We start from the raw sequence: 121,896 nt of genomic DNA, 5'->3' as shown, positions 1-121,896 counted from the left end.
TGAAAGTCAACATTTTGTCAATACACCCGATTTGCATTGGGGGTTGAATAATTTTGATTACAGCTGTACATTGTATCAGCTTTTGTTGCCATTTTTGTATGTCCATATCCATGATTTCTTGCCCAGTTCACACTGTTCCCATTCAAAAAGTGCATCTTTGAATGTGTGGGAAAAGTCATATTTCACCACTACATAAAAAGTAAAAAGAAAGATTGCAATTTTCATTATTTTGTTAGATTCTCATCAATGTAGATTCTCATTAAAGTAATTAAGGAGTCTTAACAGTCATGAAAAATGTTAGTTTTCTGTAGGCAATTTGTTGTTGTTGAGTAAAATATGACCCAGACATGTTCTTGATGCACTGCATGAGCTTCAGCCTTCTGTAGACCATTTCACAAGATGTAAACAACACTGGTCCAGAAGCACTTCCTGTTTCAGTTTGTAACTGTTTTCTTTATTTCACATGTAAAGAAAACATCTTAAAGATGTTTGTTTAACTTTCTGATTCAGTTTTAAATGTTCTGTTGGTTGTATTTTATCCCAGCTTTTATGTAGTGTCAAAAAACTGAAACAGGAAGTGCTTCTGGACCAGTGTTGTTTACATCTTGTGAAATGGTCTATAGCTGCATTCTAGAAACAAGACGCATGATATCAAACCATATTACAGACACACTTTAATTTGAAACTCAATCTTGTAAACAATTAGGAGAATTTAACACAATATCTGATGTGCCTCTAGAGAAGTTAGACAGCCATGGTTTTATAGTTATATGTGGCAGTGTTTGAATGCTGGCAAACCTTTTTTATTTTCTAATGAATGTGATCCATAACAGTAAGGTGAGTTGTTACAAGAGGATGCATCTTGTACACACTATGTATTGCTCCTGTTGTTAAGACATGGAGCGCTAGCCAGTAATTAAATAAACCAGCATCTGGACTTGTTCAAAGCTCAAAATGATTAGACACCACAGGTCAAATTACGAAAGCATGTCCGCTAACAAGCTTTGTTTTGATTGTGTCTCATGTGTGCTTGGCATGAAGCATTTCAGTCAGCAGGGAGTTGCAGGGCAGATCTCCCAGAAGGTGGCGCTGATACAGATATTCCTCGACCTGCAGGCTGATGCTGCGCACCTCTGGCAGACGGAGCAGCAGCTGTCCAAACTTGTCCGAGTGACCTGGGTGGGTTTGCATAGTGTGGTCCATCAACGCCCTGTTTACACGCTCTTGAGTTTGTTCTACCTGCCTTCGGTCCAGTACTGATTTAACATCTGCAAAACAAATGACCCTTACAACTCTGGGCCAACAGGAATTGTTTAGATTCAAAATTTGGGAATGAACAGAAAACCCACCTGGATTGAAGAGAACCAGATATTTGAGACACACAAACTCCTCTCTGTCCAGCTGCAGTGACCTAAGCTTGGAGACAAGGTCCTGGGCTCTGGATACTAAACTACTGAGGGTTACTCCAGCCTGACTGAGGATGGTCGATACCTCTATCTGGTACAAAAAGAAGTTGAAAGACTCCTAAACAGTCAATAAACTGGGTAACTATGGTGTAGTCGTGTTTCCCAACCCTGTTTGTGGAGGCAATTCATAGTAGAGGTATTCTCGGGTCCCAAAAACCGTACCCGACCCGAATCATTAGGCTACTTACCCGAACCCGATGTGCATAAATTATTTTTATTTTTTTTTAAATAAAAACCCGACCTGAGACAGACCCGATAAAATTAGACCCGAGTCCGACCCGACCTGACGCCATTTCCTTTAGAACCCGACTGGACCCGAAAGTAAACGGCATTTACATTGTGCACAGCCTGCAGCCCTGCGTTTCTCAAAAATGCACTTACTTAGACACGTAAGTGTAAGCGCGCTGAGTGCTAAAATGTCAATCACACATCACTGTAACCCATTACATCCTATAAAATGTGGCATAATGTTATTTACCGGACCATACGATGATTAGAACCACCACAGGGTAAAATTTACATATGGCTGTTTTTAAAATGTATAACAGATTTTCAATCAAATTCTCCCAGTCATTGACTTTTACTAAAATTGTGTTATTTAGCCTACAATTAGTCTCGCGTAGCCAGACCTTCAGACTGACGGCTGAAGGTCTGGAATTCATAGCAGCTTTCTTTGGTCAAGGCCCGCCCATAAGGCCGTTAGACCGACATGTCAAACAACCAATTACAGTTCGTTTCGTTCAGCGTCATGTTTCGGGGCGTGGAAATGTCCCCACAACAACAGACCGGTGTGCAACAAGTCAGTCAGCAGTCACCGGAGGCGCTAACAACGCTCCGTGTTATTAAATTCACCCACGAACTCGCTCATGTCCATCTTATGTCCGCTTTGTCACACGAATGTAAGTTACGTCCCCGCCCCAGTGCGCTCACGCCTACTAAATAAACGCCTCACCTCCGGCGCCGCGCACTCGCTACATTCCCTTTAGCCTTTAGCACATCTAGTGGATGCATAACGCAAACCCAGTCAAACGTTTGACTCTGCAGTATCTTATGTGCCTTATAATCCAGTGTGCGCGACCTATATATGAATACTGAATCGGCCAGCTGCGATGTCAGCGTCTGTTTCATGTTTGTCCACAAACGCAGCTGATATACCCTTCGCAATTAAGTACTTCACTTGATCTTCCATAATAGATTGGAGGGGACATACAACTACGTTTAGCTGATCTTGAGAAATGCTCATTGTCACTCACATAGGCCACTCATATAAACACAACAGTTTTTCTTCCGCAATCACACATCTGCGCTTTGTTTCCCGGCGGACCGAAAATAAACGCGACACTGACGCCCCCCGGAAATCCGATAAAATTCAACCAATCAGATGACGACTTCGACATTCCTGAAGTGTTTCCAGTTAAGTGTACCATATGCATCAGACGTTTAGCCAACGTTCCGTGGGCGTGACGTCTGAGGCTGAGACTAGCCTACAATTGACTTTATGCACACCTGCACTACTTCCTGAACTTCAGCCAGCTCCTTGTTTCCTGTATGCCATTATTGGCCAAACTTGATTAATTCAGGTGTGTCTGATTATTGTTGCCGTGACTACTGAGGTCAGGCACACCTGAATTAATCAAGTTTGGCCAATAATGGCAGACAGGAAACAAGAAGCTGGCTTAAGTTCAGGAAGTAGTGAAGCTGTGCATAAAGTCAATTCCGTTGTTACAAAGTAGTTTAGATAAAATTGTATTAAAAACAGGGCATTAGAACCGCAGTAGCAGGTAAAATTGGACGTTCTGAATCAAATCTTGTAACGTTATTGCAATCAACCCATTTAACTGCACCAGTCTTTTTTCCTTCCTTATCAACAATGATCACAAAAGTTGCCCACACCGATGACGACCCTGGATGTTTCTGTTCTACGTATTGGTTTTCCCTCACCTTTTTCGCAATATCTGTTATCGCCTCCATGCTTGTCTGACAGTGTCGCGTATTTTTAAAATTGATTGACAGGCCTGGCTTAAGACAATTCAAATACTTGCATGTAGTCAAACATCCATCCACATGATGGCGCACTAGTTCTTCTTGGCAAACGGAGGGGTTTGTTTATGTGGAGCGAGCAACTGAGTAAATAAATGCGGAGGCAACCGCGCTTATGCTTATAGCCCATTGCACGTAAAAGCGCGGATTTGCTCTCTCACTTAAAAAAAAAAAAAGAGAACGGTGTCATAGAGTTGTTTTAAATACTATGATTTTGTTAAATGCTCAACATAGTTTAAAATGATTCGGGTGTTCTCGGGTCCATTTGGAAAAGGCATTTTTATTTTAAGTTACCCGAGGCCACTAATACCGAACCCGACCCGTGTCCGAGACACTCGTTGGACCCGAACCCGCTCTGGTCTCAAGTCGGACCTCAGGTTTTCAGATCCAAGTGTACCCGTGAAGACCTCTAATTCATAGTACCTGATTCAACTGATCGGTATGTTAGAAGAGACTCCAAGGCCTGAAATAGACATGTCAGATTAAGAGAGACACCCAAAATGTGACTTGCTGGTGTGCCTCCAGTAACAGGATTGAGAAACACTAGTGCTGTAAAAGGTGTCCGTACCTGCTGTCCAGTAATCAGGCAGATGCTGCCATCTCTTCCATAGGACACCTGCCTACATAAGTGATCCAGGATAAGCAGCTCACTCCAGCAGCTTTGTAGTAGTCCCATTTGGTCCTCCACCTGCAAGAGATCAGGTAGTTATGCAGCAGTAGCCAACTGGCGGGCATTGCCTTGTGAAAGAGTTACAAAGGTTAACTCCATCCATGCTGAAAATACAAGCATGTACGTTGTTCTGGATCCCAGTCCCATGCATGGGATGCTACAGTAGTAGACAAGTTTTGCTGGTGGACAGCAGGGCCACGCTGCTCCGCTAGTTAGACCAGCATCTGACCTGCACTAAACCAGGTTGGAGCAGTGACTAAGATTTTTACCAAGTAGGACAAGTTTCTGAATCAAAACTTTAGGGATGTGGAAAAAGATCGAGTTAAAGTTAGACTAGAGTTGGGGTTAAAGATGCACACCATTCTTATCATCTAACAATTTTTTTAAGGTTATGGTATGTTTAGATTTAGGGAAGGGCTTGTTTCTTTGGCCCTGTTTACATCTGGTATTAAGGTCGATCGGATCACGAGTAGGCGAGGCAGACACATTCCTGTTTACACCTGGTCTCTTTAGTCCAGTTTCAACCACTGCCGTTCTGATTTCTTCGAGGGGAGTGTCTATGGCTTGTATAATGGACGAAATAAGCTCACGAAATTTACATCTGAGTGTGACCGGAGACATCTGAAAAACTTGGAGAACTTCCGCTTTTGTTTCTTCTCTGACGGCCACAAGATGCCACCAAACACTGTGAATGTGTTAGTGTAACCCCTAACCTCGAACCCGGGTCTCCGGCATGAGAGTCAGGCGCTCTAACAAGGAGGCTAAAGACTGCAGCCTCTAGCGTCTGTCGCTAGAGCACCTATTGAGATCAGGGGAGTGAGGTTTACTCGCACAGCAACTACTAGCTGGCCTCCGTTACACTCACCCCCCTAAACCTCACTCTCATCCGGGTCACGGCACCAATGTAACCCCTACACCCGGGTCCCACTCGACCCGCTCCGAGCAGGCCTCGAACCCGGGTCTCCGGCATGAGAGTCAGGCGCTCTAACAAGGAGGCCAAAGACTGCAGCCTCTGTTGCTAGAGCGCCTATTGAGATCGGGGAGTGAGGTTTACTCACACAGCAACTACTAGCTGGCCTCCGTTACACTCACCCCCTTAAACCTCACTCTCATCCGGGTCACGGCACCAATGTAACCCCTACACCCGGGTCCCACTCGACCCGCTCCGAGCGGGCCTCGATCCCGGGTCTCCGGCGCTCTAACAAGGAGGCTAAAGACTGCAGCCTCTAGCGTCTGTCGCTAGAGCACCTATTGAAATCAGGGGGTGAGGTTTACTCGCACAGCAACTACTAGCGGGCCTCCGTTACATTAGAAATCAGGAATAGTGAGAGAACATTGTGCTTGGTATGTTTTTCATCTTTAAACCAAACTCGGGTCTTCAGCCGGACAAAGTTTAAATCCCGTCTGGCTAGCATCCCATAAAGTTTGTGCATTAGGTTAACAGACATAGACATGCGTGGGATTTAAACTTTGTTGGCTGAAGACCCGAGTTTGGTTTAAAGACAAAAAAAACATACCAAGCACAATGTTCTCCTGATTTCTAACACACTGATTTCTAACTTGACTACCTCTGGGGTCTTTTGTGGCTGTTCATGAACATTCATGAACACTACGAAAGTTTTCTGGTCAAATGCGTTTTCAACAACCTCTGGAAGTGTTCGAAAGTGGACAAGGTCAAAATGTTTTAGAGCAAGTTTACACCTGTATTTATTGTCAGTGACAGGATCCGATCAAAAACGCGTCTTAATACCAGGTGTAAAGAGTGCCTGTAAAAAAAAATGATGTTCAAGGAAAAGTGTGTGATTACGTGCAAACTCTTCTACCTTAAGCTCCTTAAACAGAGTGCAGTTTCTTGCCCACTCCACCAATCCAAACAAAGTCTGGTCAGCCATTTTGCACATGATGCTGAAGGTGTTGAGACGGTCATGTTTTCCTCGGCAGGCTTGTTCTCTTTGGAGGCTTGCTAACACCCGCATGCAGAGCTGCTTCTCATCTGGCTCGGCTTGCAGGAGCTGATTTAGGAAGCAAGAACTAGGGGTTGGGGTTGAGGTGGGCGTCAAGCTTTGTGCTGGAGTTGGGGTAGAACTTGGAGTTGAGGTTGGTGTGGGTGCAGGTGCGAGTGTTGAGAGAACTGTTGGAGAGGTTGGATCAGGGGGCGTCACAGAAGCAGGACTGTAGATGAACGGGAGCTCTCTTTTCTCAGGAGGGTATGTGTGGAAGCCTGGGTAGCACAGTGTGTGAAGGGGTATGGATGCATCAGACAGAGTCCGGTCTCTGGGAATGGTGCAGTCCAACAGCATGGGGAACTCGGACTGGCTCATACTGGGATGAAAGGACTGAGGTGGGTGGTAATGATCAGAGCCGAGAGAAGCAGGGGAGGGGTTGAGGACATGAAAATCATGAGACACAGCTGGTACCAATGCTTGTGGTGGTCCCTCAATTTTGATCCTGTAGGGGGCAATGTGTGCCTGGTGGTGGCTCCCTCTTTGCTGTTTCAGTTGCCTCTCCCTTCGGTATAGAGGTCCAAACTTGTTTCGCCCACCTCTCATTCTGTCCGCACGTACAGCTGAGACAAGTGATTTCATACGTAAATATTTCGCACATCATGATTTTCACAGCTACTCAACCATAAATTCTCAGAGAAGTAGCGGTGTCTCATGACGAAGACTGTGCCCTCCAGAGGTCGCATTTGTCGCCCGTGTACGTCATCGAGGATGTCTAATTTTTATTGTCTTACTTTAGGATATTATGGTTACTTTTCTCAAATGACGTATGTAGGGACAAATGCGGCCTCTGAAGCGCACACCCTTTGAAATGAGACGCAGTAAATGTTTCCCATCCCTGTTTCTGAAGGCACACTGGGGTTACGCTTACACGACAACGATACAGTTGGATTTGCTTTAAGATGGCTTTTTTGATCACTTAGAATATAGAAAACGACACATGCATCAAGACAATATCAATTTAAGTTCCTCACCTAGTACTAACCTATCACTTGAAGCAAAAATCCACCCTTCTGTCCTTTTAAATGTCCGTGTTAAAAGAGCACATTCAGCCTTTTAGTGAAGCTCCTGCTGAAGCCAACATGTCCAACGACCAACGTAGGCAAGGCGTCTTCCTTCATTTTTAATTAGTAGCTACTGTTTGAATGTTAGTTTAGTAAATTTGTTTGCAATCAAATATTCAATATCTCCCTCTCCCCATGGAAAAATCAGCAGTAGCAGTTCAAACTAATATCACACTTGTCGATGATTGGTTTGTATAACAAGGGAGGCTGGCCTCCTCTGCCATGTTTATTTTGTCAACACCCGTTATTGCTGAAAGTGAAATACTTGATGGTGATTGGCTATTTTTTTTAACCAATGGAAGCACAAGTTTCTGACTATGGATTTGCCTTCCCTGGGCCCCTCCCTCTCTCTATCCCCTCCCCTAAGACACCAATAGCCGCGTTTCCACTGCCGGGCCACGGCCGAGCCGTACTAGTGCGTGCCAGGGCCAGTCGCGTTTCCACTCTCACTTCCGGGGCTTGATCGGGGTTTACTCGGGGCCAATGGCCAGGATTTCTGTCCCGTCGAATACCTTGGGCCAAAGCAGGCCAGCTCGGGATAGAGGCGTGCTCAAGGTAAAAGGCGGAGTTTATCGGTGTTATGGAACGTTATGATGCACGTTTCACTTTTTTATATCGCACAAAATAATCGAAATGGAGAATCGCCTGTACTGGTCTGTCGAAGGTACCAAAGCTCTTCTGAGCATTTGGGCAGAAGAAAGGGTACAATGTCAATGTGATTGCGTGTGAAGAAACATATCATAAAATACATCAATGCTGAAATTTCTATGCTAAGCATTCAGCGAGCAAGTATTGTTATTGTATTGGCGACTCGTGAGACAATCGGGGCACTAAACGCAAGCCCGGTGCTTGAGGCCCGAGGCCACTGGCTCAGCTCGGCTCGCTGTTAGCCCTGGCCCGGCCCTAGCCCGGCAGTGGAAACGCAGCTATTGACGTGTAAATGAACGGCCAAAACAAACGTTTTTAGTTAAAAATAGTGTTGCGTAAACACCCCCTAACAGTATAGAGCTGGTAAGTCCCACCCCTCCCGCTAACCCCGCTGGACCTCTAGGTTGAAAAATCGTCAATGCAAGTGATTGAGAGAAAATAATTATTTTCTAATCCCGTTTGAGTTTTGCAATGAATGCGCACATATGTCGTCTGTGAATTTTTTTATATGATTTTTCGTGTAAAGAATGCTACAATTTAGCAGGTAGAATTTTCATACGGTTAGACTTTGTGTGAGAGCACTTTGTGGACTACAACTCTTCCTGCTTTCGACGCGTTTGATATACGTCACCGCCACTAGCACACGGATCCCGCTAAACAAACCATTGTTTGAATGGTGACATTTGGGTACAAAACACACAGGCAGCTCGACCTAATTCCTTAGATTATCGCACCGTGATTTGTGGAGGGAAAATGTGTTATGAGGCGACATCACAAATGCAACGTGTAGTCTTTCTCGTTATGTCTATTCCACAACTGCTAGCCAAAGAATCAAACAATAAACTGTCAAACTCGTTACATGAGAAATTATATAACATAAGTTCACATTCATGGCACAATTCAAACGGGATCAGAAAATAATTATTTTCTCTCATTCACTTGCATTGACGCTTTTTCAATCTAGAGGTCCACTTGGAGTTTTACGGATGGGTGGGACTTACCAGCTCTATACATTTTCCAACTCGTCCTAATCAAACACACCTGATTCAACACCTCAGCTCATTAGTACTCCAAACCCAGAAATGGATGTCCGATAAGAGAGACATCCGAACTGTGTACTGTTGTTGTGCCTCCGGGAAGAGGGTAGGGGAAAACTTGCTCTAAATGAATGATGAAACTGACACTTTTTAAAAAAAACAAAACTTAAAGAAATATTGACATTACAGAAAGATACTGGCATAATTAAACTTTGTTTTTCCTTGTGCGCACATTACATTTTCACCTTTACTGGCCCATCCAAAATTGCAATTGCAGTGGTTTATGGTTTTATAGATAAGTGGAATCAGGATCAGAGCTATCTTGAATATCTTTGGAAACAACAACTGCATTTTCCTTGTGCATCTTAGGACTTGAACGAATACGTTGTATACAAAACTTAATGATCATGCACTATGTACTGTAGCCATACCTTCTTTCTTCATGCCAACAGCTAGACATTTCTGAAAGCGGCACGAAGGACACCGTTTCCGCTGTGCCGGGTCCATGGGGCAGCTCTGTGCCTCTGCACACATATACCGCTTATTGTTCTGTACAGAGCGCTTGAAAAATCCCTGGTGAGAATATTAGACTTTACTACTAAAGATTGATAAGGGTGTGGAGGTTATGAACTGAAAGCTGCATACTTGTCTCAGTCTCGCTGTAGCGCTTACCTTACAGCTCTCGCAAGTGAGTAGACCATAGTGATATCCTGACACCCTGTCACCACACACAGGACAGCCCTCTTCTTGAGTTGTCCTATTGTCTGGGTCTGGCTTTAACTCCTGAACTATAGGAGATCACATTAACTGTGAAAGGCCAATGCCAACTTAAAACAAATGCAAGTCTTCTGGAAACAGCAACTGGAAATCAAGTGGCCTACTGTAAGGTGATTGTCTACCAGTGGGGTTGAACAGTTTTATGGCCGGTCTGTCTGATAAATCTGTTAGGCAGCCTATTATATCTCAAACAGGCCTAGTCTGTTATCACGCGATTGATTAAACGTCGAGATATAGGGCTTACATAATAATCCTTCCTTACATTTTAATGTTTTCAGCAGTCTAAAGAAATAAACTGACTTCTGAAAAGTACTTTAGATTTGACAAAGAAATTCGATTCTATGTAAACAATTCTATACTTCAATATGCATACTAAACATGACTAAACCTGATCAAATCATATGTCAATGATTTTCTATCCCTAAACGATCGGATAGATTTAAAACGAGTTAGTCGGTGACTTTAAAAGTTTACTACACCCATTTTAGCAATCGCTAAAACCATTAAAGTGTCTCCGATCCGAAGCTCTACTTACATGTTGACGGTCCCTCTTGTGACGCAAGGTCCTGTGTGTAATCGGCAGAGTGGAGGGCTGTGGGGGGATCCAGGGGATAGTTTGAGATGTTCATGGTCCACCATAGGAGAGGGGCGGCATGGGTCACCGTAAGCAGTCATTCATAACTGTGCGGGCCTCCGGGACAGGGAGGAAAGCAGGCACACACTCGGGCTGTCTGAGAGATGGTGCTGTGTAAAGGCCCTCAATCGGACTTTGCTCCATGTTGAGGGTAATAAACCTGAGTCTGTCACACCTTCCCAACAAGCCAGACCTCATTCACGCTGGAGACACGCTCACCATAAGAAAATAAACGCACACAGAAGCTGAAGCTAAAATACTATGGACACAGATTCATACGATTTTTTTTTAGCATTTGTTTATCAGACCAGCCCAATTATGTGATTCCCAAGTGTTGCGTCAACTGCATTTAAAGTCATTGCAGTCCTAAATACATGTATAAATGTAGGTGTGTTTTCAGTTTTTCAACGAACAGTATTTATATAATTTTTACCTCTTGTAACCACAGCCACGGTCAGGTGATCTGCGGGCGCTTCGGTCTGTGAAAGCGCCGGGAAACAATCTCTCGCGCGTGTACGTCACTCATTGTTTACACAGATATTTTGGAAGAGTTACCTTTCACTGTGAAGATCTAAACATTTAAATAGAAAATGAAAATGGAAGATGATTTCAATATATAATTTTTTTTCACTTGCGCAGACCGAAGCGTTCGCAGATCACTTGGTTACAAGAGGTAAAAACGATATAAATACTGTTCGTTTTCTCACACAAACCGCTCGTTTCGTGTCTTAGGCCATCAATGTGTACTTACATTTACGAGTCATTAAATCATGTTTAATTTGGACTTCTCTGTGCATGCTCTTTGAGGTGGTGACCATAGACCTCCATTATATGACTGACAGACACGAACGGTTTGACCTAAAAATATCAAAATTGAAAATACTGCGGAAACAAAGACACCTACATCTTGGATGCCCTTGAGGTAAACTAAAGCATACCAAAAATTAATTTCAAAGTGAACTGTCCCTTTAAATTGTTAATCTCTTCTTATTTAAAGATAGTCCATCACCTTTGGAATCAAGGAGCCTAATGTGATGAAGAAAGCTGGTAAGTTCAGTGATGTGGGTCTGATGTAAAACAACTGAACCAAAAAAAAATCATCTTTTTAATGCTCATCTATCATAATATCTGCAGCATACAACACTGTAAAATTATATGACAAGTTTTGACAATGTGTTTTTTCATTGCTATACCTCATCAAAATAAATATTTTTATAAGTTATACGTAGATTGGATTACTCTAATGATTAAATGTAGGTGTGTTTTCAGTTTTTCAACGAACAGTATTTATATCATTTTTACCTCTTGTAACCACAGCCACGGTCAAGTGATCTGCGGGCGCTTCGGTCTGTGCAAGCGCCGGGAAACAATCTCTCGCGCGTGTACGTCACTCATTGTTTACACAGATATTTTGGAAGAGTTACCTTTCACTGTGAAGATCTAAACATTTAAATAGAAAATCAAAATGGAAGATGATTTCGATATATAAATTTTTTTCGCAACCAGCGCTTTCCGGCGCTTGCGCAGACCGAAGCGTCACCAGATCACTTGGTTACAAGAGGTAAAAACGATATAAATACTGTTCGTTTTCTCACACAAACCGCTCGTTTCGTGTCTTAGGCCATCAATGTGTACTTACATTTACGAGTCATTAAATCATGTTTAATTTGGACTTCTCTGTGCATGCTCTTTGAGGTGGTGACCATAGACCTCCATTATATGACTGACAGACAAGAACGGTTTGACCTAAAAATATCAAAATTGAAAATACTGCGGAAACAAAGACACCTACATCTTGGATGCCCTTGAGGTAAGATAAAACATATCAAAAATTAATTTCAAAGTGAACTATCCCTTTAAATTGTTAATCTCTTCTTATTTAAAGATAGTCCATCACCTTTGGAATCAAGTAGCCTAATGTGATGAAGAAAGCTGGTAAGTTCAGTGATGTGGGTCTGATGTAAAACAACTGAACCAAAAAAAAAAAATCTTTTTAATGCTTATCTATCATAATATCTGCAGCATACAACACTGTAAAATTATATGACAAGTTTTGACAATGTGTTTTTTCATTGCTACCTCATCAAAATAAATATTTTTATCAAATAATTTATTATTAAATTAAACAATAATTATAATTTAAACAAGTTATAAAAAAATTCAACTTAGTTGAACAGTCAGTTTAATGTAATGATTTACATTTAAACACAGTGCATTTAAAGCTTAAAACTATCATTACTAAGGATCAAAGCAAGCTGCTTCGTTATTATCATTTTGTTTTTTCTTTCTGTTTATGTAATTGTGAAGCGTATATTAATCAAAGATGCAAACATGTCACTAGGTGGCACTATAATACACAGTTTTACTCTGTTGGTAATAATTGAAAGCTTCTACATATGGATTGTTTGTATATGTACAGCCTAATGATTTACCTGATTCTTATGACACTTTCAGGTCAATTTAAAACGAATTGAGCACTTTATTGATGTCTGAGACAATTGTACTAGAAATGCCTGTATCAAATAATGATGTATGTCCAAAAACTGGCATACTGCAGTAATTTACTTACTTAAATATATTATGTAATGAAACTATAAAGCATAGTTCTATATACTTAAAGAAACGTAAGTAAATTGGGCCTGACCCCAGGGCAATGCAACCAGCATTTGAATTCATTTGAGTCTCTTTTTAAAGGGTAAAAAAAGCTCAAGCTCAAGTCTAGCTCTCAATCTTTTTGAAAAATGCAACTTAAATGGGTGTGGATAGCTGTGATAAGAAGGGAAGGAGTGGGTGTGGTATGGCCATCACTGTCATGTCCCATGCATATCGACTGTCACTAAAAAGCATTGGTAAAACGTGAGGAAATGCTAGATTATTTTATATAGCTGGCAAAGTTAAAGTCTTATGGACACTTTGTCCTTTCAAAAGTAACTGAATGTCCTGCTACATATATTTGCCTACAGTAATCGTAATTCTATTTATAACATATTAGTGTAGGCTACATGTATAATTATAATGTTGTTATATAATATACAGTGGTGTGAATAAGTGTTGGCACCCATGCTAAAGTTGCCTAAAATGAGGAATAAAAAAATCATCTTTTGGATTTTGATCTTAATGCCTTAATTAGAGAAATGAGGAAAACTCCAACCTTTAAGGACACAAATTTTCTTTGTGAATGAATAATGTATCATAAATAAATAAATGTTTTTCCTTAAAATACAGGGTGCATAAGTCATTGCCCCCCTAAATTCCCATAGAGTCAAGCAGATTTTTATTTTTAAAAGCCAGTTATTTCATGGATCCAGGATAATATGCATCCTGATAAAGTTCCCTTGGCCTTTGGAATGAAAATATCCCCACATCATCACACACCTTCCACCACACCTAGAGATTGGCATGGGGTACTTACTTTCCATAAGATCATCTTTCAATGCAAATCAAACCAGCTATTAGGCTAACTGAAGTAAAACCATTCATATCAGGATGCACATTATCCTGGATCCATGAAATAACTGGCTTTTAAAAAATAAAAATCTGCCTGACTCTATGGGAATTTAACATAGACTTATGCACCCTGTATTTTAAGGAAAAACATTTATTTATTTATGATACATTGTTCATTCACAAAGAAAATGTGTGTCCTTAAAGGTTGGGGTTTTCCTCATTTTTCTAATTAAGGCATTAAGATCAATATCCAAAAGATGATTTTTTTATTCCTCTTTTTAGGCAACTTTAGCATGGGTGCCAACACTTATTCACACCACTGTATAGTGGTTTATATAGACACTATATATGCATTCGAAAATGATACATTTTCCGCTTTAAAAAATCCTTCCTTGCATAGCCTATCTACGCACCCCCATAACAAAGATGGCTCTGCGGAGGTGAATGACTTCTCATTTTAGACACACACACACCTCTGAAGGGATGGAAAAGTCCTCGGGACCTAATATTATCGCATCACTCGCAAGACGCAACTTGGATTAGTTGTCAACCAGGCGAAGTCCACCATTCTCCACTTCTCGCAGCTCTCTCTCGTGAGAAAAATGTTTGTGGCACGGTGCACTATAGTTTAGATCATAGACTGTTTAGATGTGTCCGAGGTTGAGATGTGTCCAACCGTCCAGAGCCAGAGTCTACCCCTGGCAGCATCGCTGGGAAACATATTCAACCCACTTGGACTTTTGCGCCATGAAAACAAACACTTGCGTCCATGATTGCCTATCTCACGAAAAAAGTGGAAAAAACTCAAATTTAACCATTTTAACCCTACTATTAAATCTAACAGATGCTAACATTGTCTTCAATGGTGTGCAACACACATACCTCTGTTAAAATCTCAGAAAATTTGGTTTGGGGTTTCATGACCCTTTAAAACAATCAGTGCGGCAGTAAATGTCCACAGCCTACAGTTTAGTAAGGGTTCGCATATTTTCAGTGCAATTTTTTTTGTGTGTGACTGCATCCACAGCATCTAGTCTGACAAATTTAGCAATTGTGGCCATTTTTTAACCTGCACTGGCTAAACAATATATAATAATTGTAAAAAAAAATAAAAATAATAATACAATACACAAGATGTTTAAAATTATGTTTCTGTTTTATTTTTTTAAAACATATAAAATGCTTATAGAAAAAATACCATTCTTTCGTGTTTGACATTTTTCTAAGACAAATAGCATCATTTTTTTTTAAACGTTTGCCCTTTTCCTTTTTTTAACGTTCTCCATTTAAATTGTATTTATAGTAATCCTATACAGAACAAAAAATTAAGGTAATCTAGCTTGTTAGGACTGTAGCACTCAGGAGTTATACAGATCTGTTGCTCTGAAACAGATATTACAAATAAATATATGGTTAGACAAGACAGTCCTCCAAATGATTATTAATGGTAAGAGTTTTTATTTAGATGGGTTATTTACCTTGCTAGAAAGGAGCCTCAGAGAAATTATTCACTCTTAGGACACACAGGCTCACCCTTAGGAATAAACCAAACCTCATTGTGTCTGTTCAACAGCTTCATTGGGCTGCAAAACACATACAAGAATAAACATAAGAAATGAAGACATAACAGAATGTAGGTCTCAAAATGGAGGTATCATTAGGAAGCGCACCTGTTAAAGCCGACATTATAATAATAGTCTGTCTCATATGTAGCCTTTAAACTGTCCAGCGCTGTCTTAAGACTTTTAGCCTGTGATTTGGCCACGACTGACATCATCCAGCCCCCGTAGCTTCTGACGTACATCTTCATATCCGGAGTGTCTGTGAAGTATACCTGCAAATACATTGAAGATGGTTAATAAAGGGAGGGAGATGGGGAAGGATATCCAGTAGAATATCCCAGAGACTCACAGATGGATCCGTAGGTTTGGGTGGGTTGGCCTGGTACTCGGAGGGCAGGAGGAAGCTGAGGACGTAGACTGAGGACTGCCACATGGTTGCACTCGCATTGACTTTAATGATGACTGGTGCAGTCATGTCAATATTGGCGCCTAGAAAATGAGACATATCATTTGATTGTAAGGGCGAATCACATAAAACTTGTAAAAGAATTCACCCTAGCCATAAAACCCCCAAAATCTATGGCCTCCAAATTGCATTACCATGCATATAAACAAACAAATAGAATCAATAAGTTATGACATGTTTTTATTCATCAAAATAAATTTAAGCAATTTTTATCTTTATAAGTAATACAAGATTAAACTAATTTGTAATTTAAGTTGAAATAACTTAAATTTTTAAGTATAACCAACATGGATGTTTAAGGCAGCATGTTTTTTTGCAGGGTAAATAAAAATAAAAATGATTTCCATTTGTATAATATGATATATTGTATGGTAGCCATTTGTAGGCTACATTACTGTATTTGTTGTAGTTTAATACATTGATGCGCGAGTAATGAGAAATATAATTTAGCATGATGGGAATTAAAATGTCTAAGCGTTATAGTCATGTTTTTATACAAAATATCGGTATGTTGAAATCCCTGACCCGCTGTCAATCTCGCGTGCATTATATAGGTACGCTAATGCTATAGTAGCGTTGATCGTTTTTTCCTACAATGGAAATCAATGGATCTATCAACTGTCTGGTTACCAACGTTCTTCTTTTGTGTTCAGCAGAAAAAAATAAACTCTAAATAAAGTTTGAACAACTTGAGGGTCAATAAGTAATGACAAAATTGTCAGTTTTTGGTGAACTGTCCCTTTAATTAAAGCCATACTCCCTCCCCAAAAGAATTATACTCCACCCTGAAAATTCAGTGCTTATTTACTCAACTGTAAGACTGGAAAAAACTACCACTCCTCGAGTGGACAAAGGACCTTGCTAGAAATTAACTAGGATTACCCAAACTCACACAAGAATCTAGATGGTTTAATAAGTAAAACAAAAGTTAATACGGTTTTTAAGAGTTTAGAGATAACATACACACAAAGGAGGGTGGATGGGTAAACTCAATGCTAATTGCCAATGTTAGCAAATGGTACCATGTAAATCAACTTCTACCCCCTGTTTCACAAATGAAATAAGGTCTGACTAAATAATGAAATGCAACTAGAGAGTAGAGATCAGGGGCCTCATTTATAAAACTTTGCAAACGATTTGCATCAGAAGTGGCGTACGGATGAAACATAGGACGTGTGTACGCACAGAGATATTCGGATTTATAAAACCGTGCGCACGCACATCCTACGCATTTTTCCCTTAAAGGGTTAGTTCACCCAAAAATGAAAATTCTGTCAGTATTTACTCACCCTCATGTTGTTCCAACCCCGTAAGACCTTCGTTCATCTTCGGAACACAAATTAAGATATTTAAGATATTAAGATCGCTCCTGCATACAGTTCATAGGCTTCTTGAGGTACTGGCTCTTGCTGTCCTCGAAAAGTCATTAAAGACATCGTTAAAATAGTCCCAGTGACTACAGGGGCTCAATCTTAAGTTTATCAAACGACGAGTTATTCGTTTATTTCTCCCTCTGCGCGAGTCAGGTTACTAGTTTAATAGCGTAAGCTTCTGTTATTGTACGTCACACGCATCACACACACATGACCAGCGTCGGCCAATAGTGAGCCTACGTGTGACGTAGCTCTACGCAATCACACTACGTTAACTGACTTACAGGCTCATGGAGAAGGAAGTGAATAGTTGAAATAAAGTCGTTATTTTTGTTGTTTTTTTGCATACAAAAGTGTTCTCGTCGTTTGATAAACTTAAGATTGAGCCCCTGTAGTCACTTGGACTATTTTAACGATGTCTTTAATGACTTTTCGGGGACAGCAAGAGCCAGTGCCTCAAGAAGCCCATGGACTGTATGCAGGAGCGATCTTAATATCTTAAATATCTTAATTTGTGTTCCGAAGATGAACGAAGGTCTTACGGGGTTGAAACAACATGAGGGTGAGTAAATATTTTTTGGGTGAACTAACCCTTTAATAAATCACGATCAATTCTAAATGTAGTTAACATTCATCGATTGCGAAATCATGGCAAACACAGAGAGGAAAAAAAAAACATAACTTCACCCCAGTTCATATCCCAATGCAAGCAAAGCAGCAAGAGGTGAACGCCAGAGATTCTATTGTGGAGGAGTTGAGTGAATGTATGCGACAACATCATAACAAGCAGGACAATGTGCTTTCTACACCACCAAAGGTTCAGGGACAAAATAGTTTGCCCCCAGCTCAGTATGTTCAGCCTACTTCCTCAACAGCAACCACTAGAGGGCCAGCAGTGAGACAACACCAGCTGCTTTCTGATCCATATGTACCTATTAGGCCTTCGGTTCCTTTCCCAGAAACCCTCAGGTCACAACCTTTAATGGATCCCATTGTAAGTGCTGACAACTTAAACCAGCCACAACGTAATGGTCCTCCATGGCTATCTTCAGTCAAACATCAAATGAATCCCAGTTTTTATCCAAGTGATCAACAAGTAGGAAGGGATCAAAGACTGATGCCATCTGATCAAATGCAGGCGAATGTATTTTCTATGCCCAGTCTTCCATGGATGCCTCCAAGTTGGCCGACATTCTTTCCAAGTGGAGGCTTGTTAAGGCCTCCATACCTTCCGGATTACCCTTATCCAGTGTTGTATCCATCTCATAGCCAAAATGCTCCTCCTAATTGGGTTCCTTCCAGAGTTGCCACGTTGCCTCCTGGAGATTTATCAGCTGGATTTCCTTATGCTTCTCTTGGTCATCCACATCAAACTTCCTTAGAACAGCAGAGCACTAGAACAGCTGAGCAGCAGCAAGAAAATCCTTCCCTTATGTTCCAACAGAATCCTTTGACACCCAGAGTTATTACTGCAGCATCAGCGCCTCAGGGACAGCAAAGAAATCTGAATCCTATAACTGCATTTTCCCCAAATGGAATGCAATTGATGGTACCTGATCAGCATATCCCTATTCATTCAGCAGTGAATGTGCCCCACACAGTTCAGCCAGCTCTACATCCTCCCAGGTCAGCCCATATTGAAAGACTATCATTCCCTAATTTGAAGAGTGATGACCCCCAAGAGTTTGCCATGCTGAATATGGCTTTGAAGAATTTGTTACCCTCAGAGGAGACTGAGCAATACAAGTACCATATTCTTCTGGATCATTTGAAGTTGGATGCAGCTCGACTTCTTGCCTTGGCTTATGCCCATCATTCCCAGACTTATACTATGGCCTTAAATGCTCTACAGAAGAGACATGGTCAACAACCCCAGTTGGTGCTCCGAGAGATTGCTAAAATTAAGAACTTACCCTCTGTACGTTCAGGAGATTCTGCTGGATTTGGTGAATTTGCTGTATGAGTTCAAGCTCTTGTGGGAATGCTTCAATCCTGGGATAATGAAGAAGGAGCAAAAGAGTTATCTTGTGCATCCCATGTCCATCAGTTACTCAGTAAACTTCCAGCCCATCAGGTTGCCAGTTTTGCAAGATATGCCAAAACTACCCGACCAGACCAATCCTACAACTTAGTGAATTTCTCTGTTTGGTTAGAAGAAGAATCAGATTGTCAGAATCTGGCTACCCACGTGTTTGAACAATCTAAAGGTTTGAAGAAGTTCCAGGTAAAAGATGGAAGGCCTCCCAAAAGCCAATACCACAAAGCTACTTTCCTTCATGGTGTGAGTCAAGAAGTTTATCCCACTCAAAGGAACACTGAAGCTGGAAACCAAGAAATTATCCAACGGCAGGGCAGGAAGGAGGGCTTTAAACCATCATGTGCATACTGTGGCAGTAATAATCATCATCTCAGTCATTGTCCTGAATTTCAGAGCTGTGATATGGTAGGCAAACAGAAATGGATTGTTGACAATATTCGTTGTTGGAGATGTGGTTGGGCCCATAGATCATCGAAGTGTGACTTAAGAGGAAAATGTCCATTGTGTCAAGATCGTCACTTAGAAGTACTGCACGAAGTAAATGCTCAAACCAGATTCTAGGATATTTAATGTGAGCCGAGCAAGTGGCCTTAAGGTAGTGAAGGTAGTTCTGAGCCACAAAGGAAATACTCTGGAGACATACGCCATCCTAGATGATGGTTCAGAAAGATCCATGCTCATGTCTTCTGCAGCAGAGAGTTTAGGTCTTCATGGAGCGGCAGAATCATTGGTTCTTCGAACCATTCGGCAAGATACAGAGAAAATTGAAGGTGCAACTGTTTCCTTCTCCATACAAAGTTTTCCAACAACTAAAGAGGCCAAGGAGATTCTGATGAAATTACGTTCTTCTTTGGCTGAAGGAGATTTTGAGATTCAACAGTGGGCCAGTAACCACATCTCTGTGATTGACCACTTACCAACAGAAGCTCGTTCAGTAAACACTGACTTGTGGTAAGTCATAATGGCACAGATCCGTGCGAGGGTACTCTTGGACTCATTTGGCATTGCTTGCAGGATACTTTGAGCTACAAGCACCGTCTAGTGGAGTATCCTGTCTTAACACAGCGGGTTGTGTATCGGGTACTTGCTCGTCAGTACGACCCTCTGGGTTTCATTATTCCATTCACGACACGTGCTAAAGTTCTTCTACAACAATTATGGATGAAACCTAATAGAGGATGGTATAATCCAGATATCCCAGAAGGGATTTAGACCGCCTGGATGGCATGGGAAGGAGAATTGCCAGATTTGGTCAAGGTCCAAGTACCTCGATGGTATGGTAAAAAAAAAAAAGACTGGGAAGATCCATGCAGCAGAGAACTTCACATATTCTGCAATGCATCTGAAAAGGCATATGGTTCAGTTGCCTACATGCATCTGAGAAATGGAGTTGGTGAGATCTCTATATCTTTCGTCATGGCTCGTTCAAGGGTAGCACCGAAGAAGACCATTTCTATTCCTCTTTTGGAACTGTGTGCTGCTCTGACTGGGGCTCAGCTAGCGAACCTGTTGCTAAAGGAACTTACCTTGGATGTTCATAAAGTTACACTTTGGTCTGATTCTACAACAGTGTTGACCTGGATCCAATCCGAATCCTGCCGGTACAAGATCTTCATGGCAAATCGCATTACAGAAATTCTTGAGTATACGAGACCGAATCAGTGGAGATATGTTGACACTGCAAGTAATCCAGCAGATGACATCACTCGAGGCAAGAGACTTGCTGAATTGTCTGCAACTAGTTCCTGGTTTCAAGGACCAACCTTTCTATATTTGCCCCATGAGCACTGGCCAAAATCTCCAGCCTTAAGGACAGAGGAGGTTGGGACAGAGCTAAGAAAACCTTTGTTTTGTGGGCTTAATCAAGCACCAGTTAACTCTCCAAAGTCTAGTCAGTCTCAGTTTAATACCTGGTCAGAGTTGATTGCAGCAACTGTTGAAAACCTTTCTTTGGTCTTAGGAGCTAAGATCAAACCTTCTCAAACAGAAGCAGAAGTATACATCCTGCAACAAGCCCAGATGGAAGACTTCCCTGAGGAATATAAACTACTTAAAGATGGTCATGGAGTTCCTTCACACAGCTGTTTAGTTGGTTTGGCACCAGAGTATGATCCCTTTACAAAACTGATAAGAGTGGGTGGACGACTTCGTCAAAGCGAGGATTTGGATCTTGAAGCTATGTATCCAATTGTCTTAGATCCTAAGAATCATGTTACCAAACTTTTGGTTGCTGACTATGATACAACTCTGTATCACCCTGGACCACAAAGAGTGTTCGCCCAGCTTTGCCGGAAATACTGGGTTCTGAGAGGGCGACGGTTAATCAAGAAGGTCCAGAGATCATGTCTTGAGTGTAGGAAGTGGAAAGGTGTGCCTTCAGTTCCCAGAATGGCTGATCTACCAGTTTCCAGACTTCGCTTGTATAAGCCTCCCTTTTGGTCGACGGGTATGGATTGTTTTGGGCCTTTAACGATCAAAGTAGGTCGCCGACACGAGAAGAGGTGGGGCATTATATTTAAATGCCAGATGACCAGATGTCTTCATTTGGAACTACTTTCTGGTATGGATACTGACAGTTTCCTCATGGCCCTTCGAAGATTTGTTGCCTGTAGAGGTAGGCCCTATGAAATGTTATCTGATCAAGGGACTAATTTCAAGGGAGGAGAAAGAGAGCTCCGGGAGGCATTTTCGCAGCTTAGTCCCTCTTTTCAGGAGATGCTTGCCCAACAGCAAATTAAATTCTCATTTTATTTGCCATATTCTCCCCATTTCAGAGGTATTTGGGAGAGAGAGAGATACGGTCTGTTAAGATGGCATTACAAGCAGCTTTGGGAATGCAAGTAGTCTCCGAGGAAGTTCTGTATACAGTGCTCGTTGAAATTGCGGAATTGTTAAACTCAAAACCTCTCGGCTATGTGTCTTCAAATCTTTCAGACCCTGTTCCATTCACCCCAAATATCCTACTGATGTGGTGGCGAGATGCATCTCTTCCTCAAGTGATGTATGCAGATTCAGAACTACTTACCCATTGAAAGTGTAGACACAGTCAAGTTCTTGCGGACTAATACTGGGTCAGTTTTGTTAGAGATTATCTTCCAAGTCTTCAAACTCGTCAAAAGTGGGTACTTGATGGTAATCCTATTGCTCCTTCTGCCATTGTCATGATTGTGGAACCTCAGCTTCCTTGTAGACACTGGCCTATCAGGACTGTCCGTAAGATTTTTCAAGCCCTGATGGAAGAGTGAGAGTTGCTGAGATTTTCAGCAAAGGGAAATATTTAACTCGTCCTGTCAGCCGTCTTATTGTTCTTTCTGAATTGAATGATACTGATGGCGGCAATACTCCTAAGCGGTGAGCAGCCGGTAACAAAAAGTAGTCGAAGGAGAACGTCCTCGTCTCAGTTCTCGCACATGCGCCCATAAGGAAGTAATAGAATAGTTGAATAAAGTCGTTATTTATGTTTTTTTCGCACAAAAAGTAGTCTCGTCGCTTGATAAACTTATAATTGAGCCGCTGTAGGCACATGGAATATTTAAACCTTTTCTTTAATGACTTTATGAGCCGTCAAGAGGCAGTCCCTTAGGCAGTCTATGTAGGACTGATCCAGCTCTCAGATTCAATCAAAAATATCTTTATTTGTGTTCCGAAGATGAACGAAGGTCTTACGGGTAGGGTTGGGTATCGAGAATCGAGTATTGATTGGAACCGAGACTAACTTTTCGTTTTTCCCGGAATCGTTCAAAAGTTAAAATTTCGATTCCTAGTTTCGATATTCACAGTCCGCCGAGCGGAAGAAGAAACCACTGAACAACACCAACGAAGAAGCGTCTACCGGAAGTGTTGGCATAACCGCGCGAGTCGAACATGAGTAGTTTACGTCGGCGGTCCAAAGTGCGGCTTCACTTTTCTAAAAATAACGAAATCTCGGCAAAATGCAAATGCATTTGTGACGAAAGGAGTATTTGTGACAGAAGGAGTATTTCCTTGAGAAAGGATTATTTCCTTCCGAAAGACCGTTGGTTAGCAAGGTTAGCTAAACTTTTTTGAACCTGCCTCTTAAAAGAATCGGAATCGAGAATCGTTAGGAACCGGAATCGAAACAAGGAATCGGAAACGGAATCAGAATCGTTCAAATTCAAACGATACCCAACCCTACTTACGGGGTTGGAACAACATGGGGGTGAGTAATTAATGAATTAATTTTCATTTTTGGGTGAACTAACCCTTTAAAAATACATCTTCCAGTTGTAAATATCACACCAAATAGACTTGTGCTACCTGGGGACTTGTACTATCTGGGATATTAAACTGACATCTTAAAGACGTCTATAAGATGTTAGTAAACAGCAGATGTTTTCCAGATGAATTGATCTTTAACAGACATGGGATCTTGCAGATGTGCGTGTGCTATCTGGGGAAGTAATCGTTTATATATATATATATATATATATATATATATATATATATATATATTTTAAAGTCTTTTCCTACACGCATGTCGTTTCTTTAGATTCATTAATCCGGATCATATTGATTCCTGTCTGTTCACTTTGTGTCATTTTAATTTAAAGTGACAGCTTTGCGGTCTCATACTTGCATTATATGGACTCACATGTATTAATTACTTGTATAAAACCCTTTGTTTGTGTTCATCTGAAGAAAGAAAGTCATATACATCTTGTCCCTACAAAAATAGTGAAGTCAGGTTTTAAAGACATTTGCACCCGCACGATTGGCAAAATCTGACCCGCACAAACTCACCAGCCTCATTTTCTCCGGTGATGTATTTGAAAAGTTTCCTGAATGCTTTTGGAATCGCAACATCCATGAAAATGGATTCAGCTTCTGTGGTCACCCACTTAACAGCACCATAGTGGCGTACCTGTGGGAGAACAATACTTCATACTTCACACTGGTTGATGTGTTTGAGCTGGTCATTTCATTTCTAGCCATTTATGCTCTAATCTTGTATCTCACCTCATAGTCCTTCCCGGCACAAACCAAGTCATACAGCAAGCACTCTTTAGTCTCAGTGCAGAAACTATCACTGGTGGATTCACTGCGATGTGGAAACAAAATGCATGAAATATGACACTAGTGCACGTACAGTATAGTGTTTTTGGTGTAGACTGTGAAACATGAATCTCACCCGACTCTTGCATCTACAGTCAATGCAAAGAGCAGCACGGTCACCCCTGTCAGGAAAATCCTTTAAAACATGCAAAAACAGAAAGAATTAGCTTTCATTTAGGGTGCTCTAGAAGTCAGAGAGAGAGTAAAAGTGTCAGTACTTACATGTTGTCGAATTTTGTAACTTCAGGGTGAGAAGAGGAAGCGTGTGTGTGTAAACGTGTGCCTACAGGCTCTTATTTATACTTGTAATGTTATGAAATCTGTTCCCTCCTACAGGACACACTCCAACCCTGCAGTCATATAAGCATGTTAAGTAAGAGAGGCTCATCCCATCCACTAGGGACTGTATTTCATCTTTTTTTTTTCTATCCTTGGGGTTGAAAGGCCCTTTGAATCGATTATAATATTGTCAAATGTAGCCGTGTGCAATATTTAGTTTATCCATACAGTACTGTATATTGATTGTACTTTCATGTACATCTAATGATGTCGGTCGCATTTATATTTAATAGATAATTTGTGATTATGTCCTCAAAAAACCTTTTTTGTTGTTGTTTGTTTGGGAGATAGATGAAATAAGCAAACATTACCTTTGACCGCAGACTGAGCACAGCTCTGTTCATGGTGTGTGAAGTCATCCAGATGTTTTTTAAGTGGGCTAAATGTCAATATTGCTTAACTTCTTGAAGTAGAAGAGGAATATGTTTTTCAGGGGACAAACTGCAACTTTATTCCTTTGAGAAATGCTTGTTAGCCCATATAGACGGTTCTGTAAATGTAAATATTTTTGCTTTAACGTCTCTTTAAGGACATCACGTTTCATAGCCAAGTAACTATATCCTACAGAAAACTTTAGACCTTGTTTGATGGTCACATTGAGATCTCATGGGAAAGTGGTCCAGGCTGCAATCAAAGGGTTAGCTGTAAGGAAACTATTGTGTCTCCTATTGTTTAGTCTTGATGCGGACAATGTGACAACGTGTTTATGACAACGTGTTTTTACATTGCTATACCTCATCAAAATAAATCTTTTTTTTAAGCTATACTTATTTTTAAAAATCAGTTTAATGTGATTTACATTTAAACACAGTACATTTAAAACTTAAAATGTGGAAAAACTATCATTACTAAGGATCAAAGCAAGCTGCTTTGTTATTATCATATACAAGTGTATATTAATCAAAGATGCAAACATGTCACTAGGTGGCACTATAATAGACAATTTTACTCTGTTGATTATAATTAAAAGCTTCTGCATATGGATTATTCATGTACAGCCTAATCATTTACTTGTTTTTTTCTTATGAATCTTTCAGATCAATTTAAAATAAATTGAGCCCTTTTTTGATGTCTGAAATAATAGTACTAGAAATGCCTGTGGTTATGTCCAAAAAGTGGCACAATGCATTAATTTACTTAAATATATTATGTAATAAATCTATAAAACATACAAGCATTGCAAAAGTTTCACGGTCACTTATTAAAATAATCGGTGCGGCAGTAAATGTTTCTGGCTCCACAGCCTACAGTTTAGTAAGGTTTTGCATATTTTCAGTGTAATTTTTTTGTGTTTGACTGCATCCACAGCATCTAGTCTGTCAAATTTAGCAATTGTGGCCATTTTTTAACCTGCACTGGCTATGCAATATATAATAATTGTAAAAAAAAAACCCCAATAATACAATACACAAGATGTTTACAATGATGTTTCTATTTTATTTGTTAAAACATATAAAATGCGTATAGAAAAAAATACCACTCTTTCGAGTTTGACCTTTTCCTTCGATAAATAGCATCATTTTTTTAAGCATTTGACCTTTTCCTTAGACAAATGGCATCATTTTTTTAAACGTTCTCCATTCAAATTGTATTTATAGTACAAAATCCTATACAGGACAAAGTACTTGTATCTAGCTTGTTAGGACTGTAGCACTCAGGAGTTATACAGATCTGTTCTCTGTTGCTCTGAAACAGATATTACAAATAAATATATGGTTAGACAAGACAGTCCTCCAAATGATTATTAATGGTAAGACTTTTTATTTAGATGGGTTATTTACCTTGCTAGAGAGGAGCCTCAGAGAAATTATTCACTCTTAGGACACACAGGCTCACCCTTAGGAATAAACCAAACCTCATTGTGTCTGTTCAAAAGCTTCATTGGGCTGCAAAACACACACAAGAATAAACATAAGAAATGAAGACATAACAGAATGTAGGTCTCAGAATGGAGGTATCATTAGGAAGCGCACCTGTCAAAGCCAACATTATAATAATAGTCTGTCTCATATGTAGCCTTTAAACTGTCCAGCGCTGTCTTAAGACTTTTAGCCTGTGATTTGGCCACGACTGACATCATCCAGCCCCCGTAGCTTCTGACGTACATCTTCATATCCGGAGTGTCTGTGAAGTATACCTGCAAATACATTGAATTGGAGATGGTTAACAAAGGGAGGGGGGAGGGGGGAGGTATCCAGTAGAATATCCCAGAGACTCACAGATGGATCCGTAGGTTTGGGTGGGTTGGCCTGGTACTCGGAGGGCAGGAGGAAGCTGAGGACGTAGACTGAGGACTGCCACATGGTCGCACTCGCATTGACTTTAATGATGACTGGTGCAGTCATGTCAATCTTGGCCCCTAGAAAATGAGGCATATCATTTGATTGTAAGGGCGAATCACATAAAACTTTTAAAGAATTCACCCTATAAACCCCCCAAAATCTATGGCCTCCAAATTGGAAACACTCTAAAAAATACTTGATAGCACACATACATCACAGAGACGTCTATTTGATGTGTGTGTTTACATCTGGAAGACGTATTTCTAAGAGTGTTTGCTCATCTGCAATACGTCTATAGGACGTTTTCTGTCAGATGTCTAATAGACGTTTAGAAGATGTCTTTAAGATGTAATGATTTAGAATGCATGTTAAACTGACAACTTATAAACGTCTATTTGACATCTGACAGGAAACGTCCTATAGACGTATTGCAGATGAGCAAACACTCTTAAAAATACGTCTTCCAGATGTAAATAGGACATCAAATAGACTTGTGCTATCTGTGCTCATCTCCAATACGTCTATAGGACGTTTCCTGTCAGATGTCAAATAGATGTTTAGAAGATGTCTTTAAGATGTAATGATTTAGAATGTATGTTAAACTGACATCTTAAAGATGTTAGTAAACAGCAGATGCTTTCCAGATGAAGTGACCTTTAACAGACATCTTGCAGATGTACGTGTGCTATCTGGGGAAGTAATCTTATGAAAAAGAAGTTTGTTTTTTTAAGTTTGAAATATTAACATGATACATATTTCTTACCCGCAAGTCGTTTCACTTAAGATTCATCAATCCGGATCATATTGATTCCTGTCTGTTCACTTTGTGTCATTTTGGTGACAACTTTGTGGTCTCATACTTGCATTATATGGACTCACATATATTTATTACTTTCATAAAACCCTTTACCAGATAGTACAAATAGACGTTTAGAAGATGTCTTTAAGATGTAATGATTTAGAATGCATGTTAAACTGAAATCTTCTAAACCTCTATTAGACATCTGACAGGAAACGTCCTATAGACGTCTTGCAGATGAGCAAACACTCTTAAAATACGTCTTCCAGATGTAAACATCACATCAAATAGACTTGTGCAATCTGGGTTGTTTGTGTTCATCAGAAGTAAGAAAGTCATATCCCAGATAGCACAAGTCTATTTGATGTCCTATTTACATCTGGAAGACGTATTTTTAAGAGTGTTTGCTCATCTGCAATACGTCTATAGGACGTTTCCTGTCAGATGTCAAATAGACGTTTATGTCTTTAAGATGTAATGATTTAGAATGCTTGTTAAACTGACATCTTCTAAACCTCTATTAGACATCTGACAGGAAACGTCCTATAGACGTCTTGCAGATGAGCAAACAACCTTAAAAATACGCCTTCCAGATGTAAAAATCACATCAAATAGGCTTGTGCTATATCTGGCATACGTCTTGGAGAGCATGACGATAAAATTTTTGGTCCCTACAAAAATAGTGAAGTCAGGTTTTAAAGACATTTGCACCCCCACGATTGGCAAAATCTGACCCGGAAAAACTCACCAGCCTCATTTTCTCCGGTGATGTATTTGAAAAGTTTCCTAAACGCTCTTGGAATCGCAACATCCATGAAAATGGATTCAGCTTCTGTGGTCACCCACTTAACAGCACCATAGTGGCGTACCTGTAGGAGAAGAATAATTCATACTTCACACCGGTTGATGTGTTTGAGCTGGTCATTTCATTTCTAGCCATTTATGCTCTAATCTTGCATCTCACCTCATATTCCTTCCCGGCACAAACCAAGTCATACAGCAAGCACTCTTTCGTCTCAGTGCAGAAACTATCACTGGTGGATTCACTGCGATGTGAAAACAAAATGCATGAAATATGACACTAGTGCACGTACAGTATAGTGTTTTTGGTGTAGACTGTGAAACATGAATCTCACCCGACTCTTGCATCTACAGTCAATGCAAAGAGCAGCACGGTCACCCCTGTCAGGAAAATCCTTTAAAACATGCAAAAACAGAAAGAATTAGCTTTCATTTAGGGTGCTCTAGAAGTCAGAGAGAGCGTAAAAGTGTCAGTACTTACATGTTGTCGAATTCTGTAACTTCAGGCTGAGAAGAGGAAGCGTGTGTGTGTGTGTGTAAACGTGTGCCTACGGGCTCTTATTTATACTTGTAATGTTATGAAATCTGTTCCCTCCTACAGGACACACCTCTTACTTAAGCATGTTAAGTAAGAAAGTCTCATCCACTAGGGACAGTATTTTGATTGAAAGGCCTTTTGAATTGATTATATGATTGTCAAATGTAACCGTGTGCAATTTTCAGAAATGTCACGTTTCATGTGACGTTGGTCACATTTACATTTAATGGATAATTTGTGATTATATCCGGTTTGTTTGGGGGATAGATGAAATAAGCAATAAGCTTTGACCGCAGACTGAGCACAGCTCTGTTCATGGTGTGTGAAGTCATCCAGATGTTTTTTAAGTGGGCTAAATGTCAATATTGCTTAACTTCTTGAAGTAGAAGAGGAATATGTTTTTTAGGTGACAAACTGCAACTTTATGCCTTTGAAAAGAAATGCTTGTTAGCCCATATAGACGGTTCTGTGAATGTCTCTTTAAGGACGTCACGTTTCATAGCCAAGTGTACACAACTTTAGACCTTGTTTGATGGTCATCTTGTGGGAAAATGGTTCAGGCTGTATTCAAAGGGTTAGCTGTTAACTATTGTGTCTCCTGTTGTTTAGTCTTGATGCTATCGGATTTCTTTTGCTTAGGGTTTAGAAATGGCTTTACAAGTGTGGGTGTAACTGGGCGTATGGTTTCATAAATTGTACAGGTCATCATACACCAAAGACCAAAGAAAGATGTAATCATGCAAAGACAACATTATCTAAAGTTATGATGTAATACTAAAGACAAAACTATTCTCATTCCAGAACATTTTTTTATTTTGACACATTAATAGTAGGTTTAACATTTTTTTATCTCCCCGAAATTGAGTTCGAAAATGTAATGCTTATATACATAATGGCTTGTTACATAAGGCTGACATAACAGCAAACCTGCTTTATTAATCACGAGCGGACTGCTTTTTTCTTTTGAATGCCTGTCTTTTGAGAGTGTAATCTCTAACAAAACAGGTTTTGAGAGAAATGGAGACTTGGGAAAAACAAAGACGTGGAAATTGACTATTGAAACTGAGTTGGAATACTCTGTTCTTTGGCGTCATATCATGTAATTTTAAGATTATTCTCAGGCGTGGCTTATGAATTCTTTGATATGAACCTAACAATAGCAAAACAACCTGATCACTAGTCATGTGAGAGGGAAATATAATGATATGGTGGAGAAGTTGTAATTAGTGAATGAGTGACGTTAAAACGCATACAAACACTGTTCAAACATTATATCAGTGCCGTTGAAAGCTTGATTCCCATTGGTCATTCTAACTGGGAAAATATTTCCAGGTTTGTTGACTTCATCTGTATGGCTGAGAGAACCAAATGCTCCCTCTCTCACACACACAGCTTCATGTTTTGGCAAAATTACTACCTCAAGCTGTGCATTAACTGATCCATAATTTAACGGTCCATCGTCAATCATTCCTTATCTTTGGTTGTTTTACCTGAATTGTTTGGTGTGTGTTCATACAGCCTGCAGTGCATGACATATGTCAATATTCAGGCCGCTTACACCTTTGAGTGAATCATTTGAAAGAGCATTTTCAAAGCGACGTCAGTCATTAACACCGATATCCGCTGGCGTCTCAGCTGCTGCTGTCAGAGTCTTCGTCAGACTCTTCCTCGATGTCATCTAGAATGAGCTGGTCGATGCTTTCTATCAGACTGCCCTGACTCAGACAGGTGTTGACGGTGGATCCGCTGCTGATGTGAGCGGGGCTGGGGAACACCACACGTGGCTTTCTGTTCTTCTGTCTGCTGTGCGGGTGAACGCATTCGGTACCAGGCACATGGGGCTCTATATGAGATAAACACGCAGCTGGTCATACACATGCAGTTCTGCTTAAACACACACATGTGTTCACACACACGTGTTCACACACACAAAATCAACATGAAATGGCATTCACAACCCATTTCACTTCCATAACGAGGTCTAAAAGTCTGATATCTTTAACGTAAACGTGTAAATTAAAAATTTTTTAGGATTCGGAACCATTTTAATCTAAGAAGTTTTATAATAAGATCTATTTCACGAATATTCGTTCCCATGTTTTTGTAACTCATGGCTGGGTTGTACTAATCGTTTTGAGGATGTGGTACTACAAGGACAAAACAAGTGAATAAAACGAGGGAGTGATTTCTTAATTAATGGCCACAAAATACACTCATCTAAAGGATTATTGGGAACACCATACTAATACTGTGTTTGACCCCCTTTCTCCTTCAGAACTGCCTTAATTCTACGTGGCATTGAGTCAACAAGGCGCTGAAAGCGTTCTTTAAAAATGTTGGCCCATATTGATAGGATAGCATCTTGCAGTTGATGGAGATTTGTGGGATGCACATCCAGGGCACGAGGCTCCCGTTCCACCACATCCCAAAGATGCTCTATTGGGTTGAGATCTGGTGACTGTGGGGGCCATTTTAGTACAGTGAACTCATTGTCATGTTCAAGAAACCAATTTGAAATGATTCGAGCTTTGTGACATGGTGCATTATCCTGCTGGAAGTAGCCATCAGAGGATGGGGACATGGTGGCCATAAAGGAATGGACATGGTCAGAAACAATGCTCAGGTAGGAAACGATGCCCAATTGGCACTAAGGGGCCTAAAGTGTGCCAAGAAAACATCCCCCACACCATTATACTTCCACCACCAGCTGCACAGTGGTAACAAGGCATGATGATACATGTTCTTATTCTGTTTACGCCAAACTCTGACTCTACCATCTGAATGTCTCAACAGAAATCGAGACTCATCAGACCAGGCAACCACAGGACTGCCACATACTGGATGTTTTTCCTATATCAAACCCTAGAAATGGTTGTGTGTGAAAATCCCAGTAACTGAGCAGATTGTGAAATACTCAGACACCAACAACCATGCCATGCTCAAAATGTCTTAAATCACCTTTCTTTCCCATTCTGACATTCAGTTTGGAGTTCAGGAGATTGTCTTGACCAGGACCACACCCCTAAATGCATTGAAGCAACTGCCATGTGATTGGTTGATTAGATAATTGCATTAATGAGAAATTGAACAGGTGTCCCTAATAATCCTTTAGGTGAGTGTATAGACTTTTCCCCCTGCATGTCATGTGCGCAAATTTTCGATGTTCATCATGTGAGTTCTTTGTGCAGAAGAACATATTCTTGCTTTCATTGAAGCTCAAGGGTTATTCTCAAACATCTTGACTCAAACTTGTGAAGTTCAACAAGTTCGACGGCCCTCATTGGCTGCCCACGAACTTTGACCCACCCTCAACACTGCAGTTGTAGCTGAGGTCTGGAAGAGTTTGGTTCACGTCGTCGACATGTCGAGAAGTCGCTGTTTTCTGTGCTGACAAAGCAAATACACTTCCCTGCACTTCCAAAGGATGAGGACTCGAATTGATAAAGTTAAACAGACTCCATCATTACTGTTCGTATCACTGTGTATCAAGTGCTGAGGAAGATACGAAGCTGAAATTCAGATATGCTAATCGACATTTTGTTTCAAACGCGCACTGTAAGCGGTCGACCAATCCCAACAGACTGAGCCGTCTGACCAATCAGTGTAGAGGAAGCACTCTAAAAAGAGGGTATTAGAGAGACTGAATTCGAGCAGTTTGAGACACTCTTAGTCTTATCTCTTTTCCACCAATGATAACCAGGTGCTGGTTCTGGGCTGGTGCTTATGCCAGTTTGGTGCTGGTTCTATTCGCCACTTATCTAAGAACCAGCTGGTTTTTCCACAGACTGTAGGGCTACCTCTGTTGTCCTAGCAACGCATCTTGACAAGCATAACAGCAATGTAGAACTACATAATCTTGCTCATAAAGGCAATTATAAGTTATTAAATTAATGTTGTGTAGGGTTACCAGACATGCCGGTTTGACCAGGACACACCCGATTTTGAGTTACGTGTCCAGAGTCCAGAGAAAAAAACTGTTGTGTCGGGATGCTAAAATGTCTCCCCTTACGAAAAAGAAGTTTATTCAAGTGTGCCATTAGTATACTTCTTTTAAACTAAAAACAAGAAAGTATACTTTCAGTTTATTTTTCCTGCACTTCTCAGAAGTATACTTCAAATTACACTTAAGTGTACTTGACTTATACTAAGAGAAAAGCAAGTATATTTGTCCTGTTCTTGTACTCAATCTTTGTATCCAGAAATACTTAAAAGTATAATTAAGTATTCAAAGTTTCCTTTTATAAGTATTACAGTAAAAAAGTAAACTACTAGTATACCCATAAATTCACTTGCAGTACACATGAGATACATAATTATGAACTAGTTGTGCACTTACTGTTACACTTATAGTACATTTAAACATATACTTTTATGTACTAAAAGTGGGCCAATTTAGTCCCAAGCGGTATTAAAATAGTACACTTACAAGCTTACTACTAGTACATAGTGACATTAGTATACTTACTACATAATGTACAGTATACTTAAAAATATACTTGAACATTACTTAAGTATACTACATAAAATGAACTTGAAATATACTTCTTTTTCGTAAGGGTCGGTTTACACCAACCACAATGAAATGGTCCCGGTTGTCAGCGTAATCGACATCATTAACTAAACCCAAGTAGAAAAACTAACTAAGCGTCCAGCGGATAATTTTAAGGCTTACTTGAACAGCTGACCGGTGTTTTAAAAATGGCATACCCAAGTTTTGTGTTGAACATTACGATAATCAGCACCTGCATCTGACGTAACAGGTTCTTATCACTAGACCAGCGCAAAGTTAGTGGGAGTTGGGACCTGTTTTCTTGGCCCAGAGCCAGGTTTATTTGTGTGGAAGAGCAAAGAACCAGCACTACCTTGGTGGAAAAGGAGTATCTGAGAAAAGAGGTGATGTGCCATGTACATAAAGAGAAAATTAAAGTTTTTTGATCTTGGATGCATGTAAACGTATTATAGGAGACCTTCGAAACAAAATTAGGAACCTTTAAAATAGCATAAAACCATTGTGTCAAACATTGTGGCATCTTATTACCCATTCGATGATAACAGTCTTCAGCAAGGCAGCTGTGCTGATTTCTTTGTCTAGGCCCAGGTGTCATGCCCCTCCTCCTTGGTGGAAGAATCCTAGAGGGGAAAATGGCTGAGCGACAGCCGTAACAAGGGGAACGTCCATCCATCCGGCCAAAACCCCTAACAAAAACATTACATATGAATCCAAAACTCCTCATCATGCAGAAAAAAAGCATCATCATGTTTAAAATCGATGTTTAAAAATAACGACAACACACACTTACTATATATTATACTATATACATAAAGTTAAAGTCTTACTTGAAGGCCCGAGCGCAGTTTGGACAGTTAAACTCTGCTATACCCCACATTTTATCGGCTGGGACAGGGTCATACTTCTTCTTGCATCGATGACAGCGCGACACCTATAACAAGCCAAGTGCACACCGATAAATGCTAAACATTTTCAATTTTTATTGCAATTTAGTTTCTATAATGACATTCCAGAGCTGTGACTGGGAACAACTGAGGCTGATTTAACTAAATGTGATTTGAGCTTTTAAGATGCGTTCGGGCGACATACCCTTTTCCTCTGAGGCACACGTCGCCACCAGTCCCTGTCACATGACTCGCAGGCAAATTGATGTAAGACAGAAGGGATCTGGTTTGCCTGCGCCAGGTCAAACATTCGTTTGTTCTCCTCTGTTAATGGCAGAACCCGTAGACGATCCCCAAGATCCTACAAGCAAGTCAGTTCACACTGCTTAAGGTACACCAACACTTTTTTTTTACTATTCGATTTGGTTTAATTTGTACAATTTATAATTTAAGTAAACACTGCACATAAACTAACCGCTATATCCTTGTCATCATCATCAGGTTTTTCCTTTTCCTTTCCCTGAGCCTAAAGCGGAACAGGAGTGATGCGGTAAGACTACAGTGTTCATGTGTCCTGTAAATACACATCCGAATAGGGAAACACCTTCTTACTTGTGCTGATGATCTTGCACCAGAGGGTCCAGATGACTTGGCAGGTTTTTCTTTCTATAAATTTTTGATGATCACATCGTGACTATCACCATTATATGATTAAAAACTATAACTGGTACTTTCATTTTTAGAAATCATGTAACATAAGATTGTTTACAGGGCGTTAAGAGATGGTTTGGATTGTTACCTGTTGTTTTTCGTCAGCTTTGAGTTTCACAATCACATTCTATATGAGAGCAGAAAATGTGTTAATGAGTAACAGGATTACAAATACAGAGACCCCAGTAAGTATATGAACACTTAAAGGTAGGGTAGGCAATTTTCAGAGAAGCTAGATCCAAAGCAAGATCCAAATCTCCCATTTTAGAGCATCTCCAAAGCCACGCCTCCTTCAAAACACATGAACAGCAGGGAACAAAACAAAAGCATCACGAGAAATGGCGTATAGTAGTACATTTAAAAAAAAACTTTTGCCGATAATTTACTCACCCCCATGTCATCCAAGATGTCCATGTCTTTCTTTCTTCAGTCGAAAAGAAATTAAGGTTTTTGATGAAAACATTCCAGGATTTTCTCCATATAATGGACTTCAATGGGAACCAAACATTTCAAGGTCCAAATGAGAGTTTCAGTGCTGCTTCAAAGGGCTTTAAACGACACCAGACGATGAATAAGGGTCTTATATAGCGAAACATTCAACGAACGAAATTAACCAAATGATGAACGAGTTCGAACAGGAAAGTCACGAACGCGCATCACAGAACAGAGCAAGGCGACCATTTGTGCTTATAAAACATAGTTTTATATTTATTTTTGAAATGACAGATCGTTTCGCTAGATAAGACCCTTATTCATCGTCTGGTAATGTTTAAAGCCCTTTAAAGCTACAATGAAACTGTCATTTGGACCTTGAATCGTTTGGTTCCCATTGAAGTCCATTATATGGAGAAAAGCCTGGAATGTTTTCATCAAAAACCTTCATTTCTTTTCGACTGAAGAAAGACAGGCATGGACATCTTGGATGACATGGGGGTGAGTAAATTATCAGCAAAAGCCTACCAGCCTACCGGTAACAGAGCGCAGTAGTTAAACAAGTCTAGGCTAGTCTAGTGAGTCTCCGTGATGAGTCTGCCCGAAGAAAATGTGTTTCGAGATCGCCCAAAATGTCCGGGATTCGGCTTTTGCATTCTACAGTCGCCATTCATTATGTTTACTGTGGCGAGCAGGACGAGTGGGGGCCGTGTGGAGAACGACGCGAGGCCAGTGGCGTGATTATCGATGAGCTAACACCGGAAATGGAAATCTAACAATGGTGTCCCTTTAAAAGTGGAAATTGATGAGGTGATAGAAATGAAAATACCTGCCAGCTTTGAAATTAAAAAGAAAGGACAATTATTAATTGCTTCGAATTATGTTGTTGGCTAGTAGGAAAGCAATAACTAGAAGATGGCGAAGTGATTTGGTGCCTAAAGTGTGGAAGATAGGGATGGGCAACGATTAATCGCATCCAAAATAAAAGTTTGTGTTTACATAATATATGTGTGTGTAGTGTGTATATTTAATTTGTATATATAAATACCCACACATGTATGTGTATATTTAAGAAAAATGTGCTATTAATATATCAAATATTTATATTTTATATAATATGAATTATGTATAAATATATATAAAGTATGCAAATATTTCTTAAATATATACATGCATGTGTGTATATTTATTTATACAAATTAATTATACACACTACACAAACATATATTATGTAAACATAAACTTTTATTTTGGATGCGATTAATCGCGATTAATTGTTGCCCATCCCTAGTGGAAGAATGGGTAGATGTAATGCTAAGCTATTATAATATGGAAAAGCTAACTGCGTCCATTAGATTGGAAGTCGATAAATTACTGTAACAATATCTGGAAAGGATGGCTTAAATATATTAGGCAACATAGAACGGATTTTGTTCAGAGACTTTTGGTAAGGTCTGAATGTTTATGAATACCTCTTAAATTTACTATGTAGATGGATGAAGAAAGCAAATTTACTATGCAAGGATTGTCACTGAGAATAATACATACCATACCTCGGTTCTAAGCTACAATTTTATTTTATTCTTTGTTGGTGTTTTGTGTTTTTCTTTGGTTTATGTTTCAAAAATGAATGTCTTATCATTAAGGGCCTTCAAGGAAAATCTTTGAAAAAAAAAAATAAAAAAAAAAATAAACCAGCATAACAACAAATGTTTCTGGAACAAAAAACCTTCCCTGCCCTTAAGTCACATATAAAATGAATGAATTTCTTTGCATAGCAAAAACAATCACATTCATGTATTTTAAGTGGTGTCCAAATGCGTTTTGCTTCAAAATACACCTACAAACCCTTTCCATATATTTACATAATGTACTTAATGTAATATGCAGCATACCTTAGCCACAGGGTCATTATTCAAAGCAGACTTGTCTTCCTCGTCCAGCTCTGCATATAAAAATGCAGGTAAAAAAAATTGGGTGTGTTGTCGACACAAACTAAAAACACAGAACTAGACATTCTTGCTTAGCAGAGTGAATAGGGACACATACATTAATACATTTATGAGACATGGTTCTTAAAAGCAAAGGTTTGCACTTTACCCCTGTCATTATCTGCCATTAGGGCGATACACATTGCAACCATACGATGGTTGTTCCCATAGCGTCGCATGAGTAATACAGCCTTGTCAATTTCAACAAGACCATGAAACTTCTCTCTCAGTCGCCTCGTACTTTTCTCCAACTGCACAAGGAGAGAAAACGTGTGCAATTAGGTTGTTTATCTTTATTTGAAAGAACAACCAGGGTGAAAGACTCGTGTCAGTTTCCATATACGAAGGCGATTTAATGCAGGAAAAACATGAACATGTTTTGACTATATGCAATATGCACAGTGATATTAAGGAAGTTGAACTATACTGCACCGTACTTCCTTTAATAGCAAGATGTCATATTGTCTCAAAAACAAATCATGCATTTTGTCTTTATTGTCGGAATAATGAATACTGTACCTCTATTTCTTCACGCATTTGACTCATCTCGTTCAGTGTTCGGTTTCCGTATCAATAACAGGGCTAGACCTCTTTTAGTGTTGCACCGTTTCCTTCAGTCTGTTAGTCTGATCACTTTCGGTTTGATCAGAAATAGCACAACATGACCCCTAGAGGCCGCCACAGTACAGCTGTAAACCGAGCACTCTTGAGCACTCTTTCACGCTTTTTATGCTGTGTAATACTGAAAACAGAACCTTATTATACTACTTTTACCTAGTCTTTCTATGGCCAAAATAGTAAGAGTAGTTTGCTATTAGTATGCAGTTCTGAGTTCAGCACAAGATTTTGATTCACCACAGTGATTCAAATCTTTTGAATCTAAGACTACATCCTCAGAGTCCTATATTATGTCTGTTTAGTATCCTAATCGTGGCAGATTAACTTAAAGGGATAGTTCACTTTGAAATAAATTTTTGATATGTTTTAGCTTACCTAAAGGGCATCCAAGATGTAGCCCAGACAGCAAACTGACATTGAATCAACGTGGAAACGACGTCTCTCATGACATTGAAACAACGTTGATTTTGCTCATCGAATTAACGTTGAACCAACGTCAGACGCGGCATTCTTCAAAGCTAAATGAAAATCGAAAATTGGTTTGCTTTCATAACGTTGAAACAACGCGTTGATTTCAAGTTGATTTTCCGTTAGTTTTGAAAGAATGACGCGTCTGACGTTGGTTCAACGTTAATTCGATGAGCAAAACAATGTCAGATCAACGTTGTTTCGATGTCATATTTCCACGTTGATTCAATGTCAGTTTGCTATCTGGGAGGTGTCTTTGTTTCCACAGTAATTTCAATTTTGATATTTTTAGGTCAAACCGTTCTTGTTTTGTCATATAATGGAGGTCTATGGTCACCACCTCAAAGAGCATGCACAGAGAAGTCCAAATTAAACATGATTTAATGACTCGTAAATGTAAGTACACATTGATGGCCTAAGACACGAAACAAGCGGTTTGTGTGAGAAAACGAACAGTATTGTTCGTTTTCTCACACAAAACGCTTGTTTCGTGTCTTAGGCCATCAATGTGTACAACGAGTCATTAAATCATGTTTAATTTGGACTTCTCTGTGCATGCTCTTTGAGGTGGTGACCATAGACCTCCATTATATGACTGACAGACAAGAACGGTTTGACCTAAAAATATCAAAATTGAAAATACTGCGGAAACAAAGACACCTACATCTTGGATGCCCTTGAGGTAAGCTAAAACATTCCAAAAAATCATTTCAAAGTGAACTATCCCTTTAAGACATAGATTATTTTTTAGATCTTAAGTCAAGAATTCAGATAGGACATTTCTGTACAGCCATGGGTTTGCTACAAAGAATCATTCTGATTTGCTTAAAGATTCACTAATTCAGTTAGCCTATCTGCGTCCCAGTTCAGAGGCTACATTATTCAAAGGCCACATTCGAAGATCGGCACAACAAAGACTATCCTAATTTGACAACTCCTTCAAATGCGCCTTTCCATTTCTGGTGAAATGAAGGATACAACAGATGACTCCTTCACTGCCTTGCCTACCCCAGAATTAATTGCACACCAGAGATCTTCAATGATCCAATTAAACTACTAATAATCAAAAATGACTTAGATAAACAATTTTTCATCATTTAAAACAAAAAATTTATATTTCTACAAGGCCTCTGTATATATTGCATCATTTAAACTTTTGCTATATTGCCTTTCTACTGTGTATCTATGTCTGTACTTTTCTTCTGCACTGGAAGCTCCTGTCACCACGACAAATTGCTTTTGTGCAAAAACATAATTGGCAATAAAACTCATTCTGACACAGAATGGGCTCTATGCACGGCGGTATTTCCGGTGAAGCATTAGGGATGCTCGATAACTTCCGCCGATCATAGAGTCCAATGTAATAGCGAGAATTTATATTGAATTTTATACTCCATGGTTATACTAATGAAACGTTAGTCACAAAAACAGATAAAACAGACACCCCTCGTTGTGTTTATGCTTCTTTTTAAAATTATATCAAATAAACATAACTGTATATAAAATTACATCTAAACGTATGTACGTTTCGTTTCAAAGACGGGAGGACAGTAAATATTGAAGACTCTGCCATAATCCCGTTTTCTCCGGTTTTCCTCCGCTTTAATCTACACAACCGGAAATAGACGAGCATCCTTGCGTCAAATGCGGAACTTATGCGTGCATATAGCCCATTGCAGCACAGAATGAAAGGTTTGTTTGAGCTGCGCCCTCTACTGTACAGGAGTGAATTTGCATATTCATTTCACTTTTGGTGTGAGTTGGCCATGACATTTAAATTAGCCAAAAATAGACCTATTGGTGTGTTTTTATTTTTAATTTAATTTTTTTAATTGAAAACAAAAACGCACACCCAGCCCAGGTAAGAAAATGTATGCAAAATATGCATTACTTTAACATAAAAAGTAACTAAGTAACTTTTTTCAAGCAATTTGTATCGTATTACTTTTAAAATGAACTTCCAGCAACATTGATTATTAGTGTTATTATTATTATGTTCTGTAAAGTCAATGACTTCAAATCCCAGGGTTCTCTCTGAACACAAACGCGACCTCTTCAACATGACTGATCACAGACTCGTCTCGCGCTCCGGGTGAAAGGAGAGTTTGTGGATGAGTTTAGCCGGACTGTCAGCAGGACACAGGTCTGTTACTGTACTGCAAACAACGTTCGGTTTAGTTGCATTCAGTAAGTAAGTTAGGCGACACGTCCCAGAACACTTCAAACAGGTTTAGTCTGAAGTTAAACCGCTTGTGTAGCTCATGTTTTGTTTTTCACGCACTGGAAATAACGGTCACGGTCATTTTGAATGTTTCATATTAAAACGAGACGAGTTCTATAACTTGTCGTGCGGTTTTAGATGTGAAATCGCATCTCAGCGCTAGAGCATTGTAAATGACCAGTTAAAACGAGTGCACGAGACGCGCGCTCCTAGTGCTCAAAGCCGATTAAGATTTAATCTGTAGAGCAGAAACCCTTCAGCGTGCTCTACTGACACTAGGCTATATTTTACAGTTACAGTGCTACTCACTTAAACTAAGCGTTGCTTCATTTTGTGGAGTTGCTTGTAAATGTAAGGGTAAGTTTTTATTCATTCATTTATTTAAGTTTTTGTCTATTTGATTTGTGGACACTTAAAGGGATAGTTCACTTTGAAATTAATTTTCGGTATGTTTTAGCTTACCTCAAGGGCAGCCAAGATGTAGGTGTCCTTGTTTCCACAGTATTTTCAATTTTTATATTTTTAGGTCAAACCGTTCGTGTCTGTCAGTCATATAATGGAGGTCTATGGTCACCACCTCAAAGAGCATGCACAGAGAAGTCCAAATTAAACATGATTTAATGACTCGTAAATGTAAGTACACATTGATGGCCTAAGACACGAAACGAGCAGTTTGTATAAGAAAACGAACAGTATTTATATAGTTTTTATCTCTTGTAACCACTGCCTACGTCCAAGTGATCTGAAGGCACGGGCGCTTCGGGAAAGCGCCGGAAGTGATCAACGTTGTCTGTTAATCTCGAAATCGGTTTCCATTGCAATTTCCTGTATATCTAAATATGTTTAGATCTTCACAGTGAAGGGTAACACTTCTGAAATCTCTGTGTAAATAATGAGTGACGTACACGCGCACAAGATCACTTCTGGGACTTTCCAGCGCTTGCGCAGACCGAAGCGCCCTCACCCTCAAAGTACTTGGACGTGGCTGTGATTAAAAGAGGTAAAAACGATATAAACACTGTTCGTTTTCTCACACAAACCGCTCGTTTCGTGTCTTAGGCCATCAATGTGTACTTACATTTACGAGTCATTAAATCATGTTTAATTTGGACTTGCTCTTGCATGCTCTTTGAGGTGGTGACCATAGACCTCCATTATATGACTGACAGACAAGAACGGTTTGACCTAAAAATATAAAAATTGAAAACACTGTGGAAACAAAGACACCTACATCTTGGATGCCCTTGAGGTAAGATAAAACATATCAAAAATTAATTTCAAAGTGAGCTATCCCTTTAAAGAAAACTTCCAATACTTGCAGCAGTATAAAACTACTTAACTAGTTTACTGAGAGAACACATCAAAGTGTACTTCAATAAACAAAAAAATCTAATACAAGTATTAAGATATAAATTCACTTGTAGTGCGGATGAAATACATATGAGAAACTTAGTTTACTACTGTTAAACTTATAGTAGCCGTATACTTTTATGTACTAAAAAGTGGGTCAATTTAGTCCAAAGCCATAGTGAAATAGTAAACTTAAAAGTTTACTACTAGTACATTGATACTAATATACATACTACATAAAGTATACTTAAATAAAGATTACACTACGCAAAATTAACTTCAATTATACTTATTTTTCGGAAGGGAAGTGTATTGCTTTTATTATGATTTATATAGATCAGCGTTGAGAGAAAGCAATGGGGACACGGAAAGTTTTGGTGACCGGATGTTCCTCTGGAATTGGTTTGGCGGTGGCTGTCCGTCTCGCAAAAGATAAGCGCTTCAAAGGTAAGAAGACTGCATATGAATGTTAAATATCGATTTATTATGATGCCAGTGCATCAGGGAGGAGAATTATAAATCGAAACATTTGAATTAAAGTTTCATAAAAGTACATATTTGTACGTGTGAACCCTCTGTCAGTTGCTAGTGCGTCTCTCGAGGCCTCTGTTACATGTGTACTGTGCATTAACTAATGTTATTTAAAGTGCTACTATTGATTCTGCTTGCATTAGTTGTGGCCACCATGAGGGATCTGGATAAGAGAGAGGCTCTGGAGAGGGCGGCCGGAGTGACACTGAACAGATCCCTGGAGATCCGACAGCTGGATGCCACCTGTGAGGACTCCATCAGAGGGTGTGTCAACAGCTTGTCAGATCGACGAGTGGATGTGTTAGGTGAAATCCACAGTTTCCTTCTCAACAAATATTCCTGAGAAATGCAGCGTTTTAAACGGTAGCTCAGTGTCTTTTGAGTATATGCTCTTTTCCGTTTAGATGACGTAAGATTTACAGCTCCACGTAGCTTATTTTAAAACTAAAGTTTTATGAATTATACCATAATATCAGGATTATTCCTCTTTGAGTTGAGACACATGTATCACTTGTAAGGGTCCTATGATCATTTTCACAGCTTATGTGATCATTTTTGAGGGGTGTACCAATACCCTCATGTCACGATACGATACTATCGCGATACTTTAAGCCAAAATAAAGAAGAAGGTTATATTATAGTTATTACTTCTAAGTCATATGGGAACAAGTTAACAAATAATATACTGAAATACAGAGAAAAATATAATATAGAATTACAGTATGTTAGACACAGTTACTTGCTCTCTGTCAACGACTACTTAAAGGAGTAGTTCACTTTTAAGAAAACTTTTGCTGATAATTTACTCACCCCCACACGTCATCCAAGATGTCCATGTCATTCTTTCTTCAGTCGGATAGAAATTTAGGTTTTTGATGAAAACATTCCAGGATTTTCTCCATATAATGGAATTCAATGGGAACCAAACGGTTCAAGGTCCAAATGATAGTTTCAGTGCAAACTGCAAAGGGCTTTAAACGATTCCAGACGATGAATAAGGGTCTTATCAAGGACCCTTCGAGTCATGACTCGAAAAAAGAGTTTGAACAGGAGAGTCACGAACGTTCATCACAGAACAGAGCAAGGCGACCATTTGTGCTTACAAAACTAAAACTTTTTTATTTAATTTTGAAATGAGCGATCGTTTCACTAGATAAGACCCTTATTCATCGTCTGGTGTCGTTTAAAGCCCTAAATTATCAGCAAAAGTTTTTTAAAAGTGAACTACTCCTTTAACTAACGTACACCTTTTTACATCACGATGCGTTTTAAATATTGCGATTTCTCGATATACTGTATGCATCGTTACACCCCTACAATTTTTACTAGATTTGTTGCTGACTAATCATAATCCCGGATTTTAAAATTTCTAAAACAATTTAATAAAATTACAATAAAACTTTTATCTGTCTGTTTTTCACATACACACACACACACACACAGTGGACCAACTGAACCTTTGTTTTAAAGGGAAATTCTGTCATTGTTTACTCATCTTCATGTCGTTCCAGACCTAAATGATTTATTTTTCTTCTGCAGATGATATTTTGAAGAATGTTGGGTAACCAAGTTTTGATTTCTACTGACTTCCTTCCAAAAATATCTTCTTTTATGTTCCACAGGTTTGAACTGACATGAGGGTGAGTAAATGATGACAGATTTCTTAAATTTTGGCTGAACTATCCCTTTAAACTACACACTGCAAAATGCTTTGAAGAATCTTCCACATCCTGCTTGATTGAGACTCAACCGCTCTGTTTTGTAGTAAGTAATGCCGGTGTGGGCATGATCGGGCCTTTGGAGTGCCAGAGTGTAAGTGCTATGCAGGAACTCTTCAACACGAACTTCTTTGGCCTGGTGAGACTGGTGAAGGAATTGCTGCCTGATATGAAGCGACATCAGAGTGGACACATCGTAGTGATGAGCAGCGTCCTGGGAATCCAAGGTAATACCACACATCTCAGTTATTATAAGCAGTACACATGTTAAATGCACATGTTTTACCTTTAGTGTACACTGTTATTTTTTTTTAGAGTGCTCATTTTTTTTTTCAGGACTACTTTTCAATGATATATATGCTGCCTCCAAATTTGCTGTTGAAGGTTTTTGTGAGAGTCTTGCTGTGCAAGCTATGAAGTTCAATGTCAAGTGAGTACACAGATATATATTGAGTTAACTTGACAAAATCAGTGTCAAATATTGTGGGTAATATTTGTCAAGAAAATATGAAAACAAAAAAAAGTTTATCACACTAGCGTGCTTTAATACTTAAAGGACAACTCCGACGCAAAATGAACCTTTGGTCTAATTACACATTGTTAGCTAGTCAACCGTTATCTGAGATTTGTTTTCATGATTGCCGAATGTAAATAGTTTTATTTATAAAAATAGTTTAGCCTATAACGCTAGTATAATGCTAGTATATAGGGCATAGAGTAATGACAAATAAAAATCTCTTGTTATTACCACTAACAAGGCTCAAAATAGCCCCACACTAACATGACAGCATAATAAGGGTCCTTACATTCAAAACGAAGCATTGAGAACTTTGTCAGTGTCCAAACAGTTTAATAAGAAGATATTTTATACACACAGTCAACTTCGCGAATACAGGAAGAAGCCATCTTTGAAAATTAGTCTCTACCAGTCGATCTACGAACGCCGATCCAAGTGCGCTGGTGAGATGTGAATAAGGTGATAAGGTGAGCGCGAACAGTAGGCAACATGTACATATTAAAGAGAAGAAAAAGGTTTGTGTTTGTGTTTCTTCCGTAAACAACGAACCATATGAGATTCTGCAAAGTTCAGCGCACTTGGATCGGCGTTCGTAGATCGACTGATAGAGACTATTTTTCAAAGATGGCTTCTTCCTGTATTCGCGAAGTTGACTGTGTGTATAAAATATCTGCTTATTAAACTGTATGGACACTGACAAAGTTCTCAATGCTTCTGTTTGAATGTAGGGACCCTTATTATGCTGTCGTGTTACTGTGGGGCTATTTTGAGCCTTGTTAGTGGTAATAACAAGCGATTTTTATTTGTCATTACTCTATGCCCTATCTACTAGCATTATACTAGCGTTATGGGCTAAACTATTTTTAGAGATAAAACTATTTACATTCGGCAATCATGAAAACAAATCTCAGATAACGGTTGACTAGGCAACAATGTGTAATTAGACCAAAGGTTCATTTTGCACCGGAGTTGTCCTTTAACCAGGAAGCTTGTTTTGAAATGCTTTTATATTGTAAAAAACGGAACAAAGTCACACTTTTGGTGTTCCCGGTCAAAAGTGAACGGACTACAAAAAGTAGCTTTTAAATCTCACACCATGCTATATTATCACCAAATATTGGATTCAGACTTGTTTTCTTTCAATTGAGACACTTTTTCCTAATATATGTAGCTAGTGCGAAAATATAATAAAAGACGAATAAAAATACATGCTAACTTACATGGTGTTGACATTGTCGAGACGGGAATATGACGGCAGACATCGCGAACAATGTTTCTATGTTCAGTTTGTCAACATATAACATTAGACGTCGTCTTTTTGTCTGGTACTAATAAACTTCACTATGTTAGCATTAGCTAGTTCATGCCTACAGCTGTTAGCTAATAATGACTGTACCTAACATTGGTGGTTCGCGGTCCAAACACTGTGGTGTAAACAGTTTGATGCCGGGATATTCACTACCTAGAGCCTGTTAAACTAAAGCCAACCAACCCCGTGACGTCACATGTTAGAATACTGCACAATCAATGGTGGCTAAAGATCTTTTTTCTTTTATATGTTTACATTTGTCATGTTTCTTATATAATTGTTGATTATAGTGGAAATCCATCTTGTGAATCATGTAAACTTGATTGACTGCGCCATCTAATGTCAGGGAATGAATTGGCATGTTCACTCGGCTCATCGTGTGAACACAAAAAACGCATCGAAAAACGGTGGCGAATAACATAACGCGTGCCGATATCCGTCTCGGTGTACGTCCCTTAAGTGTTAAAAGAATCACATCATGTCGGGAATGCGTTGTCGTCACATGGTTACTTAATTTTTATAGACGTAAAAACATTCATGCATTGTAAGTGTGACTTATGTACAACGCCCACAGGATGACTTTAGTGGAGCCAGGCCCAGTTGTAACGGAGTTTGAGAAGAAAGTGTATGAGGAGGCAGAGAAGATGGACCTGTCAGAGGCTGATGAAGAGACGGCTCAAATCTTCCGTCAGATCTACCTGCCATACTCGCGCGCAGTTTTTCATTCGATCGGGCAGACACCGAAAGAGGTGGCAGAGGTGAGAGTGTGGATGGGCTGTTCTTTTAGTAGTTGAGGCTCCCTGTTCTAAATGAGTGACATGAAAATGTCTCATTGCTTACAGCAAACTTACCAGCTGATTGTGTCCAAGAATCCTCCGTTTCGTCATCAGACCAACCGTCTGTACAAGCCACTGACTGCCATGAAGCACGCTGACCCCACAGGGCGACTACCCATCGACGTGTTTTATAAAATGATCTTCCAGCATGACCGCACGTTCAATGCTAGTCTGAGTATTATGCGCTTCCTACACAGGAGAATGGGTCAAGGTGTTTCCTAAAGATCCCTGAGGAGAGAGGATTCTGGTCCACTTTACAGCTGTAGCATTTTAGTGATATAAAAAAATGGCCAGTTCTGATAGGTCTCGGGAATTTGCTCAATGCAAAATCGTAAAATGCAACAAAATATAGTAAGCATAGCAATTGAGACTGTGATTGGTCACCACATGATGTCTATTGTAAAATCTGGATCTTGTGTTGTTCTAACTTTAACCTCAAGACAACAGTAATAATAATGATCAAACACATAATGTTTAGTTAGAAAATGCTGTGTTATAACAGTTTAAGAGTCACTCTCCTGGTTTCACAGAGAGGTTTAAGCTAATCCCAGACTAAAATGCACTTTTGAGCTGTTTTAACTGAAAGCAACTTGCACTGAGATATCTTAAAACATGTCAGTGCCATTGTTTTGTCTCGAGATTAACACCAGTAATGTTTTTTTTTCTCTAAAGCACATATATAAAAGCTACTTATTAGCTAATGAAATAAAATATGGAAAACATTAATCAATGAATGTTGTTAAAGAGATTGAAAGTATTGGAATTTTTTGGAAAAGGCTTCTCCTGTGCGGTGGGTTTCAATTCACATGGCATATATATAAATTAGTGCTGTAGTTGCCAAGCAATTCATATAAATTTGAATGTTCGACTAAATTGTAAAAAACAAACAACTGCAGCTTTAAAAAAAAAATGAATGCAATTATTGAGTAGATTGGGTCCATTTGATTATGTGGTTGACTAGCAATGGAGAACAACACTTGCAAACACACACAACTGAATATCGCGGTCGATGTCAGATTTTGTCTGCGTCTGAAATCGCATACTCTCTTGTCTAGGTGCTTGTTTTGAATAAATAGTTACCTCACGGCCGCTAAAAAAAAGTGTGGATGTAAACTGGACACACTACATTCGCCATGTTAGGTTATCCAGGTACTTTTTGCTACTTATTTATAAAAACTGAATTTGGACATCCAATGAACACCATACTAATACTGTGTTTGACCCCCTTTCTCCTTCAGAACTGCCTTAATTCTACGTGGCATTGATTCAACAAGGTGCTGAAAGCATTCTTTAGAAATGTTGGCCCATATTGATAGGATAGCATCTTGCAGTTGATGGAGATTTGTGGGATGAACATCCAGATCACGAAGCTCCCGTTCCACCACATCCCAAAGATGCTCTATTGGGTTTAGATCTGGTGACTGTGGGGGCCATTTTAGTACAGTTAACTAACTGTCATGTTCAAGAAACCAGCCCATCCGCCTCAAGGTTGTGCGTGTTGTGGCTTCACAAATGCTTTGCTGCATACCTCGGTTGTAACGAGTGGTTATTTCAGTCAAAGTTGCTCTTCTATCGGCTTGAATCAGTCGGCCCATTCTCCTCTGACCTCTAGCATCAACAAGGCATTTTCGCCCACAGGACTGCCACATACTGGATGTTTTTTCCCTTTTCACACCATTCTTTGTATACCCTAAATATGGTTGTGCGTGAAAATCCCAGTAACTGAGCAGATTGTGAAATACTCAGACACCAACAACCATGCCATGCTCAAAATTGCTTAAATCATCTTTCTTTCCCATTCTGACATTCAGTTTGGAGTTCAGGAGATTGTCTTGACCAGGACCACACCCCTAAATACCTTGAAGCAACTGCCATGTGATTGGTTGATTAGATAATTGCATTAATGAGAAATTGAACTGGTGTTCCTAATAATCCTTTAGGTGAGTGTACTTCTTTTGACACACTGTTTTTCACCTACTAAATAGTGGGAAGCATGTGATTTCGGATGCAGCCAGTGTGTCCATTTTCATTATAAGCATCGTGAAGTAGATGTTTTGGGTTGATATTTGACAAAAAAGTGTTTAATAAGTTCATAAGTAACTATGATTGGTGGCAAAATAAGTTTTCCCAAATTGAGAGGAAAATGTACAGTAAAATAGTTGGTTATCACAAAGTAAATGACTCCTATTGTTAATAGTCTTGTATCCCTTTTCCCTTCGAGTAGTTTGTTGCATTAATGATGGATTGACCTCTTTATCTTCTCTTATTCCAAACTGTACCTTAAAGGGTTAGTTCACCCAAAAATGAAAATTCTGTCAGTTTTTACTCACCCTCATACACAAAGGAAGATATTTGGAAGAATGTTTTAATCAAACAGATCTCATTCCCCATGGTAGTCAATGGGGAATGAGATCTGTTTGATTAAAACATTCTTCCAAATATCTTCCTTTGTGTTCAGCAGAACAAATAAACTCATAGAGGTTTGGAACAACATGAGGGTGAGTAAATACTGACAGAATTTTCATTTTTGGGTGAACTAACCCTTTAAATACACTTCTTTAGCTCTGGAGGAAATTGGTAGCTGGATTGAATCTGGATTTAGTGTGCATGGAAATGTGAATGAGGTGAGAAAGAATAAGACATCAATGAAATGTAGTTTCTACTGCTTTATTAGAAGTAACATATTTTACAACTTTGTAGAAAGAAACTGTGAAAAGCTGTTTATATACAATGATTTTAAACTACTTTTAAACAAGTATAGGAAATTAATAATGACGACAGAAAATATCTATGGCTGTTCTAGTTATACCAATATAGTCCTCACCTTAATAATGCTAATAAAAAAGTACATTTACTTTTTGTTCTTTTTTAGTACATAATCATTTTAGAAACATAAGACTTCTCATAAACAAGTAGACCTAAAAAAAAAGGTGAAACATATTTACAGGTACTGGAATTTCAAAAATATCACGAGAAGTGAAAGGTTATGAACAAAAGGAAGACTTATGCTTGATAAGCTAAGCTTAGTAGTACTTATGTAGAAGAACAAAGAGGTCCAGAATGTGCTCCAAAACCACCTCAAGTCTTGAAATGTGGTACATGAACAGTTTCATAGCTGTACACAGTATTTGTGCCAGATATTTGTCAAACTAGTGAGATGGGCACGTTTCTGTTGGTAATTGCAAGACAAATTGGAAAACACGCGCGAGTGTCGCCAAATCCTGCAGCAGGGAATGTTATTGGGGATGAACATACGAACATGTTGCAGAAAGCCAAGGGCATCACTACATAGTAGCGTTTCCCGTCTCACGCCTTCTGACCAGACACGACAGATGTCAGCGTCTAGGCTCATGGGGTGGGAACTGCTAAAGATGCAGACAACACTGCATGCTATATAACACCTCCCTGAGGAGTGACAGAGCACTAGCAGACCATTAGCAACCCCGTTAGCCCTGTACCCAACACACAACACATATGCTCACAACCCAAACCAAAAGGAGCGCGAATATGATTAGACCACCTGGAAATGCTGGACCTGACGGATCAAATTACATCAAAATAAATCAACCACGCTGCCTTGGCTTCGTAAGGCCCCAGAGGAAGACTTTCAAGTGGTCAAATGTCAGCCGCAGCTGTTCAGTACTGAAATGAAGTGCTCGTGAGGGACCAGGAACGCGATGAGATCAGTTCAGCGGCGATCAGGAATGTTCGCGGAAAGGAAGTCGCGTGTCACCGAAGAAGTGACGCAGAGCAGCAGCCTAATAACACAGCTTATACATCAATGTTCCACAATGAACTGTGGTTCCAAAAATGTGGTTATAACGCAAAATAAAAACAAATTTACACAAGGCAAGACTATAAGGCAGTGACTGGCAGGGATTCTGAGAGGGAGCTGGTAGAGCTCAGGCCTTTGTAAGTCGGTGAGGTCGCTGAAGAAACTGTTCAGTAAAATCATTTCCACTGATACAACACAACACTGAAAACATTCGAAACACTGGCCTGTTTTCGGGAGGCGCTTTTATGCACTGTCGCTTTAAATGCTGAACTAGGATGTCATCCTATCTCTCTCTCTCAAAATTTTCCCCTTGAAGTGCTTCACAGATGCCCCTCTACATTCATACAAATACTTTTACAACATGTATAAAATCATTTTAAATCAGAATATTTCACTTGTGTTGGTCTCTATATACCTCTGTTTTCATGTGCCAATCTGTTTCTGACTAAATAAATATCACTAAAATTGGTAAAACGTCTAATCTCATCGTATGTGTGTGTGTGTCGCTCAAAAGCCCGGTTTATAAATGCGGAATGTGTCAATTGCTGTTGATAAAACCAGGCGAGCGAAGCAATTGTAACAGTAGCAACGTGGAACCTGAGACCTCCTCACGAGTCCCATGTAAAACATTGGAAGTAGTAAGGCATTTGTTATGGGGGGGGGTCACTAAAAACAACAGAGACAGAACGAGGGCCAAAACACCCACAAGGCAGTTTGGAAAACATAAGACAATAAATAAAAAGAAAGGAATTTCCTTCAACATTTCACTTTTCTCTCAATCTATTTTTTTTTTATAAAGTTTGTTAGTTTCAGGAGCGTCCCCAAGTCTTTGAAATGAAAGACGTGGTATTCTTCATATACTTTTTTTTCTTATAATTAAAAACAAGTCCATCTGTGACAGAACGTCTTACTTCATTAAATTGTCTTCTTTTTAAGACAACACATTTCCCTTTAACTTTCTTTCTGCAGACACCAGCAGACGGTCTTCTTGACGCAAAGCAGTCAATCCTAATCCAATTAAAATCTTGGAAATGGGCTGACAGGTAAGTAAAAAAATCAACTCGTCAACTCTACTCTCTCAAAGTCGCAAACATTTAAGGTAGGTTGAGCTGTTCAAGCAAACACCTGCATCTTCCCATTGGACTCCTGGACATGGGAAATCTGGGTTTGAGCAGAAGCCGTGACGGCCGGGCTCGGGGTGGAGTCAGACCAATCAGACACACAGTGAGGCGAAGGGCTAGACCAGGCCTCTGGAGACTCTGGAGAAGGGGTCAGGTAAGGATGTTCACTGGGCACGTGCAAGTAATGCTTGGGCGTCGCATCCATGGCAGAGGTGTAGCTGTGCTGGGAGGGCGGAGTGGGGTAATCCTCCGGGCCGGCGGTGCTGCCGCTCCCCTGCGCTGGGGGTGCCTGAGTCGCTTGCGGGGCCTGAGGGGATGCCGTGGCCTGCGGAGGCTGCTGTGACTGGTAGAAAGCTGGAGGAGGCTGTGCCTGCTGTGGTGTCGGGGGAGTGGAGGAGCCCATGCGGGTGAGGTTGGGGTTGGCAAGGGCGTGGCTGTGGAGTTGCTGCGGTTGCTGCTCTGCAATGGGCGTCAGTTTGACCGGGCTAATCGAGGGCGTGTTGGCGACGGGTGTTGGCTGCAGGATGGGCTGCTGGGCGTTGCGGAAAACCTGCTGCTGGTGCAAGAGCATGCTGGTTTGCTGCAGGGTTGGGGTCTGAGGGTGCATGCTTGCTTGGCTACTTGCTGGATGCACCATGTTGACCATGGGCTGACTGCACTGAGAAGACGGGGGCATGCGGCTGTGCCAGTCGAACGGGACGCTCACTGGACTCACCATGCCCATGTTGAGGCTCATCTGGCCGGCGTTCAGCACGTAGTTGTGGGGGCCTTGGTTGATGCTGCCTCCTTGCATGGCCACACGGCCCTGCATCGAGAGCCCTCCGTCGCCCAGGTCGCTCAGCTGCGCCAGGGACACTGCAAAAGGGCTGGTGCCATCCAGGAGGCTGCTGTGCACCATGGGAGTAGAAGGAACAGACATGGAGGAGTGGAAAAGGCCGGGAGTGGGCATGGCGGCCGGTGAGGTCGGATTGGTGATGTAGCCGGCGTTGTTGGCGCCTCCGCGCGGCGAATCCAGCGAGTCAACCGGGGAGAGCGTGACCGAGCTCTCCAGCAAGGCACTCTGCATGTCTAGCGTCAGCCGCTTGTTGCGGCTTTTGGCTGAATCTTTCAGAGCGGCAGCATGCTGCCCAACCATCCCTTTAGCCCCTGGGCGACGGTTCTTCTTACCCTGAGGGGTGCTTTTCAGCCCTTGGAGGAAGTTGCTGGGAGGGCACATGAGTGGTGAGAGCGTATGGCTACCAGACATGTGGTGGCCTGCCCCTGCGTGGCCCTGCGGACTTCTCACAGTGTTATATTCGTCCAGCAGCTGTACGATGTCGTGGTGCATGCGCTCCTGGGCAATATCTCGAGGGAGCCTGTCCATGTGATCTGTTATCTCCCTGTTGGCAAAGTGAGCCAACAACATCTTCACTGCCTCGCAGCTTCCTTCCCTGGCAGCCAAGAATAGTGGGGTCTCCTCCTGAAGAAATTCATAAACAAATTCAAAAATTAAAAACATGGCTGAGATGAAGCCTTCAAAACCCTCAAAAAAGTATATACTCGCATACCTTGAGGTCCTGCATGTCTTTATTGGCACCGTTCTTCAACAAGGCAACTGTAGCTTCAACATTATTGACAGCAGCTGCCCAATGCAAAGCTGACTTTCCTGTGGAGAGAGAAACAAAACATATGCAACCATCAGAAAAAAATGAAACCACATCTGAAGCATGTATATATGTATCTTTTTCTTTTGTGCTTACCTATTTCATCAACAGCATTGACATCAGCATGGCAGGTGATCAACTCTTCCACCATGCCCTCTACTGCCAACCGGGCAGCAAGGATCAGAGCAGTGGACCCATCATACATGCGCGAGTCTAGGTCTGTGGCGCGGTTCCGGATCAGAATCTGAAGATGCAGGATTATGGGATACATTAGCACTGATTTTGTTTCAATAGTTTCAATGTATTTGTTCATAGGTGACTTTACCTGGAAAACCCCCTGAGCATCAGCTGCTACGGCTGCGTGCAGAGGCGAGCGGCCTGTGTTATCCTGTGCGTTTGCATCAGCCCCAGCATCCAAGAGTCTTTTAGCCGCGTCAGCTCTGGCGTAGCGTGCAGCCAAGTGCAGAGCAGTCTCTCCAGTGCGGTCGGTCTGAGCTGCGAGCGACGCTCCTTGGTAAATGAGATCGGATATGATGTTGGCTGAGGATTCTTCTGAGTCATCATCTTCAGTCACTTCGGGCTCCAGCCCACCTCCACAGAAGGATGCCAGCATCAGGGGTGTGAAGCCATCTATATGAATAATAGTATGTAAATGTTTTGAATCAATTTCAAGTTAATCTATGCAGGGCTGCTGATAAGGGGGTACGCTGGACGCAAACAAGGGCTGCGTCCGAAATAGCGTACTATGCGAGTAGGTACTATATTTAAATAAGAACGTACTTCACGACCGTTAAAAAAGTACGTTCTATATAGTCTGAATACGGAAGTATGAATGAGTCCGGACGCACTACATGCGCCAAGTTGTTGTCGCGTGACATTTGCTGTCACAAGAATGCGAAAATTTGAAGAGCCCATTCCAGTGACTGCACCAACTTCGCACTGTTTTTAGTTCTGCTTTCCGTTTTCATCTGCGTTTTTACGTCGTCCGAGCCGACAATCAAGAGGAGGCGTCGGTCAGCTGCTCGCAGATCGCACCTTTTGCGGAATTTCTCAAATAGCATTTATTTACCTAATAAATTTTACCTCATAAAACACACACACAGACACAACCCTTATAAACAATGACATGTTGATTTTTGGCAAGGAAAAAGCCATTTATTTGCTTGTGATATTACCATCGATAAATAAACATGAATAAATCAATAGAGATACGCTTGTGTGTCTGTGTTTATCTCCTAACGTTACAGCCGCGTCTCCGGTTTCCGCCATTTTCAAATATAACGACAACTCGTCTCCCGTGGCATCATGGGATAGTAAAGTGTCCATCGTATGCGCACTTCAGAATATCGGCCGAAGTAGTAGGTCATCCGGGTACATTTCGCCTACTGTTTTTCCAATTCTATGATTTCGGAAACATACTACTCGGCTAGCTTGCTGTTTTTCGCATTCTATATTAGGGCTGCGTATTGACACAAATTTCACAATTCGATTCGATTTCGATTCACAAGCTTGCAATTCGATTCGATTTCGATTCAATATCGATTATTTTGGATATCAGTTACAATAAATGGCCATTTTTCTCAAGGAAATCAAATCTCTTAACTAATGCTGTGAACTATGGGAGTCAGTTGTAGCCTACTAGGCTTCATTAGCCTAATATGAAGGTAATAATGAACTGTTTTGTAGCTATACAAACGAGACTTCCTTAGATTTCCACAACGCATGCGCGAGAACTGAACTGAAGTAGTGTAAGCAGATCGCAATTCTCGCGCATGCGTTGTGGAAATCTAAGGAAGTCTCGTTTCAGGCCAACAAGGAAGAAAAGGAATAGTCGAATAAACTCGTTATTTTTGTTTGTTTTTTCGCACAAAAAGTATTCTCGTTGCTTGATAAACTTATAGTTGAGCCACTGTAGTCACATAGGATATTTAAACATTTTCTTCATTGACTTTCTGGGCCGTCAAGAGCCAGTCCCTTAGGCAGCCTATGTAGCAGTGATCCACCTCTCAAATTTAATCAAAAATATCTTCATTTGTGTTCCGAAGATGAACAAAGGTCTTACAGGGTTGGTACAGCATGGGGGTGAGTAATTAATGACTTAATTTTCATTTTTGGGTGAACTAACCCTTTAATATCGAGAAATCGATATTTATTACCCAGCCCTATTCTATATAGTAGGGAAGTATTCGATTTCGGACGCAGCCAAGGACTAAGAAAGCAGACAGTCAAACATATCATACCAGGGCCTCGGACATTGACGTCCATGCAGTCGCTGTCAAACTCTCCCTGCGGAGGTGTGAGAGCCATGGATGGTGGCATACGGATATCTGCCGCTGCCAAGTGATGCTGTGTCCACTGTCTGCTGTCAACTGCATCCTCACCATCTGACAGAATGCTGGGCTCTTCCACCTGCTCATGAAAAAGCGGATATTATTAAGGCTGTTCATTCACAAATGTTTCACTGATGTAGATCAAAAGAGGAATGATAAATGATCAATCACCTTGAGTCTTTTAGCCTCAGGGCAGTCTGTGTCTATCCACTGGTCACTGTGATCAGCCAATAGAGACTCTTCCACTGTTTTTGGCATGTGTCTGCAAAGAGTCATAAATGCGAATTAGAGTCTATGAAAGGGATATTTTGATGAAGTAGCTTTGATACTGCATGAGCTACTCACTTCATGCCCAGGGAGTCTTGGCCCACAGGCTCTCTGCGGTTCTTGTTACTGCTCGTTTCCTTCTTGAGGAAGAAGCCCTCGGGGAACCAAAGTGTGCTGTGCTCACGTTTGCGGCGGGCAATCAACATGCCCGCCATCAAGATTACCAACAAGAACAGAGAAGCCACCCCTACTAGCAGTAGCTTACCCCAGTCAGGAATCTTATCATGATCTTCCCTTGGTACAACTGAAAGAGAATTGGTACATTAGCCAGTAGCCAGCTGGACCAATGAGGCCTATGTTAAGTTGGTGTAAGTGTAGATACTTACTGCGTACTTCTTTGAGGGGGTATGGGAAATGCAACATCTCACGAGCCTGCAGAGCACCCAGATATTCAGCGGCGCTGTTAGCATTGCGGAAGCAGTCATCCGAGCCCTGGGAGCATAGCCGGTTGTCTATCTCCAAGTGTACAACGGACCTTCAGAGGAGCACAAGAGTATTTGTAAAGGTACACTCAAAATTTTTCAGGCAAAGAAGGTCCATTTTCAATATTTTAACGATGCATGAAGGACCACTCAAGCCAAGTTCACACTACAGGATTTTACGTCCGATCTGCAAATCGTTGAGCTCGCCGACAGGTCAGGGTGTTATCGCGTGCAAATCGCGGGGGATGAACGCTTGCCAATCTGTTAGTATGAAAGAGCCAACAACGCAGACGCGTCGCCGAGCCCAGAAAATTATCTAGCCTGCTAGATATCCAGAGCCGTCGCGCGACTCAACCTCAGTGATGTCATGAGTACAGCCAATCATAGCAACGCATGGGTTGAGGACACCAGGTAAATCTGAGTTTTTTTTGCATTTTTTTCTCAGAGCAGATCGTCGTGCTAACAGTGTGCAGCACTAGTTTCTGTCTGACGTCCATATTCACGTGTTGTGTTCTCTTCTTCGCTGGGTATTGGCACAATATTTATTTATTTATTGCGTGTTTTTTCGTGACAAAACGTGGTTTGTAGACAAGATAGAATCGTTGGGTGACAACTCGTTATTTATTTGATTATTTTCAGGATTTAGAGCGTACCATAGTACTGAAACAGCTCTCATTAGAGTCAAAAATGATTTGCTCTTATCATCCGATCGTGGTTGTATCTCTATGTAGTAGGGCTGGGGTAAACGATTATTAACTAAACGATTAGTTGGGCGATTATTTTATCGATTAGTCGACTAGTCTAATGACTAATTGGACGACTAATACAAAGAATATTTTTTCTGCTGCTCAATTAATAAAAAAACCCCAATATCTCAAATAAATACTAGCATACTGAATCAAGATACAATAAGCTGGCTAACGTTAGTCTAATGTTATGTATTTGAACACCATCATTATAACTGTACAACCGCCAAAACCGTGTTATTAAAATATTTTTTACAAACATTTTTTATCATAGAGAATGTTTAAATATTAATATCAGCTGAAGAGGGAAACGGAGGCGGAGTTAGTGGTGCGATCGGAGGCTGCTACTACTGGAGATGAATCGGGAGAGGTTTGTGCTCCTACTGATCAGAGCGCGTGCTGACACGGAGTAAAGCCTTGTTTATACTCGACACGTCCGCACGGCAAAAATGACGCGTTGGGTGCGCAAGACCAGGAAGACTGTGGCTGGCTGTGTGTACGCCTTTTTTTTGTAACGGCGCCGCGTCCGGGAACGACTTCAAGCCGAATTTGCCCGAGCTTGTACGTCTCACCACATCGGCACCCAGTTTGCGCGTCTAAATTGCAATTTTTTTTCTTAAGGGTTTGTTTACTGTGTGTGATTAATTTAATGGATAGCACATTCACTTCTAGTTGTCTTCGTCCTCTATTCTGCAATGTTTCGGTCTCCCACGTGAGTGTGGCAAGCTGTACCGCCGGGAACATGCAAAAAAATAAATAAATAAAGAAGCGTCAACGCAAAAATATGACGTCGACGCAATTTTGACGTCGAATCATCGACGTCATCAACGCGCCGCTACAGCACTACTATGTAGTGCGTTGTCAACTCGTGTAGTGCGTTACCTCCTGTTGCGGATCAATCACGTTGTGTCGTGTGGTGTGAACGGCTAAACAACTGGAACACTCCCGATTTCACTGAGAGCAAGTCATGTAGCGTGAACCGCACAGTTCGTTTTAAAATCATGTAGTGTGAACAAGGCTTTACTTCCAAAATCAAAATTTGAATTCAAAATTCATGATATCATGGGGTCCTGCAAAATTTCGCTGTACAAGGGCAAATAAAATCGCTCCGTTTACTATAGCAAGCCCAACTTACCCAATGACCTCCTGCTGAGGATGAAGTTCTCGTTTAATGCGCGTCTCACGGCCCGTGTAGGGTCGGATCATGTACTCTCCGTTCTGATCGATGCGGAAACGCAATGTGGTGTGTAGGATTGCACTTAGTTTCTGCAGGAAAGCAGTTTGTGTCTTCAGCAGCTCATCTGGAGGCAGTAGGACTACAACAACCAGCACATCTTCCGCAAGATCTTCAGGAATCTTCCCTGCACAATCCAGTCCATCCCAGCCACACTCTTCAGTATTGCAGCCTTGATCACAGAGCCCATCCGCGTAATGGTCGGTACAGTACATCTCATAGATGGGGCTGAATGAAGAGAGACCGTATTAGAGAAAGACCATCATAAACGGCCCTACGATTCAGGACACAAATAGTACAGGACTTACTTGCAGACTTTCTCTTTGTTCTTGCAGTCAAAGTTATCGTACAGGCAATCTGCGTTGTTGCAGAACTCGTCACACTGGCTGTTGTTGAAGAGCCGCCAGCAGCGAGGGTCTGTGCAGCGTGCCCAAGGGTTCGCAGCAAGAGAGCAGTCACCTCCGTCCCAGCGGCAGGCGAACGAGTTGCATTCTTTGTCACACACACCGTCATTGGCCTTGCCGTGACAGTCGGCAATAGGGCACTGAGGAGTAAGAGGTGCCAGAAGCCTGGCTTCCTGTTCGCATCGTTTGCCTGACCAGCCATTGATGCACTGGCAGCGGAAAAATGGGAAGCCGATTTCCTCTATACACAAGCCTCCGTTTCGACAGGGCTTGGAGGAGCAGCCCTCACTGCTGCGGTGTTGACACTGTGGCCCGCCAAATCCCTGAATACAGGTGCAACGTGCACCTCGTGAGGTAAGGGTACAGCTGCCACCGTTGTAGCAAGGCAGCTCTTTGCAGTTCATGCTCCTCTCACAGTTAGCGCCTGCATACCCCTGAGAAAGAGACCATGAGGAGTTAAAGGAGTAGTTCACTTTTTTAAAAAAACTTTTGCTGAATTTTTTTTTTTTTACTCACCCCCATGTCATCCAAGATGTCCATGTCTTTCTTTCTTCAGTCGAAAAGAAATTAAGGTTTTTGATGAAAACATTCCAGGATTTTTCTCCTTATAATGAACTTCAATGGGAACCAAACGATCCAAATGAGAGTTTCAGTGCAGCTTCAAAGGGCTTTAAACGACACCAGGCGATGAATAAGGGTCTTATCAAGCGAAACGATCGCTCGTTTTATAAATAAATAACAAAGTTTAAGTTTTATAAGATCAAACGCTCGCCTTGCTCTGTTCTGTGATGCGCGTTCGTGACTCTCCTGTTCGAACTCGTTCAACAAAATGAACAAATCTTTTTCCGAATCAATTCGTTCGTTTCTTTTGCCGAATCATTTAAAGCCCTTTGAACAAGTTTGCAGTTTGTACTGAACCTTGAACCGTTTGGTTCCCACTGAAGTCCATTATATGGAGAAAAATCCTGGAATGTTTTCATCAAAAACCTTAATTTCTTTTCGACTGATGAAAGAAAGACGTGGACATCTTAAAATGACATTGTGGGTGAGTAAATTATTAGCAAAAGTTTTTTTCAAAAGTGAACTACTCCTTTAGGTAGTTGATGTTGAATTTTAATACCAGTACAGTACAGATCATAATGCTATAAGGCTTAGATACTCACAAGCTGACAGGTGCAAGTGTATCCCAACGGTGAGCTGCCGGTCAAAGAGCACACTCCTCCGTTCATACAGGGCTGAGACTCGCACACACTGAATCTATTCTGACACCCTCGTCCTGAAGACAAAATTAAGTTTGTATTTAGACACAATCTTACATGTGTACCTCACAGACTCATTTTTCTCAGTTTTCAGACATCCCTCACCTGTGAAACCTGGCTTGCACACACACTGGTAATCGTTGGGCAACTGTATGCAGTCCAAGCTGTTGGAGGGGTTGCAGGGATTGGAAAGGCACTCGTTGATGTCTCCCTCACAGCGTTCTCCAGTGAAGCCTGGAGGGCAGTTACATCTGTACCCTCCAACCCTGTCCACACATGTGCCGTTATTTTGACACTTGGGTATCCCTCGGGGCCATGAGGGAATTGCGCAGTCATCCTCATTTATCTCACAGAGGACACCTAAGAAAATGTCATTATGAAAATATTAGAGTGACAATATTCCAACCTATAGTATACTACCATTTAAAAGCTTGCAGACAGCAAGATTTTTTCTTAAAAATTAAAAAAAGGAAAGAATACTGTTTTTAAAACGCCTTGATAATTGATAATTACTAGATCAGAAAATCATCATATTTTAATGAATACTTAAAGGAGTAGTTCACTTTTTAAAAACACGTTTGCTGATAATTTACTCACCCCCACGTCATCCAAGATGTCCATGTCTTTCTTTCTTCGGTCGAAAAGAAATTAAGGTTTTTGATGAAAACATTTCAGGATTTTCTCCATATAATTGACTTTAATGGGAACCAAACGGTTCAAGGTCCAAATGAGAGTTTCAGTGCAAACTGTTCAAAGGGCTTTAAACGACACCAGACGACGAATAAGGGTCTTATCTAGGACCCTTCGAGTCATGACTTGAAAAAAGATTTGTTCATTTTGTACAGGAGAGTCACGAACGCTCATCACAGAACAGAGCAAGGTGAGCATTTGAGCTTATAAAACTTAACTTTGTTATTTATTTTTTAAATGAGCCATCGTTTCGCTTGATAAGACCCTTATTCATCGTCTGGAATCGTTTAAAGCCCTTTGAAGCTGCACTGAAACTCTCATTTGGACTTTGAACCGTTTGGTTCCCATTGAAGTCCATTATATGGAGAAAAATCCTGGAATGTTTTCATCAAAAACCTTCATTTCTTTTCGGCTGAAGAAAGAAAGACATGGACATCTTGGATGACATGGGGGTGAGTAAATTATCAGCAAAAGTTTTTTAAAAGGGTAACTACTCCTTTAAGGATCATGTGATACTGAAGACTGGAGTAATGATGCTAAAAATTCAGCTTAGATCACAGGAAAAAATTTGACTCTAAAATATTAAAACAGAAAAGTTTTTTACATTGTAATAACAATATTACTGATTTACTCTATTTTTTTTTTTAATCAAATACATACAGAGACTTCTTTCAAAAACATTAAAACATCTTACTGACCCCAAACTTTTGACGGTAGTTTATATTTCGATTTTCGCACTTGAGGACTAGTTTTCACCATAGTTTTAGAATTGTGAACTTACCCAGAGTTCCAGGAGGGCAGGAGCAGATGTAATGTCCCACCAGGTCAATGCAGGTTCCTCCATTTTGACATGGGTGAGACTGACACTCATTGACCTCTCTCTCGCAGTTGCTCCCCTCATAACCAGGCATACACTGGAGTAAAAACAGGTCAGTTCAACTTCTGTTCTGAAATATCTTCAGTTCTTCATATTCTGTAGTTAACTAGTCCTTGTACTAGTATGAATGACTATTTTGTTCTAGTTGCTAAGATGACTTACATCACAGGTGAATCCTCCCATGTAGCTCCTGCAGGTGGCGCCATTGAGGCAAGGTTTGTCCTCACAGTGGTCAAACTGGGACTCACAGTAACTGCCTGTGTAGTCTGCGGGACATTTGCAGTAGTGTGTGTTGCCAGTATTGACACAGTGTCCACCATAGTGGCAAAGCTCATCTGTCTGGAGATCTGTGCAAGAAAGAGTGTGTGGACCATTAACAAGGAGAAGGTCATGGTGAAATTGAATCCATAAAAAAAAAATATTCGCATCTATTTCTATATACCTCTCTGTCTGGCTGCAGCCTCACAGGACATTCCTGGGATGTCACAATAACGACCTGACCAGCCATTCACACAGTCACATGTGAACGAGGCATCTTTCTGTCTGCAGCGACCACCATTCTTGCATGGGTTAGAAGGTCTGCACCAATCAACTGGATACTAAAAGGGAGATAAAAAAAACAAAAATCATTTTAATCTGTAATTTATTTTCATTGGTTCCATTCAATTCTTGATTTTAATCTTTATTATTTGTTTTATTCTAATGTTTATTATTTTAAAGGAGTAGTTCACTTTTAAAAAAACTTTTGCTGATAATTTACTCACCCCCATGTCATCCAAGATGTCCATGTCTTTCTTTCTTCAGTCGAAATAAAAATTAAGGTTTTTGATGAAAACATTCCAGGATTTTTCTCCATATAATGGACTTCAATGGGAACCAAACGGTTCAAGGTCCAAATGACAGTTTCAGTACAAACTGTTCAAAGGGCTTTAAACGACTCCAGACGATGAATAAGGGTCTTATCAAGCGAAACGATCGCTCGTTTAATAACTAAATAAAGTTTTATAAGCTCAAATCCTCACCTTGCTCTGTTCTGGGATGCGCGTTCGTGACTCTCCTGCTCGAGCTCGTTTATCAAAATGAACGAATCTTTTTCCGAGTTAATTCGTTCATTTCGTTCGTTGAATAAGCCAAATGACAAAAGCCAACGATAAATGAGTTTGAACAGGGGAGTCACGAACGCGCATCACAAAACAGAGCAAGGCGACCATTTGAGCTTATAAAACTTAAACTTTGTTATTTATTTATTAAATGAGCGATCGTTTCACTTGATAAGACCCTTATTCATCGTCTGGAATCGTTTAAAGCCCTTTGAACAGTTTGACGTTTGCACTGAAACTCTAATTTGGACCTTGAACCGTTTGGTTCCCATTGAAGTCCATTACATGGAGAAAAATCCTGGAATGTTTTCATCAAAAACCTTAATTTCTTTTCGACTGAAGAAAGAAAGACGTGGACATCTTGGATGACATGGGGGTGAGTAAATTATCAGCAAAGTTTTTTTAAAAGTGAACTAATCCTTTAAGTAATATAAAAATGTTGTTTTTTCAAGCAAAATGTTGGACTAATACCTGGCAACGGGGGCCAGTGTAACCTTTCGGACATGAGCAGCGATACGACTCCAGGGCATCTTGACAAACTCCTCCATTAAGGCACGGTTGAGAGTTACACTCGTTCACCTCGTACTGGCAGTAATCTCCAGTGAATCCCGAGCGGCAAGTGCACTTGAAGCCGTTGATCCCGTCAGTGCAGGTTCCTCCATTAAAACAGGAGCTAAAACAAAAGAGGAGATGATTTGTTGATAAGCTACAACAGCGTTTCTTTTATAAGCTATGAGCATCTTCATGGTCTCACCTTTCAGTGCAGTCTGCTATGTTGATCTCGCAGAAAAGGCCCGTGAAACCTGGTTTGCAGGTACACGTGTAGCTGTTGACGTAGTCGGTGCAAGTGCCTCCGTTCTTGCAGGGACCGCTCTGACACTCGTTCACCTCGGCAGCACAGCGTGCCCCGGTGAAGCCTGGCAGACAGCTGCAACGGTACGAGTTCACTCCATCCGTACAGGATCCTCCATTCAGACAGGGGTCTGGCAAAATTTGAGAACACCATTAGACCACGCCAAAGAAAGATTTGACTGTTTTATTTGCAGGATCTGCAATAAAAACCTGGTTTATGTTCCATTTGACTCACTTGGTGAACAGTCATTGATATCAGTTTCACAGTTGGGGCCAGTGTAGCCAGCGCGGCAGGAGCACACGTAGCCACCCAAAGTATTTGTACAGGTCCCGCGGTTCTTACATGGGTTAGAGGTGCATTCATTTATGTCGTTGTTACACAACTGACCTGTGGTGTGAAGGACACTCAGAGTTAAGGCATGCTTCAGGAAACTCAATTCTTATAGGCTTGAATGTGTTTAGAAACTTACCCTGCCACCCAGGTTGGCAGTTACACTGGTAGCCCAGGTAGTCGGGTGTGTTCACGCAGGAAGCGTGGTTGGCACAAGGGTTGGGAGAGCAAGGTGTGAGCAGTTCTGCACAGGTGGGACCACTGTAAGGTGGCTCACAGAGACAGGTGAAGCTGGCCACTCCATCCACACAGGTGCCTTGATTTAGACACGGGCTGGAGGCGCACTCGTTGATGTTCACCTGACATAAGTTACCTGAGAATGGGAGTGAAAGACGGCCGTCAGTGGCTATCGGCAAAAGCAGTGCAATTCTCAAGAACTGGAATTCCCTTATTAGGGGAACATTACACCCTTTTCAGCAGTAGAGTAGGGAGGGCAGTTTGTTCTTCCCGGTACAACAATGTGTAATAAAATCTCTTTTTGTTGTTGTTATTGTAATACACATACTGAGCTAATGTAACATATCCCACCTCTAAAACCCTGCCGACACTTGCAGGTGAAACCATTGAGCTGGTCGAAACAGGTGCCTGCATTCTGGCAGGGGCTGGGTAAACAATCGTTTCGGTCTAGGTCACAGTTCTTACCCACCCATCCAGGCTCACAGTCGCACCGATAGCTGCAGGAGCAATACAAACAAGAGTCACAGTCAAAACATGTCCCCATTTATTTACTTCCTGCTGGGTTTGGAGTTTGTAATGGAGCCGTACCCATTGGGGTCATCCCTGCAGGTCCCGTGCAAACATGGGCTGCTGGCACACTCATCCACTTGTGAGTAGCAGAATGGGTCGTGGAAACCTTCGGGGCACTGGCAGTGGAAGCCGTTCTCATCATCTACGCAGGTCCCTCCGTTGCGACAAGGGTTCGACTGGCACTCATCAATCTCGTCTTTACATTGAGGTCCTGAAGGGGATGGAAGTTCTTCAGTGAGGTTTCAGTAGCACTTTATTTTACAGTGTCCTTGTTACCTATTCTCTGTGTACTTACTATAGTAAATTATACATAATTACAAGCAAATAACCTTAACCGTGTAGTGAGCATGTTGTTCATTAAAGGAGTAGTTCACTTTTAAAAAAACCTTTTGCTGATAATTTACTCACCCCCATGTCGTCCAAGATGTCCATGTCTTTCTTTCCTCAGTCGAAAAGAAATTAAAGTTTTTGATGAAAACATTCCTGGATTTTTCTCCATATAATGGACTTCAAGGTTCAAGGTCCAAATGACACTTTCAGTGCAAACTGTTCAAAGGGCTTTAAACGATTCCAGACGATGAATAAGGGTCTTATCAAGCGAAACGATCACTCATTTAATAAATAAATAAATAACACAGTTTAAGTTTTATAAGCTCAAATGCTCGCCTTGCTCTGTTTTGTGGCGCACGTTTGTGACTCACCTATTTGAAATCGTTCATCAAAATGAACAAATCTTTTTCCAAGTCATTTGGTTCATTCAACGAACGAATTGATTCGGAAAAAGATTTGTTCATTTTGATAAACAGGAGAGTCACGAACGCGCATCACAGAGCAGAGCAAGGCGAGCATTTGAGCTTATAAAACTTATACTTTGTTATTTATTTATTAAATGAGCGATCGTTTCGCTTGATAAGACCCTTATTCATCATCTGGAATCGTTTAAAGCCCTTTGAACAGTTTGCAGTTTGCACTGAAACTGTCTTTTGGACCTTGAACCATTTGGTTTCCAATGAAGTCCATTATATGGAGAAAAATGCTGGAATGTTTATCAAAAACGTTTATTTCTTTTCGGCTGAAGAAAGAAAGACATGGACATCTTGGATGACATGCGGGTGAGTAAATTATCAGCAAAAGTTTTTTCAAAAGTGAACTACTCATTTAACCGAGTTTTCTCTTCTGTTTCTCACTTGATTCGCAAATTCAAGGGGGCTGTTTAAGTTGTACAAGAAGTGGGGGAAGATCTCTCCCTGTCTCACCGGTAAAGCCAGGTTTGCAGACACATTCATAGCGGTTTATGCCATCTTTGCAAATCCCGTAGTCACATGGGTTGCTAGCACAGTCGTCGAAGTTGATTTCACAGTTGGTACCTGTGTGGGAAGCCAAAACCTTCTTTAACATGAAACAGAAAACTGACTATAGCTAATCCAGTTGATTTAGTAACACATCATCCCTCACCTGAGGTGCCATGTTGACACTGGCAGATATACTTGTTGACTCGGTCCACACATTTGCCGCCATTCTGGCAGGGGTTGCTGTGGCACTCGTTGAGCTGGTTCTCGCAGCGGTAGCCAGTGTAGCCAGGATCACAATTACAAGTGTAACTGGCAATGCCATCTATGCAAGTGCCATGGTGGCACGGGTCGGGCTTGCAGTTATCGATGTTGCTCTCGCACAGCCTTCCCTCAAATCCTGAGGACAAAGAGGAGGAGTGAATAAGTCTGTAAGCCCAACATCTCAAGGGCTGAGTGAGGTGGTGAGAACGGAGACGTATCGGATTTATATGGTCACAGGTGCTCTACAGGGGCCTGCGTTTGTGGTTCGAGTCTGTCAAGAACAATTTCCGCTCTGCAAGCTAGGTGAGACGAAATAGCATAGTATTTCCATATTCCCACTGTCCGTTGATGACCACTGTAGCTCACAATCTCTGCATGAATGATTTAATGCCCTTTATTTGTGTTTTTGTCTGGGGTGTAAATACTTCCTTGGTACTCTTTATCCTCCTTATCCAGCACTGCCCTCCTGTCTCGATACGTTTTTTCTCTCTTTTCTGTCTGCTACCTCCGTTTCCTTCTTTCTCTCTCTCTGGTGAAAGGTTCTACAGTTTGGAGTCTCTGTTCCCGTGGTTTCCATGCCGACAGGCTGTCAAGGCAGTAGCCTTGTGAGGAGCAGGGCAGGGCTGGGCTGCGGTAGTGAGAGAGCCCTTCACGGGCCTCACAGACCTGCTTTTGTCCCCTCGAGTAGCAGGACAATACCCTGCGTCCCAGCTAACGGGACAGCTCAGCAGAGGGGAACTGGAGCACGGCGAATACCAAACAGCAGGCTGTTTCAGACAATACACAAACTCCACGTCTGTGCTTTCTAAAAGCCAAAAGACACATGCGGTATGTACTGTATCAAAAGCATTCACATTCAAGCTCATGCTAGTTTTATGGACAAACTAAAAGCAGAAAACAGTCATTCCTACAGGCACAACTATGTGGAGGAACTTTACGTCACTGTGTTGGTATGCATTGTGGGTAACAGATGAACAGATGTTGGGGTGATGACCGAGCATAACTCTCAACGTCAGCAGCTGCTGGCCTCGGTGACCCTGTGACATTGGGGTCTGCAGGGCAGGGGAGGGGGATTTGAGGCTTTTCGTCAGCACGCCCAGCAGTACGATCACAGAGACATGAAGTGAAGCATTTGACCCTGAGATCACTACAAGCAGGTGTATGAATGTAGTCAGCGTTGATGATTTTGACTTTGAACCCTGAAGGGATCCCCAAAACTCTCAATCATACACACATCTTCATTCATCAGCTTACCTTCAGCACAGCGGCACTCATACCCATTGGGTCGGTCAATGCACTTGGCTCCATTTTGGCAGGGAGTGCTGGCGCACTCATCAATGTCGATCTGACACATGGTGCCAGTAAACCCTGGGACAGGCAAACATAGAGGTTAGAGGTCAGTCTGAGGCAGCAGAGGTGAGTTCCACACACAGACCGGGTCATTCGGTTCAGCTTTGGGGGCAGTAGAGCTCGGTCTAGCTATAGATCTCTGCACCTTGGCTTATTCAAGCTTATTGAGTTTTCATTGGAGGTTCACTTCAAGTTTTGGACGAATCTCCGTTTGAATTTATGATGTTAGTGGTGTGTGTTATTAATAACATATGCACTGTGGCTTGACACTCTTCAAGATGATTTATAACCAGAATTAATGGAGCCTTAAAATATGTCCAGATCCTGCATTCTATGAATCCATCCAACTGTCACAATCTGGAATGGACTGCGTTAAAATATGTTTTTCTTATCATATTCTTGAGTTGACCTGCGCATTATAGTCTTAGTATGTGAAAAAAAGAGAACTTTGTTGGAATATTAAATCAGTAAATCCCATTTTTTGCCATGATTAGGAAAATATTAGGGCTGGGTAATAAATATCGATTTCTCGATATTAATCGATTCTCATTTTTACGAACCGATATCGATTCTTAAATCTCAAGAATCGATTAGTCATCCTGTTTCATTTGAATGAATGGAACATTATATTGCGGCTGCGCGCATCCAAAAAAATCGCATTAATCTTTGTCCTTTGTTACTATTGATATGAAACAAAGTCTCAAATTTCAAATTACGTCCATTTTCTTTAGAAATTCAAAAACATAAATAACGTTTTGGCGCTTTGGCGTGAGATCGCTCTGGAGCAGCTCAAGAGAAGCAGCAGCGCTGATCTCTCTTCCGGCTTAATAATACCAGTCACAGTGCGAAATAAACATGAATGAGCATCTGAAAGTGTGTTTAAAGATAGAGTACAACTTATCGAAATCCGTATCGGATTTATATTTCAACCGTGGAAAGACGTCAGTTAAACAGCTTGTAATCAATGTCATGTATCGTCATATTTACCTCAGAAAACCCACATAAACTCGTTAGTCAGCTAGAAAAAATAACTCTAGAGAGGAGCATTTAGCTAAATATATACACCATATTACATATGCATTATAATCTTAATGTTCTTCAATATTTAATGCATATTTGAAGTTTTGATGACAGGCACCATTTAAATGTTTATATTTCATATATTTTTCTTATTATAAAAATAAATAAAAGTGTAATTTAAGTGTTTGTAGCTACAAAACAGTTCATTATTACCTTCATATTAGGCTAATGAAGCCTCGTAGGCTACAACTAGACTCATACATAGTTCACAGCATTAGTTAAGAGATTTGATTTCCTTAAGAAAATTTGCCATTTATTGTAACTGATATCCAAAATAATCGATATTGAATTGAATCGGAATCAAAATCGAATCGAAAATTGCAAGCTTGTGAATCGAAATCGAATTGTGAAATTTGTGTCAATACCCAGCCCTAGAAAATATGCATTTGTGAGAGGGCAGTGGGATTTAAACACTGACTGATATCCCTTGTCTGGGAAAACGTTCCAATAAATACGAAAGAAATGGCTGGGGGCCCCATGAGAAATGTTCATTTCTGCATCTTTAGAGGGTGTTGTGTTGATTAACAGTGTTATGATGGGATCTATGTTGATGCCTAGGGCAGAAGGTTAGAAGGGGGAGATGCTAGAATTGTTTTCTTCAAGGCCAGTGGCCCTCCCCCTTTCCTTGCACAAACGCTACCGGCTCAATAGCTAAATGGGGGGTGCGGGGTTGTCTGCCCCAGATGTAAATTGCGGACATGGAAAAGAATCTCATTAGCAGGGCTGCTGTTCCCCCCACCACCTCAATGTAGAGAGAGACGGGTGAGACTGCAGTCCCTTCTCTATGAACAAGTTGCGAAGGGGGGGGGGGGGGGGGGGTGCTTGTGTAGAGGGGCCACAATGGTGTCTTTGTTTGGGCACGCAGTTGCATAGCGCTAAAGACTGCACTCTAATGAGTAATTACGCAAAAACTCTATCAGGCTAGGGGGCGAAGCTGAGTCTAACCTGATATTACATGAATTGAAGTGAATCTTGCATACATACTGTTGAGTTGAGTTGGTGATGCTGGGAAAATGACATGTTCCATACCTGGCTGACAGGTGCAGGTGAAGCCATTGACCATGTCTCGGCAGATGCCGTCGTTTACACAGGGGTTGCTCTCGCATTCGTCAACGTCCACCTCGCAGTACTTCCCCTGATAGCCTGAAGGAGAGAAAACACAGTTCCAACCCTCAATGCATTGAAGACAAGTCTCGAACGGCAGTTTCTCACAACACAGGGGCCCACAGACGCATTGAGATGTTCTGCTCCACTGCACCCTACAGCAAGTTCATGTCTCGGAGGAAATGGAGAATTGCTTCGTCTATGCAAACTGAGGCCCCTGCTTTGACTAGAAGCACCACACCCTACTGTCCGCAGGATGCCCTGTGGTCATCTCTCCATTGAGAACACGCATGTTCTATAATCAGCAGAGTGCCGCTCTTGTGTGTCGCCCCATTCAGGTGAAGCAGAGTGTGGGCCGGGGCCAGAGCATTGACGGCGGCATGGAATCAGAAAGAATTGGCCCCTCCACGTGAGCCAGGGCCAAGTTGGCGATGATCAGGAGGGTGGGGAAGAAGAGGTGTCTGTGGAAATGAAAGGGGTACGAGCAGAAGTGGGGGGAGGGGACGAGAGTGCTGGGAAAAAGTTTGCTCTCTCTCTATGAGCGTAGGGCGAAGAACGGAGCACAGAGGGGCCCCATTGTTCCAGTCCATTCCCACCACTCAATATCTCATTATAATTCACTGCACACTCCTCCCCCTCTCTCCCAGATTGCCCAATACACCCCGCTCCCAGCACCGATTTGTATGGCTCCCCAAAAAAACCCAAAGATGCATGTTGCGCAGGATACAAGTTTTACTGAACATGTGAAAGCCCACACTGATCTGTGGTTTCTGCGACTTACCCATGAGGACAGAGTTCTTCTATTTCAATTATATCACCTTATTACATAACAAACCCTCCTCTTCTGAACTTTGCATGTTTTCCAAAGTAGGTCTATATAGAAGCTAAGGTCAAGTGCACTGACATACCAGGCATACAGATGCATGTGAACTCGCCGATGCGGTCCAGGCAGGTGGCGTCGTTCTGGCAGGGCATGGACAGACACTCATTGATATCAATCTCACAGCGAGGGCCGGTGTAGCCCCGTCCACACTGGCACTGGAACGAACCCTCTGTGTTTACACACTTCCCAAAATGCTCGCAGGGGTTGGCACCTGGCACAAGAGAGAAAAAGAGGAGTCAGTTAACATTTACGCTTTCCTGGGAGAGACCGAGAGGGAACCATTCAACATGTTGCGCATTTACCGATAGAACATTCATCCATGTCTTGGTTGCAGGCTCCGCCGACAAAGCCAGCCGGGCAGGTGCAGATGGCACGGCCGTTCAGAGGGTTAGTGTCGCACACGGCCCCCTCGTTACAGGGGTTACTGACACAAGCATCATCCAGATGACAGAGCAGACCTGTAGGGACAGCAGATTCTCACTAATTGGATTGAGGACAACAAGCAAGACCTAAAAACAAGGAGGGATGATAAAGACAGTCGTACCAGTTTTGCCCACCGGGCACTCGCAGAAGAAGGAGGCCACGCGGTCATGACATGTGGCGCCGTTGAAACACACAGCTGTGGCACAGTCATCGATGTTCTCGCTGCAGTCTTCCCCCGTCCAGCCGTTGACACATACACATGTGTGCCCTCCAATGGTGTTGAAGCATGTACCGCCATTGTGACAAGCATTGGGCTGCATGAGACACTCGTTGACATCCTCAGCACAATACTGGCCTACGGACGGAATGACGAGTTATTTTAAGTTATGTGAACTTGAAAGTGAACAGTAAACGTGGGGAGTGGGGAAAAAAAGTGTACATTTACCTGTCCACTCAGGTAGGCACTGACAATTATATGTGTTGACACCATCTACACAGATCCCACCATTCATGCACTTGTGTCCAGGGCAGTCATCCACGTTCTCCTCGCAGTTGTGTCCCCTGAAGCCTGGGCGGAGAAATGAAATACGACACAGGAAGGAAGAAGGGGGGGTAAATGTGGGAATAATAATGCCTGGTCTATTCCTCACTTGCCTAACACACCTAATAACTTTCACTTACTCCTGCTCCACAACCATTGATAAATTGATGAGCAGAGTAAAGTGAGCAGTAAAAAGGTCCAGTGGGTGTTGAGTGTTTACATATTCTCACGGCGGTTCCCACAGCGGCAAAGCCAGGGCCTGACGGAGATCTGCTCTGGAGGGCCATACTCCCTGTCGTGTTTGCTTGTTTTATAATCTCTCACGGTTTCAATGACTTCCTCTCTGGTAAGAGACATTTCCTGCTTGCTCCCCAGAGGGGAGCAGAAAGGCAATAAAGTAAATTCCTGACCAGCAGCCCACGTGCTTTCTCTCTGTTCTGCTCACTCTCTTTCTCTTCTGTATCTTTCTCTCACCCGGTCTGAGCTATTTATAGCAAGCATGAGGTATCACTGCTTGGAAAGTCCAGACGCTTTGGGAAACCCCAATTCCAAGGGTTGGGCAGGAGTATGGGAACATGATAAAGGGTGTGTGTTTTGTACCTGGCAAGCAAGCACATTCGTAGGTGTGGTCACCGGTCTGATGGCAGGTGCCCCCGTTGAGACACTGTGAGGGGGCGCAGGGCTGGGTGGGGACCTCGCACGTGCGTCCACTGTACCCAGCAAGGCATTCGCAACGGAATGAGCCATGGGCGTTCACGCAGATTCCACCATTAAGGCATTTTCCGGGTTTGCGGCACTCATCGACGTCATTGCGGCAGTTTTTTCCCTGATACCCCGGTGGGCACGAGCAGTTGTAGTGATTGTTCCAATTAGTACAACGGGCACCATTGGCACAGGGATTTGTGGCACATGCATCAATCAGGGAACAATCCTGATCTGCAGACACAAGAAGCTTCATTCACAAACAGCCCTAAAATTCCCACAAATTGCACCATGAAGACACCCTCAAGCTTACCTCTGAAACCTCGCTGGCACACACAGGTGTACTGTGGGATTCCATTAGCAACCTGGCTCTTGCAAGCTGCTCCGTTTAGACAAGGCGAGCGATGACATGGGTCCAGATGCTGACAGAGTAAACCAATATAACCAGGCCGGCATCTGTCGAGGGGCACACATTTAGAACATGAGCACCTGAGTGTAAAAGCATTTCAGTGGGATCTCAGAAACTTTGATCAAAAGGCCAGGCCGAGTATCTTTCCAAACTCATGCACAGAAAACATAAATAGTAAATATACCAAGCTTACTGTAAAACAAGGTTAGGGAGCAGGTGATTACCCAACACACACGCACACATGCACACACATGTTGTGTTTCCCATGTTTTATGGGGACTTTCCATAGACTTAATGACTTTTTATACTGTACATGTTAGAGCCAGACCGATATATCGGCAGGCCGATATTATCGGCCGATATTAGGCATTTTCCAAACTATCGGTATCGGCAGTTATAATGGCAGATAAATGAATATTTCAAAAATAAAATAAAAATGGATGAAACACGCTTGAACCATGTCATGCTGGATTGTATAAGTTTGTCCACCAGAGGGCACTCTATACCATCCCGGGCCTGTTGGCAACACTCGTTTATAACGCGCAACACATTCTAGCTAACCACAAAGCTAGCTAATGCCACTATCATCAATGGAATTTAATGAGCTTTGTTAATTAATTAATGAGCTTTGGTTCCTCCACTGTTCTGTTGCGACAATAAAAGAAACCAGTTTCTTTTTAAAATGCATTATCATATTATTTTAATTAAAACCCACCCATAATTAACTACAAATAACTAATGTTAGGGAAATCTGTTAATGTTTTGTTGTGCGTTCCTGAAAAAAATAAAATAAAAAATATCGGCCGATATATCGGAATATTGTATTTTAAAACCAACAAATATTTGTATCGGCCTTCAGAATCCTTTATCGGTCGGGCTCTGGTACATGTACGTTATTTTCCCTAACCCTATCCCTGAACACAGTCCTCATGGAAAACTTTAAACATTTTTAAATTTTCAAAAAAAAAATGTCCCCACAAGATAAATTACTGGTATTACTATTCTTGTAAGGACTTTTGGCCCCCAAAACATGGGGTTTACCAGGAACCTCCCACCCCACACAGAGAAAAACACTAAATTTTATGCTATCCCCCAGATGTTGCATATATGTCCGACTTGACTATAACAGCAGAGCACACTTTGCACATTCTTTGGTATTCCAATACAGAAAGCATGCTTCTCTCCATGCCAGGTTGCATTCCAGGATTATTACTGATTTTCCAATTTCTTCGCTGCATTCACACGGCTGTGAGTCAAAGAACTATCTGTGTTCACCCATGAGACCTTGCAAACCGTATACAGTGTTCCATGTGTTACCTCACAATGGAGACCACTCAAAAGACAGGAGACAACAAAACATAGATGATATGTTGGTAAAGCCACTTTGTGGCAGTTGAATACAGTGTTTTCCGCTCTAATTCTATGCTTTTCAGTACAGGGAGGTTATCTTGATGGACAATTGAGTGGGACCTGAAACTGAACAGGTAAGATAAAATAAACAACTTCTTCCTAAAAAAAAAAAAGCCGTCTCGATCATGGGCTCTGGGGCCTTTGGTAAGCTAGGCATGAGAAGCCAGTGTGTGTTGGGTTGTGTAACCCTACACCCACACAGGGAGCCCCGCCACAGGATGAACTCCCACATCAAAAAGACCGTTTGAAGCTGATGACAAGCACTGGGATGGTCTGTTCTCTGTGTGTCCCCCCCTCAGGCCCGCTCTCTGTTTCCACTGTAAAACAACCCCTGGGCAGTGACAACAATGGCTTTTCCTCCTTTTTCTGTTATAGGATGACCACTTTTTACACTGAGCTATCTGTCCCTTTGTTTTTTCTTCTTCTTTTGTGGCTGGTGTCTCCTCCCCCACCCAAATTTGAAGCAGTTTCTTTCTGACCTTGGAGAGGGTCTTTAAAAAAGCGCTTGGCATATAGGGGGTGCTGTTTTTGACTTCTGCTGGACCACAGAGGGAGCCTGCTAGCCTTTCATGATCTATACTTTCCATTCTACCATTTCGTCAAATTTAGAGATTATTCAAACTCTGGTGAAAACTGTTTTTTACCCAGCAAGACAATAGAGGATGACGCCACAGTGTTCTGCTCATTGGAAGACACACCTACAGAAATGTTGCATATGGGAGTAATAAAATATTCTGGAACTGGACCCAAAAAACATACATAAGGGAGCCAAGACTAAGTTGCTGGCATCAAAAATCCCAAGTCTTATGATTAACGAGACTTACATCTGATACATACCGGATATGTTAAGGCTAAAATTTCAATGCTTGACGGAGAAGAAGAAGAGGAAAATGTTAACTCTCTTCACTTGCTCAGTTCCTTGGTGAAGTCTGCATATTAATAACAATACTGTTGACTTAACAACACGAGAGTGTATTTGCTGGCCATGGTTGGTTGTTTTTGATCATAAAGTCTGAAAATTTGAAGCAAAGAGGCCAACTGGACCAAACCTAGTGGTGACTATCAAAACCAAAATGATTCATGCCTGTTATTACAATTTTTCCAATACAGCTGGCTTCGTGAAATGCCGTAAGTTGAGACTGTGTGTCTGTGGGGAGTTTCTTCTCAACTCTAAATGCAAAACAAGGAGGAAACAGATCAGCAATAAGTAAGAAACAATTCTTCATGAATACCCAGGGCTACTCCTCCATCTCCTGAAGCCCCCAATGCGGCACACTGATTTTCCCTATGAACCCTTCGCATGCTGGGAGGTCAAATGTCAGAGGTCGGCAGTCTGATTGTGATGATAATGTCAGGCAGTGCAGTGGGGGCAGGTTGGGGGTGTCTGGTAGGGAAAGAATGTTTTTTGGAGGGTGGGATGGGGGAAAGAGTCCGGTACGGAGAGTCATGTCCTGTCATATTTCCTGTAATCCCTTGTCTCCTGCTCTGAAAACACTCACACTCTTTCTGAATCCCAGATCCCTGTTGCTGTGGCAACCTCACAGACGACCGAGCAAGCCTGACACCCCCCAAATCACCCCCTACCCTTCATCCCCTTGGCTATTTGTCATGGCTTGGCTGGGTTTATTTAGAGGCAAATTAACTATGTCTGGAATCTTTGGGGTAAAAAAAAAATGCGGCACAAAAAGAGTTGAGGAGAACCGCATCAAGGTTCAACTAGCATGCAGTCTGGCACTCAAGCCCTTATAAAAATGGCCATTCTGTATGATAGGCCTTTGAAGAATGCAGAGACGGCCTACTTTACAACCTGTTGTTTGCCTGTCTTTGGCTCTACGAAGCAGTTTCGAGTGCATGTGTTCATGAGCAGTAAGGAATTTGTGGTACTGGGGTACATCTAACTTAGCAATTTTTACATTTACAAAAATAGTGGTCAGCAAATAGTTAAACAAAAGAGATTTTTTTTGGACCAATCACAATGGCCAGGATGACTGAGGAATTGCTTGTGGGATTTCAAAGAGTTACTGGACTATGAGGAATTGTGGATGTGTTGACAAGAGCTATTTCCAAACACAAAGAGAGGGAGCCTCTGGCCTTACAAAACATGATAACATGCATGCGTGTGTGAGTTTTGGAAAGCATTCCCTCTGTGTGCTGGAGTTTCATCCTTATTGCATTGTGAAAACCTTGGTGAAAGTGTGTGAGAATGTGTAGATATTGGTCAAGTAGCAGCAGGGGGAGGTTAGGATATTTGTCCTCACAGTGTTCTGCAGCCAAAACACACATTCTTTTGTCTAGGCCTTGGCTGTGCCTATCATTCATCCGAAAACATACAGCCAAGAGTCCTATCAGAGCTTTCACAGTGAAAAAAAAAATAACTCATTGTAAAGGGCATTCAATCTGGCAAGAACTCCACTGTGAGAGAGAATTTTCTACAAAGAAGATTTTGGACAATTTTGAGCGTTGTACGGATGGAAATTGGTCGTTTTGGTGTAAGCCAGGTGTGGGATGTTACTCAGCATGACCGTTGATTTAAAATGTACCAAGAGTAGACTCTAAGGCCCCTAAGGAATAGAGTAGACATGGGTGAGATAGGAAGAGGGCAGAAACAGTAATCCTCCAATGTCACAACATCACTGATGGCTCACGCCAGCTGCAAATAGCACCAAACAACTGTTCACATCTGTCAGCACTGCTTTGGCTTTCCGCTTCTCTCTGCTTCTTTAAAGGATTACACCCAAAACAATGGCACAATTCGGTCTGTGAATCTCCAAACAGATGTGCACACACACACACACACACAAATGCAAGCTGTTAGATCACATGCACAAGCATAATGTTGGCAGTTGGACAGGTTAACAATTAAGCAATGACTCTTGATGCAGTCAAACACCACCACAAATACCTCACATGCACACTTAAACACGCTGTGTGACTTACAATTTCCTCTCCTAGGATGCTGAGAAACCACAAGACATATCAGACTGAGAAAACAATGGAAAGGGCTTTATTCATGTATACATATAGTATAGGGGTACGTGTACCTATGGACCATATCACAAGAATTACATGGGAGATGGGACCTAACAGCATTTTGGACTCTCAAGGTGTAACTTGCATGTATACAGGGGCTTTTTGGATGCTGCCGGAATGATTTATGTGTGTGAAGCTCGGCATCTCTGCTCACTTTTGAAACTCAATGCCGTATTTCCTGAACTCAGGGGTCATTGTGGCAGTGTCACCTGACACTATTCTCTTTAGCACAATACCATACAATCATCTAAGGTCATAGTACCTGTGGAAGAGAAGCACAAACACACCACGTCTCTCTGAAAGTGCTTCATCTGGTCAGTCATGGTCCAGGAAGCACCAAGCATGAGAGAGTTCCCAACAGAATTTCAATCTCCAAGGTACTTGAAGCCATCCTTCCCACCCTGAGGTGAAAGACAATTACCAAGCACTTCTCACGGCCAACTCTTTCCTTAGTAGGAAGTCAGTTGAGTGTAGGTCACCTGCTATTAATGTCACTGAAACTAAACCCGGTTTTGTTTGCTTTGAAAACTGATGAAGCAACTTTCGGGTATCGAAATTCCAAAAGTCCCCTGAAAAATGTCTGTGGCGGGGTTTGGCATATAGCTGCTCCATTCCTTTGTAAAGAGCCCACACCAACACCACACTGCCAACTAGAGCCTTACCCCTCCCCCAACTGCCCCCTCCCAGTTCCCCATCTTCTCAAAGAGGAACCAAAGTGGGGGTAGGGCAGCATTTTGTGGGCCAAATAAAAGAGCTAAAGTAGTCAGAACCCTATTGTTTGGAGACGGGGGAGCAGTGGCCCAAACAGCCAGGCTTTCAGGCCTGTGCTCAAACGAACCAACAGGCCTCTGCTGTAGCCTGGCAACAGTAACCCATAGCTGAGGAGAGAGCTGAAAGAGTGGGGGTTTGTGAGGGCAGAACTTTCACAGGAACTGAACCTTCCATATAAACTTTCTATTATCACTGAAAGTAGAGAATTTCAAAAATTTGAATAATTTCTTTTCCAATTTTCATGTGGATCATATGGATTTGAACCAATTCTCCTGCTGCATTGCATTGGCCACATAATTATTAAACTGTGAGATTATTAAAAATAAACTGACGGGAAGTAGACTAAAACAAAAATATGGTCCTTCAAGACTCAACACAGATCTTATAAAACTATAAGTTCACACAAACACTACTCTAGGGCAAAATATGTTCATCAAACATTTGGTGTATACATTTATGTCAATGCTCACAAAAGAAAAAAAAAATACAGAATTTCTGGTATTGCTAACAAGCCAACCACAACCGCATTGCATGCACCCCAGACTCGAGGTCTTCCAAAGCATTCTTTGGTGTACTTCACCACAAAACCCCACCCCAGCACCTAAACCGATCCAGATCTCTTGGAACTCAAAGAGAAGCAGACTTTTCTTACCGATTATGCCGATCTAAAGACGTGACGTGATTCGACAATCTGAGAAATGGAAGACATTTTGCATTCCACAACCGCAAAACTAAATCTCTACATAACTCCAAAATTACTTTTAGCTATTACCTTGTGTGTCCTCTAATATGCATTAAGCAAATAAGAAGTTTACAATCCCCCATTTTGTGCATCAAGTAAGTACATCCTGTAAAATGCTGCCAACCACTCTAATCTATCTCATAAATCACGAAATATGCTGATAGCTAGTTGGGATGAAAACTCCCAGTTCATCTCTACATCATATTTAGAAACATTTTGGAAAGCTTTAATCAGAAAACAGCTTCAGAGTGTCTGATAAGAGTGGGAGAGAACACTCAGGTAGAGGCCAAAGAATGCCTCTTATCTCCAACTCGGTCACCCGTAAACTTCTCAGATCCTTGGTCTTATCTTCCACATCAATAAACACACAAACAAACTAAAACTTTCCTCCTTAGATTATCAATTATGCCTACTTCTGCAGTACATTGTGTGAGTGAATGATTGTCTCAGATGTTTGAATCCAGGATTCATGGGTGGTTAAATTGATTATGTCTCTGTACCCCAGTAGGTGAACCATTCTCTCTGAAGGGTCAAATAAGGAGTTAGAAAAAGAGAGAGGGCAAGAGCACATCATAAGCTGTCCTCTGCTGTCTTGATAGACAGGATGTGAGTAAAGTAGAGGGGTCAGGAGTCAGCACTTCCTGTGACAGGGCCTGGGAACAAGGACTCCCTGCTTGCGGCATCAAACCATATAGACCTTAGTCACTTCATTCACCCTACAGTCAAACCCAATTACACTCCAACCCCATCAAATCAGTAGGGTTCTCTTCTCAATCTGGTTCCTTTCAAGTCGATGTCTAAATCTATTCCGCAAACAGACATTACCTTACACATAATTTTGACAGTTTTGCTCAAAACATCCTGAATAGGCTAGAGGTAACGGCGGCAATGAAGGCAGTGGCGGCAGAGCAGGAATCTTACAAAGCATTCCACACTAATCCACTATATATTAAGGGAAAGCAACTTTATCTCTTGAGTGCCAAACTCAATATAAACAAACAGTGTTCCAGCCTTTGCGATATAAACATAACTATCGGTATACACGGTTCTACAAATAAATCAACAGAGGCCTTGGATATCAACTGTAGTTGTTAATCATTCCCTTTTGTAAAACTTTTTGCACAATCCAGTTGTTAGTTCACAGAAGGCCTGTGATAGCAGAGCCTACTTCATGTCTAACTATCCTCATACATCATGTCTTAAGAGGCAGAGAGCTTCCATGGGTCAGTAAAATGCAACACTCACAATTTATAGACTCACTCCGCAACTGGGGTCAAGGCGACACCATCAATAACGGACAGAGCCCCACTGTAACCACATCCTTTTTCAGCAAATGAGTGGGGAAAACGCAAACATTGATGTCTCTTTTCTCTGCTCTGTGGCTCACACACTTTCATCTCCACTGTTTGTTCCCATAGAGTGACAGTGGCCTGGGTTTGCTGAGCCTGCAGAGACAATGGAAAACCTCCACATCACTTCGCTGCGTGTGTGTGAGCATGTGTTAGGAGGCCCGTGGGCCGCCGGCTCCTCTCCTCCATAGGCCCGTCTGTCTCGGCATGGGGCGGCAGGCCGCTCAATGGCAGCACCTGGCCCTCCGCTCCCCCTTTGTAAGGGTCTGACTTCACTGGATTACCATCACAACATCCACCAGCTGTCCCTCCACACCCCATCACAACCCCCTCTCCAACACACATCCCCACCCCCGCCTTATTCTTCCAGCTGGACCCTCTCTCTGAATGACACACTCGCAATCTGCCTAATTATCTCTTTGCTTCAGTCGAGACTATCCCACACCGTGGTTGCACTTGCTTGCATGCTCTCCACCCTGGGGGGGATGAGATTAGAGGCACGATGACACTTTAACAGAGCTTCCTGACTCTTCACCTTCAGTGACATTCCTGGACTCTTCACAACAAGTGCGCTGTCGTTACATGCCTTGCATTTCCTATAGAAGAGGGATTGAAAGAGCGACCGACCATAGCAGGACCAGAATTTAAGAACCAGATTCACAGACCAGTATCTCTTGTATACTCCAAACTTCATCCTTGGTGTCACCACCATCGAGTTTGGCAAATACATAAACAAATTGTACAGGGATTATATGATATGCTTTACATATCTTGGGGCGGCAGTGGCTCAGTGGTACATGTAGGTTGTCTACAAATCCGGAAGGTTGGTGGTTCAATCCCCGGTTCCACCTGACCAAGTGTCGAGGTGTCCATGAGCAAGACACCTAACCCTAGCTGCTACCGACGAGCCTGATGGCGCCTTGCATGGCCATTGGGTCTGTGAAGCGTTATATAAATGCAGTCCATTTACCATTTACCTTCTGTACCTTCCAGATGTTAACTCTCCAGCTCATAAAAGTAGCCCAAGAAGCATTGGACTGTGGCCCATTGTAAAGAAGCACTCATTGGAGAGAGTTAGAGAAGGATTACTCCTGTAATCTGTCATGGACTGCACCAGCCACTGAAGCTCTCGGCGCAGGGGACCATGAAATGACATAGGATACAAACAAGTACTAGGGCTCAGTATGTCTAAACCAGACACTAGTTAAACAACAGTCAACATAATTGAGCTGGTGACAATTACAGTCCTAAGGGGCATATTCGCATAATATTACAGTCACTAGAGAGCTCTAACAACAAGGATCCTAAACTAAATAGGACAATTAACTTCCTCCAGGCACAGAAGCTCTCGTGGTAAGGAAGGAAAACATCATGGGGAGGAACAGGTGGAAGATTTGTTGCCAAGGTTTTTCTCAGAGACCAGATTTCAACACAGCTTGGTGTTCTTGTGAAACTCTGCGGTCCCAACCAGTACTCCTTACTACGTCTAGTTCAACCTTTGCCTCTGTTTGCTAAAGGTGCCATTATCCACTCGTTTCTCTGTTGTTCTCTTACTCTCATATGCCCTTTCTTCTCTAGTCCTCCTCCTTCTACTCTCTCTGGTCTCTCCAGCGGTGCTGGGTTACAGGTTGGTATCTGGAGGAATAAAGGTCCCTTTCTGTTGTTTTAGATCTCTGATTTCATCAGGATCTCCAGGGAGGGGGTTGGAGTGGGTCTACTGTCCCCATAGCTTAAGGACTGGTCGGACCACTCTCTTGTGGCTGGCCATTCCAGATGGTTGTGTTACTGGGCTGTATGGCATGACATTTACAGTCCTCTTTAAAAAAAAAAGAAATACTTTTCACTTGAAAAATAGTACCACCTGCTGACACAAACGCAATAGATTGTGAGTGAACTGCTCTTCACACACATACAATAACACTAAACTCTTAAAAAAAATATAAAATGTGTCATAACTGTCAACAAAATGTCTAGTTTAAAACAAAAAAACTGTGTAGATGGGTAGAGCAAGAATGACAACAGAACAAAGCACTATTTAACATCATTACACATTTACTAACACGCTGTGTTAATAACTTAGCCTGAGGTGTGCTGGGTAATGATTAATACGGAGACACTGACACAAAAGGCATTTTAGTGCCACCTTGCCATATTTATCTAATTCCAGAGTTTTATGAGAATTATAAATACACACCAAGTTTCAAGAAACAAATGAATTGGTAAAGGCTTCGGCGTACCTCAACAATCATCAATCAGTTAGGACATACTGTAACTCCCAGTTTGCTCACCCATATCCAACCACCCTTTGGTGTGAGTTTGCATTGAAATATCAGGTTTAAAGTACAATGAGGCTTCATCCAGGTTACCTGGCCAGTGGGCAGGCAATAACTACTTGCCTAAGGGTGTGAGATTCTTTGGTTAATGGTGGAGTGATTGAAGTAGGTTGATTATTCCCTTGAGGGCACACAACAAGAGCACCTTACAGATATTTAAATAACCAAATTATTCTTTCAAGCTACATAAATGATAATAAGTTAGTGCAGTGGGGGCAGTTTTACTTGGTTGTGTTATATTTGTTTTAAGGAAAGGTAGAGGAGTGAACAAATACCATTAAGTAATAAACATCACTGAAGAAGATAATGCAAAGTTTCATTTTCAGATAAAGAATGACCCGCCCCCCCCCAACCCACCCCGCTTCTTACAACCAATGATTTGTAGAGATACACATACAAAACAAAAGTATTGATTTTTAGTTTAACACCCAATTGATTTGGCCGTCACATAAAATCAATGAGAGTGGTTCCCACGTACCAGTGCCTCCTGGGAAAAAAAACAAAACACTAATCACCATGAATGGAAGCTCGAGTGCACAGACACAGTTTTCCAAATCAGGCGGGAAACATAAAACAACAGCCCCAGGCTTTCATGTGATAACAATCACTTTGTATTAGCATAAACAATGAAGACAGCCTGTGTGAAGGAACGCTACGTATTTTGGAAAACTACTTGGCATGAGCAAAAACAGCTCCCATAGATTCACTATCAGAAGTTCAATCATATATTTTATGTGACTGATATCTTGTGGACAGGTGTAGAAAGCATTTATTGTTAGCACAAATTGATAGGGTCCAACTTGAATTAAAGGATTAGTTCACTTTTAAAAAACTTTTGCTGATAATTTACTGACCCCCATGTCATCCAAGAAGTCCATGTCTTTCGATGAAAACATTCCAGGATTTTTCTCCGTATAATGGACTTCAATGGGAACCAAACGGTTCAAGGTCCAAAAGACAGTTTCAGTGCAAACTGTTCAAAATGCTTTAAACAATTCCAGACGATGAATACGGGTCTGATCTAGCGAAACGATCGCTCATTTAAAACATAAAAAAACAAAGTTTAAGTTTTATAAGCTCAAATGCTTGCCTTGCTCTGTTCTGTGATGCGCGTTCGTGACTCTCCTGTTCAAACTGGTTCATCAATTTTTCGAGTCATTTGGTTCATTCAACGAACGAAATGAACGAATTGACTTGGAAAAAGATTCGTTCATTTTGATGAACGAGTTCGAACAGGAGAGTCACGAACGCTCATCACAGAACAGAGCAAGGCGAGCATTTGTGCTTATAAAACTTAAACGTTGTTATTTATGTTTGAAATGAGCGATCGTTTCGCTTGATAAGACCCTTATTCATCGTCTGGAATCGTTTAAAGTCCTTTGAACAGTTTGGAGTTTGTACTGAAACTGTCTTTTGGATCTTGAACCGTTTGGTTCCCAATTAAGTGCATTATATGGAGAAAAATCCTGAAATGTTTTCATCAAAAACCGACTGAAGAAAGAAAGACATGGACATCTTGGATAAAATGGGGGTGAGTAAATTGTCAGCAAAAGTTTTTTTTAAAAGTGAACTACTCCTTTAACTGGGAGTCATAGAATCTATCTAGATTATTTTCCTTAGTAAAACTCATAGGACAGACCAAAAACACACCGCTTACATGTACAAGACAATACAACATTTCTCTGTGTTTTGCTACACTCCAGTTCCCTTTTCCACACTGTGCCATAGTGATTGAAACTATGCAAAACTGATAACCAAGGCTGAATAACAGCAATAGCCAATAATGTCATCCAGAACCACCTGTTTAGAACAGTCAACACACCACTGAGGATGTTATGCATTTATCAATCAATTTTGAGTTTCAACTAAACTTAAAAACAATAGTGTATCGAACAAAATTGTATTTGCAATATAAAAATGGCAACTGTAAGCTTACAAGCATCTTGAATCGACACACATTCCTCCATTTTCGCACGGCCTGTATGTCTCCACGCAGCGCGATCCTGTGGAAAGAGAGGGCACAATGAGGCAGAGACTACTTCAAATTCAACCATAAAAGCAAAAAATAATCAACAACCTTGAAATATGACATATTCCATTTCATTTTTTTTTTTAAATTGAAACACATACAACAGGCATATTACAGACGGCCCCTCGTTAGCTGTAGGTTTATTTACTCTTTGGTAAATAATATACATTGAGTCTTATCTATGAGAGTGCCGCGAGATAACATCCAGATTATTTCACTCTCTCCCGCTTTGTTCGAATCGAATAACAATAGAATTTAGCACGTGAACTCTTATCGAATACGAAAAGCGATATGAGGCGTATTGTTTCCGATAATACTTCGTTAAAGTACTATTATCGATATATTAGCTATGATGTATCCTATTGGTAACTAGCTGTTATCTTGCCGAAAGACAAGCGCATGCATCTGTTGTAGTCTCTTTCATTCCAGAATTTGCATTTTATTTTATTTTATGTGTATCTACTTTACGTATATCGACTAACCGAATGAACTCACAAGAACAAGATAAAATGGTATTCCAACTCAAGCAAACAAAGGTAGCAGAATTTTCTGGTAAGAAACTGGATAAAACAAAGTTTTTATTTATTTATTTATTTTGCTCATCACCTTCATGAAAAAATATATATAATTGAATAATTGTTATTTGTAAAGATCGTAAACAAAAAAGCACAAGTTTCAAGTAGACGAGAACTTACACAAAACTCAACAAGCATATTTTCCTTCAAGTCTTTTTGACCAAATCAGTTACGTAAAATATAAAATTCAGATATAATCTACTGCAGTGATTTAACAGTAGGCTATACCTTGATGACAATCTCAATTACTATGCACGTTGCTTATCACCAGTGCAGCGAAGCGGACATTCACTGTTATTTTCTCACGGTTCGCTATTCAGACAAGGATACAGACCAAACTAACGCAATGCCCTCTAAAATGACTTATATTGTGTAGTAGAAGAACTAAACTTGTAAAAGTTACACGACAACAAGCAATTTAGCCAATGCAACATTCATCACCAACAAAGAGAAAGTCCTCGTGTGGTCTGAACTCTTTAAATCCCATCATCATTGAATACTCGTGCATAATGTTCTGCAATGATCTTCACAACAATTCGGCGCGTAACGTTACTAGAAAGTGCAATATCGCAAAATCTTAATTTTTTGCATTGAAATTTATTCCGAACCAGTGTTGGACTGAAACAAAAACGTAACGTTATATGAGATCTATCAATTATAGCACATCCTGCATCAAACATCTGTGAGCAAAGCAGCAAATGATTCTGAACCTCATATATGAAAATGAATAAATCTAAGACAGCAGATCGGTTTGTTTTAAGTTCTTTCGTCGATTCTAATGTAACAGGTTATGCGTCCACACATGTCCTAAAACACTGCCCTTACAAAAAAAGGGAGAAAATAATCAGTCATCCTACCTTCGCTAATTTGGACAAGATATAAAATTGACAGAAATATCCAAAGACTGTTATTCCCCATTTCTGTGGAAACTCGATCCTACTCCTTTTTTGAAATGTTAGCAATAATACATCCTTTAAAAAATGACACGGTGATTGAAGTTCCAAGGAATCACATTAAGATGAAGCAGCGTCATAAAGTTAACTGGAGTGAATTTCATAGAAATTGAGCGTTTTCGATATAGTCCAATTCCGTATTTCCCTCTGCAGCTCGGACTCGGCTGCCGTGCGTCTCGATACACACCTCCAGGAACTTTTGAAAAAGTTTCTCCACTTCACTCACTTCGAATCAGAGTCCACCGCCAGGCTTTGTATCACTCCGCCCCCATCCCAAGCGATCCCAAGCCTCCGCTCACTCAAGTGTGTTGTTCGCCCTTCCGCCGGAATAAATAGCGCGGATTCGTCAAACTTAAAGGCTTCGAGATGAACCTGAATGTCTTCCCTCCGAAAAATAAGTATGTAGAAGTTTAAAACTTAAACGATATTTAAAAGAAACGGTCGTTCTTGGTATATCACACACAACTACAGGTTAACTAATTCAATTATAAAAGGTAAGGTGCATTAAACACCGTTGTGATGCTAGTAACGTTAAACGTTAAGGAGGAGGGACAAAATAGGGAACACGATTTCATTCCTTATTAATAACCACAATCAGCCTAAACTGCCCAGTATAATGTTAAAGTATAACACTTTAAGAAACAGAAATAACAAAATAAACGGTGGCTTTAAGAAATAATAGCCTGGCAAGGCAACCATGCTAATGAGAGCTAATCAGACTCACAGCTAAGCATATAGCAACAGTCTAACCTTACAAAACGAATCAAGTTCAGCATGAAACAAAAATATTTTTTTTATATGTTTTATTAGTTCTGGAGATTTGGTAATCTGCCTATTTGATTCACCATTGTAGTCTCCCATATAGGGCAACGTGTGTTGTTTGTGTGTAACTTGCTCTTGATTTTGGGCTAAAGAATATGAATTGTGTTAGATGGAAATGAGAGCAGACGTGGCCCTCCCTCATTTCTCGCAAAGCAGCATGGATGTTCAGTGAAGCTTCTTCAGTACACCCTGCCCTGGTGTACTCATTTTCTGCAACATATAGAGACTCAGTTGTTCTGTGGCACATAGCAGAGCTGGTTGCTTATAGAGACAATGGCAGTCATTTGAATGAGAAAAGGGGTACTGCATTATGACACAGTTTCTCTCTGCAGGGGGTGCAGGAGGGGGGAGGTGGCAAAACACTAACATTTAGGGATGTGGTTTGTCCCCCATCTATCATTGAATAAATTAGTGCAAGCAATGTGGATGGAATCTAACAAGCTCACAACAAAAGTTTGTTTGAAAGAATGACATCCTTTTGGGTTGTGCAGAAAGTTAGTTTGGCCTAGAACTGCAAAACTCAATTCAGAGATTCATACAATGATTGTTTTTTCTGAATCCTCCAGCAAAGACATTTAGCCTAAAATCATAACAGTTGTGGTAATTATTATGTCATGTCTGTATACTTGTAGTTCAGCACCATATCAGGTACTGGCCTATATTAGTTGTTTATTTATTTATCAGTGTTGGTTGATATTGGATATAGCTGTGCTGCATGCCATGCGTGTTTCCCACATAGAATAAGATTTGCTATAATCTCACGCTCAATTGAAGTAAATCTTTAAAAAAAACACCTATAATTTAATATTAAATGTGACCTTTGTCAAATCTGAGAGTGTATTATATTTAATTGGATTTTCAATTAATCATAATATTTAAAATTGTCGGTTTATTAACTGTCAGCTAGAGTTTTGATATTGGTGGACCTGTAATGGCCAAGAAATAGATATATGACTATGCTGTATATCATATACAATTTGTCTTCAAACAGAGAAATTGGATTCTTTAATTGCATCAATTCACTAGAAACCATAACTTTAGAAACCATAACTTTTCTAAGGACAAATGCTAGCCTTGTAATATATTGTGAGGCGCGTTTGCAACGTCACGTAATACGTAATTACGTTCAAAAGGTCACGGGCGACGTAGCCGGAAGTACAGAATCCAACATCGTTGTTTTACCTTTTAATTCCTTTTTTGTAAACGGCGTTTGAGTTATTTTTCACGTTCAACCTATGCGTTCAACTTGTAAACACTCTGACTCTGTACTTCTGGCTACGTCGCCCGTGACCTTTTGAACGTAATTACGTATTACGTGACGTTGCAAACGCGCCTCACAGAATGGAGAAAGGCTAGCATTTGTCCTTAGAAAAGTTACATTTTTGGAATAAGCTTTGAAATAACCGATCGTTTCGCATGATAAGACCCTTATTCATCGTCTGGTGTCGTTTAAAGACATTTGAAGCTGCATCTGAAACTGTTATTAACTGTCGTTTGGACCTTGAACCGTTTGGTTCCCATTGAAGTCCATTATAAGGAGAAAAATCCTGGAATGTTTTCATCAAAAACCTTAATTTCTTTTCGACTGAGGAAAGAAAGACATGGACATCTTGGATGACATGGGGGTGAGTAAATTATCAGCAAAAGTCTTTTCAAAAGTGAACTAATCCTTTAATAGATGCTCAAAATGTTTACACATTGCACCTTTAATTCATTCAAATTGGTTTTCATCACTTTTCACTCAACTATTTTTAATCAAACACTCTCCTAGTGTATTTATATTCCTTTGAGTGTGCACTTCAGATTATCAGGGCTCTCTTCTGGTTTCGCTAGATAATTGGAGAATGTTAAGCAACAGTTGTCTGATGTAGCTTCTTCTTTTCCGAGATGTCATTTTGAATGCTGGAGTACAAACAGGAGGCGTTGTTTTGGGACGCTGTTTTGTTTATTGTTTTGTTGTGTGCGAGGTTAATTCATGCACACGCTGTAGTGAAGGGGAGGCAATATTTTTTGTCTGTCTGTCACACTGCGGTTACGGCTGGCAGATGATTTGGCAAAGATCCATATTATGGCTCTGTTGTTACAGTGCTCTGATGACAGAGAGAGAGGGGAATCTGAGTTCGTTTCAGTTCAAATACGAGAGAAAAACATGATGGTTAATGGTTTTCTAGAGCAGCAGTGAAAATTTGTTTAAGGAACCTGTTGAAGCACATTACACCGTTAAATTTCAAAGCATTGTGTTTATCAGATGACAATCTTTAGTCTCATTAAGCTTGGCATGAAATGTTTCATATGTGCACCTCAGGCAATTAAAGTGTTAAGATTATAATAAAACATGAGTTTTAAAGAGGATTTTAAAAAAAAGAGCATTTTGTATTTAACGTTTTGAGAAAATTATTGTTATATGACACTACATTTTATGTGTTGATTTATGTGTGAAACTGCAGAGGTTTGTATGTTTTTAGAAACTCAAGTGAAAATGAAGGGAAAGAAAGGTGATGAGATTCTCGCAGAGCTCTGAGGGGTTCCAACATCAGACAAACAACTAGGTGACGGACGCTGGGATTTACTGCCCCGTTTACTGCTGGGGAAGGTAAAACATTCAGCACATGGGTGCACAGAGAAATGGTCGTTTGCCTAGTTTCTGATTAGTTAAACATCCCATTGATGTGGTATTTCCAAACGAGTAATTCCATGTTCACGGCAATCATTTACCCAGCTGTACAGACTCTTGCCTAACTATAGTGATGTGCATCAAACATCACCACATATTTGAGTGCTATTGTGACGTAATGCTTTGTAAGCCAGTCTGCTTTTTTTTTTTTTTTTGTTCTTATACTGTTTTCTGTTCTTTGTGTGGGTTGAATGGAACTGTGTTTGCTAAATGAAAGTGGGATGGTGAATCTGCTTTTTGAAGGTGGACCACCCTGTGGGAAGTCAAACGTCCCTGTTCCTCTCTCTTCACCCACTTAACCCCCCACACCAGACATCTCAGGGGACATTGCTGATGATAACTGCACACTGATACAGATAAGTCTAAAAACAATTGGGGTAACAAGCTGTGGAGGAAGGGATTGAAAACTGCAAAACTGCATTTGAATTTATCAAAGTGGGAAGGATGCAAGTGAAGCAGAATGGCCCCCGACTGAGCCTGGGTTCTCCCAAGGTTTTTTTTTCTCCATTGAGTCATCTGATGGAGTTTTAGGACACCATCGGGTCACTTGATGGAGTTTTTCGGTTCCTTGCCAACCACTGGCTTGCCCAGTTGGGGATATTCAAATTAAATGACCCATCTTGGATGTCTTTTTTTCCATGAATAAACAAACACTGTTAAGTTGTTTTGTTTGATACTGTGAAGCAGCTTTGATTCAATCTGTATTGTGAAAAGCGCTTTATAATTATATTTGACTTGACTTGACTTGACTTTCATCATTAATTTCAAAACTCACCCATCCTGTTTAACGATTTGGTTGGTTAGAATTGGCCATTGAAAATCTAGTAATTTCAGTTTTAGTTTTCTTAAACGCTCCGCTCATCTTCCGTTGTTTTGTCAAACAGGTAGTCCCACCCCAACCTAATGCCATTGATGAAGCTTGCATTGCTTTGTCAGACTTCTCTAACAAATAGAAAGTGAGTTTTTGCACATGGTGGTGGAAATTGCTTCCTTAAATCATGTAAAATAAGTCTCTGATGTCCTCAGAGTGTCCATGTGAACTTTTAGCTTTCAAGAAGAGGGTGGAGTTTCAATCAAGAGCTCTCTGGCTGTTTCAACAAAACAGGACAATCTCCCTTTAAAAAATAAAACTCTTCAGGGCTCAGATGTTGGGAGTAAATGAAAACTGTTCACTCTTAATTCCAACAATAAAACACCTGAGTTGCTTACGAGACATTCTTGTCACTACAGCTTCTCCAACCTGGAGAAAATGGCGGACAGTGTACAGCTTTCTACGGCCGGGTCTTTGCATAATATCAGTCCTTTAAAACATTTTTTTATTATTATATAGGCACCTGACCAATAGATAGTATGTTCGAGTCCTGTGTGGGACAACTTGAGAATTGTGTCGAACTTTAAAGGGGTAGTTCACTTTGAAATAAATATTGGTATGTTTTATCTTACCTCAAGGGCATCCAAGATGTGGGTGTCTTTGTTTCCACAGTAGTTTCAAATTTGAATATTTTTAGGTCAAACCGTTCTTGTGTGTCAGTCATATAATGGAGGTCTATGGTCACCACCTCAAAGAGCATGCACGGAGAAGTCCAAATTAAACATGATTTAATGACTCTTAAATGTAAGTACACATTGATGGCCTAAGACACGAAACGAGCGGTTTGTGTTAGAAAACGAACAGTTTTTATATCGTTTTTACCTCGAGGTACTCGAGAGCGAGAGTGCTTCTCTCTGCGCAAGCGCCGGAAAGCCCCGGAAGTGATCTCTCGCGTGTGTGTGTGTGTGTGTGTGTTTACACAGAGATTTCAGAAGTGTTATCCTTCTCTGTGAAGATCTAAACAGATTTAGATAAACAGGAAATTGCAATGGAAGACGATTTCGATATATCAAGAGATCATTTCTGGCGCTTGCGCAGACCAAAGTGCCCGTGCCTTCAGATCACTTGGACGTGGCTGTGGTTACAAGAAGTAAAAACGATATAAATACTGTTCGTTTTCTCACACAAACCGCTCGTTTCATGTCTTAGGGCATCAATGTGTACTTACATTTACAAGTCATTAAATCATGTTTAATTTGGAATTCTCTGTGCATGCTCTTTGAGGTGGTGACCATAGACCTCCATTATATGACTGACAGACAAGAACGGTTTGACCTAAAAATATCAAAATTGAAAATACTGTGGAAACAAAGACACCTATTCCTTGAATGCCCCTGAGGTAAGATAAAACATACCAAAAATTAATTTCAAAGTGAACTATCCCTTTAAGGGGGTGGTGATAGTGCAGTGTATAAGATGCATGCCTTTGATGTGAGAGACCCGAGTTCGAATCCACTGTGAGACACCAATGTGTCCCTGAGCAAGACATTTAACCCCTAGTTGCTCCAGAGGCGTGCGACCTCTGACAAATAAAGCAATTGTAAGTCATTTTGGATAAAAGCGTCAGCTAAATAATACATGTAAATGTAATATAGCCTTGCAAGATTTGGGTATTCAAGATAAGTAATATGCAAATGTTTATGTATTTTTACTAGTATGCAATGTGACCTCAGTGTTTGTATAACACGCATGAAACAAGTGCTAGAATATTTGCGTTGCAAAGCTGTTTGTGGCATCAGGTTTTTAGTGACCACTACAAAGTATACTTAGCCCTGAGTGGTAAAAGACTGCGTGAACTGTGACTGTTTAAATGTTACCTACCCTTTTAGCGAGAGGAGAACTATTTGTGCTTGGCCTTTAAGTGCTAGCAAGCTATGAGTCCTGAAAAGACAATAATGATTTTACCACCCTAGTGCAGTGTGATTTATGTGGGAAAACTCCACTGAGCGCCTGCAGAGAGTGTGGAGAGGCTTTAGAGCCCCCACCACAAACCCGTCATGGCCAATCAGCAATGGAGACCCCTACTAAGAAACGTCATGGCCAATCAGAGAGTTACTTTTGTGATCACTGTCTTTATCATCTTGGCTTGCGCTCGCTCCATGATCAAAGTACGGTGATTGTTTTGAGTGTTGCATTGTTCAGCAACTGATTTGAGTATTGTTTATAGACATTTCGTTTTAGACATCTCTGTTTGTATTTTCTTGGCTTATGAGAAGCCGTAGTGAAGTTTTGGACCAGTGATGTCATCATTTTCTGCCCATAATCGTCTCCGGGTCTTTCCTCCATAGTCAGATTTTCTCACACCTACATTCTGCCTTGTCTTTGTTCCTTGCTTGATAAGAAATACATTCTGTAGTTCTGGTGCGTTTGGAAAATTAGGGTCATCTCCCAGTTACACCTCTGCATTTCCCAAGCTGATATATGAAATCTCAAAAGTCAAAAATACAAAACATTATTTTTTTAACCCTGCATCTGAGAAAGCCTCAGACCACAGACCCCATAGCATTATATTTTCTCATATTGAGAACGGCCTTTTTTTGCGTTTTCCCCTCAAAATTAACATACAAAACCCATTACACATGCATTGCTTGAAAAATAGATCAATTCGCTGTTCTACACTGTAAAAATGAATATGCTTTATCTAATCAATAAAATTGTGGCAACAGATTACAAGCAATATTATTAATTAAATTGAACAAATTAGAATTGAGTAATAATGAATCAATTTATTCCTTAAAAGTTAACGGTAACGCTTTAGATTACAGCCTGGAAAGTACTGTTTAATTAAGAGGAATTAACAGTGTAATTGTTAACTTTCTGTAATTATAGTGTACCTATAAAGTATTTACATGTAAATATAAGTGAATAATATGTAAAGTTTGGGTAATAAAGGGGTAACAACCAGGATAATTTAAAAAATATATATATATATACTGTAAGTATTATAGAACTAAGGGGTAATTTGGGAGCAATTTAGCGAGAACATTCACTGCATACCTTTTTGTACCAATTTTGTATCAATACATACTATATAGGCTTTTTAAAAATGACAGGATACATCTATGCATTTATATAAAAAAAATTGATAGAAAAAGTGCAGATGTTTATTATTGGGCTAACATGTTTCAAGGCAAGAAAAGCTAAGACTATTGCAATGTTATGTATGTTCTTGCTAAATTTCTCCCAAATGTAAGATTTATGATATATCATAAATAGTAGAATAGTTCTATAATATTTACAGTATAAATATATACTTTTTTAATTCTCCTGGTTGTTACCCCTTTATTCCCCAAACTTAAAATATTGTTCCTTTATACTTATATTGTAAGTACGTTATAGGTACACTATAATTACTGAAAGTTACGCTGTAAAATCGCTTTAATTACGCGGTACTTTCCGGGCTGTAATCTAAAGCGTCAACAAGTTAACCACTTAAAATGAGTAAAGTTTACACAAAAAAAATAAACAAAAATATCTGAAAAACAGACAGACGTCAAAGATTAATTAAGAACTCTTCATATTATATTGGCAACATTGAAGACACCTGATGTTAACAAGCAGAATCACTGAAGCAGAAACCTAACAAACACCGATCACCATAATGGCGACTTTTTTTTGTAAGTTTTACTCATTTTAAATGGTTTACTTTTAAGGAATTAATTTGAATAATTATTACTCAATTCACATTTTTTTAATTGAATTAATAATATTGCTTGTAACCTGTTGCCCCAATTTTTTTGATTAGATAAAGCGCATTCATTTTTACAGTGGCTGAAAAAAGTTTGGGAAATAAATCAAATTTTTATTATGACCTAAAACAGCTTGGTGAGCAGTCTCCTACCACATTCCCCCACTTTCCTCTGTCTCATTTCTCTCTCATCTTCACACACACACAGTTTAACATGCATTACACAAAGAGGTTGTTATCCCGTGCAAACAACTGAACGATAGATCACTTGCTGGCATTGGGAGACAAGGTGTTTGATTTTCACACCAACTCGCTAAATTATTATTAAGTTGTGTGAAACTGTGCATGTGTGGGAGCGAAGGAATGTTTGTGTTTAGGGATCAAGGGTTCATTTATTTTTTGGCGCACTTCCCACTCAATTTCATGTTCTGCTTTTTCTCCTGCCTGATTGTGCTGCATCAAGGCAGATGTGATTTGTGTCCAGTTGGTGGGTTTAATTGCTGGTCTCAGGGGTCCAAACCCAGAAAATCCAAGCCATGAGAAAGTACAACTCTGTCCCAATCTCCAGTGCAAACTGCCCGGTCCCTTTTAACAAGTCATCAGCCCATCAGAATCTGTTCACAGTGTCGTTTACTGACGTCTGTGTTTGTGTGCAGGAACTAGTTGAGTGTGCAAAAGCTGGCTGCTCGGTGTCAGGAACTATATTTCAGATGAGGCCTGGACGAGAGCCAGCTGGTGGAATTCTGAATGCCATTGCTGTGTTTTCGTGTGAAATAAGTGCTTAAGTCCGTTGTGGACAGCTGCAGGACAGTGCCCCCTCCACGTCTGCCTCCTCCCTAGGGCTGTAAATCTGACTCGAGGACAGGAGGTACTGGCGACTTGTTGAAAAGGGCTCCTAAGAGGGTCCTGAGGTTTAGTGCTCGGGGTCAGGGGCTGTGTTAAAGGCCCTGGAGCTGAAGCTCAAATGCCGATACACTGATAACCCATCGCATGCCTGAGGCTACAATGTTGCTCGTCTTTCTGTTCTTCCCTCCAGAGGTGGTTCTACTAAAACCACACCTACAAGTGCCACTGGGGTTGCTCTGCGGTGCTTGGGCTGATCTCCGCCGTGGCGTCTGTGCATGGAGTCTGATGGAATGTCTGGTCATTTAGTCAGTCGTCACAAAAGAGGGCGCATTTGACTAATCTGACAAATAATCACTAAACAAATAAGTGATGGAATGTCTCGTTCCCTTGGCACTGGTTAAAAGGTCTTTGAAGGATGTTAAGAGTGGCATATGTTCAACCTAAAATGTCAGAAAGAGACATATTGAGAAAAATGGCCGAATTACAACTTCAATTGATCCTGCATTTGCCTCTGAAAAAAAAGAGAGAAGAAAAAGAGTTTGAGGCAACCCTAGGCCTCTGTTAGACTCCGTCCCTCCCGAGTCAATTGTTCCTCAAGCCTGGTGTCAACCCTGCGCCATCAATCACCCTCTTTCAGAGGAGGAGAGACAGGCTAGGGACACGCCCCTCAGGACAGGGGGGTTGTAGTTCTCATGCCCTCCCCGTCCCTCGCACAGCCCCACATCCTCACGGTCGCAACTCCGACAGCTGGTCTGGTCATTAGAGGTAGGCCGGGACCTGTGGGCCCCCGAACAGCAACGACAGCTGCCAGCCCACTGTCCCCCGGCACCCAAACACACACACACTCACTCACTCACTCACTCACTCGCCCCCGCTCCAGACTATGATATGTATTATATCTCTAATCTATTGTCATTCTTTTTAGCATCTTTAGGGTGGCCAGGGCTTATGTACTTAACTCACTTAAGTCACTTACATATGCCTCTTTAGTATAGCAAAATCTGTGTTTGAATTTTCACATTTGGTAGTAGTCAACCAGCTTATTAAGTGCAAGCTGTTATCATTGCAGTGTGATTGCTGTACATAATTGTAATTTGTGTCAAAATACTATGCTAATTTAAAAGTATCTAGATCTCAGACCTAAACCAGACCAGATCTTTTTTCTTAGAACAAAATAAAAAGTACAGTTCAACAGAATCCCATTTTCAACCTCTCCTTATTTCACACATTTAGGACTTTATATCAATTCTATAGAGGGTGCGCGTGACGCGACCGTCGGCTGGAGTGCCTGCAGTTATGGTGACGAAAAGAGCGTCAAATACGCGTCTATCGCGTCTAGTTTGAACATTCGCTCGGGTTCAAATTTTTCAACTTGCGCGGAAGACATTTGCGGCAAACGCGTCGCCCAATTCGGTGCGAATGATGCGTCTATTCGCGTCTTTGCATTGACTTTGTGGGTATCGCGCAAATAATAAAATTCACATTCGGTGTGAACACACCATTACTCACAGTAAGTGGCAAAAAGACTGAGCGGCTGTATTTGTTTTCAGCGTGAATGGTGGAAAAAACAAGATTAGACAAAAAAATCAAAGGTATATTTTTACAGATTGCTATAGAAAGAGGAGCAAATGGATCACTGCAATTCACAGAAACAACTGGACTCCGGTCAGCGAAAAGTGGATTTGCAGCTATCAATATGATGAATGTAGGTGTAAAATATATCCATATATTTTGTATTTTTATATATATTAACAACTCATCAATTAAATATTTATCATCGCATATTCTGCATTATTGGATGTTTTTTTAATAAACACTGACCAAAAAAAAAACCCAATAAAGTTTTAGGCATGAACGATGATGATACAGTATCTATAGACTATAACACTGATATATATGAAGTGATCACCCAGATTTTGTTCCAGCGGGAAAGTGACGTCAATGCATTCCCTCTATTTCTAATTTTAATCTTAATCTCACAATTTTTACTTCCATAAATTTGTGACCACTTTAATAAGCATCCGTGCATCATAAATAATCTGCACACACACTCCTTCGACAGGTTGTCGCAGTTAAAAGTGATTTAGGTTGATGACGCACCTATCTGTCTGTCATTTTCGCTTTGTCTGTTTACAACATGCATCTCTTTTCACTTTAATCCACCTGCATTAGCTTAATCATAGCCTTTGTGTGATTGCCCACAAAAGGCAATGGACAGGTAATTGAAAACAAAATCTCAGCATAAGCGTCAAGTGTAACTCCATTATGATTATCTGTTAAAAGTGGGAATGCAAGGCAAACAAGAAGGAAAGGCAAAGAGTTCACGCACAGATTGATAATCTTAAAATGATTGAGTGGTTCAGTGTGTTTACGTGTGTATCTTTGTGCGTGTAAGTGACGAAGGAAAAGAGAAAAGAAAAGTGGTAGTTGAGATTACGCCACACTCCCTCAGGCTCTTGTTACTCATGCACTACTGGCAGATCTCTGGTTCCCACGCCTCCTCACAGAGGTGAGTGAAACTACACCCTCAACCTCACCTGTACGTGCCTGCCTCAGCACAGCCCTTTACCTTCAGCCAAAGCATGATCTGTTTTTTTTGTTTTTTTCCTAGAAACGTAAAGGAGACTGAGAAGGTGACAAATTGGCATGAATACAGCAATAACATCAGCCAGAAGATCTCTTACAAAAAAAAATGGTGTATAATTATTACAAACATGGCACATTCACTGGAAGACCTCCCCAGCAGAGATATTTCAGTTAAGTCTGATATAAACAGACCAGACAGAGGGGTGTAATTTTCATATGCAGTTTTTTTGGCACTTATTTCTTTGATGTGTGTACCTATTGCACTATGTTTCTTCTTATGTGGGTCCTGACAGTAATTGCAAAAACACACTGTGCACCTTGTTGCTAATACCAGCCCTGAGCATAAAATGAATCACCTTGTTTGTTGTTTAAATCTGCATTGTAGTTATCAGCTTATAGTTTTAAAAGGTACCACAACCATCCTCCTCTTCATTACCACTGAGCATAGACTACATCAGATGTTATCACACACTGTGGTGCAGCTGCTGTTTCACTTCAACAGAGTGGAAGTTCCTGACTGACTGGCCACTTGGCCCGGATTTACCGAGCCCAAGACGGGATTAATTCCAGAAAGAGAGAGAGAATGAAAAACGGAAGTGCAGAGGGTGGCAAGCAGTTTATTCACGGATTCCATTGGCCCTTTGGCTTTAAATCATATTCAACTGACCCAGGCCTATTGTTGAGGAAGGAAACTGCCTAAGCAGTTTTGAGAGCTGAAGAATGGAATAGCGTGTAACAGGAGTGGAGTGCTGGCAGTAATGAAATAGCTTGCATACCTTATGCTTTAAGGATAACCGTCTTTAACAGAAGAATATTGTGGAGGATCTTTCACTCAGCTCCACCAATATACCACTCTTGCCAAAACAAGCCATACGGGATTTACTCATCGAAGCATAGTTGCCTTAGCCTAGTTTGTCCTCATAATAGGGGGCCTTGAGTATGTTTAGACTCGCCGTTGGATCTATGTTGGAGACATAGGCTTATTGGAATGCATTTCTCCATATTTGGGATCTGCGGGTCAAGTGCGTGATCGAAGTTTGCTAGGTTTTTTTTTTCTCCAGCAACAGGAGGGATGAAGGAGCAGACATTCCACGTTGGCCCGAGGGCAGGGTGGGGGAGGCTCTAAGACCACTTTTATTAAAATATATTGAAGGAAAAATCAGCATGACCGAGTTCTCTCTAGAGGCTTAAGTGTATAGTCATGAACCTAACATCCTCCCTCTCGTTCGTTCTCAGTGTTGATCCCTTCAACTCCCTGTTTGTGCAGCTTCACTGATTTAGAAAGTCCAGTAATTGTAGTCCCAGGATCTCCAATCTGTTTCAAGCACACTGTTTTAAGTCCTCACTCTTTCAAGCCTTCATTTCCTTACTCATTATGTTCTTTTCTCCATGAATACAATAGCCCACTGCCTCAGGTGAGGGTTATTGCACAGGGTGTGGTTCACAGTTCACAACTGAGGAATCACATTCCACTGACCATCTACAATACCTAATCACTGATATCCTGGTCCTCCTCTTTGTCAGGGTGATTAAATAACCCTGCCTTTGGCCGCCCTGACCTTCATGACCTGGTCTGCGTGCGTCCGTAGACACTAATTAGAGACCTGATAATGCAAGAGAAAGCAGCTTTTCACCATAGCTCTCAGATCTCCGTTCAACCAACTCGACAAAACCAAAACAAATTAACGTTTCTGACAGGGCATCAGTCCATGCACTTTAGATTTCAGTCAGACCAAAACATTGGTATTTGTTTTTAAATGTTGTGTAAATGCTCCCATCTGACTCAATCCCGCCTTTGGAGACGGCTTATTGTAGGGAAATGAACATTCAATTCACGGGCTACATTTCTGTTGGACATTCCTGTAGTCAGCGTGAATGAATGTGTTTGGGATGCTCTGAATCGCCGTATACGATAGCGTGCTCTGGGTCTTGCCAATGTTCAGCAACTTTGCACAGCCATTTTAAAGGAGTGGACCAACATTTCACAATAGCCTAAGGCTATGTTTACGCGGAAACGATGCTGAAGAGAAAACGCAAAGTGGCGTTGCGTTATCACTTTTTATTCTGCGTTTAGACGAGCGTTTTGGGTGGGAAATCCGCGTGCATATGGTGACGTAAAACTGTGTGAAATTCACTGTAGTGTGCACTCCAGGCGGCTAGGTGGCGATGTGGAGCACTGCCACACAACAACACCAACTCCGCGGGCCTGCGTACAACCTTCACTGTCAAGCAGACTTTTGCGTTTTTACCCTTTACATGAAAACGCGGCGGTGGAGCGTTTTTAAGATTTCCACTCTGGAGGGTGGTTTCACTTTTTTGCATTTTTAAGCCCCAAAAACGCCGTCGCCATGTAAACGAAAGGCACATCCGATAAAATATTTTTACATTTTCACCCGTGAGCGTTTTCGTGTAAACAGGGCCTAAGGCACACCTGTGGAATAATCATGCTGTCTAATAACCTGAGGTGGATGGATTATCTTGGCAATGGTGAAGTGCTCACTAACACAGATTTAGACAGATTTCTGAACAATATTTGAGAGAAGTAGGCCTTTTGTGTGTAGAAAAAGTCTTAGATCTTTGTGTTCAGCCAACCCGATCTCACGAGAATTCGTACGAATTTTACGAGGTGGCTAATTCATAACAATTCGTATGACCTCACTACGTTTTTGCTAAATCGTACATATTTTACGAATTGGCCAATTCGTATGAATTCGTACGAATGACCTACCCCTGACCCCGCCCCTAAACCTACCTATCACATGGGTTTGGACAAATCGTACGAATTCGTATGAGTGAGGTCGTATGAATGAGTACGAATTAGCCAGTGTTGTAGTACTCGAGACTCGGACTCGTCTCGGTCTCGAGACCATATTTTAATGGTCTTGGTCTTGTCATGGACTCGTGTCCATTTGGACTCGGAATTGACTCGTACTCGAACATTTTTTTTTTAGGACTCGGAATTATTCCCGAGTCCACTCGAGTTCAATTAAAAATCTTTTTCATGATTATTAATGTATGTTAATAAAATATTTCTTTAAATTGATTGACACGCCCAGAGATTGGCGATTTTCTAGTGCGCAACTGCGCATGACAAATTGTAATAAAATTACTTTTAACACCACCTACTATGTGGCCTTTTTACCCTAAACTGATCTTATTTTTTAAACTCTAAGTAAATTCAGTAAAAAAAAAAAAGGATTTCTCTAAGTAAATAAAAGTAAATTAGGTAATCAACCCTCACTGGTCTCGGTCTCGACTCGGACTCGACCGTCTCTGGTCTCGGACTCGACTCGGACTCGACTCTCTATGGACTCGGTCTTGACTCGGACTCGACTCTCTCTGGTCTCGGTCTCGACTCGGACTCGAGTGAGGTGGTCTCGACTACAACACTGGAATTAGCCACTTTTTAATTCGCACGAATTGGTCGTGATAATAGCGTAGGTTCAGCTCATGAAGATGAGGCAAAATCAAAAGTGTTGCGTTTATAATTTTGTTCAGTGTATTATTAGTCTGTTTTTTTGTGTGAAATTAGACTAACAGACGTGGATATTGTGGTTCTAGTCCGTCTTCATACACTATGTATTATTAAGGCGACAGTTGGCCTCGACACTGTGCATTTGTTCTAGAAAACAGAGGTGATGTGCAACATCAAGCTTTTAAACTTTGCACTCCTCCATTTTGTTTCACAAAAAAAAAAAAAAGATTTTGTTTCGAAGATTATGTCAGTTTTTTTTGACCCTACAATAAAAGCTTTTGTATTCAATGGGAGAGTGAAAGTCAGACAGGTTTTGGAATAACACAAGCGTGAGTAAATAGGTGAGTAATTGTCATTTTTGGGTGAACTATCTCTTTAATACTTATAATTTTAGAAAAGTAGTTTTTGTTCAGTGTGGGTGCATAATGAGAAGGAATGTTGCCCACTGAAGGGAATCTCGACCATCCACAGTACTGTTTGATTTGTCAGAGCTCTGAAGTGGGAAAGCAATGGGGCGATCCTGACATTCCAGGACTCTGTCGTGTCGTCTCCTGGTCTCTAATTTGGGAGCAGCTGTCGTCTCTGCAAGACCTCAGCCATCAAAGCCCAGCTAAAAGGGGTGGGGAGAAGGCGCAGAGGTCAGGCCCACTGAAAAGCCAATTCCCTAGCACTCTTTCCAGTCTCTGGCAGCTCATGCCAAGTACACCTGCACCAGGTTAAGCATCATGGAGATTACAGGGTGACTATGAAGTTGTTGCAGGCCATAATACAGTGGCAGGTAAAGCAGATGGCCACTTAGGAGAAAAACTCGCCTATTGAGAATCAAAGTCTTGCTGTCCCTTCAGACTGAGATTATTTGGTGTCCTCTCAGAAGAGTTTTTCTGAATTACTCCATTTACTCCCAATATTGGATTCTTTCCATTTCAGTGCTTGAAATCATAGTAGGCAAAGCAACAAATATTGTGTTGTTTTAAAATGCAAAGAAATGGGCACATTTCTATTTTCACCATGAAATTAAAACATTTCAGTATAGCTTCAAACTGAACGCTATAATAGTGATCCCTTTACATGATTGTAGGTACCCGTGAGAGTGCAGTTTCTCACACTCTGGTGGGCTTGTTGAGACACACATACCCTTGAGGATTCCAGATGTGGTCTGGTTTTTGTTTCATGAAAACCGTTAATTACTCAATTAAGTCTTCTACGGGCCGTAATTATTGGGATTCAAACTGTGTTCCAGGTCAGGTGCTTAGTGATTGATTTATCTCTCCCTGTCTGCTCTCTCACTCCTCCTCTCACATGCCCTCTACGGGTCATGTTTGCGTAACTGTTGTGACAGTTAAACATTGTTTTGCTTTCTGGAAACCACAAAAGTGGTTTTTGAACGTAATGCTTTTGTCAGGGCTTTATAGTTTCAGATTGCATGCATTGTGAAATTGACCAAAAATAGGATCAAGTCCAGCAGTGATGTTTTCTTGTGGTGATATTTCAACAGACGGTACCAATTCAGCTCCTTCCTTATTACCATTGGACAAAGAGAGGAAGAAGTAGTAAATTCCTTATCCCAACTATAAGATCGACCCTAGGGCTCAGGCTGGAAAAAAAAGTGGGACTCAGGCCCCAAGGGGATGTGGTGGTTGTGGGTGGGGGACTGCTAATCAAAGATAAGGGGTCATCTGTATCCTTTTACATATTTGGGAATCCCCACCCACTGTTTGCAGGTTGAATAGGTTTGGGCCATTATATAGGTCCACTTTGGTGAGGTGCCTTAACACACATACACACTTATTAAAGTCTAAAGTCAAAATTTTCACTGTACTATATTACGTTAATCACATTCGCAAAGCTCAACTATTTAACTAAACTATATCAGTGAGTTTTATTTAGACAATTTTGCAGCTTATAATTAATAATAAATGTATATTTATTTTGAAGTTGACTTAAGTTTTATTTCTAGAAAGTTGCATCAATCCTGATTGTGACTGTGAAATACAAACCTCATTTAAAATATGTTGTAGAATAAAACTAGTTTGACCTCAACTAACACTGACAGTTTGTTCTTCTTCTTTTCTTGATTAGTAATATTTTTCGCCCTATTCCAGGAAAGTGGAAATAAGCCATTCTGGTTTTTTTAACCCTCCCCAACCACATAACAGAGAGATCACTTGTTTTCACAATAAAATCAATTCCTGGGTTTTTATTTCATTTCAATTAGAGCCCGACCGATAAAGGATTCTGAAGGCCGATACCGATACAAATATTTGATAAAATCCGATATTCCGATATATCGGCCGATATTTTTTATTTTATTTTTTTCAGGAACGCACAACAAAACATTAACAGATTTCCCTAACATTAGTTATTTGTAGTTATGTATGAGTTTTAATTAAAATAGTATGATAATGCATTTTAAAAAGAAATTTGTTTCTTTTATTGTCGCAACAGAACAGAGGAGGAGCCAAAGCTCATTAATTAATTAACAAAGCTCATTAAATTCCACTGATGATAGTGGCATTAGCTAGCTTTGTGGTTAGCTAGAATGTGTTGCGCGTTATAAACGAGTGTTGCCAACAGGCCAGGGACGGTGTAGAGTGCCCTCTGGTGGACAAACTTATACAACTCCAACATGACATGGTTGAAGAGTGTTTCATCCATTTTTATTTTATTTTTGAAATATTCATTTATCGGCCATTATAACTGCCGATACTGATAGTTTGTAAAACGCCTAATATCGGCCGATAATATCGGCCTGCGATATATCGGTCTGGCTCTAATTTCAACATTGACGAACCCGGCCCAAAGTTCACTCAGGTTCTCCTCCAGTTTGTGGAACCATTGGTGTTTTAGCCTAGATGTAAACATATTTATATTGTGTGTGTGTGTGTTTTTTAATTTAATTTAATTGTCTGTTACTGTTTGTGTTATGGATCATGTGTGTCCTTAAAGGCACCCAAAAATGAAAATGAAGTCATTAATTACTCACCCCCATGCTGTTACAACCCCGTAAGACCTTCGTTCGTCTTCGGAACACAAATAAAGATATTTTTGATTGAATCTGAGAGCTAGATCAGTCCTACATAGACTGCCTAAGGGACTGGCTCTTGACAGCCCATAAAGTCATTAAAGAAAAGGTTTAAATATTCAATGTGCCTACAGCGGCTCAATTATAAGTTTATCAAGCGACGAGAATACTTTTTGTGCGAAAAAAACATAAATAACGACTTTATTCCACTATTCCATTACTTCCTCATGGGCGCATGCGCGAGAACTGAGACGAGGACGTTCTCCTTCGTCTACTTCTTGTTACCGGCACCGCTTAGGAGTTTTACCGCCACCTACCGTATAAGATGATGATCCATATATAAGGCGCTCCGGATTATAAGGAACACTGTAGTTTTTTGAGAAGATTAAAGGCTTTTAAGTGCACAGCGTGCATCTTCCTCTGCTTGTAAACAGAAAGTTTTGCGCTTCCAGCTATATCAGCACATCATCTTATACGGTAGGGGGCAGTAAAACTCCTAAGCGGTGAGCAGCCGGTAACAAGAAGTAGACGAATGAGAACGTCCTCGTCTCAGTTCTCGCGCATGCGCCCATAAGGAAGTAATGGAATAGTGGAATAAAGTCGTTATTTATGTTTTTTTCGCACAAAAAGTAGTCTCCTCGCTTGATAAACTTATAATTGAGCCGCTGTAGGCACATGGAATATTTAAACCTTTTCTTTAATGACTTTATGGGCCGTCAAGAGCCAGTCCCTTAGGCAGTCTACACTCTAAAAAATGCTGGGTTGTTTTAACCCAACTTTGGGTCAAATATGGACTAACCCAGCCGTTGGGTTAAATTTTTACATTACATTTTTAACCCAACATTTCGGGTTTGTCCATATTTGACCCAAAATTGGGTTAAAACAACCCAGCATTTTTTAGAGTGTATGTAGGACTGATCCAGCTCTCAGATTCAATCAAAAATATCTTTATTTGTGTTCCGAAGATGAACGAAGGTCTTACGGGGTTGGAACAGCATGGGGGTGAGTAATTAATGACTTAATTTTAAATAAAATTTGACTTAATCATTTTTGGGTGAACTAACCCTTTAATACAGCTTCGATGATTAATAGTATCAGTTCCCATTCCTCATTTTATTATCCTTAAATATTCAGTTTTATTTGGCAATATGACTTTTACGGAAGTAAAATGGGTTACAAACATGTTGCCTTCAAAGCCTTTTTTCCCTGTGGATGGTCCTTATATGGATGATCATGGCTGGGTTTTCTCCTAATAGTACTGTCAGTTGAAACACAGCTGGAGGGCAGGAGAATCATTGTGGAAACACTCAGCATCTGTGGTTGTTCACTTTGAACATCAACCTCACTCTGCTTTTGCCACAAGTACGCATTGTGACTTTGGGATTCTTTGAAATCAATCGTAAATAAATTTGGGGATTTCATGTAATAATAATAAAAAAGTTTTAAAAGATTTGAACTTTTTAATGGTCAGAGGCATTCAGCTATTAAATGACTGATGAAATGAAGCTGATTAAGCACATGTATTTATTAGATGTTTTCACTTTAGAGGCTAGAGAAGACAGCTGGAGAACTAAAGGTCAATCACAGGTTAAGATATGAAGTGTTATGTGTTTTGAGAAGTTGGTGGTAAGGTTGTTTTGATTAGTTGTACATGGTAAACGACTTGAAGAAGAATCGTTAGTGTTCTTCTTTCTTCTTCTTCTTGTTCTGCTTTTGAGTCTTTGAAAGCCAATAGAACGGCTTGCGGGAAAGTTATAAAATGTGGCACACAGATAGTCTCAACTAGCCTAGTTAAAACCAGACCATTCTCAGTCGTAACTGTGTTATGGTCTGGCAAAGTGTCATAGACCAATCATTTCCAGAAGGGCGTCACAGACGGACGTCGCGGGTAGACCTAAAACCAATCAGAGCGATGAAGGAGATGATGTATGCAGAGCGGCGGAGTGTTGTTCTTTGCTCGGTTTTTAACAAAAAGGAAACGTTAAAATCGCTTAAAACAGACGCGAGCTGATTCGCACGAGGTGATGTTCGACGGCGGCATCCATCTTTGTAATGTAGGCTACAAAATCTGCTTCAAAATCCCACTGCTGTCATCATCGTGTAAAGCCCGCCCCAACGTTTCTACTTGGTGCCGCGATTTCGAAGGATTGGAAATGGGCTTGAAAATCTAAATTTGCTGTAAGTTGTCTGGGTTTTCCCAGGCTAAGTCTCAACATTAGCTATAGCGATTTTGGAGTCTCTAACTCAATTGCTCTAGCGCCACCAACTGTCCACCAATTTTCACTCATGTTAAAGGGGTCATGAACTGGCTTTTTAAATTTTATTATATCGGCGTATCGAGGTCAACTTATGACTTTCGCTTGGTTTTTACATTAAAAAACATCAAAATGAATAAGTAATAGGATATTTTCTACCCTAGATTTGAGCCCAGCTCAAAAACGCTCGGTTTTTATGGGCGTCTCGCATTGAAGACTTGGAAGTAAACGCCCACTGTGAGTGGATAACGGTTTTGCATATTATAATGAGTTTCACTCTCGATCCGGTTTGTCATCACGAGGTAGGCATCTATGTTATTTAGCTATGCGTGTAATGCGTGAATCGGTGGGCGGGGCTAAATCGGCCGTGTTGAAGTAGGCGTTGATCTTCTTCTGCGGGGGTGATGTTTTATCCTCTTTGACGTCATAGTTCCCCACTTTTAAAAACGAGTCGTTTGCTGAGCCTGGTGTCAATAAAAGCTTTTATTGGACTAACAAGGACGTTTTCAGTTCTGAAACTTACAGGATATTCTTATAATATGATGACCTCTTAGATGTCAAAAGCTCAAGGAAAATTTGATTTCTCAGATCATCAACCCCTTTAATGCTAATAACATTTGAACAGTATGGGTTACAAACCCCCCCCCCCCCCCCCCATTTTCCCATCTCATGCTCAAGACAATTCAATTGTACCCCATTACATAATTTTTCCATCATGAAAATGTTCCCGCCATTTTGAATTTTCCAAAGAACATTCTTTTCCGAACTCTACAAAGGAAGATATATTATTTCTGTGCATACAGACTTTCATTCCATGGACAAAAACAGTTTCATTTACTTGTAATTTTTCAGTGAAGTGCTTGTAGTAAGAAAGTTCAGTCATATGGAATATATTAAAACTCTTGAAGCACACCATTTATACTGTGCTTCAAGTAGTCATAACTTTACATTGATCTCTTTGTTTTTTTGCTTAATCCCCCTTAATCGGGCCTCTTGCCTCCATCTCTGATGGGTTGTCCTCTTCATACAGAGGATTGTTTACAGTGCTAACAGCTTTTTTCAAGAGGCATAGCACTTATGTCAAGAGCTTCTGATGACACAAACACATGGGTTGTGTGGACACGTATGAGTTTCGATGCTTGAATAATAGCCTGGCACCTACAACATGCTGCAACAATGCATCTTCTGTTCCATGACTCAAAATCCCAAACTTAGATGATCCTCCTCCCAGTCTTGTCATGAGCTATAACTAACTGCCAATACCAGTTTTCTGTATTTAACTTGTTTTTCTGTCATGCAGACTTTGCTTGGATGCTGTCAAAGCACTGTACCGTGGTCTCGAAAAATTAGTAGCAGGATGAGGTTGAAAGAGGAGCAGATGTCAGGCTCTGTGTTTATTTGCGTTTCAAGAGGGGGGTGTTAGTGTGGGAAAGCTCCTCTCTACGGTTGGGATCAATGTGGGAGAGATAAGCTCATGATGTGGCCTTGGTCAAGCATGGATGAAAACTGTTTTGGTGTGTGAACTTCCTCCCATGTTGTAATTTCAACACAACATGAGTCTCAGCAAGGTCACTATATGAGAACTCTGTTTTTTTCCCCCTCTCCCCGTGTGCCTGGGATGCTCTCTCTGTGCATACTACACCAAAAGCCTTTGGGAATTTAACTGGGTCCTGATCTAAATTTTCCCATTAGGTCTGCGGGTTTAGCGTGGGAATTGAAAGCAGAGATGAGTTGATGTGGGACACAAGGCATATAGCAAGGCTGTGATTTAGAAAATGCCTCAGAGGCGCATCCATAGTAGGTGAGATATTAAATCAAAATGACAGAACAGACGGATTTGTAATCTCTTTCGACACCCCTGTGTTTTCTAAATCCTTGATGCACATTGCCTGATAAGAGCTTTGCGAGAAAGGTAAACTGACTCTATCTGATCCTGTCAGCATCTTCCCATTTTGACTTTGCTATCATGTCTATTTCCACACTGTTTTCCTTTAACAAACTACAGTAAAAATACAGTAAAATTTTGAAATATTATTACAATTGAATAAAATGGTTTTCTCTTTTAATGCATTTAAAAATGTAATTTATTCATGCGCAAAGCTGAATTTTCAGCATTATTACTCAAAGAATCCTGAAAAAAATAGAACAATTTCCACAAAAATGTTAAGCGGCACAACTTTTAATATTGATAAATGATAAAATAATTATAAATGTAACCTGAGCATCAAATCATCATATTCAAGTTATTTCTGAAGGATCATGTGAGTAATGAGTAATGATGCTGATACAGCTTTGATCACAGGAACAAATGACATTTTAAACCCATTTTAGAAAACAGTTATTTTAAATTTATAGTAAAATTATTTTGCAATTTTACTGTTTTTACTGTATTTTCAGCCCGTTCTCATCCCAAGGCGTCATCTAACTGACGCTTTTGTTTTGACCATGCGTCAACTTCCTATGCACATGGCACCCAGACACGCCTCCTAGTGGTCTAACCCTAACCCTACCCCAGACCTAAACCTACCCGCGTCATCTAACTGACGCTAAAGGTTGCCATGTGCGTCGGATTTAGACGTATGGTCAAAAGCGTCAGTTAGATGACGCCCTAGGATGAGAATGCGTTGGTATTTTTGATTCAATCAATGCAGCCTTGGTGATCATAAGATGCTTCTTTCACAAAAATAATAATAATAAAGTTATACTGTTATCAAACTGTTGACAGGTACTGTATGTCGTAAAATTTGTCATTTAAGGATGAGCAATGTCTTCATAGCAGCTCAAATTTATCTTAGTGGCCCACAGTGTAACACATAAAATGTAAAGTGCCAACCTTTGGGAATTCAACTCTCTCAGTTCCTCTCATATGGTAGCTGACAGTCCGGACCGAGCATATATCACTTGTTTCTGTATAGGCAAGCAAGCACAAGCGTGAAGCTATTTTTTTTTATTTTCTTGATTCATTATACAGCTTGAAGAGAGAACCCAAGGCAAATTGTGTGTCATTTAAATCAGGCTGTGTGATATTTGACTTTTCTGATGTTTTAAACCACCAGTGATCTGAAATCCTCATTTACCTACAATAGAAACGGCACTGCAAAAACCCAAGCCCAAGCAAGGCCTTGTGTTGATATCAGCAATGTTTTGTCTGGAAAAGGTATAAGAGCATATTGAACAAAAAGAGGTCATGAACTGCTTTTATTTCATGTGAAGACTAAATATTAAGAGTTTTACACATTTCCGGGCTAATTGTGATCATCATTTGAACAAACCTAATATTTGTTAAGAATATAAAAACTTCACTTGTGTAATTGTTTGATTAACAGTTTTACAAAAAAAAAAACTAAGCTGGTAGTGGTATTTATTTTTAGTTGTTGATTATTACATCTATATAAAACCCTGTTGTTCATTTTTTTTTTAAATTCATGTTTTCATAATGTACCAAGAACCATTATCTGAGAGAATTTTATTTAATATGTACTGGAAAATGGACATTATATTTTAAATAAACCCAAATTAAATTGGATCTGATCAAATCTAAATACGATAAAATCAATAGCGTATGATTTAGATGAATAGGTGCTCCTATTGCCTAAACAAGCATGAAGACTGCTTCCCAGAAATTCCCTAATATCAGACTGATCTCATGAAATGGCGTGTGTATGACACGCCAATTCGTATTTCCATTTTTGGTGTGCTATCAACACGCATAATCGCTTTTCAGCATGTTTATTAACGCCGTTGACTTAACGTTACATTACTGTAAATATAAGACCTACCCCAACCCCGTCCCTAAACCTACCCGTCACTTATGAGTCTTCCCCTACCATCCTAGGAAAAAAAATATCGCTCCCCAGATGTAGATCTACATTTCGCTCGGACATTTTACGGCTTAGACGTACACGCAAACAGCTAGCTAAAAAAATATTGTTGGTTTAACTTAAAAAATGAACCTGGTTGCCTTAAAATTTTAAGTTCATTGAAATGGAAAAATTGAGTTAATACAATGAAGGAGATTGATTTAATCATCATAAACTTAAAATATTATTTCATCTGAACCACATAAATTAAGTTGATTTGTCAAAAGAAAAAATGTTGTGATTACAAATCATGAACATATTTATTTTTTTACAGTGTATAGATAACATGCCACTTGACTTTAAAGTGGTGTGTATGTTTACGCAAAAGTCATGATGTCATGTTGTCATTGTAAAGGTATTCATAAACCAGTAAGTGATATTGGGCCATTGTTGCCCTATGATGAAGAAGTCTTCAGGCGGCAAAAAATTGCACAGCTCCCAGCATGAGAAACGTGGTTTTCTCACGGTGCCCATGTTACTCCGAGATAAACATTGAGCACTCATTCAGAGAGATATAAAACCCCAATCTGGCCTCATATGAGAAAGGGACACAAAAGATTGGAGCGGGGTGGACTAAAAAGAAGAAACTGCTCCAATGTGGCATGTAACTGTAAACAGAACTAGAGCTCTTTGGTGCACCCTGTGTGGTCTCCGTCTTCCTTCTCAGCAGTACAGCTCTACTGCGAGCTTGTGTGAGGAAAGGGGAGAGGTCCAATAAACAGGCCTTTTTGATGCAGGCACAACCCTCTGCCAAATCCTCCTTTTGTCTCGGCACAGACAGGACAGCCATCTCGCAGTCTCTTCTGAATCCATTCCTCTTAGCTGCATTTTTTTTCAAGCCCTGCTGCGCACAACCTGCAGAACAGAGACAGAGAAGAGAGCTTTCTTTATCCATATATCTTTCAGTCTACTTTGTGTGTACATATTTTGAAGACACATTTTTACCCAGAATTTTGTTAAAACTGACAAAAACTGCCTTTTTGGCAACATCTGGGGTCTCCTCATCTAAAACATATAGTATTTATAATCCCGATGGAATGTCCCCATGTAGACAGCCAAGTAAACGTGTGTTTGTGTGTGTGTACTTACAGGTTTTCTTTGTCTTGTGCTGAAACAACGTACAAGCATCCACCCATTATGAGTATTGTGTCCAACCAAAGCACATGATGTCTATCTATCTCGGGCCCAGTTGTTTCACAATGTTTCATAAACCTGGTTCTAACAGGTCTGTAAAACTAATCAAAGTTGACCAAGCATTCCTCTCCAGTTGAAACGATTGTAAATATAAAATGAGGATAAGAAAATCTTTGTTGAGTAAAGCAGTGTTCCATGAAGACATTTTTACTTGAAAGCTCCTTCTTGCAAAATTTGATTTAAAGCTCCAATTACATATCATAAATTTTCTCTTCGTATTTTAGCTCAGGGCCTATTTTTGAGGGCCAAGGATATTGAAAAGACTTTTTACATGTTCTGTTCCACTTGTTTGCCATCTCATATGAGCTATGGTTTGGCTCAGGCTCTTGGTATATCAGACCAACTGGCTCAGGTGCAAGTGCACAATATATCTTTTTGCTCTCACTAAAAGGAAAAGTACATGCTTCCCATTATTAAAGCTTCCCAATTTTAACATTGAGCTCATTTTTTTTGTACATTTGGAGTGCTGTCAGTACAAACAAAAACGACAAAAATCGGTGTTGCCTACACCGTGTTATCGTCTTTTTAAAATTCGCACCCTGTTGACTTCAATGGGGAATGTTCTAAACCTGCGTTATGCCGAGTTCAGACTGCATGATTTTAGCCACGATTTTGGCTCGCCGACAGGTTTTGAGAAATCGCCGACAAATGCCCGAAATCACAGGCAAATCGGCGCTCGTTCACGCGAGTGACAATCACGCAGTGTGAATGAACAAAGACGCGAACTGAGAGAATCACCGACGATTCAAAATCCTGCTGTGTGAAAAGTGTTTTGACTGAAAACTACATCGGCGATCACCGGCAGCCAGTGAGAGAGCAAGCTACAGAGCAGCAGGGAGTTCGGGGAGGAGTTATAGATCACATATCAACATGATATGGCATTGTTTCAACAAAAAAAGCTTCTTCTCGGTCTATTTGGACACAATAAATGGAAGAAAAATTAGTAGAAATTTGGCAGGAGCACTCGTGTCTGTTTCACCAGCTGTACCACAACCGGGTCGAAAAAAAAAGTCTCACGTGAGAACTCCGGTCTTGCACGTGTGGTGTCGCGCGTTGTTTCCTTTTCACATCTCACGCGTGTTGTGAAATGTAGTTTGCGTGCAGCGTGCTATAGACAGAGTCTGTCGGCGATTTTTCTAAAGTCATGCAGTGTGAAACCTTCTGTCGCCGATCCATCGTCCAGTGTGAACACAGCAGCGACTGAATGCTGGCCAAGATAGTCATGCAGTGTGAAAAGAGCAGCGACCTGACTACTTTGAAAATCGTGCAGTCTGAAAGAGCCATTAGCCTCTTAACATCCTTGATTTGTCATTACGAGTGCACAGCCATGTGAGCGGTGTTATTAAGAGTGACCACGGTCAATCTGACTGCAGTAGATGTGAAAGATATTAAAGGGTTGATGAACTGAGAAATCAAATTTTCCTTGAGCTTTTGAAATCTAAGAGGTCATCATATTATAAGAATAGGTTTCAGAACTGAAAAAGTCCTTGTTAGTCCAATAAAAGCTTTTATTGACACCAGGCTCAGCAAACGACTCGTTTTTCAAAGTGGGGAACTATGACGTCAAAGAGGTTAAAACCCCACCCCCGCAGAAGAAGATCAACGCCTACTTCAACACGGCCGGTTTAGCCCCGCTCACCGATTCACGCATTACACGCATAGCTAAATAACATAGATGCCTACCTCGTGATGACAAACCGGATCGTTCTACCGAGCAATACAGAATATTGTGCAGTTCCTGGTTGTGAAAGAAGACAGTCGCTGCATAAGCTTCCTCTGGATTCCAGGACTGCATGGATAAACTTTATTTTTGATGACGTTCCAGCTGATGTGGGTAAAACATTGTCCATCTGTTCGCTCCATTTCACTGAGGATTGTTTTGTTAACAATTTGCAGACCAATTAAGTGTAAAGAACGGTGCTGTGCCGTCTATATTGGATCTGACAGGAATTGTGCAACACACGGACTCTGGGTCGAACATGTATGGGCGAATCATTCCGGTTGCCATTTTACAACATTGGACGTTTTCGAAACAATTTCCCCCAAGTGCATCGACGGGTGAGTTGAAACTCATTATAATATGCAAAACTGTTATCCACTCACAGCAGTGGGCGTTTACTTCCAAGTCTTCAGTGCGAGACGCCCATAAAAACCGAGCGTTTTTCAGCTAGGCTCAAAACTAGGGTAGAAAATAGCCTATTACTCATTCATTTTGATGTTTTTGGATGCAAAAACCAAGTTGACCTCAGACAACAATATAATAAAATTTAAAAGCCAGTTCATGACCCATTTAATAAAAATGATGTTAATTCAGCCAGCTCCTCTTTTCGGTCAAAGCCCACAGTAGTCGATTGTCAAGTTTGTGATCGCGATCATTAGTGAATATCATATCAAACCAACCACTGTGTGGTGTTCTGAGAATATCAGCTCAAATGGATAGTTCAAGAACCGAAGATGGTTTGAGATGATATTCACTAATGATCGCGATCACAAACTCGACAATCGACTACTGTGGGCTTCAACCGGAAACAGGAAGCAAATAGAGGTATGTGAGCTGGCTGAATTAACATCATTTTTATCATTATCTTTCACATCTACTGCAGTCAGATTGACTGTGGTCACTCTTAATAACACCACTCACATGGCTGTGCACTCGTAATGACAAATCAAGAATGTTAAGAGGCTAAAAGCAGGTTTAGAACATGCCCCATTGAAGTCAACAGGGTGCGAATTTTAAAAAGACGATAACACGGTGTAGGCAACACCGATTTTTGTCGTTTTTGTCTATACTGACAGCACTCCAAATGTACAAAAAAATTAGCTCAATGTTAAAATTGACTGGAGTTCTCCTTTAACAGTTTAAAAACAGTCATACTATAGTCATATCAGAGCAGACACTGAATATCTCTAGTAACTACACCTGTCCCCCATGCGGTCGCAATGAACTTCTTTGCACCAAGCTGGAATGGCTCTCTGAGAATAGGATTTAAAAGCAGAGATTTTCTTTAGTTTTTGTTCTCTCCCACTTGGCAGAAAGGGGGTTGGAGAGCTTCCAGTTGTCAAGGGGACTGTGATTATCACCATCAAATGCCATTTTGTTGAGTTGTTATTTCAAGTTAAGCCTAGTTCCTCTGGTTCTCTCTGTCCCTCCTAATTTGTGGAGCTAGCTTGAGGAAACTCTAAACTGAGCTTGGGATCAGATGCACTCCGCTTGCTTATTTCCCACAGTTGGGAGAAGGCGGCACAGGCCAGATATTTGACACTAATCATTCATTAATAGCGTAATGCAGCTCCTGGCCAAACCAATGAGACTGAGCCTGTGACAGCTGCTGGTATGTCTAAGCGAGAGATTCCAAGAATACACAAAAACACTGAGACAAAGAATAGAGTCTATTGTGAAGCCTCTTTTCTTTTTCAGAGCCTGCATTTCGTTCCATGTGATAGTTTCAAGATGGCGAGAGAAATATGGGAAGCCAACCAGGATGATAAAACTATCAGATCAAATTCATGGAGACAGACACTCTCTTTCCTGCAGAGTGGGAAAGAATGAGATGTTGAAGGCATCATCATTTTTTTCCAGCAGAGATTGATTTAAGACACTGTTGTGTGTTTTGTATTTAGGATTTAGATTGACATCAGGTTTTAATGTTTAGAAAGGAACTTTTTGTAAAGGGAGACTTACTCCTTGGGGTTTATTTTTTGGGAGATTTTACGCAGAAACTAATGCCCTGTTTACACGAAGGGAAAACGCAGATATTTCCGTGTGGTTTGGCCTCTCGTTTACACGAAAACCCAGTTTTTATCACAGAAAACGATTATTTCTAAAAACTCCGGCCAAAGAGGAAATTTCTGAAAATGCCGGTTATGTGTTGTTGTGTCAACTGGGAGAAACGGGGTTTTAGGTTCTCTCTTGTCGATTCTAAGGATTCTGATTGGCTTGCGTGGTTTTATCCTTCTCCCTACACTGCCGCCCATAGGTTTGGCATAGTTATGATGGCGCTCGGCTGCGTATTTATGCGGGTGTGAACCAGTTCTGTGAACTACGAACACAGATAGAGTCCGCCTGCTGCAGAGAATTTCAACAATGGCAATTTCTCCTGAACGAAATCTCTGAATCAGACGAGCACACGGATGTTTGTGTTGTGATAGTTTCGCCTGACTGAACATCCAGGTATCATGCAGTAATTCACCATATAGAAATAAATACAAACGAGGCCCAGATAGCAAACTGACATTGAATCAACGTGGAAATATGACATCGAAACAACGTTGATCTGACATTGTTTTGCTCATCGAATTAACGTTGAACCAACGTCAGACGCGTCATTCTGTCAAAACTAACGGAAAATCCACTTGAAATCAACGCGTTGTTTCAACGTTATGAAAGCAAACCAATTTTCGATTTCATTTAGCTTTGAAGAATGCCGCGTCTGACGTTGGTTCAACGTTAATTCGATGAGCAAATCAACGTTGTTTCAATGTCATGAGAGACGTCGTTTCCACGTTGATTCAATGTCAGTTTGCTGTCTGGGGGAGTAATTCACTAATGACTTTGCCAATGTAACGTTAACAGGATTTGTTGTTGTGGGAAGAAGGAGGCAGGAACCGGCGAACATTTAAGCATTTTAATAGTAAAATGAACAAATACAAAACGAAAGTATAAGCCAGCAGCTCCTCATTGGCGACTGCTGTAACGTTACTCACAATAGAAACAAAACACAACATAAAATCAGGCCTGTTTCTCTCTCTCGATCTGCCGTCGTCGCTCCTAATTTTATGCTTTCGCTCCTCTGTTAGAGATACGAGACTGGCGCGTGGTGTCTTTCATTATAACTCACGCCACTGGACTCGCGCCGTCCTCTTACGTCCCTCGCCCTCGATCGTCCTGCTCGCCACAGCCAACTAACTAGAAATTTTGTGAAATGAATTTCAAACTCTGGTGACAGCTAACATTAGCCTTGTAGACGGAAGAGTTATTTCTCTGTTTGCGCTGTTCCGTATTAGTGGGTGTGGCTTGCGGAGCTGTGCAATGTGGTGCATTGTGGGATTTGGTGTCTTACATACAAATGCGCCCATCGGTTATTTTCTCTTTTCTCGGTCAAGAGGGCACCAAATTCAAAAAGTCTTTTACATTTCGACTACATATATGATCCACTTTTTTTAAATAAAGACTAATGTTGAAATGGCTGAAATGCTCCTTTAATATCAAGAATACTTGAAAATAGCAATGCGCCTGCGAGGGCTCAAGATTTTGCCTTTTATCTGGTCATCAAGCAAGATTCGGCAACAAACTGGGGTTTTCAACTAAAACCTTAAGCCCGGAACACACCAAGCCGACGGTTGGCCGTCTGGCAGATTTTGGGCGTCGGCCAACTAAGTTTCCTCTGTGTGATACGCACAGTTCCGTGCCGTTGGCTGAAAAAAGTCCTTGTCGGCTTTGTTTCGTCGGGCCGTTGAGGAAAAAAAGAACTCTGATTGTGTGTTTAGGTTAGTGAAAGAGTCATTGCATGAGAATAAACGCAAAACGGTAAAGATGGAAGGCTGTTCTTATGTTACGTCTTCTTAACTGAGTGTTCCTTGGCGAATATTTCAATATTAACATGAGCGGAGTGGAATAAAGAAAGTGTTTAGCAGGATTGATATTCAAAACGGTAAGGACGCCCTGCTTTGTTTACGTTATGTGTATCTGCAGCCGGCAGCGGCGGTTTTCCTTTTTGAATGACGAAAATATAGACTAAGGGTGTATTCACACCAGGAAAGTCCGATAGTTCACTTGCTTTGGTCCGGACCAAATAATTATTATTTTTTTTTTTTTGGTACGGTTCGCTTTCACACTGCTCTTTTTGCAAGTGAACCAAAATTTGTAAACCAAACCACACGTGTGCTAAGGTCGTCCATTCATTGGACAAGGATTCTCAAGGGAAATCAGGAAGTGCAAAAAAGGCTCAGCATGGAGATATTTCCATATATTTCATACTGCAATATTTGTTCTTTTACTAATTTTGTGTTAATTCTGTACAAACGCAATATGAAGAAACTAATGAGTATCATATGTAATCTATACGAAGTTGTAATTCGGATTTTGAGAAGACGACGAGTGTAACGTTTGAGTGGCTCTATAAACGCGGGGAAATACGACAACTCTCGTCTCTCGTGCATCTTTTCATTCGACCACCTTCTGTTTTTTTTTTATCTCTGGGCAACATCTCAACTTTGCGTTACAAGTGGCACTGCACAGAAGACGGAGAAGGTATAAAGTTTTCATTCATAGAGAGGGGCTATGTTCACTCATTCAAATAATGAGATTCTTATTGTGTACTAACAAGTGCTGTCAATGTTAACGCTTGCGATTAAGTTTGTCCAGTTTAACGTAAATTAACGCGTCATCATCCTTGTATTGTAACTATCCTTATATTAATAATAATTATAATTCATTATATTTATATATAGAATTTTTTTCGGCACTCGCTTTAAGGGGGAAACTCGTCAACCACCACCAAAAGGTGGTGAACTGCAAATGCTTTATGAACTGCAAATGATTTTTTTTTTGCATCTTTGCGCGATTAGACAATCACACACGACGCGCAGAAAGACGCGCAATATTCTCTTTCGATGCAGTGCTTTCTTGCAATTGGGTTGGTTCATGTTCACACCGTAAACGAACCGTACCAGAGTTCGTTTGGAACCGTACCGAGACAACCTCTTCAGCTGGGTCGCGGTTCGGTTGTTTGGTCCGCACCCGAGTTCGATTGCTGTATTCACACCTGCCCAAAAGGTCCGCACCAAGGGGGCAAACGAACTAGAGTTCGATTCAATCGAACCAAACAAGGCAGGTGTGAATACACCCTAATATATCTGCAGAAATAGACAGTTGGCTCATTAAACGCAGGCGCAGAACGCACATTCTAGCTGACAGTCGCCGGTAGTTCTCTCGGTGTGTTCAAGTGCAGCTTTTTACCTCGACGAGAGGCGACAACACAGTTGGCTTTAATCAGCGCTAGTTCGTTGGCGTCTGCTTGGTGTGTTCCGGGCTTTACAGAGACATATCCAGGGTTAAGAGCTGTGTTATCCAGCCACCAGTTAGCACATATCCACAATCCGTCTGTGATCTCACACTAGAAATAACAATGAACCACCATTTTGAGTTCTGATAGGACTTTGTGTTATTGGAGAGTTCAGAGCACAGCAGTTATTTAATCGTCGACTGAACCCAAGATCTTTCGTGGTTAAGTCATGTCTGGCCTGTGACGTACTAATCTCAGAGGTTTATGACACTGTGAAGGATTTTTGCCAGCATAGTCTTCTAAAAAAGTGTCAGGAATTTCAAGGTTCTGTTATGACTGACAACAACTTGGATTACTTTAACATTTGAAAAAACATACACACCCGTAAAGATATGACTTCTATAACAATTTTTTTTCCTCATTAATAGCTTTCGTAAACATCTGGGGTTAAAAGTCAACTCTAAGGCACGCTAGATTTTTTTTCCATGGGTAGTGAATGGAAAAAATGCATGGCCTTTGGCACCTCTTCCCTCTTCACTCCAGCCTCTTGAGATAGGGATGCAATAAGGCCTGATTTGACTTGAGGGTTGTGGGCTTGCATGGACTGTGAAAGTCCATTTATAAAAAGATTGGTTTAAATAAGCAGTGGAAAAGAGAGCAGCACTTTCCCACAGTTTTACAGAAAGCCAGCATGACCGGTCCTGAGGCCTGTACACTGCAATCCCCCTGCGGACACACTGTGAAAGCACTCGAGCATGGAGCCATTGCCTGCTCCATTTACCCTGACTGAGAGTAAGTGTGTGTGTGTTTGAGGAGGGGGACTCCTGCTCCCATCCGAAAGCGAGAAGGATCGTTGAACATGCATGCTTTACATATTCAGTGTAGTAATCATAGCTTCACTAAGAATGACCATACGAGTGGCGGACGATCTTTTTGAGGGATTCCACTCCCAGGATGGAAAAGAACAAAGAACATGCGGAAAGTGCAAAGCTGCTGCTACACTCCCGCCACCTGTTACTGACCAGAACATGCGTGAAAATGAACTTGGCCTGAAACGCAGGGATCACTTACAACTAAAAGCCTCCCTGAAATCTCTCAAACTCTCGGCCGTGCCGTTTCCCCCCCACTCCTTTAGCCGTTTTTTTTTGTACGGCTATCTGATATCAGCTACAGTGCGCCATTTGTCTTTTACGTTAACATTGTTCTTTTAAGTTTTCCTTCTCCGTCTTGGTGACTGACATGTGGGAATTGAGTTTTTGAAGAGGACTTATTGTAGATTAAAATACACATTTAACAGTGACCCACAGCAATTTACCTCAAAGCATGAACAGCATCAGGCCTCGTTCAGATGGCGGATCGCATTTCAAAAGTTCATGTCTCGTTCTGCATACACCTGTAGCTTTCATGTTTTACCCACCGCAATCTCTTGCTTTGTGGCTCAACTTCTCATTTAGACATCTCAAATGCACATTTAGTTGAGCAACTCCCAAGACAAATCACTTCTTTGCTGGAGAGCACAAAGCAATGGGTTCATCGAGCATTCTTTAAGAACTAAATGCAAAACAGTCCTCATAGGCAACATGTTGGCACGCATTATTTAATCAGTTCTGGGCAGCTGTTCTGCAGCATGACGTCCGTTCAGTTTCCATTCAGCATGCTATGGGAACTACAGTCCACTTAATGTACAGCAAAGGTGAACGTTACTCGTTCCTTTAAAGGAGTAGTTCACTTTTAAAAAGACTTTTGCTGATAATTTACTCACCCCCACGTCATCCAAGATGTCCATGTCTTTCTTTCTTCAGTCGAAAAGAAATTAAGGTTTTTGATGAAAACATTCCAGGATTTTCTCCATATAATGGACTTCAATGGGAACCAAACGATTCAAGGTCCAAATGAGAGTTTCAGTGCAAACTGTTCAAAGGGCTTTAAACGACACCAGACGATGAATAATGGTCTTATCGAGCGAAACGATTGGTCATTTCAAAAATAAATAAAAATCTACGTTTTGCTCCGCTCTGTGATGAGCGTTCGTGACTCTCCTGTTCAAACTCGTTCATCAAAATAAACGAATCTTTTTTCGAGTCATGACTTGAAGGGTCCTAGATAAGACCCTTATTCATCGTCTGGTGTCGTTTAATACCCTTTGAACAGTTTGCACTGAAACTCTCATTTGGACCTTGAACCGTTTGGTTCCCATTGAAGTCCATTATATGGAGAAAATCCTGGAATGTTTTCATCAAAAACCTTAATTTCTTTTCGACTGAAGAAAGAAAGAGGACATCTTGGATGACATGGGGGTGAGTAAATTATCAGCAAAAGTTTTTTTAAAAGTGAACTACTCATTTAACTGTAGACTTTGGTTGTGCTCCAGGACTATCTCTGTAGTCATGTGTTTTTGAACGGCCTCATTACAGATTTGCTGTGTGCGGTGTGGCCTGCTGGTTCAGTTTCCTGCAGTTTAGTGTGTGAGCTTGTTTCTTTACACTGACATGTTGCATCAATCTAGTGCCTATAAGGAATCATATCTTAAACCATGTTTCCTGACTTTCTCCTTCTAAGCGGGAAAAACCCTCAGATGGAATTTTTTTCCTCCTTTCAAATCTTCTCTGCTTCCCACAGACGCCCCCAGCTTGATGACTTTGACTTCCCACATTTAAGGATGGCTAAAAAAAGCATCTTCAAATTGCAACCAGAAGTTACATTTAACCCCCTTTCTCGTTTACGAGGCCGATGGGGCTCTAAACACTGGGAACTGGTGCTCTCATAGGCCTATTTAAGCCTCCTTAGAGTGTGAGAAATCATGGAATTGTAACTTCACCTCTAATAACAGTAAAATATTAATCAGGAAGCCAGAAATGGGAATAGTGTTTGAGATTCTCAAAGCAAAAACAAACAATTGTGACAGCTAAAGAGCGAGTTTTCTAGTGGAGGAGAATTGTGGCCCATGTCAATGCAGGGGTCAGAGGCAACCTCCCACAGGACCTCACTGAAGGATTAAGTGAGCCTGTTTAATGAGATCACTTCCTGTGGAACATTAAGCAGTGGTGAGAACGCCACCAGCAATATGGAGCAGCACAGGAGGCTGTCAAGGGGATGTGAACTTCCCACACTCATTACCTATACCATTTTGAAATAATGCAATTCATTAGATAAAATCATTTAATCAATAAAAGAAATTCTAAATTCTTAAATTCTGTCATCATTTACTTATGTTGTTGCAATCTTTCATTAATTTTCGAAACACAAACGAAGATATTTTAATATAAGAGATTTCTATCCCTCAGCTCACAG

At 40.8% G+C, this 121,896-nt stretch overlaps 6 protein-coding genes and 1 long non-coding RNA gene across 12 annotated transcripts; 2 read left to right on the top strand and 5 right to left on the bottom strand.

Moving 5' to 3' along the window:
- Nucleotides 1-657: 657 nt before the first annotated feature.
- Nucleotides 658-10,469, bottom strand: nr5a5 (nuclear receptor subfamily 5, group A, member 5). The gene is made up of 7 exons (XM_039685875.2): nt 10,241-10,469; nt 9,601-9,716; nt 9,360-9,501; nt 6,000-6,742; nt 4,075-4,194; nt 1,350-1,497; nt 658-1,268 (listed from the first exon to the last, which is right to left on the bottom strand). The coding sequence occupies exons 1-7, from the start codon at nt 10,332-10,334 to the stop codon at nt 1,021-1,023; spliced, it is 1,611 nt and encodes a 536-aa protein (XP_039541809.2). The 5' UTR covers nt 10,335-10,469; the 3' UTR covers nt 658-1,020.
- Nucleotides 10,470-10,659: 190 nt separating this feature from the next.
- Nucleotides 10,660-11,391, top strand: LOC148982061 (uncharacterized). The gene is made up of 3 exons (XR_016155186.1): nt 10,660-10,723; nt 11,147-11,261; nt 11,337-11,391. It is a non-coding gene; the product is annotated as an uncharacterized LOC148982061 (long non-coding RNA).
- Nucleotides 11,392-12,058: 667 nt separating this feature from the next.
- Nucleotides 12,059-47,883, top strand: LOC120489195 (retinol dehydrogenase 8). Of its 5 annotated transcripts, XM_039685879.2 has the most exons (8): nt 12,059-12,149; nt 12,225-12,274; nt 42,579-42,689; nt 42,917-43,078; nt 44,539-44,718; nt 44,828-44,921; nt 46,892-47,075; nt 47,160-47,883. In XM_039685879.2, exons 3-8 carry the CDS (start codon nt 42,599-42,601, stop codon nt 47,373-47,375), a joined length of 927 nt encoding a protein of 308 aa, XP_039541813.2. In that variant the 5' UTR covers nt 12,059-12,149; nt 12,225-12,274; nt 42,579-42,598; the 3' UTR covers nt 47,376-47,883. The 5 variants fall into 5 exon arrangements, with proteins under 5 accessions (XP_039541813.2, XP_039541811.2, XP_039541812.2 ...); XM_039685877.2 differs by lacking the exons at nt 12,059-12,149; nt 12,225-12,274 and adding an exon at nt 40,350-40,814; XM_039685878.2 differs by lacking the exons at nt 12,059-12,149; nt 12,225-12,274 and adding an exon at nt 40,350-40,858.
- LOC120489196 (heme-binding protein 2) lies at nt 14,924-24,606 on the bottom strand. Its single transcript, XM_039685881.2, has 8 exons — nt 24,521-24,606; nt 24,375-24,434; nt 24,203-24,284; nt 23,987-24,107; nt 15,698-15,837; nt 15,457-15,620; nt 15,265-15,369; nt 14,924-15,169 (listed from the first exon to the last, which is right to left on the bottom strand). Coding segments are annotated over exons 1-7 (648 nt in total). The 5' UTR covers nt 24,523-24,606; the 3' UTR covers nt 14,924-15,169; nt 15,265-15,290.
- On the bottom strand, nt 26,054-29,148 carry LOC120489197 (heme-binding protein 2-like). Of its 2 annotated transcripts, XR_016155185.1 has the most exons (9): nt 29,001-29,148; nt 28,855-28,914; nt 28,683-28,764; nt 28,467-28,587; nt 26,857-26,996; nt 26,611-26,774; nt 26,419-26,523; nt 26,175-26,323; nt 26,054-26,132 (listed from the first exon to the last, which is right to left on the bottom strand). XR_016155185.1 is itself a non-coding variant. In XM_089128782.1 (8 exons), coding segments are annotated over exons 1-7 (648 nt in total). In that variant the 5' UTR covers nt 29,003-29,148; the 3' UTR covers nt 26,054-26,323; nt 26,419-26,444. The 2 variants fall into 2 exon arrangements, 1 of the variants encoding a protein (XP_088984908.1); XM_089128782.1 differs by having other exon boundaries at nt 26,054-26,323.
- On the bottom strand, nt 29,853-38,248 carry shfl (shiftless antiviral inhibitor of ribosomal frameshifting). Its single transcript, XM_089128780.1, has 10 exons — nt 38,105-38,248; nt 37,695-37,836; nt 37,490-37,539; nt 35,251-35,289; nt 35,064-35,117; nt 34,927-34,977; nt 34,657-34,812; nt 34,395-34,498; nt 34,096-34,253; nt 29,853-30,900 (listed from the first exon to the last, which is right to left on the bottom strand). The coding sequence occupies exons 1-10, from the start codon at nt 38,129-38,131 to the stop codon at nt 30,689-30,691; spliced, it is 993 nt and encodes a 330-aa protein (XP_088984906.1). The 5' UTR covers nt 38,132-38,248; the 3' UTR covers nt 29,853-30,688.
- Nucleotides 47,884-49,806: 1,923 nt separating the features above from the next.
- Nucleotides 49,807-86,518, bottom strand: notch3 (notch receptor 3). The gene is made up of 33 exons (XM_039686053.2): nt 86,213-86,518; nt 84,688-84,754; nt 73,021-73,163; nt 72,606-72,941; nt 71,910-72,032; nt 71,586-71,819; nt 71,344-71,499; nt 71,067-71,252; nt 70,084-70,197; nt 67,879-67,992; nt 66,527-66,760; nt 66,328-66,438; nt 65,090-65,282; nt 64,853-64,998; nt 64,404-64,637; nt 64,169-64,321; nt 63,836-64,064; nt 63,553-63,754; nt 62,424-62,580; nt 62,144-62,328; nt 61,886-62,018; nt 60,520-60,774; nt 60,319-60,431; nt 59,060-59,589; nt 58,653-58,979; nt 56,676-56,824; nt 56,368-56,593; nt 56,194-56,284; nt 55,933-56,101; nt 54,018-54,322; nt 53,789-53,936; nt 53,597-53,694; nt 49,807-53,508 (listed from the first exon to the last, which is right to left on the bottom strand). Exons 1-33 carry the CDS (start codon nt 86,271-86,273, stop codon nt 52,042-52,044), a joined length of 7,389 nt encoding a protein of 2,462 aa, XP_039541987.2. The 5' UTR covers nt 86,274-86,518; the 3' UTR covers nt 49,807-52,041.
- Between the last annotated feature and the right edge of the window lie 35,378 nt (nt 86,519-121,896).

The sequence above is a fragment of the Pimephales promelas genome, chromosome 3 (genome assembly GCF_988280905.1).
Source record: "Pimephales promelas chromosome 3, fPimPro1.hap1.1, whole genome shotgun sequence".
NCBI lineage: Eukaryota > Metazoa > Chordata > Actinopteri > Cypriniformes > Leuciscidae > Pimephales > Pimephales promelas.
This window is presented reverse-complemented; position numbering and strand designations above follow the sequence as displayed.

Excerpts from the sequence above, each read along its gene's own strand:
- LOC120489197 (XM_089128782.1), bottom strand. Across the intron at positions 28,765-28,854 it reads ACTGTAGATGCAAGAGTCGG|TGAATCCACCAGTGATAGTT; the intron begins GTGAGATTCATG and ends TTCACATCGCAG. Across the intron at positions 28,588-28,682 it reads GTGCCGGGAAGGAATATGAG|GTACGCCACTATGGTGCTGT; the intron begins GTGAGATGCAAG and ends CTTCTCCTACAG.
- shfl (XM_089128780.1), bottom strand. The coding sequence starts at position 38,131 with ATGAGTCAAATGCGTGAAGAAATAGAG. Across the intron at positions 35,290-37,489 it reads ATAATGACCCTGTGGCTAAG|AATGTGATTGTGAAACTCAA; the intron begins GTATGCTGCATA and ends GCTCTCATATAG. Across the intron at positions 34,254-34,394 it reads AACTGCGCTCGGGCCTTCAA|GGGTTTTGGCCGGATGGATG; the intron begins GTAAGACTTTAA and ends TGTTTTTGTTAG.
- nr5a5 (XM_039685875.2), bottom strand. The coding sequence starts at position 10,334 with ATGAACATCTCAAACTATCCCCTGGATCCCCCCACAGCCCTCCACTCT. Across the intron at positions 9,502-9,600 it reads TCACTTGCGAGAGCTGTAAG|GGATTTTTCAAGCGCTCTGT; the intron begins GTAAGCGCTACA and ends TATTCTCACCAG. Across the intron at positions 6,743-9,359 it reads TGTTGGCATGAAGAAAGAAG|CTGTACGTGCGGACAGAATG; the intron begins GTATGGCTACAG and ends CACTTGTCTCAG.
- LOC120489196 (XM_039685881.2), bottom strand. Across the intron at positions 24,108-24,202 it reads GTGCCGGGAAGGACTATGAG|GTACGCCACTATGGTGCTGT; the intron begins GTGAGATACAAG and ends GTTCTCCCACAG. Across the intron at positions 15,621-15,697 it reads CCAAACCTACGGATCCATCT|GTATACTTCACAGACACTCC; the intron begins GTGAGTCTCTGG and ends ATGTATTTGCAG.
- notch3 (XM_039686053.2), bottom strand. The coding sequence starts at position 86,273 with ATGGGGAATAACAGTCTTTGGATATTTCTGTCAATTTTATATCTTGTC. Across the intron at positions 71,500-71,585 it reads GTGCCCGGTGGGCAAAACTG|GTCTGCTCTGTCATCTGGAT; the intron begins GTACGACTGTCT and ends CTGTCCCTACAG. Across the intron at positions 64,638-64,852 it reads GTGTCGGCAGGGTTTTAGAG|GTAACTTATGTCAGGTGAAC; the intron begins GTGGGATATGTT and ends TCCCATTCTCAG.
- LOC120489195 (XM_039685879.2), top strand. The coding sequence starts at position 42,599 with ATGGGGACACGGAAAGTTTTGGTGACCGGATGTTCCTCTGGAATTGGT. Across the intron at positions 42,690-42,916 it reads AAAAGATAAGCGCTTCAAAG|TTGTGGCCACCATGAGGGAT; the intron begins GTAAGAAGACTG and ends TGCTTGCATTAG. Across the intron at positions 47,076-47,159 it reads CACCGAAAGAGGTGGCAGAG|CAAACTTACCAGCTGATTGT; the intron begins GTGAGAGTGTGG and ends CATTGCTTACAG.